Genomic DNA, 111,271 nt, shown 5'->3' with positions numbered 1-111,271 from the left:
TAGACTTAAACTTTATCTGAACATTAGATTAGTAGCCTAATGGGCTTTTCAAGTGTCCCTAATTACATAACTCTTTCTGGGCTTTGTTTCCCAAGTTTGAGGATCCAAGTTTGAAGTCTCCATTGAAGAGGCAAGAGACTGTAGTGTGTCATAAACTATCAGCATTTCTTTGAAGAAAATGTAGCCCAATATGTTCTCTCTCACTGAATCTCCAGTTCTTACTTTCAGTTTTTAATTTTTTAATTTCCTATTGTTACCAATCATTGTAGCTGTCTTTGTTCACAATGTGTTTTGCTGGAGGTGTGTCAGAAAGAGGCCTGTATTTATATTTATAGGTCTATATAAGGCACTCTAGCTTAGGGAAAGCTGAACTAACTACAGTGACTGATCCATTTCAACGTGTCCACTGCATTAACAGTAAATGGTGCTTAAACAGATGCCTGTCTCAAGGCCTAAACTTCTTAAGGTAATGGACCTGTGTAACCGTACTGGTTTGGAATGAGACGTCAGTATTTTTCCCCCCCCCAAAAAAAAAAAGTGTTGTTTTAAAGCTGCAGAGAGTACTTTGCTTATTTTTACTGGGCTGAGATGATGCAAACTTTATTCAACATGCTAGATCCCAGAAGACACAGGATAAGCTGATAGTTTTACTAGCAAGGCTGAAGCCAGAACAGCAGATTGACAGACAAACAGACACACGGCTGTGTTTATGTGACTCTAAATACATAAATACAGTTAATATCGGAATAAAAACACATGCTTAGATATTCAGAAATATTAATAACCCAGATATATAAATATGAACAGTGATGATGTCTGATTCATAGTTCTTGATAGAAGATATGTTGACAAACACACATTGTAGGGACAATTGAGTTAAAAATTACCTTTGAAAAAGGAAGAGGAACAGTTGAACTTGGGTTTTTGGATTACAGCAGAGAGTTCCTCATTTTTCATCTCCTAAATACAATGTGAGCGTTGTCTCCTTCTGATGGTCTTAACATGTGCACAGTAAGATGTTTGGGAACACTTACCCAACTCAGTCCTTCACTTGGTATAGACAGAAAATCAGTATGGATTTTTAAAATCACCCTGGATATGTATGTCAGTCAGTGGAAAATTTACTGGCCCAAGAATACAGCAGGCTTGCAAAAATTATTTTTTAAAAAAGTAATGGTGAATAGTCATGACAATAAGAACATTCATTGCTAACGATGACATTTATTAGTAGAAATATGAAGTTCTTTTGCTTCAGTGCTTAAACAACTTATAACTGTTGGAGATTAAGGTAGAACCCAAGGTGGGAGGTTAATTATCCCAGCTCAGTGTATCTTGTTCTGAAATGACCAGTGATGATTTCTGCTGTAGAGAGAATCCATACAAGTTATGTGGAAAGAACCCATTCAAATTATATAGAGGTGTGGATCCATTTTGTTTCTGTGCCTGTGCATAAATTTTGATGCTGTTACTGGAATGCTGATAATCATAGTAACATACACTAACATACACTTATAATATTCCCCTCCTACTAATCTGTCTCTAATAGAAATCTTTTCTGTCTCTCCAGGAAGCTTTTTGCTGGCTTCCTCTAAACTCTGAAGACACTTACTGTCCCTTGGTATTAGTGTTCCAGACAAGGCTATTAGTGCTGAGCCTCCAGACACAGAAATTGAATTTACAGTCTCAATGTTTTAAGGCTTCAAAGAGCTGAAGGAGTCAAGAGAGGCTGGCGTGAAATAGTATACTTTTCTCAATTTCACTTTTGGGAAATTAAATAAACATTTACCAATAAGATCATGAATGCTTTTTTTTTTTTTTTTTTTTTTAAATTAGGTGTATAGGCATTAGCTGTTCATTATATTCTCCCACTTGCAAACTGCAGTGAAGAACCATTTGTCTTCCAAGAGTGTGGGGGTAAGGCTTAATTTAATGTTTATTAGGAAGTCTTGGATCCTTGGAGGGAAGCTGAGAGGAATATGCAGTATCATTATAATAATTTTATATATAATAATATTATCTTCTTTTATTTTGCTGAGGAACAATGATTCAGTCTCAACATCCTCCATCCTCCACAGGTCAGAGCTAGTTATCTCTCTGTTTAGTGGCTACGGAAGCAGAGATTTCTTTTGCTGCATTCAACATTGCCCAAGAAGTAAATGACTGAGCAAGAAATAAAGCTGGCAAGAAATAAAGCATTTACAGAGCACTTGAAATCTTACTGATGTCATTGTTTACTGGAGTACCTCCTACTACTGTTTTCTTAGCGATGTGTTTGTTGCTAATGTGTTGAGCTCAGAAAGAGGTTAAAAACGCTAATGTTAGTTTTGTGCTCTCCTTGATTACTTGCAGAAGGACCAATAGGGGGGTGCTTTGTTTTGTTTGAAATTTTTTCCTTCAGCTTTACAAATAGCAAGACATGAATATTCTGTCTTCTGAGGGTTTAGGAGCAGTCTGCCCTGGCGTTTTACAATTAGAAAAGGTGATTGTGCTGAGTCTTTAGCAAGACTGTTTAACAATGTTATCAGGCATAATTGAATAAAATAAAACAAAATTAAACGAAACAAAATAAATCAAAAAAGTGTTGAACATTTTTATTAACATTTGCTTCTCCCAGACACTTTCTAAATGTTTGCTGCCTTGACTGTTTTGATGATACTTTTTCACAGCCTGTCTGGTGTTTTCATAGGGTTTCCTAGTTTACAGAAATCTAGATTTGCTCAACTGCATTTCTGTTGTACACCTTTGGTCTGTCTTTTCAATAGTGGGAAGGGAGATAATATGACCGTTTTTTCCCATTGACAGATTAATTTTAAGAGTATTCCCTTTCACTTTGTTCCATATGAGGTCTTTTAGCTGTCTACAGATCGGGTAGACCTAGGCTTATCAAGGGTGCATTCTGAGCACTGAATCTGTACCGTCAAAAAGAGGAGAAAATAGGACATCACTTCAGTGAGAAGCCTCAGGAGGGTTTGAGAACTAGGTTTCAGGTGCAGTGTTTGAGCTTCGCCTTTTAAGTGTACTTAGCTCTTATAAAAGTGAGCTATCAATGTAATGATCTCTTGCTCATCTATATTTATTCTCCTTTTGGGGCTTTGTCTTTGCTCCATTCTGTTTTTAAGTCAAAACAAAGTATCATACCATTGCTAACGCTGCAGGTTTATCCTGCTATCTGAACATCAAGCCAGGCTCATTATGCTTCACTGCAGTAGCACCCACAGGAAAAGGACTCTGGATATGGAAATTATCAGGGTTTTTTGTTTATGCTTGAGTCAAGTATACATGTGACCTAGACTTCAACTTCTACTGTGCTGACACTATAGGAAACACTTCCCTTGTCAGTAAGTTGATATGTCAACACCATAAGTAGTTACAACAGTTATAACTAGTGGCTACTTTTTTAGCTGGTTTTCTAGTCCTTTTTTTTTTTTTTTTTTTGATACTCTAAGACAACTGCCTAAGCAGCTGAAACATGACAGCTCTGCAGAGTTAATTCCTCAACAATCAAAGTTTATATAATCTGCAGCAGAATTCAGTGTCGCATCGTTCTCATTTTATGAAAGTGACGCATCTGTATCACACTCTATATATGTTGACTTTTGTTATGCCTCGAGTAGCTTGCAGAAAAACTCTCATGAGATGTAATGTCACATATAACCTTCCTTTACCCAAGTACTATGCATGTCTTTTGCCCCACATTTACTCAGAATACCTCTTAGCATCATGCAGTGATTGCATCTCCTGAAGAAATATGTTTTACGTATTTAAGATCTTGTAAATCTACCAAATCTCCGGGTTTAAGTTTGCTATTTGCATCTCTCTGTGCAAGTCTAGGGAGATAAGAAGAGAAAGCAGTGAGTTAGCTGCACTTGGGATTCTCGCCAGTCTTTGTGGGATGGAAAATTCCTTCCTAATTCCATATCTGACTTTAAATTTGACCCTCAGCATGTGAGCAAGTTAGACCAACACACGCACTTGAGAAAAAAAAGAGCCTTTGTGTCCTAGCAGGACACTGGTGCAACTTTTCCAGGGTCCCAGTCTGGCTGCTGCCAATCACTGAAGCCTCATCTTCCCTCAAACATCCTAGAGCGTGCGGGTGAATTGGGCATCAGAAAAAAGAACTGTCCTCTGCCTCCTGCAGGTTGTCAACAGGAGCCTTGAAACACGATATTTGGATCATCCCAACCCAGAGCTACCAGAAAGATGAGTATGTTGAGCACAATGCAGAAAGCCAATGGTCCCCAGGGGAGAGTTGTAGTTCTGTATATTCCAACATTAGTCATCATTTATACATTAAAACTGTCTTCTTCATTGCTAGCTTTTGTGTTCTAACTCAGCTTTTAACAAGCACAGTTTCATTTTACTATCTAGACGACCTATTGAACAGGTTCAGAATGAGATTGATCTCTGAGTGTTGTCTTGAGAGATTACTCCACTTGTTGATATCATCCCTCTAACAAAACTTTTGAGATCTACCCATAAACTAGTTTTGAATCTCTCTATTAATTACAGTTTTTAAATTTGTACAGTCATATGCCTTGGAGAAGTCAATGTTGTACTCTATGCAGTTGTTTTTATCAAGTCAGCTTCTCATAAAAAGAACAGTGGGTTTTTTTGACAGGATAGTTCACATTAATTGTATTTTATCCTCATTGACTTTTAGAAAGAATGCTGACTTAATTAATTTCATTATTGTATCCAAACTGATATTGGGGTGTGGTGCCTATAATTTCCTGGGCCTTCCTTCCTTAGCAGTTATTTAATACCTAGATACACTTGCAGTTTTCTGACCCTTTGGAATTTTCCCATTTTTCCATGAGTTGTTCAGTATCAACACTAGTGGTTCGGAGAACTCCTCATTGAGTTTATGTAAGACTCCAGGCCTGTTGATTTGAAAACATTTAATTTTAGCAGATCTCATCTCACATCTCCTTTTATTACCTACAGTGAATTTTGTTGTGCTGACGTAATATGGGATGATATATTCTCCAGCTTCATTCCAAGGACAAAACAATGTACGAAGGACAAAATGTTTATTGGATATTTCCGCCTTTTTTGCATTGTCATTTACAGTTTTATCACCACATCTAGCAATGGGCACCTGGCCAGTCTCAGGCGCACTAATATTTATAAAAATATCTTTTTTGCCTCTCTATCTCTGTTAACTATTTATTAGTGCTTCCTTGATGTTATTAATTTCTCTCATAAGTTCCCTGCATATTCTATCTTATGAATTGTTATTAACATTTACTTTTACTTTTTCCTTTCTTCCATGCTACAAATAAGCGATTATTAGTATGTTTTATTGCCATCTTTTACCTCAGACAGCTTCTGGTTTATTATAAATGTTTTTGTGCTTAGAAGTGCATTTTTGGCCTGTGGTTGGATAGGCTTAACACTTTATTTTACGTTTCCCATTTGACTTTACCAGTCAATTAGATTGATGATTGTTCTAAACTTCTGAAATTTGTCCTTTTTAAAGCTACAAGCCTACACTGTGAAGACAGTCCACTCCTACTGCTTGATGCTGCATTCTCCTTGCATATTGTAATTGTAAACACATCACCAATATTGGTACCTAGGCAATTGCCAGTTCTAGGCAAGCACTTAAAACTTCTTGTCCATCAGAAGCAAGTCTGTGGCTGAGCTGTTCGAGCTTCTACAGGGAAACTTTTGTGTTACCACTAGAGCCCTGGGAAACTTAACCATGATTTTGTTACTGGCCACTTGACAGGTACAGCACATTCTCTTAGCAAGAGCACATCCCCCATGACACAGTTTATTTCAAGTTAGAAAGGAAATTGTAATAAGGAGTGGGCAGGAAATGTGAGCAAAAATTCATTAGTAACAATTCCAGTCAGATTCCCAAAGTAAGCATGAGGGGTTTCCTGAAAATCCTTAATTTTTTTTTCCTCCCACTGGCTGCTTGTGATTGCTCCATGCTGATTACCCCTTCTGTTGTACTAGTGGAAATGTTTATAGGGCTGTGCTGTAAATAAGAGCACGAAAACCCAATCAGGCTTTCAAAATGTTGCCAGTGGAGATGTGTTCTGATTTATAGCAGGGTACCTGGAAGTTTTGTCAGCCAACTATCTATTCTTTGAAGTATTATACTACCTTGTGCTTTCTCAGTTTAGTATTATTTTGTACCAGTCCCCAAGGCAGAGAGCTAAAATGGATATAGGTTGTCCTTTACATAGTGGCAAGTATGACTTTGATGCTTGCTTCTGTAACTTTAATGCTGTAAGAACAGTCTTGGACCCAGTTTAAGGAGGCTCCACTCTGAGGTATTATAGGGATCCCACTCAGAGAGAAAAAAAAAAGCCTCAGTTTAGTATCTGAAGTCTTGTTGGGAATGATGAAAGCATGTGAAAAAAGGACCATCAGAAGGGAAGGCTGACCTTTCCATTGTGATGCACACTTTGTGTTTATCTTTTGGTGAAGGGTAATCTGGTTCATTCTCTGGTCTTGCACTCGTGTCATTGCTGGAGAATGGATCCCAAAATGAAGAGGCTCCTGACCTTTTGAAACTTAAAAATGATCTGTCTTGCCTCTCTCCAGTTCTTTCTCTGAGATTTCCCAAAGGCAGAGGTAGTAGCATTTCCTTCTTTGGGGGGATTTATAGTCTGCCGTCAAGAATTACAGGAGTAGGTCAAGAGAGGGCAGGATGGTTTTCCTTTGTCAGGGAGCACAATTTCTCCCAGGTGAGGGTAAAAGTATGCCTAACAAATGGTGAATTAACATTTGGATAATGGAGTGAGCTCCTTCCATTCCTGTGCCTGGAATACTGACTCTCATCGCTCACCTTTCCTCCCACGTAGCTAACAAAAGCATCCTTTAACTCTGCCCCTATCCACATCTATGCAGGGATGGACTGAAGCCCTATGGGTGGGGGGCTGACTCCCGTGGAAAATATTACTGAAAGTGCAACATGCATCCAAGTCTGGCCTTCTCCTGGCATTCATTCATTTGCCATGTTAATCCTGACAACAGCACAACCAGTCAGCATACTGCCTCTTTATAAACAAAGATACATAAATATCTAGTCAAAGTACAAAATGTGGGTTTGTTGTGGTTTTTTTTTTTTCCTTTTCTATTATTTTCTTTTTCCACTTGCTTAAATAAGCACAGCAGAGCTGGGTTTTTATCACGCTCCTGCTCCTGCATTTTTCCAACCCAATTAGGCCATTACCAAGGCTAAATGAGGCATGGAGCCTCCAAAAGTCACACCGTCGTCCCGGAGATGAAGCGCGTAGAGCTGCAGAGTTGGCAGGCGGGCGAGGTGGCTGGGGCTCACCGGAGTGTGACCCCTGGTGTTTTTCTGTTGCAGAAAGATCACCTTCAGAAAGTGTGTGTGCGGGGCGGGAAGTAAATGTAAAAATATTATTTGAGAAAGTGCTGTGTTAATGAGGGGTTGCCATGCTGTGGCCAGTTAACATGGCTGTGTTTCTTAGGGATGAGTGGAGGAAGTGAGTGGCCACAGTGTCTTCTGATTTCTGGACAGAATGGCAAAAAGGGTCATGAAGACTGTGAAAGCCTTCATGTATCTTCCAGTGGTTCTGATACCATTTTTTTTCATTCCTGGTCAAGAGCTCCTATCCTGCCGCAACCTGCCCCAGGTCTGTAGGGCTCCCGGGCGATCCTGCTCTGCTGGGGGACAACTGGCATCCAGCAGCCAGGCTCCCTTGCCAGCTGAGGGCATTCAAATCATTTGTACCATGCCAACTTATGCAATAAAGCAGAGTGCTCTTCAACTCTTTCCATGACACAAATGCCATATTTGCTTCTGTTCCCAAGCTGCTGGAAGCTCTTTGTGCTGGATATAGAAATGATACAGAGAAGGGGGTCATCTGTGCTGCCATGAAGCTCTGGTAGCCCTCACCAATCATTCTTAAACTGTGAATTTAAAAAGATTACGTCAGAAGTGTCTAACACAAGGGGAAAATAAGGCTTCATTTAGAAAGGCAGTATACAAAACCAAGCAACTAGACTCATCAAAGACAAGCCTGGGATCTCCTGCTTTATTTCAGACAGTAGCTCTGCCAAAAAGGATGATAGCTTTCTGTTTTAAGCACATAAGCTTTTGTGTGCTGAAAGAAAATTAGCACTTGCACTTTTATGAATTTTGGGTTTTTATGGTGAAAATAATGGATTAATTCCTTTGCTTGAATACAGATTATTTTATAAGTTGAATAGCTTTCGTTGTCCTTACCTTCACCTCAATTCTGCTGTCTTTGCTCACACTGAGCAATAACTTAGTTACCAGCTAAATCATATGATATTTCTTGCAGAATATGGTAATAGAATCAGATTCAGAAGTGAATTCACCAGCTAAACAAATCTGGAGGCACTGAAGTTACGATACCCAGCTTTTTTCTGGTTTAAAAGCGTGATAATAGATCTTTTGAGATAAATGCAGTCAAAATAAGCCTATACTTGAGCATTATTGGACATGCTCTTCTGGATCTAAGTGCAGTGGTTTGAGGCGTTATTCTTACATCAGGGTGCTCTTCACCTGAGCATTCTCCCCAGCAGGAGCCATGCTTCTGATCTGCTTCAGTGCCGAATCCCACCAGTTTGGTTAATTGCATCTTCACAGCAGTTTGAGCTAAACTGCCAGAATTTGCAGGAAAAAGCTAAGGTGAAGGCTCAAGATCTATTTTGATGATGCTTTGGGGCTCCTGGTGACCTCTAGTTGAGGTGCAATAAAAAAATCACAGGTGAGACTTAGGTGATTATATCAGCTGGGGAGAGTGACAGAGAATTTCCAATAGGAGAATATCACTCAAGGATATATATTTTGTTTGCAGGAATGTCTGTGTCTCAGCTGTGGAGAGAAATGAGCTTGAAAAAAAGTTAAGGTGTTGATTATTTTATTCTAGGGCTGACTTTTACAAAATTGGGGCTGTTTTTCACAAAACTATTTGCTTAGGACACTAACCAAACTGCTAATTAGTGGAGCTAGGCATATTCCTTGTAAGACACTAAAGCTATAATTTTCTAGCACAATATTTTGAAGTGGATATCACTGGGTACTGCTAGAGGCAGGCTCTTACACCAAATGGACTGCTGATCTGAATCTGGATGGCAAATTCCATCATCCTCATATATTATAGGGCAGAAAACATGCATCTTCAGGGTTCAAGATGAAACCTTTTTAGAATCTAAGTGGGATTATTGAAAAAATGTTTACCTTTGTCCTCCACATCCTTGACAAATTATCATTGAAAGTTTGCTTCATACAAACTCGTGAATAATATGGTGCATCCCTTAAGAGGGCAGGTGGAGCAACAGGGGAGAACTATGCTGGGTGCTCGCACGTTGCTGCTTTGGTATTGTGACTCGCCATTCTGTCATTGCTCTGTGGTATCACCTTTCTTACTGACATCTTTAGCAGGGAAGTGCAGCCCCACAGGCCCAGCCAGCATTTCTTAGGTGAATAATATAAATAATCATAACAAATAAACAAGTCCTTGCATATCACGTTGATCTTCCAGTGCATTGCATAGGCAGATAAGGGTCACTGTTCCTATTCAGGGGTCAGTGTACAGCATTGTTTTCCACCCTGTGCCACATCACCCATGAGACATGCCAGCACAAGCCAGCTCTGCAGGGAAGAGTCAGCAAAACCTGCCTTCTCCCCTCATAGGACTCATGTGGGACATGTGCCTATCTGTGCCAGACACTCACCTCCCCGTATGCCTGTGTTTCTACTCTTGGTTTTCTTCTCTGCCTTCCACTGGTGTATGTTTGGTGATTTTATGGGTTCTGCAGAACTTCTGTCCTTACTAAAGTCCAACATTTCTGATAAGCTTACTGAGATTCCCTTTACATTGAACCTGTTTTCTTTTCCTGCCTTCTTTAACAGGAAGAGGCTATGCATAGTACACAGGCAAAATAAATTAAAAAAAAATAGGAAAGAGTGTTTTGGTATTAGAATGAAAGGAGGAGAGAGAAGAAAGCTGGAGAAGGAACAATAATTGTTCAATTTAGAAAATCATAGAGAAGAGAAAATAAGTAATGGAAAAACAGAAAGAAAAAGACATCCAGGGACAGCAGAGAAATAGAAATGAAAGAGAAAGGGTAGAAAAAAGACCACAGAAATCCACAAGAATTTATTAATAAATTATGATGGACTTAATGTAAAAATAAACCATCCAACAGAAATAAAGTGTTTATTTGTTTTTAATGATGGTATAAATGAGAATGGAACAGCCAGCCAGGGGCTACTTTAGTCTCTGATTCAGCAAACCACTGAAGTACTTGCTAAGCTTTTAGAATCTACTAAATTTCATTAAAGTCAAATCTCTCTAAAGTTGAGCACATACTTAAGTGTTTTTTTCTGAATTGGGTTTATGTTGAAATTGGCTCAGAATTAAAGTTGTCCTTATTGTTTAGTTCACTGAGGATTCTGCAGGGGAAAATGGGACCAAATAAAGTGTTTCGCTTCAGACACAGAGGTTTAAAAAAAAATCAAGACAAATTGGAGGAAATTACTAGGCAAAATATGGTTTTCCTTTGTAAGTTGAATTACAAAAAATGTTCAGTTCTCAAATCTGTATTTTATTTTATTTTATTTTATTTTATTGCTAGAGAAAAGCATGAATCAGCCTTGATTCAGCTGGTACTCAGTTTGACATCCGTTGACGTGGATGAAGCATAGTTGCAATACATTTCTGGAATTATTTCTGGCCACTATTACAAGTTGGGAAGACAAGCTCCAGATAGAGACAGTGATTGACATAAGGCTGCCCAGCCAGCAGGAGAATGAAGCAGATATTACAGCAAGGATCCTTCCCCATGCCAGCTCTGGAAGAACATCACTTTCAACAACACAGTACCAAGTTGTTATCAGAAATGTGTTACCCTAGTTTATGTAAAAGCTGAACTTCACAGACAGATTGACTTTTCTAGTGGCTTGCACCTAATACTAATGCATCACAGAAGGTTTTGGAAGGAAGAACTTTGCTGATACAACTCAGGTTCTTCTTCTCATGTTTATTTATATGATCTGAACTTATATGCTCCAGCTATTTTGTACAAGAATCATCAAAAGCTGGTTGATTAAATGAACAAAATACAGAAATATACTTAAGCTTTTCCTTGTTCTAGTGTTCTTATTCCATTATTTTGTGGTCCCAAACCTTTCAGCTTGCTAACCAGCAGATCTTATGCAGGCCAATCAGAAAGTGTGATATATCTCAGCCTGAAGAAGAGAAGGCTCCGGGGAGACCTTATCGTGGCCTTTCAGTACTTAAAAGGGGCCTATAAAAAAGATGGGAATAGACTTTTTAGGAGGGCCTGTTGTGATAGGACAAGGAGTAATGGTTTTAAACTAAAAGAGGGGAGATTCTGGCTAGACAGGAAGAAGAAATTTTTTACAATGAGGGTGGTGAAACACTGGCACAGTTTGCCCAGAGAGGTGGTAGATGCCCCATCCCTGGAGACATTCCAGGCCAGGCTGGATGGGGCTCTGAGCAACATGATCTAGGTGAAGATGTCCCTGCTCATTGCAGGGGGTTGGAGTAGATGACCTTTGAAGCTCCCTTCCGACCAAAACTATTCTATGATTCTACGATTCTTTTCAATAACACTGCACTAAATTTTGTAATTTTAATTACTTACATACTACCAACTACTTTGGCATCTCCTGCTCTTCTTTCCTGCCTTACAATGTAGCACAGAAAGTAAACAGTGTAAAATGGCCTGATCCTGGTGACTAGTCCTTCTAACCTGGTATTTTCTAAACAGAAGAGAGACAAAAGTTAAAGCCATAGGACATCCAGGAGTTGATAACAAGGATAGTTCCTTCTTATTTTTTCCAAGACAGACTAGAGGCGCTCAGTTTCAGAAATTAATGTTCTTGGATTGGCACTTATTGATATTCAAGAATTGAGCTGAAGCCTCTTGTCATTTGCTGGTAGAGAAGCGCATCTTAAAAAAATGCCCTGATTGCAAAGAGCATAACACAACCATATTGTTTTATGGGCATGCCTAGCAAGGAAGAAGGACTGTGGTAGGGGGATTGAGCCTTCTTGTCAACCCCGGAGATGCTTCTTGTGAGAGAGGAAGAAAATAGACTAGGAGCTGGGAAAGATGGAGAAGCTTCTCGGTTACCTATGCGGAGTTGTTCTGTAGAGTAATGGTGGACTTTACTTCTGTGGGCTGTGAACACAGTACCCATTAACACTTCTGTATCTTCTAAAGCGAGACCCAGAAAAGCTATTAATCCCACAAATTGGAAGTTAAGAGTCATTCAGTTGAGTGACACTTCCTGGCAAAGCTTCTGTGTTGGATGTAGGAGGAAAGGCTTGCTTGAGATGCAGGAATGTATATATAATATGCAGGAATGTAAGGTACTCTGAAAGGTACACAGGTTGAATGTCTGACAGTTTCACCTGCAGGCAAAAGTCTGAACTAATCCACATTTGCAAACAACATCCCGGTGCCATATGCACCATCCCACAAGGATGTAGAGTGTCTTCATTCTGCAGAGCATCATCCAGACTTTTTTACCTGTCCAGCAGGGTCTAGTCACTTCCCAAAAATATAGAGGTGGGGTAAAGTAGCTGTCACCAGAATGCACACTCTTTAGCATGGTGGGACTTTCTTTAGAAACAAGGAAAGACAAGGAAACCAATTTCATAACAAGTGACACCTTAGAAAAATATTTCACCTCCTATTTTATTGAAACTCTTAAAGGTCCTAATCTCCCCTGTACATGAAGACAAAAATACGTGAAATTACTGCAGAGCCTTAGACTGGTATTATATCTATGCCATCTTTTCACCCATTTAAGCAATTTATAAAATTGTAGGCTTTTAACAGGAAGAGTAGGAAACAGCCAAGTTAGTGAACCATGACACAGCAAGAGAAGGTCAGAGTCTAGAATGCAGAAAGACAAAAGAGGACAGCTTTAAGATGTAGACAAGATGGATTCCCTGTTGCCTATATTCTCTAAATCTGAGATTGCTTGAGGGTCCAGTGCAGCTCCCAACATAAATTAGGGCAGTCAATAACTGGTTGGTTTATGGCAACTTCCTAAAAGGCTGCAGACAGGCTGCTGTACTTCTGGAACTCCCTAGGACTTGGAAATCCCTCCGTGCTCTGCTGTTCTGCCACAGCTCCTGTGCAGTGCTGTATCTCCTCAGCATTTCTTAGCAGTTCATTAAGCAATCTAATTGATTTGCCACATGTTGTTTCTTGTCTAGTCATTTTCCAGAGAGTGCTGGGGGTGCAGCAGAATGATTTGCTTGACAGGATGCCTTGATAGCTTCATGCATTTCAGTAGTCCATTTATGTGTACACACATGCACTTTTGCTGCACTTATACTGAAGAAGGTACAGGAGAGGAAAGATGAGAAGTTGCAGAATTGTCTTATTCACTTCTGGTGTTTGTTTTGGAGCTTTGTGATATGTCTTGCAGAAATGAGCTTTAGCACTTATTGTAGAAAACTCTTACCCTTCAGAGAAATAAAAAGTAATGCCCATGAGGCCCATAGAGCTGCTTCTCAGGCTAGTTTACAGCCACACCTGTGTAGAAATGGCTCCAAAGTCATAGGTAACCCTCCACATAGATTTCCACCAAGCACTCACTACTCAGAAGCCACTTACAGCCCTGTGCCTGCTGACACATCCCTGTGTCTGCCAATGGTGTGAGCTGAGTGCATTCAATGAGTCTCTAAGGTATTTTCTATTACCACTTCTGTTTCTGTTTTTCTGTTCCCACCATCAGCATACGAAGAATTATTTCCACAAAAGGATATCAGTTCCTAGGACCCAAAGCACACTGATCGGGGATTTTGAACAAGCTATTGATGCAAGTTTCTTACAGAGTTTTATGTAAATCCCAAATTCGGATAGTCCTGATTGAAAGGTGGATGAAATAAAGCCATTCCCAGCTACATTGCTTGTGAGCTTGTGCACTTTATGTGCTAGTGATAAAGTAGGGGAGAAGTCAGAGGACTTGTAATTCCGCACTAAATCTTCACATGGTAAATGCTGCCTGAAGAGCTGGGTGGGTTTGGATTTTTACCTGGTTTTGCAAAAGCCAGGGTCTGATGTTCTTTTAACTGCCATTGTTGCCACCAAATTTGTTTGAGACTCCTTGAAACAAAGTATTCTGGTTAGTCCTGGCTCCTTTTTCCGTATTCGCCTTTCCCCAGAGGCTCAGACATCAGTCTCTAACAGCTGAGGCCTCCTTGTTCACAAGTTACCGTGTTAAGCAGAACATCAGCAGTGGTACCCTAGGCATGTTTCATAGTGCTAAACACAGATCATGGTGTGAATCCACACCCCTTCCTAGTAGGCTCTTTATTATTTGGACACCAACACATAAGCTTAGGAGTAAAGGAAAACTAATAATATGGCTATTACCTTAAAATAATGTTATAGGTACAAAAACTGTAGAAGCTTAAATAGTAACCCACTGACAAGCTTAACAATGTTGGTCATATCAGATGTAGCAGAATTAAATGTCATACAGTTGCCTCATTTACTATATATTTTTTATGTTTAGTTTATCTTGGAGAGTTGAGAATGTTACTTTAGGACAAGTGCTTAGGTTTTTCATGGCCAACCTAAACATATTCTTAGGCCTGCTTTTGCCTCTGTGGATTATTACTCCCAGTACTAAGAAAGTGGCTTTTTTCATTTATGAGCCAGGTCTTCTTATTTATAAGATTCAACAGATTCTTCAGTACCGTGACTGATTTGTATGAAATATTTTTTACTTCCTCTTAGCTTTTCTAATGCTAAGTGTGACTGTGATGTACCTTTTTTAACATACAATTTCTGTAGTGTAATAGAATATTAGCATCCTGCCAGCAAAATTCTATCAGTACCAGAAAACATCCCTTTAAGCAAATAGCAGGGCATGGGAATATTGTCCTGGAGATGCTGTGCTGATGGTCTTGATGATTTTGTAAAGTCTCATTATCTGTAAAAGCTCTAGCATCCATGTTTTGTACTTGGTTCAGAACCAAGTGTGTGGGTAGTGTTTTCAAATGGAGTTGTTATTTTGCTCAGCACTTCTCTTGTCTCTGAACTGTCCAGGCTTTTCCAAGGCTTAGATTCCATTTCCCAGTCATGCTATTTGTCCAGACGAAAACATCCCTGGTCTGGGGGGTGCAGTGTGTAAGAATTATCTCTTTCAGCATTGGCAATAAGTGTGTCATAGTAATTTTCAGTTAACGCTTTCCTTCTTTAAAGGCAGAACAGTTTAATTCCACAAACTTCAAACGCAGCTCCTCCATTTGAGCACACTAGCAGTCCAGTTTTTGTTCCATCTTTGATGTGTCCACCTCTCTTTTTGACCAAACAGATGGAAGAAGGCTGTGCTAATGCCTGCACTGGTGACATGCAAGAACAGTTTACCTTTTCTTGTGTTGCCATGGTACTTCAGAATTAGAAGTCTTGTCTGCTCTCAGAACTATGAAGTCTTGTGTGTCTTGACAATTCAAAGTGTCCATTGTCCATTTTTCCATAGAACTGCGCTCCTTTAGCTGTCTTGAGCAATGAGATTGGGCACAAAGTTGACCACATGTAACTTCTCTGATTTCTGTTCTACCTTAACCTGTTCCTTGTCTATTGAGGGCAGGTGTGTTGCCTGAACCTCTTCCTTGTCTGTTGAGAGTCCAGGGTCTTTTGGGATCTGGGATAGCCCTGTTGCCATGGCCAGGATCAGGAATCTTCCCCAGCTCTCTGCTATAAAAAGGTCCTGAAAGCCTGGAAGACTGCTGAGCTATAGCACAGCAGTTCCTTGTTGCTACCCAGATTGATCACATGAAATTTGGCAGGTTCTACCTTTGGGCTGAATGGCAGGGACAAGCTTTTGGAAGATGAGAATTTCTTGTGAGGTTTCATGGCCTTGTGGACATAAACATCCTCAGCTTTGCCTTGTGTTCAGCTGATGATCTACCAGAAGTTAACAATGTCATGCTGTTCCAAAAAAGACGAGTGCCATGCTGAGCTGTATAAACAGAGCTGTAGCCTGCAAGACACACAAAGTAATCCTGCTACTCTGCTCAGAACTGGTAATGGCCCAGCAAGGATACTGCACCCATTTCTGGGCACTGGTCTGCACTAAATGTGGACACACACTGGACAGAAGCCAGAGGAAAGGAACAAGAATAATCTGAGCTCAGGGAAGCATCCTTTGGAGAGATGCACTGGTCTGCCTGTAATAGACAAAAGAAGAAGGCTTAAATTGCAATAAAAACCATTCAACTTAGATGTGAGTATCCATTTGGTTTGGTAAGAGATGAGAATCATTGGAGTAGGCTACCCTACTGGTAGTCTGGTAGTACTGGTAGTACTGGGTATCTGACATGTCTATTTCCTCAAAAGGTTTTACAGAAAATAAGTCAGGAATGGTATGAGTATTGCTGAGCCTTTCCTGGGCTAAGGGACAGGCTGCATGACCCCTTGAGATCCTTTGCAACCCAACTGTTATATGAACATGAGCAACTGTCACTTAAAGTTTTGGTCAGTTACCGTTTGATTAAGAATTACTTCATAAAGTCATGTATGTCATGAGTGCACCACTCAGCTGCTTCTCACCCAAAGAACAAAGATTTATTGAACATTGCTGGCTTTTCTGCGTGATTTAATCTGACAACTAAAACATTCATTCAGCTATCAAGACAGTACCAATTGCTACAAGCCTTTCACATACCCATGGCTGTACCTTAGGTACCATCTCTCCTCCCTCAGGTATTTTTTCTGCTGTTATAATAGTGTCCTGATGTTTCCCCTTGTTCCTGGAACCACTTTAAGTTCCCCCGCTGAAGCTTAGGTGAGATAGCTGCTACTTTACTTACACTTCCAAGGGAGTTCAAAATCAAAATGTCTGATAGTTACAAAACAGAGTGGGGGGAAAAAAAAAAGTATATTTAAAGAGGAGGTGGGGACTAAATATAGTACTGTGTCCAAAAAAAAAAAAAAAAAAAAAAAAAAAGAAATCACAATACTTTTAAAAAATATGTTTTCTTACAAAATAAATATTATGGAATTATATTAATATTTTCAGAATATTGAAGAGCTTATAATCAAAGAATTTGTGTGCTAATACTAAATAATGCTTTAATTGTAAAAATATCTGCAAAGGAAAAAATCAGCAATGGATTCCAAGCTTCCTTGTTTGTTAGTTTAATGTTTTCAATTTATTAGCTGAAAACTGCAGGACCACAGTAATTTGTTCTATTAGCAGTACAGTTTCCACCTGCATTTTGCTAAGCTTTGATGTCTTCAAGTATGCATTAGCAGGTAATTCAATCTTTGGCTGCATAACACTTTCCTTTAATAAGGAAGAGGCTCATAATCTTAATCCAGTTAAAGAAAAGAGAACTGAAGGAAGATTTGCCACAACAAAAGATGATTCTAAAGGACATTAACTTCTGATACTGGCAGCAAGCTAATGGCTGGTCATCTGGAAATCAGTATCTTCAAATATTTTCAGCCTCAAGCACTTGAAAGCAGCTGGGAGACCTGTACCTCATATTAAATGAGTTTGAGATACTTGGCGTCCCAGCTATAGGAGGTGTTTAAGTATGGAGAATTATAAATTTTGACACTGAGATTTACAAGGAGCTGGGCATACACTTAGTTTTGCCTGTCCTGGTTATCTTTTTTTTGTGTCAGTGCATCTTTGCAAATTTATCCCTGAGCTTGCAGCATCGGGGATGTAGTTTATATATATATATATGGCTCACCTTGTTCACAGACAGCACCTCTGATATTATTTCAGTTCTGTATCCTATCCTTGAGAATAGCTAGTTCCAAATTATTCAGGGGGATACCAAGTATTACCCTCTACCATGAACAAATAACTTTTTTTTCATTGTCTAATCCCTTCTTGTGCTCTGGAAGTACGGACTGCTGTAAATGCTGTTGGAAAATGAACCCTTTTTGACCATTTTAGATCTTTCAACTGCCTACTGTGAGAAAAGAGAAATAAGAAAGTGAATTACATTTTTCTGTGTTTAATACTTTAGCCACATACTGTGTGGTGGCAAAGAGTGGTTCCTAAACAGGCAGTAGCATCAACTCAAGCAGCACCACAGTATCTTGGCAAACTAACTACGTTGTCTTTCTGTTCATGATGAAAATGGTTTCCTTTTTCATAAGCAAAGAATCCTGAAGGTAAAAAGAAAGGCTTATTAAAGGGAAAGCAGAAAAACAGAGTAATAAATCAACAGGCTGTGGTCTCAAGCTCACCCTCATCCCACAACAGATGGGGAAGACACTGATCTTGTCCCACCTTGGCTAGGTCCTGAGCATGGTTCTTTCCCAGGCTCAGGACATCCCATTGCTGGGCACCTCCAGCTCTGCCCCTGAAGAAACAGGGAGGGATGCAGGGGCAGGATGCCCTAGGCTAAATAGCATTAGTGAGACCATCCCATCTCTTTGCAGCCTCTCTTCAGAAATTATTCTCCCTCCTTCAGATGTCTCCCCTCTAAGTACTGATCCCACGTGTGCTGGCCCTCACCTCAGTACGCTATATCAGCTTTTTTTCGTACTTCTTTTTTTTTCACACTACTGAAGAAATGAAAATCCAGGCCCCTCTTCCCCTTGTTTCTCTTTCCTACAACTCCTCCGTGTTCTTCTGGAAGGCTACATTGCTGGGTGGGGTGGCTCCTCCGCCCTCAGGTGACCTCCCAGCCTGCCCTTGGCCTGTCCCTGCTCCTTGCAGAGGAGTTCGACTAGATGACCTTTAAAGGTTCCTTGCAACTCAAAACTATTCTATGATCAGGTTGGATGGGACTCTGAGCAATCTGATCTAGTTGAAGATGTCCCTGCTCATTGCAGGGGGATCAGACTAAATGGTCTTCGGAGGTCACTTCCAACCCAAACTATTCAATGACTGTGATTCTATGAGCACAGCAAGGTGTGTCCATTCCTTACCAGATGTGATTAGCAGCATTTGATTCACACTATCCTCAAACCTGTCGGTATTTAAACAGGTGCGCTCTACCTTAGCATGACTGCTGTGCCCATGATTCGGGCTCCCTAGCAGATGTGGGCACAGGGCTCTTCACAGAAAGTGCCCTCTGGCCAAAGCTCCAGGTCGCTCTTCTTTCGTTTTGCCCACAAGTGTCAGCCATGAGCTCTCGCCTGTCGCATCAGGCTCCGGGTATTGTTTATAATTTCAAAACTTTATTTTGCTCTTCTTTTTCCTTCATATAATCTCTTAATTTAAACAGTGCCAACCTTTCTAACCATGGAATCACTCCTGAACACACAACTTTTTTTGCTGGCTTTCTGAACTGCTTTCTGATGTGCTATATGCTACACTGGGACAGGTGGATCTGAGCCAACACTATCTGCAAGCATATTTAAAGTTACTTTAATAATATTGCTGCATTGATTCCCAGGTTTTAATCTCACTTTGCTACCCAGGAGAGCACTTTACTTACTTTCTGGCTGCTATTTCTTACAGAACAAGGATCCCTATTGAATTGTCCAGAAGAAGACCCAATTTTGGCCTGCTGTTATTGATTTTCTTGTGACTGCTTATTCTGGAACATGCACAGAAGCTAATCAAAATGAGTGTAAAAGTATTTTTTTCAGCTTATAATTGCTTCTAAGAACAGCAGCTCCCAGCATAACTTTTCATGCCTATGCCAGACAGAAATGGTGGTTTAGCAGGAGATGTATACATCAATCAGTCAGGCAAGGAGGCAAGTGCAGTCACCTGCACCAAAGGCAGAGCACCCTGCTCCACTGGGCTGCATCATTCACACCGGGACTGGCTGGACCAGAGGTCATATGTGACAGACCTCACTTGTCAGCCCCAGTGTCTCTCACAGACGATTTGCAGGCCTCAGGGCAATTCATGAGGGCCCTACCCACCTTTGCAGACTGCAAAACAGGTGAAGCGGTTCAGCGGGGGAGCAGAAGACTCTTTTTGTCAGGGACCCCATGCAATCAGCTCGTCCAGCATTGGGAGGGTGCCCTTGGAAAGACAGTAGCAAGGAACAGACAGACACTGGTGGAATGGTTTGACTACCTGTCTCCCTGCTGCCTTATCTGAGCAGTGTTTGGGAAAAAGGATGGGCAGAGTAGCGGCCACAGTTCTCCACATGGGTGGAAACTTTCCTAAGTTGTCCTCTCATGTGGGCAGGGAGTGGGCTGAGCACAGGTGTACACAGCATGTGTGGTGTACTTGGCGTCCCTGTCTGCAACAAATTTAGTGCACTCCCGAAGCACTGAGCTTGCTGCACATTCACCGGCTACCTGGCTGTATGCTGAGGAAGGCTAGCTATGTGTCACAGTGGTGGGTCATGGCATAAAGCCCTCTTCTGCAGCAAGCAAACTACATATCTTTCGTCCTGCCACAAAACCAGATGCCCATCCTGTAGATGATTGTAGATATTTCTTTGAGGCATCAGATGGTAATTGGGCTTTGTGAACAAGGACAGAATGGGCAGGGTCTGCAGCTGACGGCAATGTTTGTTTGCCTTTCAGTAGTTCATCCCATAGGACTTGGTAGACATGGCCTAAGCCAGGTAGAGGGAGAGGATGTCAGCCTAGAAAATGTCTGTTATGCTCTTTCTTACCTATTTTGAATCTATAAGTGGTGGTAGGAAGATGAGCTTTCCCTAGCTGAAAAGTGGCAAAGTACTTCCTTTGTTTTTTTGTTGGGCACTGAAGAATCAAGAGCTACCATCCATCTGCCAAGGGAAAGGAAAACCTATAAGTTCAGAGACAGTTTTCCACACACTCATCTGTTGCTCTGTTCTGTCACCTCCTAGTCCTGTCTCTGGTTAAAATTCTGTCATCCTGGTGTCAAAGGACCACATTCCAATACCAGCGGGCTTGTCAGTCAAAAATGCCCATCAGATGTTAAGACAACAGGCTCACAAGTGATAGAGTATATTGTACCCTGGCTAGAGCAGTGTGACAATACTCCAGTTGCTTGTCAGAGGAACATCCCGAGTGTTTTCTGACTGCCAGTGTTAGCAGCAGCTGGACATTTCATGTTTCAGAGTTTGAGGATAGTGTTTAAATCCTCACTCAGCAGTTGCAACTCAGCCTTGCAGTTGAGTTTGTCAAAAATGGGAGTTTCTGACTTTGGATTGAGTCAATTGGATGCTGCAAATATGAAATACCTATTATTTTGTATGAAACACAGTATGTTCCTACAAAATCTTTCAGTGTGACTCCACATCTCCTGGTACAAAAAATGTTTACCTGGACGTATTTTGATCTCTAGCCAAAGTTTTGATTGCCCTTGCCAATAAAAATGTGCATGTTGAAGCCAGAAAGAAAGAACAGTTTAGAGTGGACCCATCACAGAGGAGTGCAGCCTATGCCCAGCTGTCTAAGTGTGTTGACTGCAGAGGCATGAGAACGATCTGAGAATTTTCAGTCTTCTTCCATTGACTGCTGCATCTGGACCTTCATTTTAACAAAAATGGGTGAAAGATTTCCAAAGGCTTGGTGGTCATGGAGCATGCATATCACTAGGGATGGCTACTAGCAGAACCCCCATAATCACAATGTTTCCCTGCAGGAGCTCCTTCTTTGAACTAGGTAGAGGTCAAATCTGTCCAGGTACATTTAGTGGATAATAAGTCATCCTCATAAAAAGGTTCTCAGAACTTGAAAACTCTTGATGACTTATTTCAAAAATTAGCTGTCCTCAGAATTAACAACATATGCCTATCCTCCATTCTGAATGGGGCTAACTTCAGATTTTCACTGCTGGCTCTTAGACCTATTCCAAATAGGCTGAAGAGCTGTTTATTATGATTTTTTTGTACTACGTCCTCCCCCATAGCTATTTTCATATGCCATAATTAAGTTAGTTCTTCATTTGGCAGGCCTATAGATGTGCTGCAGGGAAAATGGATTGAGCACAGAGAAGCTGCAATATTTCTCATCCCTAGGATGCAGGCTTCAAAGTGATGACATGACCACTGAACCTTTCAAGCCTTCATGATTTTAAATGCTTCCCTGGAAGTCATGCTCACTTTGAATGTGAAAAAGCCTTTCCTGCGACCTTGTTTCTTTTTTAGCAAGGATGAATTCAAACCAGAGAGTTAAGAACTATCAAGATTATCATAGTTCTTTGCTTAAGAAAAGGGTTTGATTCTTACTGCATTTGATGCTTCCTTATCCCCACTTGCCCATCCAAGTCTCTCACAGTGTGCTGTGTTCATGGAGGTCTGATCACAAGTATTACAGGGCCTCCTGTGACCAGAGTCATGCATAGGAAGGCGGTGTGAAGACGCGCCTCACACGTGTGATAGAGAATTAGGCATCCAAGAGAATCACAGAATCACTTGTGTGAGGAAGTGTGGCTGGCATCACTGGAGTGTCTGACTTTGTCAAATTTGGTCTGCCTGCTGTGCAGGTTGTTGAGGGGGAGCGGCCACAGGGGCATACTAAAAGTTGATGGAGCAGCACAGAACCACTGTGGCAGCGTGAGTTTCTGGTGTGTAGCTGAGTCACTTTTAATGTCTTTGTTTTGCAGTTCTCAGAGATGGGCTGCCCGTGATGCTGTGGTTAGGAAGAAAGAAGAACTGCTGAATTGTTGTTTTGCAATGGAGAAGACAGAGGGAGAAGCACCATCACTGTGGCTCCCACCCTGTTGCCTATCTCCCTGCAGACATGTGTCCCAAGTCCTCTCTGTGCTGTATTAAAGAAAGAAAAAGCTTAGATGTTACAAAGTCTGCTTTCTTACATCACCTTATCCAGTTTTGCATCCTATAACCCCCTGGTGAAAAGAGGAACAATGACTTTATATAGCTGCTGCTTGGTTCTTTTGCTATTTACCTGGAACACAGCTGCCTATGGGCCAAACCAACGGGCACAGAAGAAGGGAGACATTATTCTCGGAGGACTGTTTCCCATTCATTTTGGAGTGGCTGCTAAAGACCAGGATCTAAAATCAAGACCAGAATCAGGGGAGTGTATAAGGTAAGCCACAAAAAAAAGAGAAAATAAAGAGTTTTGGTGGGGACGTCTTGACCTTTCTTGACTCCAGGTGACATGCTATACACTGTGTAAATACGGTCTGTGATGTGATGTGTGTAGAGGCAATGGGAAGGTATGGTGTAAATAACAGAAAATACAAGTGTGTAAGACAGGAAGTACATATGTTAAGCAGTAACATAAACAATATTTGGACAGTAAAAGAGGGCAATCTTTGTATAGCCCAAAGCTACCAAACCACAAATATACCGATCTATCTGGCCATTCACAGTAGACATTTGAATAGTAACTGAAAATATGCTTTCCTAGAAGAAGGATGGAAAATAAACCATATTGTCCTTAAGTTAATGGCAAAATAGCTTAAAAATAAAATCTGTGGAGTTTTGTGTTGATTGGTTTTTTGTTTGTTTGTTTATTTTTTCCCAGTTCTGCCTCTCATCTTCTAAGACTTTACAAGCTGTTTTGTTGCCTAAACAAGTGGATAGGTGAAAGTGAGATACGTCACTGTTTTTTAAAAATCCCACTGAACCCTTACAAAGTCCCACACTTGAACTCCTTACTCGGGCTTTCCTCACCCGAAGTCGTTTTCTGTATAAATAGTGCATATAGGCTTTGTCTTAAGTCTTTGGCAGTTAACCGTGGAGGGAGAAATGCACATGAAAACAATTTTTCTTCTTATTAAAGCATAACGAGTTTTATGATGAAACATGAGGAATTTTTAACCTTGTAACCCTGCATGTAATAGACATAACAATTGGAAAGCATAATAGAAACTGATTGCAACTGAAAAGTCATATAAACAAAATATAAGAAATTGATGTGGAATTTTGTTATGACCATGCATGGGAAAACACTTCAGTGTTATGGGACCTCTTCAGTAAACATATGCGAAAAATTGTATATCTGGAGTTACTTGGACCACTCATCCTATACTGGGAATCTGGTACAGTTTTGTTGCAGATGGTAATGAAGAATGGCTGAAAGCATTCCTGCTATGCTTACAGATTCCAGGTGCGGTTTCCCAGTGAGGCACTGAGCAGGACACATCCATCTAGGTTGTGAGGTCAGCCCCAGATGCTCTCACAGGAAGCACACAGAAAGAAGCGCAATTAAGCAGGATTTCTTTTGGCTTCTTCTGTGCATGTACACAAAAGTAATGAACTCAATGTATGTGGAATGTCTACTTTATGAAGCAAGAAGCATGTTCATTTTGTTTCAGCATTTATTTTCTCTCCCAGATGCCACTTTTTAAAGGCAGAATGCTGAAAAGCAATGGGTGTTTTCAGCTCCATTTTCTTCTTCGCCTGCTCCATGTGGCAGGCAGGACAGCACAGATATTTGCGAACTGAACACAGCATTCATTTCTGTCAGCGTTGGGTCAGCCTCAGTGACTACCTTGACATAGTCACATTATTAGAGTGGATCACAGGAGAATGTTCCCCCACAAATACTACAAGTGCATGGCTGACAGACAACAGGCAAATCCTGAAAAGCCAGACCAGCTGTTTTAAGGACACAATGGGAGATCCTTCTGGTGGCATTTGATCTGTTAAAGGGCATCCCCCACCTGAAATTTGCCTGGGTAAAATCTGTGTTCCTTTTACCCCTGTGCCAAGACGCTGCAGGTGCAAAAGAGAGGAGTTGACTAAAGAGTCATTTGTGCCATGTTGCTGCACTCCTTCAAGGAAATGGATAAATTGTGAGTTCATAGCATAATGCTAATGGAGAGAGAATACTTAAGGAAAGGCAGAAATTTAGCTGGAGAAGTAGTAGCAGCAACTACAATAGGAACAAGGGGATGACTGGACCAGAGATGACTGGAAGTTCCTTCATTGCATGTCTTTACCAAAAAATGTCCATTTCCAGGAAAGTTTTAATTCAAAACAGGTTGTGTTGGGAAGGCTTTTTGAGACTGGTCATCAGATTTTAATGATGAAGATAATTAATCCATGGGGCAGTTTATGTGCTACGAAGTACTCCCTGTTATTGGTACATGTTAAATGGAGAGCAGATATTTTTTCTGAAAGGATTTTCTATTTTAAACAGAATTTAAGTCAGAAAATTCCCCTGGCTGGACTTACACAGAGATCTCTCAACAAACCATAGTGGTCTTTTTGGTTTTGGACAGCACAATTAGGTAGTAGCTTGGGGTGGGGTTGTGCATGCTGACCAAAGAGCCCAGTACATTGTCTTCAAGTTGTGAGTTAGAGTCTTTCTTATAATATTTGAGTTTCCTCATTTCTGGGCAGGTGGCTAGTCTGGAATGAGCAAACTCATATTTTCTGGGGGAAAAAAAAAGTCTCTAGTTTCTTTCCAAAGTAAATCTCCCAGTCTTGTAGTGTCAAAAACTTTTATGGGGTGGGCAATCCACCAGAGGACCATAAGCATGGCTGTACATGGTCAAACCAAAATCTGTTCCATACCTTTGACTGCCCTTGTTGACTTTCTCTAAGCCTTCTCCAGCACTGCTGTATCTTTTCAAGGCTGAGGCTAATCAGTTTTATACCTTTTTTAGATGGTTGTGTACAGCTTTTAATCTCTTTTTTACATAGCAAAATATGTCTCATATCACATAGAAAATTAGACCTAGGTCACCCTCAGAGTATGTGGGTATCCTCTCTCTTTCCTCATATTCCTACATTAGGTGGCAACAGCAAAAAGTCATCAGACCACACAACGAGCTCCTTGCTTTGAAACCAAGAACAGACCTAAGGGTCCCAGTGAAACTCTGTGGGTGGTTTGCCCTTGTCTCTTCCAGAGTTCAGTATGAAACAATTCAAGATAATGGGGCTTTCCTTTCTTCTGAGGACTGTTCAACATGATCTGTGCTGTTTGGGTATCTTCCCACACATTTAACTGTGTCAGTGCCTTACCTTTTCTCCCAAACAGGGCTTCTCAAAATGTGTAGGACAGTTTTTTCTCCACTTTTTCAGTTTTCACAGTCGTCATGCTCTTGTGGCATGGCACCTTTCTCCTCAGCTTGGCATGCATACTGACTTAGACCTACCATGCATACCTTTCACATGATTATTTGGAAAGCTATATACATAGCTCTGTTCTTTTTGTGCTGATTCTACTGAAAATGCATCTTTACGCTTTAAGCACCGAGTTGTAGAGTGAAAACTTACTCATTATTTTGCCTCACCAAATGTCAGATAGGAGAGTAATTTCATTACCTCTGTTTCAGAAATACTTACATGGCTTATTGTTTAAGCAATGAAGTATCCCTCATTTGATATAAATACGCTTTCTGTCATTGTATGCCTCAGGTGCTGTGGCAGCAACTTTCCTTGTAACATTTGCAGATGCATATCTGATGTGCGCAGTGGAGGCAGAGGCTGAGCACAGCACAAGCAGCCCCTGACCCCCATTCCCTGTCAGCACCCACAGAGGTCTATTCTTAACCTGATTTCTCCGTACGTTCTTGATTTCAGGTAGATTAGCAGTAGTGGTGGTAGTGGTATCATTAGTATTATTGTTAGCATTATTGCACAGATGGGTGATACCCACAGATTCCTCTTACTGTAAAGGACTGTTGGCGGTGAGGACGTCGCTTTACTGAGCTGGGATACAGTGTTGCCAACATGTTGTCACTAGTTCATAATTTTTAATGCATATTCTGATCAGCAATCTAGCCAAGGTCCCACATAGTGACATGTAGCTTTCAGGCTGTCAAACTGTGGTGAGACACCATTGCGATGTTATAGTGCAGGACTTAACAGAGCGTGGGTACAGGATGCTTTAGCTCACTGAGTCTGTCTGTCCTTCTGAGAGAACAGATAATTTTGGTTCTACCCCTTGTGGATGTATTTGCTAATCTCACTGCAGAACTGAATGCGTAACATGATATTTAGAACTTCTTCCCTAAAGCCAGATTATTTCCTTTTTCTCTTCCACCCACCTTCTGTTTGGTTTTTGCTTATCATTTTTGCTTGGTTTGGGGTTTTTTGTCACTGTTTGGTTTTTGTGGGTTTGTTTGTTCATTTGTTTTGTTTTTTAATATTCTTTGGTTTGCACTGTACCCTTTACCAATAGCCCCTGTTTTTAAGAATGGTAAACAACTCATTATACCTACTGACTGCAGGAATCCCACAGATGACTGAAGGTCTCCCTTTTGCATAGCTTAGTAATAGCAGTGTTTGTAGAAGCAATGACATGTAATGAATATACTGGAAATCTAGAGAGGACAGAGAAGTTAGTATGTGCATACAACCATGACAGAAAGGGAAGTCCTGGTGTGAGCCAAGAGGTATATGCAGGCTTTGCAACCATTCTTGAATAAATGTATGTGTCCAAGATGGGATTCTTCTTTTCCTTTGTATTCTATTGCTCTTAGTGTAGTTTTGATATATGAAGGTAATGAATTCACATGAGGCTGTGAATTGCTCTTCTGTGGAGACGAACAGGGATCAGGACTGGCTTCCCTGCTGGATCCAGACTGTACGAGCTGTTCAAACCAAGGCAGACAAATGAGCCACAGAGAGCTCAAACTGTGCAGTGATCTTGCATCTCTTAAATTATATGCCCTTACTTTGTAACGTTGACTAGAGACATTTAGGCCATCCTGAGACCCCCTGCATAGACATATTTATACCAAACAGAAAGAAACCTTCAGGAATCAGTGAGATCTCTTTAGTTTGCTATGTAGCAAACTAGGTCACTGCAAAGATAATTGGGCCCTGTGACCCCTGGAGACGTGAAGATTAAGGCGAGGATTTGTGAAGAAATTGTGTCTGATTTCTCTTTCCCTGTTTGTGCTCCTGCCTGGGAATAGAAAGATCAGTGGGTTGCATACTCTTACAGGTGGGAGAACAGGCTAAAGAACTGAGTATACTTTGGACACTAATTATTTACATTAAGCTCTTATTAAGAGCTTAATGGCCACTTTTAATAGCACCACATCTCAGAATTGTTAAAATACAAGGCTATGCCAACATGCCTGTAAAGTAATAAGTCAGAAAATAAGTTTTGGACGATGCTTGTTTTCCACCAAGAAAGTATCAGTAGCTGTGGAAAGCGTCTGGAAATCTAATGAAAAGCCTGGTTCTGTTAGCAAATCCTTTGCAGTTTCTTCATGGAAATGACTGGTCGAATTTCTACAGAGCATTCCAGTGATCAGTAATATTAGTCACAGCAGCAGCATCACACAGGAGACAGATGGATCAGTGTAACCTGCTGCCAGGTTCAAAGGCTGCTCTTACCTGTCAGACATGCACAAGGCAAGCCAAGAGGAGCCTATCTGCAGCCCTTTGCTGGGGTCTTACAGTACAATGGGAGAGAATTTATCCACACAGGATAATTCACAGGGATTGAAGGAATCATGAAATCTTGCTTCATTTAGACTATTGTAGTGGCACTGCCTTCATCTGACCATATCCGTCTTAGCTCTGGTACAGTACTGATACAACACTCTATCAGTTAACAAGATGAGACTTTGTCTGAAGCTCTATCAGGTGTTAGAGAAGACAGAGCAAGGTGTGTTTGTCTCCATCCCATCTGATCCTCTTCTCCTCACCTGATGATGCTGCTATCAGCAGAAGTGCAACTGAAGAGAACTGCAGGTCTCCTGCCCAGCCTAGTTTGAGGTAAATTATCAAAAGTATTTCAAAGACATTTTGGAAACTAGCTCCCAGAAAACACCCTCTGCCCTCCTTTCCTCTCCAAAATAAAACCAATCCAAACTCAAGTACCTGAAGTATAAGCCTTACCCTGTAAATAAACATTCATCAGGGACATATGTCAGAAAAGAAAATAAAAGCAATTGTGCATCATGGGCCTTAGTCTGCATCTACGAAATGAAATGGCAGCACATTCTCTGACAGTCCAGTTCTCACTGCTTTTGAAGATACCACCTTGCTGCATTTAAAAAAGACTCAGTCAAATTGCTCTCAAGAAGGCAAAATAGTTCTTTGTCATAATCCACCTGCGTAATTTAATGTGAGCAAGCTTAAATTTACTTTTACACATACTTGAATGTGTGAAGTTTTTCACAGTGGTACAGTGGTGCCATTGAACTTCCTGGCTTCTCAGCAGTCTTCTCTTTAAATATAGAAAATGCTTTCAGATTTTTCTCTTTTACATGAGGAGCCTTAATATAGTTCCTTGTTTCAAATCCTATTTTGATTTTAATTAAAAATACCTGTAAACACATTTAGCTTTTTAAGGGGTGTCACAAAACCCCTCCTTGCTGCCATTTATCCCAGTGACCATTACTGACTGCACGAGGCAGCATGGTGTGCCCGGCACATCTTTTTTTTTGTGCACAAACGCTCACCACCTTGTTCACTCTGAAACGTTATTTCAGAGCTCTCCCATTGCATCTCACTCCTTAATGGTTTGGAAATAGAGAAAAAAAAATTAAATGATTAAAGTATTTTTAACTGTAACCCATACTCACATGTTCTAAAGAGTGTCTGTTTTCTTCAAGGTGATCTTAAAATAGCTAGCTGTCTCTTCAGTCAGAAATGATAACTAAGGATTTTTATTGGCCTCCAATTTTTTGACTTGAAGATATTTGTAATGAAATCATACTAACTTTGAGGTACAACCTCAGAGCAGAACCTCATTTGGAAATTGACCAAAGATGTCTGGAGCAGGTGAAATAAAGTTGAATAAATTAAGTATTTAAGACTCAAAGACAAACTTTATATGTGATATCTTTAGAACTTCTGATCCCAGATAAATCAGATAAAACTCCTAGAATGGAAGTAATGTGGCTATGTTCATTCAGCTTTAAAGAAGTCAGACATAGCTAACATCAACTTTGTAAGCAAATCATTTAATCCAGCAATTAAAAATGTTCAGGTCGTATATCTCAGAGACTGAAAGCTCATGATTTCATGAAGCTTATATTTAGAAATCTTCACCTTGGTAATGGAAACCACTCAAATCATTTTAAAACGTGAAACATAAAATTTACCATTTCCTACAGAACCTGTTCTTGGGCAGGCTATTTCCTCAGGCTCTTCCAGTTCTGAGACCTGTCAGTTTTCCCAATAGATCTCAAGCATAAGAGCTTTGACACTGCACGGTTTCCAGCTGCAACTCCACACAAAACTGCAAACTAACTGCTCTCCTGACCTGTAGTGCATTACAAGGAAGGACAGTGTGGTAGTTTGAGAATGAGTTAATTTTCTTCGTGCAGTTAGAAACCTTTCTTTTCCACAGCTAGCACAGTCATTATTTGGACTTAGTTTGAGAACAAGCAGATAACACCCCAGCACAGAGTTGATGTTTTTCATTGCTCTGGTCTGAGAGCCAAGGACATTCTGAGTGCTCTGCGCACATGTGTGAGGCATCGAGGAAGGGAGACAGAGCTTGACTGACATCCAGACTGATCAATAAGATTATTCCATCCTGTTAGCATCATGCTTCAGATTTAAGGAGAGTGGGGGGATCTTCCGGTCTCTCTCTCTCGGGAGTGTTCTTGCTCTCGCTCTTGAGTACTTTCTCTTGTGTGCGTTGTTTTTTTGGTCTTCGCTCTTTTTTTCTGGAGCTGGTGGAGTTTTGGTTTGGGACGTTTAGTTTGGCTTTTTGCAATTTTGCAGGGACCTCTGGGCTTTTGTGTCTTTTTTCATTTTTTTTCTCTGTTCGGACCAGGGTGCCGCTTCCTGGGACCGGCTGGTCAGTTGTGGACAGAGTTCGTGAGGAATTGCCTTGAGTATCTTTTATGTCTATCTTATATATGTATTTACTAGTAGTGTATTAGTATTTTGTTATTTTATTAAACTGTGTTTATCTCCATCCAAGTTTCTTCCTTCCCTTTTGATTCTCTCCCCTGTTGCCGGGGAGGAGGACTGGGTAAGTGAGCAGCTATCATGGTTGTATTCCTAGCTTGGGTTAAACCATGACAGACAGCTTTCAGTTCATGAAAGATTCTGTCGTTCTGTGTGAATTATCCTAAAACATGGCAGCTTCACAGGCATACAACCAGTTTTTAACAAGAAAAAACACAGTGAGTAAAGCTTGAGAATAACACATATCAAAACTACTTTCTTCTTGTTGCTTTCCACAAAGAAGCTTTTCTGTTTTTTGGATTAGTCACTAACCCCACATTAGCTTATTTCACTGCCAGCCCATGCGATGCTCTAAACAGGGACTCCCAGTTCCTGCAGCACATTCCTGCCAGCACTCCCCAGCTCTGGGTTAGCTCCATGCACAGCTAAGAGTGAAACAGAAAAATCAGCTGCTCCATTTTAGAAAACAGAGTAGGCTTCAAAAAACATCTTCAGTTTCACAGGCCAGCTCTAATGGCATCTTCTGAGACCCCATCTAAAGCAAATATTTGAGAGCATTGTACCAAAGAGAAAAGCTATTCCTTTAATGAGAACACTGAATTATCTAATTAACAAGTTAGGAAGCTAGGATGTACATTTATAGCATGTCTCTGTTCTCTGGCATAAAAAGGCTGACTGCCCTCTCCCACAGTGTGAAGTGTGTGATGTGAGGCCAGATTTCCTGGAGCAGAGCTCCCAGGTACCTGTGCACCCAGGGACACACCAGTGCTGTGTCTCAGCTCACTTTGCCTAAAGACACCAGGAGCTGACACACCGAGTATCCCTGAGCCCAAGTCCTGGCAGCGTCATGCTCAGCACAGGCTTTGCAGACACTGCCATCTGCATTCAGAAATGTGTCAGAGGACCCTGGAAGGAGAAACCTGGTAGGTGTAGCCTTCTGTCAGGGCATTTGGTCAGGAATTGTGAGATCCGGTTTTAGTGTCCCAAGCAGAAGGGACAGGGACACTCCAGGCATGCTTTCTGTTGACATTCCCAGACTTCAGGGGACTTAGAAAAGTTGACCTCATTCACACAACCTCTGAAGTGAGCTCCCAAACTGAAGAGTTGAAAACCAGAACAAAACCTTGTAGCATTATACACACATCTTCTGTAACCACTGAAGACAAAAGTAAAACTTTCTAAATTTAGTAGCGTGCAAGAATTAACTAAAGTTGCTTTTGCTTTTTATATCTGGAATCCTTAATTCTCTTTTTATCTCAGTCCTTGTTTCCTCTCAGCTGTTTCCCTCCTTCTCACTCTATTTTTATTTTTGCTCCCCCAGGTATAATTTCCGAGGCTTCCGCTGGCTCCAGGCTATGATCTTTGCCATAGAAGAAATAAACAGTAGCCCAACTCTCCTTCCCAACATGACCTTAGGATACAGGATATTTGACACTTGCAATACAGTCTCTAAAGCTCTTGAGGCCACACTGAGTTTTGTGGCCCAGAACAAGATAGACTCCTTGAACCTGGATGAATTCTGCAACTGCTCAGAACATATCCCTTCCACCATTGCAGTTGTGGGGGCAACCGGCTCTGGTATCTCAACTGCCGTGGCCAATCTACTGGGACTCTTTTACATACCTCAGGTATGGTTTCATTCCTCTTGTTTAGATACAGCTGGGGGCTGTTTGGAGAGCTTTAAGTACATTATAGAACCAGGGCATGGTACTTCATTGCTGCCTTATGTGCTCCATCTGTTTCAAACAAAGGAAGGTTTAGAAATGCAATAGCCCTAGCTGTGTGAATATATTCTTGGAGGGCTGAGAGGCAACACAACAATGAGAAGCACTGGCTTTTAAAGTGGGATGACAGTTTACATGTTTATAGTTCCCTCCCAATTTATGTCAAATCAAATTTTTTGTTTGTTTGTTTGTTTGTTTATTTTAGTCAGAGATACAAGTTTTCAGGCTCACATTTGCCAGAGATTTATTTGGGACAGTACAGGTATGTGCAGTGGCATTGCCAGCTTCTCCCTCCCACTCTGCCAATGTGTCCTAACTGCGCACCAGGACATCTCAAGGGGCATTCAGCCTCCATAGCTTGTTTAATCTTTGACATTTCCAATAGAATGTCAAGAATATGGGGGTTTTCTTACAGTAGACATATGTCTTGCTAGCAATTTACAATCCCCAAACACAGAGGTTACTAAGCAGCCAATAACAACATTGAGCTAACAAGAAGACTGAGTCAACAGCAATTTACTACAGGAGGACTAGATCCCTCTAGAGTGGTTTAGTCTGAGAACACAGTTGATTTAGACCAATCATAGGCAGTTGTCAGCCTTGAAAGGTTAGTTGTGATGTTACTTCACCGTGGTCACTGTCTAGTTATGCCCAGCTCTCATAGAGCCCACTTAAGACAGAGTTCAGTCATTGCCAGATACTCTTGGGTCTCACAGTATCTCTGATCATTCAAATAAGTGATCTGTAAAGTTGTTGCTTCTGCTGATCAGGCACTGTGAAGGTTTATTCTGGGCTGACCTGCTTTGCTGTTGCCCTGGGGCCTCCAAAACAGGGTTTGTGAGAGCGTGTGGATACGCCCCACCTTGTCCTGGCATCATCTATGTGGTGGTGTAGTTGTACCAGCTCCTGTGTTACAGCGTCCTTCTTGCTGTCTGCTGATTCTGCTGGGGTCAGTGCCAGCATCCATGGTCCTCTGCCAAGACCCTAAGCAAACCATAAGGCTGGTATATTATAGTTTAATGTTGTTGCTCTTGATTTTAGATTTCCACACTGAAGACAACTTTTGAAAAAATACTTGGCCTTATCCCTTTATGTATTGCCTTCTATAGACATTCTAACATTTCAAAATAGTCTTCTAAAATAAAAAGTGTACCCTTCTAACAAGATTGTATCACACCGCACTCTCAGTCTGTCCTGAGAGGATATATTTTTATTTCAGCCAGAGCTCGAATTCCCATCTGCACTGCAAATGAGGAAGGAAGGATTCTTGTCTGCCTGGTGCACAGTAATATATCTTGTCTATTTAATGTTATTAGTCCAACTGCCTCACAGGAGTCTGAAAAAATGGACATTTGGTCTCTGAGCATAGCAAAAATGGTTTAAAATAAAACCAATATATGCTATCTAGATATTGCCCAGAGTAGCACTGGAAGGTGGTGTGCAATAAGCACGATGATGGCATTTTAAGGCATACTGTTAATTTACACATCACATCACCAGGTGAACAAGGGCAGTCAGGAAGGGTGGGTGAGTTGAACTGAACATAAGAGGTGTTTGCAGTTCTCAGGCTGTCCCTCTGAACAGGGTATGGAGTTTGTGCTACAAGGAAGTAGCCTTATCTAGAGGTTGCAGAAATGGGTATATATCAGGAGGTTCAGTTCTGGAACAAAATCTCAGCCAGGTGGTTGAAGTAGGACAACTAAAAGCAGGCTTTTAAACTGGGAGTTGTTGGCCAGCATTAGAATACCCGTTATCGCTGCCATTTATAGCAAGGCCACTAGCAAATCCATGCTTAATAGACCCTGCATTTCAGTACAAGTTGGAGGTAAATTTTACAATTAATGTAAGGCTCATTACTCATTCAGTTGACATAGAAACTGAAAGTGTTATGACTTAGTTCCATTTCTCAATATCTCACCTCAGTGTACCCTTCTAGCACATACAGCATTGGGTACCTTGCAGAACTGGGGTACTTTCCTGTACCCCCTGGGACTAGGTTTTAGGAGATGAGAGTGGCACTGGTCAAGAGCTTGTCCAGGGGAGGGCATAGCTTTGTGAAAGAAGGATTTGTTCCTGCGACCCTTGAAACTGCACTAGGAGACCTCCTTCTCTTTCTTTTTGCAGAAATATTAAATGCCAGAGTTTGAGGAGGAGATAAGGTTCTCTGTAAATTTCCACTTTGTACAAAATGAACTGTTTATAGAAGACATTTTCAAAGTGAGAGTCAGTCCTAAAGAGTTCAGATACTAATCTCACAATGCAATGATAAGTGAGTTTTAAAAGTTCTCCAGGTCTTTAAACTATTCTTTTCTGGATTTTATGGTTTTCTTCCTACTTGCAGAAAATCAAAATTAAGAGTATATGGCACTTGTTCTGATAGCTTTAGAATAGGAAATAAAATCTCATTTTAACTATAAAACATGGTGGCTCACAGAGCGTGGAATGCTTTCTGGCTTCTTTGCTAATTTTGGCCAGCAATCAGAAAATACTGCTGTGGTAGTATTGACCAGCGTTACCATAACAGTCCACGGGGTCAAGGTGATTGATATACATCTTACTTCAACTGTCAGGGATTGTATATAACACACGTATTGTGCCTGATAGAGCCTATTTATGGATAGAGACAGGGGTGAGACACAAGGATAGACAGACTGTGCTCGCTCTTCAAAATAGGTCTGGTATGGCAATACCAGCCTGCTGCCTTATTATCTGGTTCAGGACAGAAGAAGCCTGCATTTTGTCTAAATTATGTACATTGCACTCATTTATCTAAAAGATACACTCTTCTTGTTTCTGGATTTGGCAGGAACTGCAGCAAGGTGCATATAGGCCACCTGTGGCTTACTGCTTTGCCATTTCTCCAAGCTAGTGTCAGTGTCTTGCTCCCTCAGAACCTTCACCTTACAGATGGACAGGAGCTTACCAGTCTCTTGGGTCTGAGCATCTGCTCCTCTATGTGTGCCTCTGTAAGACAGTCACAGCTACAAGAACATACAGACTCTCAGAATGGATCATGTGCAACCGCAGCCTAACTGAATGTGGCTGCCAGTGTGGTGCTCAGCTTCTCTCTTCATCCCATCTGAGGTTACACAGGTTGACAGTGGTGCTAGATAAACATAGGCAATTTATTCCCAGAAAGTTCACTTCATGGTGTGGTTTGCTTGTTCACTGTGCCGTCACAGGTCAGCTATGCCTCATCCAGTCGTCTCTTGAGCAATAAGAACCAGTTCAAGTCCTTCCTCCGCACAATCCCCAATGACGAGCATCAGGCCACGGCGATGGCAGACATCATCGAGTACTTTCGCTGGAACTGGGTGGGAACAATTGCAGCCGATGATGACTATGGCCGGCCAGGCATTGAAAAGTTTCGGGAGGAGGCAGAGGAGAGAGACATCTGCATTGATTTTAGTGAGCTCATCTCCCAATACTCGGATGAAGAGGAGATCCAGCAGGTGGTGGAGGTCATCCAGAACTCCACAGCAAGGGTGATTGTTGTTTTCTCCAGTGGCCCGGACCTGGAGCCCCTCATCAAAGAGATCGTCAGACGAAACATCACTGGAAAGATCTGGTTGGCAAGTGAGGCCTGGGCCAGCTCTTCCCTGATAGCCATGCCAGAGTTCTTCCGTGTCATTGGCAGCACCATTGGGTTTGCGCTGAAGGCAGGACAGATCCCAGGCTTTCGTGAGTTTCTGCAGAAGGTGCATCCCAAAAAGTCCAACAACAACGGCTTTGCCAAGGAGTTTTGGGAGGAGACGTTTAACTGCTATCTCCCGGATGGGTCCAAAAATTCCCCAGCTTCAACTTCGTTCCACAAGGGCCATGAAGATGGACTGGGAGCTGGAAATGGTACAGCTGCCTTCCGACCTCCATGCACAGGGGATGAAAACATCACCAGTGTGGAGACACCGTACATGGACTACACACACTTGCGGATATCCTATAACGTGTATTTGGCAGTATATTCTATTGCCCATGCCTTGCAGGATATATATACATGTACCCCTGGGAAAGGACTCTTCACTAATGGATCCTGTGCAGACATTAAGAAGGTTGAGGCATGGCAGGTAAGTCCTTTGTTTGCCTGCCTGTGCAATATACTTGCAGAAAAAAAGAAAAGCTGTCCCAGAGCTCTTAGGGTGCCTTTCATAATCCCACATCTGAGGCACCATGTCAGGTGCCTGGAACATAACATATCACTGTGTGCAAGTTAGGTGCACATTTCCACACGACAGGAAATGTAAGGTGTGTTCAGTTTGCCTGTGGTGAAAGGGTCTTAAACTAAGTTAAATTTTCTTGCTTTTGCTAAGGGCCAAAAGTGCGCACACAGACAATTACCAAACTCTGGCTGACGCAAGGTAACTTGATCATATATTGAGCCCTTATATAAACAAGAGGGCCTAGAGAGAGAACATAAATAAGGAAAACAGTTTTTGGAGTTCGTTTTCTTTGGCAAGCTCTATGTCTTTTGCAATCCCATAGCAATTTTCCATACAGGCTGTATTTTTTTTCCGCAGTTTGAAGCTTATATAGGATCAAACTAAAGCAGGTTGAATAATGAAGGAAAACGTGTGAATGTTGGGCAAATAATAGATAGCTGCTTGGGTTTGACAGTGATATTTGTGAACTTATAAAATGATACTAACAACTTAGTCACATTTGTGAATTAATTCAGTGTGTTTTGCCCACCAGCGTATGGATGGTATTCTGGCATTTTGTCTTCTGGTTCTTTATGAATACTCTATATCTTACCATATGTTTGCTTGTGCTATCTGATGTGATATTCAGTATGTGTTTTTAGTCTCTACTGCATTCTTAAATAATAGAGTTAGCTTGTAAGGCTATCAAATGAACATATGCCAAATATGTAGCAAATTCTGTTTGCCCAGTTCTGGTCACCACAGAAAAATTTGGCCCAAACATGCCTGGAATCAGAACAACACAGATGAATATCAGGAGGATCACATCCCTGTTTGCATGTGTAATTTCATCTGTTCAAAATAGTCTGAACAAAATAAAGGCTGTTCATGCCACGAACTTTGCAGATGTTGGATAAGAATTTGCACGTGGGAACTGTAATTTGGTTCCTGTCTAGTCTCAGTCAACTCAGAAACATCAGTCAGGTCAAAGTAAAAGGCTTTGTCTTTGCATTTATGAGAAAACTGCATTTCTCTAGGTACCTGACTTGGGTTTACGGAAAACACTTTACTCAGAGTTGATGAGTGCAGGGTTTCACCCTGGTTTATGAGAATCCTGCGATTGATGGCTCTCTCTGAGGGTTCCCTGTTTCAAAGCTGTTCTGCTTTTCAGGAGCATACTGGTAGAAGTGGGTGAGTCACAGGCAGATTTAGCTTTCACTGTGTCAGTAAAAATGATCCAGAATGAATATATTTTAATTTATTCCCATATGCTTTGTCAACTTGGAATTAAATCAGGATATTAATACCATAGCTAAGTAAAATAATGTGGTGTTTATTGAGGTTTCCACAATCAGGAAGAATGTCCTCTCATTTCTGTGTTGTTTGTGTGGTGCTGAAGGATGGCTGTATCAAAATGTAAAGCATCCTACTGGTCTAGGCTTTTGGGTATGTATACTTGCCTTAAAAGAGGGAATCAGCATCAAGAAAGAGTATGTGGAGTAGGAATAGTGGGTGCTACAAGGGAACAAGCTGTATTTGAAAAGAACACCATTATATGGTGTTTGCTGTCAAGCATATTTGGTATTTGTGCATTTTTGCACTTCATTTCAAAATCAAACACATGAATAGCAGCTAAATGCCAAATACGTGTCATATTTAGTATTGTGGCTCATTACCCTCGGGAAACTTTCCTCAGCCCCAGGGACAATGAGTTCACCTCACAAATGGACTTTCTACAGCACTCCAGAGAGCAGTTTTCTGACAACCAGGTAGAAGAAAACCCTTATACTGAAGTCAGTCTCATTTGCAGCGGTATTTCTGTAACAGAGTCTGCTATCACTGACCAGCTGGTCTGTGGGACAGATAAGGCGAACCCCATGAACTCATAGCTCCATTAGCCTGAGCTTTTGCTCAGAGCAGCCCTTGCCAGCGGGGTCGGTGGCTGGGGAGGGTAAATTATGTGTTCCACAATTTAATTATGTACCATTTAATTTTGCTGCCTTTCAATAGTGTTATTCTATTAACACACATGAGTTATTATTTATACCTTGTCTGCTAATGGTTAAATTTATGTACTCAGAATATAAACCTTTTTGGAGGAGCTGGTTTATATAATTTGTGGAGAGTGCTTGTTTGGGTCTGTATGTAAAAATAACATTTTTACCTCAGCGATCAGTTCATTTGAGCTGGACAGCAGGAAGGCTAGCACAGAATTCCTGAGAGTCAGTTAAATTGAGTGTAATTCTCCTATTACAAATTTACCATCTACTTTTTAACAAAGCTCTAAGTATGTTTCACCATGGGGTGCATGGGATTTTTCTGTGTCTCCCAAGCTGAAATATCAAATACTAACGACTGCCTTCTCCACTTCTTTATAGCTACTTATTTAAGAAGCTGCTGTCATGTTTTCTCCACCTGAAATGGTGCTTGTGACAGACCCTGTTCATAAACCCCATCACAGAATCACAGAATGTTCAGGATTGGAAGGGACCTACAAAGATCATATAGTCCAATCCCCCTTCCGGAGCAGGAACACCCAGATGAGGTTACACAGGAATGTGTCCAGGCGGGTTTTGAATGTCTGCAGAGAAGGAGACTCCACAACCTCCCTGGGCAGCCTGTTCCAGTGCTCTGTCACCCTCGCTGAGAAGAAGTTTATTCTCATATTTAAGTGGAACCTCCTGTGTTCCAGTTTATACCCATTGCCCCTTGTCCTACCATTGGTTGTCACCGAGAAGAGCCTGGCTCCATCCTCCTGACACTCACCCTTTACATATTTATAAACATTAATGAGGTCACCCCTCAGTCTCCTCCAAGCTAAAGAGACCCAGCTCCCTCAGCCTTTCCTCATACGGGAGATTCTCCACTCCCTTAACCATCTTTGTGGCTCTGTGCTTGACTCTCTCCAGCAGTTCCCTGTCCTTGTTGAACTGAGGGGCCCAGAAATGAGCACAGTATTCCAGATACAGTCTCATCTTGGTTCCTTTTGTTTTATCAGCATTTCTGAAGCTGGCTGTGGGCTTCCTCACTAGAGATGGAAATGGTGAGCCGGAGCCCACAGGCTGCCACAGCATTTGCCCAGAGCTGCGGAGATGCAGGCGCAGGCAGAGCTGGGGAGCAGGCAGGGCAGCTTGCAGGCAGGAGCTGTGCCACTCACTCCACATGTGCAGTTCCCATGTCTCTTCCATGTGTGAGAGCTCTTCTGGGTGGCTGCATATACAGACCAGAATAGCCTGTGCGCACTTTGCAAGACGCTCGGCTCAGTCTTTTCTACAGGGGCTGTAACCAAAAAGCACAGTCGTGCTAACAAGGTTCAGAGTCTTCTATCTGAAAATGGGAAAACCGGCACTTCTGTACTCTACAGAAGATTACAGACGTTAATAGCACATCTGTGCTGACCTTATTCTGAGCAATGTGTGTGCCTGCAGCTGTCATGTTTTAATAACCTACGCTACCGCAAGGCAGAAGATCATTCAGGTGCACACCTTTGCAAGATGCCTGCAGACAGCAGATAGTATTCTCTGCACGTGCCATTGTTGTGCCCTGCACAATATTGATCAAGATCAGATTAATTACTTCTTTTTGCAGCGTTTTGTTCAGGTAACAAAAAGGTGCAAGGCAATCCAGAACAAAATGTTTAAGCAATTTCTGTCACATTTGGAAAAGGCAAAATTTTACACAAAGCAGTAAAGATTAAAGTGAATGACTGCAAATAGTACAACAGAAAGAATCCTCTTAAAGAAGTCTGTCACCTCTGATCCTCAGATACTCATTCTCTTTCACTGGTGGGCTGTGATTTTTTTAGGAGACTGTTTGAGTAGAGCTATTTTTGTGTGTTGAACTGGTTCACTGGTTCATGGACCGGCCTCCCCCAAATACAGGCTCTCCCATAAGCTATAGAATAGCAGTGGGAAGGTATGGCAAGGTGGGACATAGGCTCAGGGCTCCTGTACTGATGCTGCTGCTTTGTCAAAATTCCCTGCATCTCTGGCTTTTTTCTCTGTAACAGCTCAGTCTCCTTTTGAAGCCCTTTTTTCTTAGTATCTTCCTTGATAAGATTTCCCAGGTCCCTCAAGTTCTTTCTTGGTCTCTGCTCATGTGGCTATTCCCATGGTCACTTCTAACAGCAAGTCCATCTGTTCTTTTTTCAATTCCCCTATGAAGAAAGGTTTATAATCTTTTGGGGCATTTAAAGGAGCCTCTGGTGTCTCTCTCATTTCAAACACTGGATGGTCCTGCAAAAAAAAGAGGAGGAAAACCAGTAAGAGATCCTAATCTGTCCTTCAGAGCAAATATTTATTATTTGATTTTCTTTCTAAGTGAGAAGAGGAAAACCCTGTGTTCTCCTCAGACATTCACTCCATGTTTCTGCCCATTCATTTGGGTTCTTGGTGATTGCCAACAAGCAGCTGATGGGCCTCTCCCTCTTTCTGTCTCACAGTAAAAGCATTGTGATTAAATAGTGAAGATAGGCTCCTGTGGATTTGAGAAAGTAAAGGTGTGCAGTCACAAGTTCATGCAGGAGAGCATCCTTAGGTGGACTTCCAGACAGTTTTCAGGTTGTGGTTACCCTGGAGACTGTGAACTTTGGCAGGTTCATGAGTGAAAAATGAGATAGCTCTTCTGGGCATCAAGGCAGAGCATGTTACACAGGCTGAAAAAGCTGCTGTCCTAGAGATCAGAAGGTTAAAGACATGCTTATGTAAATTATTTTATGCCTGGAAATCTGATTGACTTCAGACTTAGTGAAAAGCTGCCAGATGTTATTCCACAAAATAAAAGCAAATACAAGTTGGCTTCACGTAGCAACTTGTGAAGTCTTTTATTACACCTGTGTACCTCCCAGCCAACAGTTCCTTCCTCTGTGCTGGTGACAGAAACTATGAAGAGCTGACATAGATTGGTGCCTTCTCCAGCTTTACATTTTGGTATGTCTGGCTGGCTGAAAATTGATTCTGCAAGGCTTTAAATAAGTGAATGATGCCTTAGATGACATACGTCTCTCCAGACCTTTGAGCCTAAGGGCTTATCTAATCAATTTTGTGTCTATTGAACTACATAGGCCTGTCTGAACAATTAAAATGATGTATTTAAAACAGCTGCTTTGTGGTATAGAGAATGAAACAATATCAAAACAGGTATTAACTGAGGGTGCTGTGAAGATCAATCATGCAGGAAGAATCGCAGTGAAGACTGAGGAAACTGCTGAGTATCAGGCAACTGCAAAACCTCACCTACATTACACTACAAATACACTGGAGATACATTTGTTATGGATAGAAACCAGTGTGCCTTTGTTGTGAGAGACAGAATCAAGAGGCAGACAATGTGAGCCCACACAGAGAAATGTGTGGGTCAATAGAGCAAACACAGCTATTTCCCCACAAGGGCAATTACAGATGATTGCATCTTCGTCAATTTGGAGGTAACTTACTGTCAGCTGAGAACATGATTTGTGAGCTCTTCAACTAAGCAGACAATAAATGCAGTATTATTTAGATGTCTCTGCAACTAAAAGGAGAAAGACTTTACTAAAGGGGAGGTCAGGCCTGTAATATCACCAGTAGAAAATGCGCAGGGAAATCAACACCCTTACAGGGCTATTAGAAGAGTAAATGAACTGCATGTAGCAAATACACAGTCTCTATGTAATGAAATAAGGAGTTGTGGTTATTAATTACTTGGTAGAGAATGGCTGAAATCCTTCTAAATAAGGGTAGTACACACTGTCTGATGACAAAAAAAAAGAGCAGTATTCCTGCCCACTCCCCAAACGTGTTAGATTTTTCATAAAAGTAATTTCTAGTATAGTCACTTATATACTGCATCACAACAAAAGCTGCATTTGAAAATAAGCATTTTCTAATATTTATGAAGCTCATTTGTACCTTTGTTACTTGGGGAAAATAAGTCTGTTTTTCAGCCTATATTGGACCTGAGAATTTTAGGGAAGGCTCCACGAAATGCTTATATAATGTCTCTGGATATAGCGACTTCAGATAATAATAATCCCTTGAATTACCAAGGCGTCAGTATCTTTTACTAAGACACAGCATGTCTTTGTTACCCTAAAGGATGTAAAGTTTCTTCTAGGACTGACCTTTCCTGATGCTACTCACAAATGGAGCTGGTGACAAAGGGAACCTTGAGAGCCTCCTAAAGGCACTCAGAATCTGAGGAAACTAGTAGATTTATCAAAAATTCAGTTTCATGTTGGAATCATTCCCCTGACTTGGCTGATTAAAGTAGGGTTGAAGCTAACTTCAGAGGCATGATAATCATGTTATAGTTTGTTTTTTTCTTTCTGGGTGGTCACAGATGCTTTATGAGCCAGCCACATCGTTTTAACCTGAAAGTGAACTTTCTGCGCTATGAATGACTGCTGTTACTCTACTAAGTGGGTAATGTTTGCAAGAAGGCCACCAAATTACTTTTTATGGCATATTAAGAACCCTTTTGCCTTACAGAATTAGGAGTGATCTCACTAGAGCAGATGCAGTGGTTTGCTCAGAAAGGATTTTTACTTGCAACTCTAGGAGGAATTCTGTGAGAGTTATTTAGGAACCGTAGAAATCAAAGCCTTGACAAGATTTCTTTGTTGGTTGAGACATTGATAGAGGAAATGGAAAAAAATGGTTTTAAGCTAGTAGGCAAGTGGAACATACGCCAAAACAGAGTTACACTGAAACTACAGGGACTTTAGTTGACCATTAATGGGACCTGTGACTGTGCTTGCAACAGGTGCCCGTTCTTAATATCCAAAATAGTTGTGTGTGTTCAGTCACCTCAGTGTGACCATAGGAAACTTCAGGTCTATCTCCTTTCCTTTCCTTTCCTTTCCTTTCCTTTCCTTTCCTTTCCTTTCCTTTCCTTTCCTTTCCTTTCCTTTCCTTTCCTTTCCTTTCCTTTCCTTTCCTTTCCTTTCCTTTCCTTTCCTTTCCTTTCTTTCCTTTCCTTTCCTTTCCCTTCTCTTCTCTTCTCTTCTCTTCTCTTTCTTTTCTCCTTTCCTTTCTCCTTTCCTTTCCTTTCCTTTCCTTTCCTTTCCTTTCCTTTCTCTTCTCTTCCCTTCTCTTCCCTTCTTCTCTTCTCTTCTCTTCTCTTCTCTTCTCTTCTCTTCTCTTCTCTTCTCTTCTCTTCTCTTCTCTTCTCTTTCTTTTCTCCTTTCCTTTCTCCTTTCCTTTCCTTTCCTTTCCTTTCCTTTCCTTTCCTTTCCTTTCCTTTCCTTTCCTTTCCTTTCCTTTCCTTTCTTTCCTTTCCTTTCCTTTCCTTTCTTTCCTTTCCTTTCCTTTCCTTTCCTTTCACCTTGCCTTGCCTTCTTTCCTTTCTTTTTTTTCTTTCTTTTTTTTTATTTTTTCTTTTTTTTTAATGGATAGTAATTCTTGAGTATGTTATAAATAACCATAGAATAGAACTCAGGTTTGACAATTTACCATTGTTTTGTTGACACCAAGTATGCAGTATCAGTTGGATGTCATTCTAACACAGAGAGGCAACTTCCCCAAGCATTGAAGTAATTCATCCCATAGTTCTAAATAAGAAAGAATTTACAGTCAAAAGCCACAACTTCCTCCTGGCCTAGAGACAGGCACCGTTCTTCAAATCAGTATCAGCAGTGTTCTGTGCAGGATGCAGTTTCAGACCTTGTTGGGACTTTGAACAGACTGATCCATAAAGGGTTGTTAAGAGAAAGTGACAGCAAATGGGTGCAGAGAGACACATACACAGACTCATTCTCTGCACAGCTGGGTAGAGACAGCATTAAACACCTCCTGGAAAAGACATTTCAATCAGATCTGTATTACACAAGACATTATATGTGAATTAAGCTACTTGAAAAAACCGACCTTATAGAATAACCATTTGCTCTATTATTAGCTTTACTAATTGGACAATTAATTATATATTGTTTAGTATTAAATTTAGACATAAATTAATGAAAAGAGCCCTATCTTAAGCCTTTAGATACTTTGCCATAATAGTTATTGTGCAGTATGATGACATCTCAAGAGCATCAAAACATCATTCACTAAGTTGGGACTTCGGCCAATTGATCCATCACCATCAGTATACACAGTACCCAGGGCCATTGTACTCAGTGGATTTCTTCATATTGCACTTATTACAAGTGAAAAACAAATCAATTATGGCACCAAGTATAGAGTGGGTGGCCATAATGGTTCTTTCATATCATGGCTGTAGTTAAATACAGCACAAAATACATCTAACAGCACTGGCAGCTAGCTCTCACCGTACCTGTACCATTGCCTTTGTCTGTCCAGAGACCATCTTGTCTCACAAAACCTTAATAAAAACCTAAATAGTGTTTAAATAGAATCGCTTTCCAAAGGATAATGCAGTTTGAAATCCTTTGTAATCTTGAAAAGTAATCTTGATCCAGCGAAGGGGTGCTTCATATTGGATGTAAAGCCCAGGTATTTAACTTCTGAAGGGCTCTGTTTGCCAGCCAAACTTGTGTTTAGCAAGATTTCTTTTCCCCAAAGACATGCTGACTAGCAGACCTTTTTTTTATTAGTAGGATCCATGGCAGGTCACATCTCTTGTCTCAGGTCATGTCTTATTTCTAGTTGGGATTTAACTGACCTTTAGTTTCATTGGTCCTTACTTGGCCTTGCTCCATTAAATTTAAAAGTCCAGATGAAGGACTTGTCATTTTTCTCAATATGGTATTTATGCACATTGATCAAATTATTCCTCAGTCTTATCTTGATAATTTAAACAAAGTAGGTTTTAGTCATAAGATGTGTATTTCTGTATCTTGCCCATTAACTCATCTTTCTTTTGGCATATATTCAGTATTACTCCAACAGCCAGACAGTGAAACAAAATCCCACATTTACATACACTTATTACTTCCTAATTTATACGTACACAAATTATATTAACCTTCCTCGCCACAGCATGCAATGCAAAGGTCACATGAAGTTGCCAGAAATGCTTTGCGGGATATGGTACCCTTAGTGTGCTGGAATTTGTTATGCCTTGATACATAAGCCTGAATTTCACTATGTTAAACACAGATGCGAGGGTGCTGTCTGAGGGAATGCTTTGTCTTAATTGTTATTTACCATTATGTTAATCCACACATTTTCTGCAAATTTTCCCAGCAGTGCTGTTATTTTCTGCCAGAGTATTGATGAACATATCAAGTAACAGTGAGTTGTTTACTGAGGCTGGAGGAATTTCCCCTGAGCTGTTGATCTGTCTCTGTTGATACCTGTTTTTACAAATCTGTCAGGCAATTCTTGATCTACAAATGGATGCTTTACATTAAATGTGAAGCTCAGAACTTTCACTTCTAAAAGGGTGTGTTTGTCAAACAAACTTGGATTTAACAAGACCTGTATTCCTCAGAGCTTTATTGATTTGCAGCAATTATATTTCTGTCCTGTAATTTTGTATTAATTGATCCTTGACCCAGACATCTTGTTTTCCTATTGTTTTTTTTCTGAGATTTATGTCAGTCTAACCAGCTACTTGATCACAGAGGACATCCCTCTGCCTTCGATGATACTGTCTTTGCTTGGCAGCTGTCACAGCCCATCAGAGGCTGACTCAGGAGCAGCCCACTGAGCAAAAGCACAAGCCCCTGTCAGAGGGGTTAGCTCTGATTCATGCCCTGCAGAGACTGACAAAGGGGAAACTTCAGGCACGCTGTTGGGAGTGCATTACATGGGCATGTGTACCAGAAAGGTGAATTGGGATTGCTGTGGAATGATGTTAGATAACATATTGACTTTGTCATTCAAAGCCTGTGGCATTTTTATGTGTATATCATAAACCTACTCTATTAGCACTCTTTTTATTGCTCCTGGAGTGCTGTGATGAACAGTCTGGTTCTGTCAGCCTTTTAGATCCAATTTAAATTGCTCGGGCTGTTCTCTAATCTCTTTTTAAGGACCTTCTACCTCTGTTAATGTCACATTATGGCTCCAAAACAAATGCCCTTGGGATAAGAACGTCCAGGGGTTTTTTTGATAGCAAGGGCAATAACACAGAATTCAGTTAGCTTTCTTGCTCCTCCCCTTACCTGTCTCTTTAGCTTTCCATCCTCTTTAGCTTTCTCTTACACCCTTATGTCATGAGGATCTGGCATACATGACACCTCTCAATTTTAATATATTCAACAAATTTCTTATGTTGCCTGGTGATTTTTCTCCAGGTTTCTTGTATGTTCTACTTTCCATTGATATAATACTTGTGTTTCACAGCCTTGTTTGAATGGTCCATGTTGGATAAGTGTTTTTAAAAGCACACCATAATAAATACTGCTGTGTGAGCTTTCTTTGTATGAATGATGAGGATAGCAATGTGTCACTACTCATTAATTAATGACTTTTTTTATAGTGAACACAGCCAAAATCCAAACTGTTGATGGGTTGATGGGATAACTGGTTTATCATGCATAGGGTACAGTAATTCAGTCCTTTCCTCTACCTTGTCCATGGATATTCTCCATTCGGTTGGGTACCGAAACCTCTGACATCACTGGCCTACACTTGTACATCACTCAGTCAGAGACTACTCAGAAGCCTTCTTGACTTTGTATAGCATTATATTCCGTGTCTAGGGATTCTCCACAGACATTATTTTTCCATTCTCTACCATGATTTTTGTCTTGATTACTAGGAACTCCATTAATGCTCACAGTATTTGTAAGAAGGGGAGAGATGCTGTCACTCCAGCCATTTTCCTGCAGAAAAAATGTGCTTTTGCAGACCTCAGGCAGTAGATCAGATTAATTCTGTTTGGGATAGCACTGAACTGGGACTGAGGTTACTCCAGATACCTTAACTCCCAAAGTTACTCGTAAGAAGGCTTATTTTTGACTCTTGGGAATTAATAGTACAATATCATGCTTTGGGCTACACAGATATGTTGGGGTACCATCACACAGCTGGATCTTAATTTAAAAGAAAAAAAGAAAAAAATGTTAGAGGAAAAAACTCTTACTTTAAAAGGGAACTAAAGTTATTTTGAAACAGCGTTAATTCACATTGCTGTTGTCATCTCCCTTCTTCCCTGGGGTTAAGTCAAACTCACTAACTGCAGTTAAATCCAAGTTAATTGCAACAACACTGTCCAAACAAGCATTTTTACAGACACAAAATAAAGCATTTCCCCTTTTTCCCATTAAAGAAGTAATTACAATTTAAAATGGAACTGTGACTTGGAGGTCACCTTTTAAAGTTTGACTTTAGAAAAATACATTTGCACTGAATTTCAGTTGACTGGATTTCACATGATGTTTTCCTGTGTAAATCTTTGGTTTCAGAAAATTATATAGCTGAGATGTACGCAGAGGATGTTCCCACTCCTGTTCCTGAGGTATCATGTGTATCCAGTGGAGGCCAAGAACATGAAAACTTTCTTGCTATATTTTCCAGTCATGTCACGCTTAGCAAAATCATCATCCTTTATCACAGCACACTTACGCAATGTACTGTTAGCTATCAGTGTTGTATTAAGCAGTATGAGCTCAAGACTTGCATTCTGTGGACAAGTGTGCTTAAAACAGCAGTTGTTCAAGTGTCCAGGATGAGATTTTGAGGACCTTCAGGAAACAAAATATCCCTACTGTGTCCCCTGACATCCTAACTGATAGTTAAATTGGCCTGTAAAACCAGCCATGTGATGCGGAAATGATGTAAGATCATTTCTTGATTCCTCTGGGAACCTCTGTGATTCCAGACACTGGTCTATCTCAAGCATTTTAGAGCCAGGTATTCAAGCATCTGCAAGCACTAGTAAATATCTAATCGGATTTTCTAAAGTATCTCAGTTAGACCTGACTCGTGATTTAGACCTCTGCTGTAAAATCCATTAGGCTTGTGGTTTTCATTTTTTTCTGGTCGCCCTTGTAATCATAATACCTTAGTAAATCTGACCCTAAATCAGATTAGCCCTGTTTTATATCAAGTCTCTTTTTGAAATGCATGCCTTTGACATTTTTGTTCTAAAAGTGACTTGCTCATACTGTTGTAGCAGCTATTAATTTGTTACTTCTGTCACCCTTCACAGTCAAGAAAGCATCAAAGCTGCTGCAGCAAAGGAACTGCCAAACACATTCCACTAAGCAGCAAGTGAGGTGCTTCCAGCACAGTCCACCTGAGTTGCTCCGTTTCCCAATTTCTGCAAATTTCTTTCAGACGGCCTGCTTCTCTGTCACAAAGCAAAACCAAAATGTATGCATGGGTGCATACATCAGCACCACTGCTGCCCCTCCTCAAGCAGAGGCCACTGCTCAATATATATAGAGAGAGATCCATCTCTCATCTGCCTAGGGATCTCGTATCCATGATGGAAGCAAAACCAAACCAAACCAGTTATCAGTTAAAATATGCCAATCAGCACATCTTGTCATGGCAGCTTGATGTCCTGCTCTTCTCTGAATACCTGAATAAGGTCAGTTGGCCTTGCAGGAGTCTCTGCTTCTGTGAGAATATGTCACCTCTTTCCCACAAATAACTATATGTGTCATAAACAGTTAAACAGTCCCACACTTTGATTTTTCTTCAAATGGAAGTCAGACTGGCTAAGAGCTATCATCACCACCTCTGGACCCCTCTAATGTTCCTTTAATTTTATTTTTATTTCCTGATAAAGTGACTAGAACTAATCGCATTTTCCAAGGGAAACTGTACTGTCTATGTACATATTTGCACCATATTTCAATGTCCTTTATTTCATATCTTAACATTTTACTTGCTCTTTCAACAGCATAATGCAGAGTGTTTGTTACTGAGCTGCTTACAACAATAAACAGGTCTATTTCTTGAGTGATTGGTTAATTTAGCTCCAACAAAAATTATTAATAGCTTAAATTATTATTTCTAACATATGGCACATTGTATTTGTCGTACACACTTAGCCTTCAGTCATGCTGTCCATTGACCTACCTAGCTTTATGAGGATGTCATTCAGTTCTATCAAAGCACAACAACTTTGAATGTTCTTGAGTTATTCTCAGCCTCTGTACAGCTAATCGTGAGTCTTGAACTGAACTCTTTCTTTCATCCTGTTTTTCAAGTCACTGGCAGATCTAGCATTTCACCAGAGCTGGGATGTCCACCCCATCTTGCCTGAATTCCTTTGCAGTGTTGTCAATGAATCTCTGGCTGACTATCAATGTTCCCCCTCTTCAACTCTTTGACACCAGCCCTTCTTCCAGAGTTTATCTCCCTTTGTTCATCTGCACTGCTACCTGCCTGACAGTTTCAATCCTGGAGTACGGCCCATTCCTTGTACAGTAGGTGATGACTGGTCTTCATTACTTGAGCATGATGTGCCCAGTATTCCATCTGCAGACCTGGCCCACCTTGTGCCTGGGGCTGGACATGTGTGACAGAATGCTGTCCCATTTTTTGTGAGGTGTTTACAGTGAGAGTCCCAGGTCTCTTCCAGGGTCCCTTTCAACTTCTCTGTCTGGGTAACCCTTATAGTGATAAACAGTATTAACAGTCACTTTTTCAGAGCAGAAAACCAGTAGAAATTAGGCAGCTTATGTGGAATGTCACGATGGTGCATGAGAATGAATCACATCCTCCATTGGCTAAAGAACTCTGTTATCTTCTGAATGGCCTTGGGAAAAAGGTGAGATTAACAGTGTTGGCATGTCCTGGAATCTTGGTTTTAAAAAACCCATCAGCACTACCTATTGTCCCCACCAGTGCACAATGGGCAACAGGGAAGGAAGAGATACTATAGGGGGGAAAGGAGAGTTCATCCCCTCTCGGAAAGAAGAATGCTTTGTGCAGAAGAGCTGGGTGCAACTAATCTTCCCCCACCTCAGGCTTCTGGAAACAGATATTACTGACTCAAGGGGCCAGGGCCACCGCCTTCCTGCCTGCCAGGTTTTTTGTGTCAGAACTAGTCAATTCTGTGATGACAGCACTGCCTTTGGGAGAACCTAAAAGTTGGCTCTGCATAAAAAACAGGCAGAACAAGATAATCCAAAGTAGACAATGCAGCAGGAATTAAATATTGATATAGACAGTAACAAAGCTTTGCTAGCATGTAAATAAAGATAGATGGATAGATGGAAATGAAAGGAAGGAAGAAAGAAAATAAAAATCTGTGTCTTCAGGAGACATTTCTCTTGAAGTATTTTATAAGTAAGTCTTTCAGAACTGGCATGGGCATATTTCCTCCTGATACTTGACCACTGGCAAAAGCAGAATCCTGTATACCATGACCACTGGGTTAATGTAATAGCTGAGCTCTCAAGTCCTTAATACCTGTTGCAGCATTATGAAAGCATCTTCTTCAGGTGCTTGATTAGGAATCCAAAACAAGAAGGGAGAATGAGCCCTCAACAATATGGAATGGAAAGGAGGACTTGCCGTTGCCAGTACAGTCACCAGCTTTCCATCTTCACACTGAGCCATGAAGTGGAATTGTTTGCTGCTCTCAGGATGGGCACCTTACCAAAGCAAAGAGATTGGTACCCACCAGTCCAGAACTGTTTTACAGGCCTGGATATAGCTAGGTAGACAGAAATTAAAACTCAGGATGGGAAAACTGTCAAGAGAGGATTCCTTGCAACTGCGTGTTAGGAGGGTGTCGCAGTTTAAGCCGAGCTAGCAATGTAACCATGATAGCTGCTTGCTACTTCCTTCACTCCCCCACCCAGCAAATATGGGAGAGAATCAAAAAGGAAGGGAGAAACTTGTGGATTGAGATAAACACAGTTTAACAAAATCACACTAATCTATAAAATGGAAATAGAATATAAAATAAAACATACTCAGTGCAATTCCTCACGAACTCCATCCGCACTGAGCAGCCAGTCCCAGGAAACAACACCTGGTGCCAACAGCTGATCCCAGAGAGAGAAAAAAAAGGCGAAAAGGCCCAGAGGCCTCTCCAAAACAGCAGGATGGCTAAAGGCCAAACTAATGAAAGTCCCAAACGAAACTCCCCCAAACAGGTCTCGTCCTAGGTCTGAGAAGGTTCTGACTGTCCTTAACTATGAAGCATGATTCTAATGAGATGGAATATTCTTATTGATCAGTCTGGATGCCAGTCAAGCTCTGCCCCATCTATGCCCCCCTTACTAGCCACCTCACACCTGTGGGCAGAGCTCCGAACATCCTTGGCTCTCAGACTAGAGCAATTAAAAACATTAACTCTGTCCCAGGGTGTTATCTTCTTGTTCTCAAACTAAGTCCGAACAGTGACCATGCTAGATACAAAAATAAAGGTTTCTAACTGCATGAAGGAAAATTAACTAGTATTCAGTCAAACCAGCACAGAGGGGGAATTGGAATTGTTTGTTGTTCATGTGGACAGACACTTGTAATGTGCCCAGGTTCACTTCCCTTGCAGGACCATTTGATCTAGTGAGGAAACAAACTGCAGAAGGAAGCCAAGGTTATTAAACTCTTGCTGGTATATATGGAGACTAGTGAGGACGTGTCACTGTTGAGACAGAGTAAATGACAATCCATAGTAGATCTGGATACTGCCATTTAGTTAAGAACTACCAAGACTAGAGTTTTTAACCTGCTTAGTACCTTCCTCACTTTCCCCACTTTAGTCCAGCTGCTATCCATATGTACAAATAATGCATTCTGCTTGCAGCTAGCAAGAAGCAGGCTTGTGCTCTAGAGTAGAAAAGTTCGCTTTTGGACATCCATGCATACACACAATTATCTGCGGCCTGACAGCATTCACAATTTAAGTGGGGGGCTTTTTGCCTGTCGTCAGTCCTACTAGTGACACGAAGTGCCTACTGCAGATCAAGAAAAGATGGAGAAAGGCTAAGGAAGCTTGGAAGCCAAACAAAGGTATTAAGGTATTGGTGATTATTAGAAGTGAGACAGCATCCTTCACATAGCTGAGTTATGTCCAGTGAGTCAAATTGGAAGAATCATAAACTCTGGCAGGTTAAATGTAAAAATAAAATAAGGGAGGTCAGAAAACAGAATGAGGAACAGGCTGTAAATGGGGTAAAAGCTCATAAATCCTTTTTTAAACACTTCAGCCGTAGGAGTGTCTGTTGAGCCGTAAATTATCACTGCAGAAGACAAGGTAAGGCCATGGCAGGAGAAAAGCGTGCTCTTTATGGATGAACTTCAGAAGGTTCCTGAGCTTATTTATTTATGAGAAACTTGTAGAGGATCTATCTGATATTGAAGTGGCTGTAGAAGAAGCTATAGGACACAAGAGCAAAATGAACCTTAATACTTTGGTGCAAGTGAATGATGTCCACCCAAGAGCTCTGACAGAACTCACACATGAAGTAGCTGAAATGCTGGTTAGGGTTACCAGCTTCTCACTTAAAACAGTCTTGGGCCCTGAGGCCTAGAAAGTTGTCAGATGTGACATCAGTTTTCTAATAGGGTTCCAGAGGAGATCCAATGAACTAGCAAAGCCTGACTGAGCCCATTATTAGAAACTGTAGTCAGAAAAAAAACAAGGAAGGAAAAATAGAATATAATGAGGAGAAGACACTATGACTTTTGTAAAGAGAAGTTCTACCTCACAAACCTTCTGAAGTTACTTGGAGATATTGGGATGTATATGGATAAGGGAGCTCCTATTCCAGAGTACGCTCAGGCTTCTAAAAGTTTTCTGGTAGTCTGTCATCAAATTCATTCCTTGAATGGATGAACAGTTGGTTGAAAGATAGTCAGCAGCGGATAAAAATAAATGGTCAGTTCTGACTAATAACAAATGATATCTTCAAGATTGAACAGGTCCTTAGGTGGACTCCTCAGCTCTGGCTGAGTAGAAATCAAAGAAGCAAATGCACTGTTAAGAATAGTCACACTGGAAAACGGGACAGAGGGGTAAACAAAGTGTCTTGGAGGCACTTCATTAACCCTTGGTGCATCTCACTTTAATATCATGTGCTGGTCTCAGGATTGATGAAGAAGACTGGAAAAGTTTGGAGAAGTGCCAATGGAATGGTTTATGTACAAGAAGCAGCAGAGTCAGATAGGGCTCATCAGCTGAAGAGAGATCTGACAAAGGTTTGTAAAATCCTGACAGGCATGGAAAAGGTGACTAGGAAATGACGGTCCTTGGCTTCTTCCAACATGAGCACAAAGGGCATCAGAAGAGCTTAGTAGCTTCTCTGTTCTGACGGGCTAGAGGAGGTGCTTTCCTCATAAAATGTAGATTTCCTTGCTGTAGGAGGCTGTGGATGTGAAAAGTCTGCACAGGTGCAGAACACAAATGTACAACGTCATAGAAGAAAAATCCACTGTAGGTTACCAAGCACAAAGACCTTTGGCCCAGGAAGTCACTGAGCTGCAAAATGTATGAGAGTATTCTGGGGAAGTGTCACGTCCCTTTTTACTCCTGTGTAGGCATTTGCTGTCGGCCATGGTCAGAAACTGGTCCTGGTCCTACTACAACTCTATTTATGTTATGTTTTTATGATTCTTCCATAAGAGAGGCAGTCACGCTACCCAGAATATCTAGCCTGGATAAAGCATGAGCTGCTACATGGCTGGGAAGGCCTTACCAGGAATAATGGGAGGGTGAACTAGGGGGCAGCTTGCAAGTCCTTTCTGATAACAGGTGTTTTAATTAAAAGGCATTGCAATTCAACATGGAGCCTGTGACAGAGGGGGTAAAAAAAAAAGAAGGAGAAGTTACAGAAACATCTAAAGAGAGCAGCTTGTACAATGGAGAAGTGCCAATGGAAGCCTCACAGGCTTCCACCAGCTGCTGACGGTGTATTCAAGCCATGAGGCCAACACTTCTTTTGTAAACTCTTGGTTCCAGGTTATCATCCATGCAGCCCTCACACGTGCTCTTGCCCTCAATAAAGCAGGGTCTTTTAAATCTTTGTGGATTGAGACCTGGGTATTTATGTTTCTATCTTTAGTTACAAAACACAGTGACACATTTTTAACTGTAAAGCCTTTAGCTAATCATTGATAGACTGATGCCTGTGAAAGAGTACTGTAGTTATTCAGAGTCTACAACTTCCTCTTTCAAAGTTTAGTGCTTCTATATTCCGTGGCTGTTTAAACCATATTTTTACCCTGTAGAGAGCAGAACTTGTGTGATATACAGATAGTATCCAGGGCTTTCCTTACTGTCTAAAACAGGAACATGTACTAGCAGTTGTTCAGTTACCATTTCACAAGCTGCGCCTCAGAAATTTAGACTTGAAGGTAAACTTTGGTATTTGCTGGAAAGAGAAATCAGGTTTTGTTACTCCTGTTGTTCCTGTTGCCCCTCCATTGGGAATTTTAAATGGGGCATGTGCCTTTCTGCATGAACTGATGCAACTGGGCTCTCCTGCTCCCCAGCTATGGCTGCACAGCTGAAGCTGCTATTTTGTGCCTGGGGGAAGAAAACATAAAATGCAGATCATTGCTTTTATATGAATATTTACCGACTAGATAAAGATATCAGCTCATACCTGAAATAGTTTATAACCTGAGTCCTCAGGTGTAGTGTGTGTGTGTGATGAACATGCTGCTGAACCTACAAGAACCCACCAGTAGCCAGGGGTATGTATTGCTTTCTAAGAAGCCTAATGTCAGGAGGTAAGGCAAAGGATTAAACTAATTGAGATGAATGTTATGAAATTAAACAACAACAACAAAAAGTTGCATCCATGGAATTCAGAAGTTTCTCCACTATTCATCTCTCTGACTCTACGGCCAGCCAGACTGCAGCTGGCCGGGAGAGGCAGGACTAGAACTGTAGAATCTTCAATATGGCCTTTGCAAGACTGTCTCCTAATGTGTGTCATAAAGAAGTGCAAGGACTTCACCTCCTGTCTGTACAGATGTCAGTCAACCCAGCAGTGATATCTGGTCAGGATATCCTATGGTTGTTCAGCAGAGCGCTGCAGTGCTGCACCAGAGCATGACATTGAGTTGGAATGAGGAGAAACATGGCATTAAGCTCAACATTATGACTCAAATCTGACCTGGACATCAAAGCTACAGGTATCATCCTGTGGTAGACGCTAGAGCCTGCAGAGAAATGTGGTTACCTGCTTGGTAACCTACACTGCTGGTGGACAAAGTTCCTGCTAACACGTCCAGGATTGCAGCCCCGTTGCAGACGAGGCCAAAGCGAGTTGATGCAGTACAGACATTACTGTGGATCTGCAGACCTTGTGTCATGTGTTCTGACCTCAGAGCTGCCTCTGCTCTGTTCTCACTCTGTTCTCTGCTGCAACCGGGCAAGCAGCGCCTTCCTGGGAGCCCCTCGGGGATAAGGGGGAGGAGAGGGGAGAGGGAGTCTCCTTCTCTGGAGACATTCAAAACCCGCCTGGACATGTTGCTGTGCGACCTCACCTAGGCATTCCTGCTCCAGCAGGGGGATTGGACTAGATGATCTTTTGAGGTCCCTTCCAATCCCAAACATACTGTGATACTGTGATACTGTGAGGGGGGCAGTCTCCTCTGTCTTTCCCCACAGTAGGCAATGCCTCATCCCTCCACAGAGCCCCTTCTTTTGCCATGTTCATCAGAAGGTGAGGTCTTCTAGGAACAGGTCCTGGTTCTTCAGTGACGTCACTGCAGCTGCACACCTTACGGGGGAGCTGGTCTACTGAGAAGGGCCAGCAGAGATGAGAAAGAAAAAAAATTCTGCTTCCACCATCTCACCTGTTATTCAAAGACTGAATACTGTGGCAATATTTTGATGTAATTCCATCAACATCACAGAAATATTAAAAGGTATTGCCAACCATGCCCTGCACAGTACTACTGTGATTTTTCTGAACTCTCTCAGGCTGGCATTGATATAGGCAAAGAGGGAGGAGGGTATCTCTCTAGCTCTGGGGATTTTAGCTTGAGATAGGAGGATCCCAAAAGGAAACAGAGAAAAATGAGACAATTTAGCAAAACCAACAGGAATTAATGAAGTGATTCTGTTCTCCTGTCCTTCCAGGTGAAAAGGCTTCATCAAAACTATATTGTCTGTTCTATGTCTGTGGGGCAAGGAGGGGTCTGCCTACCCAGACAAATTGATTCCATTTTTCTTTTCCTTACATTTTTCCACCCAGGATCGTATGTTTGGGCACCCGCAGGTGACAGAGAGGGGACTGGCCTTACAAACTGTTGCAGGTGCTAGAAGCACAGCAGCAACTATGCCACAGGGGTCTAGGGACAGCTGACAGCCAGGTGGCCCCCAGAGTCACCTCAGCTTTCCGCAGATGAGATCTACAGAGTAACTAACAACATCCATTTAATTAGGGGGCGGGGGAATCTGGTAAGTGCACAAACCAGCAACTAACTTTTGAAGAAACATATGATGTGGATGTATTGTACAGTTGCCAGTACAAGCTTTCTTTCATGCTGCAGTTTCTTTGGTCTACTTGTCAGGCTATACTAGATTGTGAATTTTGCAACTGCAGTTGTCCCTGGGATTAACTGCACTTGTCCACAGCATATGACAGTTTAAGGCACGAGGTGAAAATTACAGGAGTCAACACATGCAGACAGGTAGAATGTGATTACTTGAAACTATGCAACCAGGTGCCAGGAGACAAAGAAAAAGTATTATGGATTCTTCAGGCCTGCCATGTGGTGAGCAAGCTTGATTTGTTGTTCTTTACTGAAGTGCATTGGGCTTGGGGTTTTTCAATCAAAAGTCAAGTTTGTAAATTGTTTCTCAAGCACTCCCATTTCTGAGTGATTGATGATTCAAGGATGTGTGATGCCAACTGAGAGCATTTCTGCCAAGTGGTAGCAAGAGCAGGGTGAGAGGGATGTGTGTGTGACTGAAGCACTTCCGTGGCTGCTGCCTCTTCTCTACCCCTGAAGGAGAGCTGTGGGCTTGCAGAGGTAGCTGGAAGGGACCAAAGAGGAATGCCAAATAGTTGATGGGGTAGCAGCTGGTAAGCAGAGCTTTACAGGTGGGTGCTGTCCACACTGATGGCCGTGGTACCTTGTGCTGTCTATGTGGTTTGCACAGCCTCCATGTGTGTGTGATGTCTATGAGAGAAAACGTGCTACTGCTGTGATTAAGTGATTTTTAAGAGATTGAAGACTGTAGTAAATTGATTATTTCCAGTTTTGTCCCCATAGCGGATGTGTGCTGTGGTAGGGCTGTGACACACAGGCATTCACACTGTCTCTTTCTCTCTAGGTTCTCAAGCATCTGCGCCACTTAAATTTCACCAATAACATGGGGGAGCAAGTGGATTTTGATGAGTTTGGGGATCTGGTGGGAAATTACTCGATAATCAATTGGCATCTCTCCCCGGAGGATGGCTCAGTCGTTTTTGAGGAGGTTGGGCACTACAACGTGTATGCCAAGAAGGGGGAGAGGCTTTTTATCAATGAAAACAAGATCCTGTGGAGTGGATTCTCTAAGGAGGTAAGTGCTCACAGCAATGTTTCCCAAGTTGCCACAAGCTGAAATTTCAACTAACCCTGCATACTCCTGTATTATGGCTCCATTTCTCATTAAGAGACTCATTCATTTTGCTGTTTACATGGTCTCTGCTGTAGTCTTTCACACTCCTATTACACACTTCTGGAAATAACGGGCAGCTGGTTCTCTTCTCCTACACATTTGATGAGCCTAAGTATTAATGCTTTAAATAATACCTTTTTTCTGGCCCAGGTAGTTAGCTTGGAATTTTGTAATGCTGTTTCCACAAGGACAAGAAATTGAGAAAATGAGTCTGGTTGTTGACTAAGCCAAGTTTTCCTGAGCACCATAGTTTCATTACTGAAACAGCCATTTCTTCCACTCCCAGTATCTCTGTATCAAGAAGTGACTCTTCCTGCTCCTCGTTGAATTTGCAGCTGTTTCTGTTGGCTTTACCCTCCAAGTCCCAGGGCCTTCCACATATCCTTGCCTTGCAAACCAAACAGAACAAGCCCTGTCAGTCTTTCCAGGTTCATTTGGACATGGTCCTCAAAGAGTGGGAGATGCCAGTACCTGTTAACTTTTTTTAATCTACCAGAAGATGCTTATGCAATCTCAAAAGTACATGGTGTAGCCATTTACTTTATTCAGGCCTAAGTCCTTCTCTGCTTTCTTACATGTGTTAGATCTTTTCAGCATACCTGTATTGTCCCTAGCAGCCATGACTGTGTCTTCTCAGCATGATAGGAATGCGGTGCAGACATCTCTGGACAAGAGACAGACGAGCTGCCACCATAGCCAGCAGCAGCCCACTCCAGGCTAGACAGAAATCCCGGCTCCCAGAGGCAACACTGAGCGGACATATGGCTTGTGGTCTGGGAGCTGACACAGCGTTAGCTTAGAAAAGTCATTGGCCCTGCTGCAGTGTGTAGATGTGTTAAATCAGCACCTGATTTAATGAACGAGGCAATTCACTTCCAGGTGATTATTCACGTTGGCCAACAGATCTGACACCTGCTTCTGCAGTAGCGTAACTTGCCTAACACAACTACACCAGCAGTTAAGCCTTACCTTCACTCCAGATACCGCAGTTTCACTTCTGGTTCAAATCCAGGCCCCTCTGACAGAGGAATGAGTCAGATATAGCACACTGTAGCAGAAATACTGAGCTCAGGCTTTTCTAAGCCCAGCGGGAGACTCTGAGCCCAAACTACAAGTGGAATTAAAAAAACCCCTGACATTCCAACCCCTTCTTCTGACCATTGTAAAATGCCACTGACACCTATTCCAACAGGCAGGATTTTTTTTTTTTACCTTAAATTGAGTCTAAATTCCTCCAGCGGTGCAATATTTATCTTTGTTCTCTGTCCTAAACTTAAAAAAATGCAACTGGATGTTGCAGTTTCATACTAGGACATGCAAATTGTGTGCCAGTGGAGGGGTTTGTAATCTCTGTCTCTCTTACAGCTTTCTTTCCAGTTTATAGAGTTTGAATTTCTTCCAGATAAAAGGCTCTGCTCACAGAGTGGCCAGTACTTCACTCATTTAAACTTTCTATGCCTCTGTCATCCTCAAAAAAATATCAAATGTAGTTAATTGTAACTCAAGAACTTCAGCATTGGCCAGACTTGCAAAAGAACAAGTTAAAGAGTAGGTATGATAGATAGATTCATTTTGGCAGGAGCTGATGAAATTCCCCACAGAATACTTAAGAAGGCAGCCAAAGCAATCTCAAAAGTACTGAGCAATTCATCTCTGAGAAACTGGGAGGATGGGTGATGTCTCAAAGGATTACAGGAGGGTAATCATAATACCTGTTTCTAAAAGCAGATATGAGAGAGCCAAAGGAATTACACACAATAGAGCTGAGATTCAGTAATATAAAAGACTTGATAAAAAATATATATTAAACCATTTATAAACACTTAGAGGATAATAAACCGATAAGAAAAAGCCAGCATGAATTTGTCAAGATGAAATCATGCCAAACCAATTTAATTTTCCTCCTTGGAAGCAAAATCAGTTTAGTAGATAATGGGAAACCAGTGCATTACTTCAGTCAGGCCTCTGATTCAGTCCCGTTCGAAATCATCAGTGACAGCCTAGGAAAAGACAGTCTCAACTGATGAAGTCCTCTTGGTGGATGCACAACCTACTAAAAGATGGTCTCAAGGAACAGGTATTAATAGCAAACCGTATTAATAGCAATAGGTTTTAACAGCAAGGAGTGCTTCAAGTGGGGAGCTGCAGGGATTTGCCCCGGATATGTGTCTGTCCGATTAATTATGCAATCCTGATTAACACCTTAGAAACAGGGTTCCCAAACTGTGCTGCAGCTGTACTTCAGAGTGACAGCCAATGGTGACTGCTCTCAGCTGCAGGCAAACACCAGTTACAAAATCAGTGGATCCACATAGGAGTTGGCACTACCAAGGACCTGCTTACCCTGTGGCTGAGGTCAATGCCTGCATACAGGCAATTTCCAAACCATACTCTGGACTCACTGCTGAAGTGCATCCACACAGGAGCTACCTGGAGATCAGCAGGTTAGCAGCACTTGGGCAAAATAGCAGCAAACTTTCAAAAAGGTGAATGGAGGCTTCCAACCAGAGCTGCCCTTAGGTATGTACAGGTGATGGTACCTTGCTGCCAGTGGAAGTTGTGGGTTTAACTACCCTGAGCTGAGAAAGCCATGTTTCATGTCACCTCTCTTTCTGTAATCTAGTTGGGAAAAGGTGAGCTGAACCTCATGCCATGCTTCTGTGTAGAAAAGGCCTAGACCTCCAGTCACTATGCTGAACACCTTGTTGTCAGTGTGCTTTAGGCACACGGTGAGCATGCCCATGCAACCACTTGCTGCCAGGATACAACTGTGGCCAGGTGGGCTCACACACAGTGTAAATGCACAGCCAGCAGGTGACACAGCCCATCATTTGCAGCAACAGAAGTCTGGAAGCCTTCGGATCTGCTGATCTACATCTTTAGATGCTCAAGGTTCTCAAAACAGGGTCCTTCTTTCTTTCATATGAAAACACCTCTTGTTTACTTAGTTTACCTTTTTTTTTTTTTTGTATGGGTTGGAGGGGTTCTTCAGAAGAACAGGAGGAAGTGGGTTTCAAGTAATTGTTTTAAATCCCATAAATCACTAGCAGTCAATATGTGATATATGGGATTGACAATCAGTAGTCAGAGCCCATCATCTCCAAGGCTGACTGAAATTCCTGCCAGTAGAGATTCATTGTATTTAACCATCTAATGACTGTTTTCTGGCATGTGTATCATGGGTCACATACCAGTTCATAGTGCCCACAACACAGTAGAGATTACAAAGATCTGCTGATCTTCCCTACCATCCCTTGATGTGTTCTTTCAAACAAATATCACTGCAGTAGGTTGGGGAACACCTATTGTGCAAAATGTGTCTGTTCTGTGGAGGGAAGATGGGAACCTCTGAGGCTCTCCATCCAGCATGCTAATCAAGCCATAACACCCTTGGAAGGAGCCCAAGGACCTGCTGTAGAAAGGCTGTACGTGGGACACTGCCACCATTAACCCTCCTTGGGCTCTTTTCTTGCAGGTGCCTTTCTCTAACTGCAGCAGGGACTGCCTCCCGGGCACCAGGAAGGGCATTATTGAGGGAGAGCCCACCTGCTGCTTCGAGTGTGTGGACTGCCCCGATGGGGAGTACAGTGATGAAACAGGTAACACCCACAGAGCTGCTTTGGGTTTGGAGAGGACCACGTGAGGTGTCTCGGCGTCGCCTGCACCTGGGCTGAAGTCACTTCCCTGCAGTACTGAGCTGAAGTTTCCCTCACCAGGGGCCTTCACAGAAAGCCTGGCATAACTTCTGAAAAGCTTACAGGAGTTGAGTCCTGTGGTCCTCAGGTCCTGTCTTCTGCTAAGCCTGCTTGTCCCTTCTGCTTTGAGTTAGGAGAATTAAGAACTTGCATTTAAGAAGCCTCTCAGGCAGTCACAAGCAAACTCTTTGCACTGTAGCAGTAGCTTTTGTTCCTCCAAAAACCTGGAGGAAGGAGACACTCCCTACCCTAATCCTAAATTTTGTAGTTATCTGTTTGCCTCCCTCTTTTCCTCATGTTGTCAGTGTTTTATTTCATGCTTTACAAAGAAAGAAAGTCAATTCCATCCCTGACTTCACAAGCAGAGAGGGATATTTCCCTTTACAGGCTCACCGACCACAGTTTCTGTTGAGCACTGGCACTGCAAAAGAGCAGAATCTCTGGGTCTTCTCCATAGACATCTTTTTTGTTGGTTTCAGTGGGAGCTTGGACCAAGCCACTCAGGTTCTGCAGTGGAGGGAAAAGATAACCTCAGTTTTAGAACTGGTTGAAAAAATCTGAATTTCCAACACCATTAGTGCTCCCTCAGTGCTGAGCATCCCCAGGGTTAATGAAGGCCAGTAAATTCTTTCAGAAGAGCAGCCCCCTCCACACTGCAGAGTGCTCGAAATCTCCTCACACCCCCTCCAGCAGCACTGGTACCAGCACATGGTGCAGACCTTGCCTGAGATGAAAACCTCAGTAACCTGCTTGCAAAATGGAACAAGCGGTCTCCTTTGGGAGAATCTAATTTACATACTATCAGACAGGAATTATAATTTTTTCGCATGAACATATAGTACTACAGGATGCTTGGGAGTAGCATTTTCAAATTAAACAGAAGCAATTCTGGTCATGTGTAACAGGGGTTTTTTCATGTTTTTCACATGATTTGGGGAGCTAGAACTGGTGTTCTAGTGAAATTTGTGGGGCTGCAGGGGCAACTGCCTTCTGACTCCACAGTTTCCTGCTGCAATTTCAGCTGACAGTAATGCTCTTTATTTCCTGAGCTTGCCAGTTTTATAGGCATAGAGAGCAATTTTACTATGTCTCATCCAGCTGAGACAGTGATGTACTGAAAGAGATGATCTGTCGTGTCCTCTCCCAGCTGTTTGCTGCCACCCTTTGTCCGGGAGCAGTGCTGGCACTCAGGGGATCATAGAGTGAGTTGGATCAGGTCCCTGGTCTTCCTAGAAACAAACTCTTGGCAAGCTGAGTTTCCAGCTAGAAGGAGAAGCTATCTGACCTCTAGTGCTAACACAAAGAAGGGAGCAGGAATGACCAGCCTTGGGGAAGGAGGGAGATCTGCTTTCCTCCCTTCAGTGGCAGCATGGTCTGTAAGACACCACAAGACAACAGGAAAGGCACATCTTTAGGATGCAGAGCTGAAGAGCTGCCCCTGTCTCTGCTAGAGGTGGTTGAGCTCCCTGCTCTGTGAAGTTGGCTCTGCCTTGCCCACAGTTTGCCATAGGCCTCCAGCTAAAAGGCACAAGAAAAATGGTTGGCTGGATGGATGAAAATTGAAATGACATGGTGACGGAGTTTTTCACATGAACAGTTTAGCTGAGGCAACCAGTCATTATGGAAGCAGTATCATAGCAGGTCACACATGCTCCCCCCAACCACCCCTCTAGAACAAGAGAGCTTGAAATCCTGTGCCCTCGCTAGCTGGGCATTCCTGGATTTCTTATTAGCATCAAGCTCTGCTCTGGGATCTATGCTCTGAGCATCTGTCCGTGCTCAGGTGCAAAGCCGAAAGGGAGGTTGCTGCTAAAGGAGGTTTCTGAATGTGTGTTCCCAGCCCATTGCTATCCACTGGGATCCTGAAGGCTGAGGTAGGTCATGACTTCCAACTCACTGCTGTCAACCCCTTTCCACTGCCATAAAGGGCGTCATGGCCCTCTGCATGAGTGCACAAGACCCTTTTGAGTTGAAGGAGAGCAGAAGCAGCAGGTCTTTGCCTTTTGATCCCAGCAGCCATTGGAGACATATGTTGCCATCCCAGTAGGCACAACTAGTGTCATGTTGAGGAAAGAGATGGAGGCATCAATTTTTCCTTTATAAGTATCAGCAGGACTCTTTGCCGGGTGTGGGGAGAGTGATATCATTAAGACACATCTTCCCCTGATGTTCCAGCGTGAAATGAAAGATGGGAGTCAAGGGCATTGTCTACCTTCAGGGAAGAGCAATTTAAACACTTGTGAGACTCGCCTCCGTGGAATATGAAATAGGCTCTCAAAGCACTTAAGGAGGCAAGCACGTTTTTAATTTTCTCTGTAATAGAGACAGGCAGGATGTTTCAAACGATGATAAAAGTGTGAGAGGGATAAAGACAGAGCAGATTATAAAAATGAAGGAACAAGAAAGAGAGAGGGACAGAGCCTGTATAACAGCTGATAGCAATCAAAGTTTGCAAAGTTTTGCCAGGAAATGGATTCCAAGAACATGAGTGCAAGGGCAGGACTTTTTTAAAACTGTAACTAAGTGTGCTTTGTGTTTTGCTATATAGCCCATGGGAGGCTGGTTCCTTCAGTGTAAAACACTCTGAGACACCAACATATGATTCTGGGAACCTGCAGACACCTGAAGGGAACACCCTGTATATTTAAGGTGAAGGCTGGTGCGTAGCTGCCATATATGTCATTCCACATTTCAGCCTCTCATTCTGAAAAACACTCCCTCTCCCTATCACTTCTTTTTCAGACGCAAGTGCCTGTGACAAGTGCCCTGAGGATTACTGGTCGAACGAGAACCACACATCCTGCATCCCCAAACAGATAGAGTTTCTGTCCTGGACAGAGCCCTTTGGAATTGCTCTGACTCTCTTTGCTGTGCTGGGAATTTTCCTGACCTCTTTTGTCCTGGGAGTCTTCACCAAATTTCGCAACACACCTATTGTCAAGGCCACAAACCGGGAGCTGTCCTACCTCCTCCTCTTCTCCTTGCTCTGCTGCTTTTCCAGCTCGTTGTTCTTCATTGGTGAGCCCCAGAACTGGACTTGCCGTCTGCGGCAACCAGCTTTCGGCATCAGCTTTGTCCTCTGCATCTCCTGCATCCTGGTGAAAACCAACCGTGTCCTGCTTGTCTTTGAGGCAAAGATCCCCACGAGCCTCCACCGAAAGTGGTGGGGCCTCAACCTCCAGTTCCTCCTGGTTTTCTTGTGTACGTTCGTGCAGATTGTCATCTGTGTGATTTGGCTTTACACAGCCCCGCCATCCAGTTACCGAAACCATGAACTGGAGGATGAAATTATCTTCATCACCTGCCATGAAGGCTCCCTGATGGCCCTTGGCTTTCTCATTGGCTACACCTGCCTCCTGGCGGCCATCTGCTTCTTCTTTGCCTTCAAGTCTCGAAAGCTGCCTGAGAACTTTAATGAGGCCAAGTTCATCACCTTCAGCATGCTGATCTTCTTCATTGTCTGGATCTCCTTCATCCCTGCTTATGCCAGCACATACGGCAAGTTCGTCTCTGCCGTGGAGGTGATTGCGATACTGGCTGCCAGCTTCGGGCTCCTGGCCTGCATCTTCTTCAACAAAGTCTACATCATCCTCTTCAAGCCCTCCCGCAACACAATCGAGGAGGTGCGCTGCAGCACAGCCGCCCATGCTTTCAAGGTGGCTGCCAGGGCCACGCTGAGACGGAGCAACGTGTCACGCAAGCGCTCCAACAGCCTGGGGGGCTCCACCGGCTCCACACCTTCCTCCTCCATCAGCAGCAAAAGCAACCATGAAGACCCTTTTCCTCTACCAGCCTCCGCTGAGCGGCAGCGCCAGCAGCAACGTGGGTGCAAGCAGAAAGTCAGCTTCGGGAGCGGCACGGTCACCCTGTCGCTGAGTTTTGAGGAGCCACAGAAGAACGTCATGGCCAACAGGAACGCCAAACGCAGGAACTCCCTGGAGGCCCAGAACAGCGACGACAGCCTGATGCGGCACCGGGCCCTGCTTCCCCTGCAGAACAGTGAGCCCCTAAGCGCTGAGCCCAGCTTCCAGGCAGCTTCCAGCCCAGAGAGCAGCTCGCAGGAGTCAGTGGTGGGAGACGCCAAAGAAGAGGTACCAAGCGCTGAGGCGGAGCCTCCTCTGCTGTCAGCTAACTCCCGAAATTTTATAGGCACTGGAGGTGGCTCTGTCACAGAGAACACGGTACATTCCTAACAAAAGAAGATCATGAGAAGCACATCAGCCCCTCAAGAGGAACTTGCTCACCTCTTGCTTCTGAATGGGAAAGACAACAAAGACACACTCCTGTGACACAGCCCCACCACACTGTACTGTTAGCGCCGGCAGGGTAATACACGTGCCTCCAGAGGAAGGAGTGTGTCTGGGGAGCCTTGGACTGAATTTGCATTTGCTTTATTGAAACCAGGACATCTCAGAAGGATGAGTGAAGATCTCCTCTGGTGGGGCTTAAGCAGAAGTCTGCATGCTGCCTTGCCTCTGTAAGCTTTTCCTGCCAGACTGCAAATCAGCTGACTATGGGAGGCATTAGGCAATCCACTATACTCTGCTTTTACATTTATGTATAATATTCCTCTTTCCCACTATGTATAATATTCCCTCTTTATCCAGTATATGTGATCTGTAACCATGTGCATCAGGACTCTCAGCTCTACAGAAGCAAGGTACACAGTTTCACTTGGGAAAAGTTTGGTTGTGGGGAAAATAAAAAAAGCCCCAACATCCTGCATGCTGTGTACAGCCAAGGGTGTGAACATGTAAAGTATTTATGTGACAGAGTGCCCTGCTATTTATATTTAGTAATGTCCCAATCTCTCCTTTCTGCCCAGCAGGAAATACTGGACAGTACTCTTCATAGACTCCATTGCACTAGACCAAGCTACTAGGTTGCTACTGTTTTCCTCCAGCTGAGGTAGCTTTACCTCCAGCCTACCTGCTTTGGTGGACGGGGAACAGCTTGTAAATCCCCCCCTAGAGAACGCTGCGAGAGCACAATGAGATGTATCCGTGATTATTTCGCTCATAGTTGTATGCTTAACAAAGTGTTGCTGCTGTAATATTCCACATGGCATACATGGCTAACCCCTTCACACCATAGTCAGTGTTGTGCTTTCCCATATTAATCTGCCTCACACCTACACAGAGCATTGTGCTAGTCCTGACGACACTGGTGGGCCTGAAACACAGCAAATGAAACAAGGTGAAATGGAGGAGTTAGGGGTGGAGAAATAACCCCAATATGTGGCAATACGATTGCAGGAACGAGTGAGTATCTGAAGTGTATGTGCTGGTAGGTAGCAGGAGGAGGAAAACATACAGGCCTGGGCTCTGAGACATGCACACACAAATGGGTAAACTGTATATGTTTTGGCTCCTACAGGCCACCTACCAGGTTATTTTCTTCTTGGCCCATCTTGAAGAGAGGGCACCTAGCACAAGGAGGGCAGACTGTACCTAAAGAAAAACAGTAAGAACTTCAGCAAAGAAAACAGCAGAACTTCATTATTCATGACACTTGTTCCACTCCCCCAAAAGCAGACAGAAGTGATACTGATTTTGCAAGGTATTCCTGTTTCTTCTCCATCCATGCTGGAAATGTTGTAAGTAAGAGAGTCATAAGAAGAGATAAGAGAAAAAGTGTCCCTCAACATCCTGGCAGGAGGGGGTAGGGTTACATTGCAGAATTTATTTCTCTCTTCCCAGATCTCATGTGCAAGAGCAAGCATCTGGCACAAAGTCAGTACCCTTCCTCATCAAACATGAAGGTAATCCAGACCACCATGGAAAGGTAGACAGGCCTGCAGCTTAGTGTGAGCAGAAATGGAATGAATGTGTGGATGCGTTGAGGAAAATGCCACAATTCTTTTGTTACTGTTTTTGCTTGGTTGTTCTTTTGCCAGGGCAGGCAAATAAAACTTAGAGGTGACATTGCTGCATAAAAACTTTGTTTTGCCACCTCTACTTGTTACTGATAAGGAAGAAGAGTTTGGGCTTAGTAGAGCACAGTGAAAGTCCATAACCCCAAGGAGTGTGCTGGTCAGACAAGTTATTTTAGCCTTCTTGTTGACCTGTTATATCCACCTCAGCATGGGCTCAGATTTTAGTTACACCATGGAAGAATCAATCCAACTTTAACTGTAAGGCCTTCAAGTTATAATATTTGATTAAAGCTATGGCACAGCTGGTTAAAAGAAAAAAAAAAAAAAAAAGGAGTTTGAAAATATAAATCCTTGTGGCCACAATTTTGGAAACCACATTCTACCACTGGATCCAGTCAGAGTAGCTCATTGCTTCTGAAAAAACAGGTTCCTTCACCAGGCTGCTGAATGTGGCCTCTAGGTTTAGTTTAGGGGAAGGAATTAAGACTCGTGGTCTGTTGAGACTAAATGCATGAACAGAGATGGGCACTAGATGGCAGAAAGGGCTAACAAAAATAAAATAATACTTCGGTTGTGGCCCACACCAAAAATGTCAGTAGCCAAATAGTTTTAGTGCTGTTAAATTATTCCTACAGGCCAAAACCAGAACAGTAACCGCTGAAGTGAAGCTGACAGCACTGCTTAATGAATGAAACAAAATGACACAGGATACAAACTGAAGACTCTGCACTAACACATGCAACATGAGAAACAGAAAGTCACCATCAGCTGCCTTGTTTGGAGAACTGTATTCACTGGCTATGCACACAGTAGAAAATGTTGACATTTGGGTGTTTTTAATTCTTTGGGCAGTTTTCATTCTTTAGGTGTTTTTTTGTTCTTTACATCTACTTAAAAGGAATGTGTGCCCTGGCACTCGATGGGCTCCAACAGCTGCCATAGTTTTACAGCAACAGACCAGCTGTGCTCAATTTGCTGGGGAACCCTCATCCACCCTCACTACATATGTACCCTGAGCTCTGAGCATCAAGCTCCACGCACTGTGTGACAGCTGCTGCTGCAGCCTCTTCTGGTGATGCACACACTAGATACTAGGGAAGCCCAGTAAAAAAGGACCCTTTTTGTTAAAGTGATTTGCAACCAAACCCTTTTTTCCCATGCACAGAGGAGAGTATATGTTCCCATCCTGCCAAGTCCAGGAGAAGAGAAAGTTTGCTCGGACACCTGTCCAAAAGCCAGTCTGTGTTTTGCACAAGAAAATACTGATGAAGACAAGTTGGGTAACAACCTTATTTTGAAAGCTCAAGCCTGCAAACTTCCACTGGCATGTCACAACAGAAGCTGTCCACATGTATGGCTGTCCCACCCTGTAGCTCAAACATCTGCTGGAAAGCACCTGCCAGTGTCGGTGTTTCCCAAACCACCTGGCAGAGAAGCAGCAGCAGTGGGGACAGAGGCAAAGAGTATTATCAACTCCATGGTGGGATATCCATTGACAAACATGGCTGATGGGCAGCAAACCATCCCAGTGAGCAGCCTGATGTTTCAACCTCTGCTCACAAACACAGCTGAGCTGTGCTGGCCCAAAGCCCCAGCAGAACATTTACTTGCTCTCCACAGAGGAGTAAGATAATACCAAGGAAAACAAATTGTTCTTCTCTGGTCTGTTTCATCCTTCTCACCATGTCCCCCTTACCAGTGCAGGAAGTTGATTCAGTATGCAATACCTGCTGTGGTTAAATTTAGGGCTATATTTACCAAATGTTCCGAGAAGTGCTGGGAAGCAGGGGGAGGAAGGTAGGTTTTTGCTGTTGTTTTTCCAAGAAATCTGGATGTGTAAATCGCAGCGAAATTTAGCTAAAGGCCTGAACATTCAGACTGCATTCTCACCAGGGGAATTTCTCAAAGGGTGGGCAATTCATGCAGCTTTTGGTTTGCTGGCTGAGAAACAGCAAAACCAGCCTGGGAGAGGGAATTATGAACACTGCGAACAAGGGAGTCATGTACTGGGAAACTTTACAAGTAGATGATAGCTGCTGGAAAACATGACAGGCTGGAAAAGAAAGCAGCTCATGAGAGCCCTGTCCTGACACAGGCCTCTCCCAGAGGTGTCACCGCCGAGGACAGGCTGCAGACCTCCTGTGGGTCATTCTGCCGGCAGCTTCTATTGCACCTCTTGCTTTTAGCACCTCTTCCTTCAGCTGGCGACTGCAGCCTGTCATGGGGCGGGACGCGTTCTGCCATGCCCAGAGAGACCTGGTCCCGCTGTGCTACACTAAAATTTCCCCGGCCCTGGAGCGACCGCTGCCCCCGCGGGGGTGGCGGGGGTGACGGGGGCCCGGGTGCTCCTGCCCCACAGCTCGGGAGGGCCAAAGGCAGGTTTGAGCCCCCGCGTTGTGCCCGGGCCCGGCCCCGCCCCGCCGGCAGCCCCGGCCCCGCCCGAGCGGGAGGGCCGGGCCGGGCCGGGGCGGCGCGGCGCGGAGCAGAGCGAAGCGGCTGCCATCATGTTGTGCGGGGGCGCCTCGGCGGCCCGGGCCGCCACCCCCGAGACGCAGCAGATCGCGGAGGAGGTGAGGGGGCTGCGCTGCGCTGCGGCCAGCCCGGGAGGGACCCCCGGGCCCGGGAACGGCCTGGCGGCGGGCGCTGGCCTAGCCCGGGGCGGGGCGGCGGGTCTCCCGGGGCTTCTCCCGCCGGGCCTGCTGGCGGTCGGAGCCCGCCGGCTTGGGCTGGCAGCCGCCGGCGGCCGGCGTGACCGGACGGCTGGGGCCTCGTCCCGGTGTAGGGATTGGCGGGGAACCCAGGTGTTCGGCCATTGCCCAGCAGGGCTGAAGGCGGAGACGCCTTTCCTCCCCCCTCGGCTTAAAAGCAGGAAGAATGACTGGGAATGTGATGAGCGGTTCCTGGCGCTCTGGAGCCCTCCGTCTGCCTGCTTGGCCTCGCGTGGTTTTATTGCATCCAGGCAGGGCAGGCTCAGAATCTTAAGGGAACATTTTGGAGGGGTTTAGAGAGCAAGTGGTGACCGTGTTGAGTGCTCGGGGTCAGCCCCGGTGCTACGGGCCCTGTTACTGCTGCCGGTGTCTGTCCCAGATACAAAAGGTCTATTAGCTTGAGGAAGGAGCTTAGGAGGTTCTTGCAAAGTCTAAATCTTGTAGCCACTTTGGTGGTGGTGTTGGAGGACAAATAAAACTTCTCTGCTGCTTCTTCTATTCCCCAAAGCAGAATTCAACTCTGCACGGTACCAGCTCCAAACCCTGATGCCACTTACAGGATAGATGAATGACAGCCCATGTTAATGGAGCAGCACCTGCTTTTGCTCTAAAAATGCCAGTGTACAACTAAGTTCTTCTTTCAAAGCACGCGGTCTTGTTTCAGTCATGAGTGAACTCAAGTTCCTTCTGCTTTTTGGTTTTATCAGCCAGGGTGTGTCAAGCCAGTGGAGAAAGATGAAAGACAAGCTCCCTAGACTGCAGCAGTTACTAAATATATACAGAGCACCTGAAGGCACAGTCATTGAAATTAAAGTTTGGCTTGTAGAATCTGATGATCTTTCATTACAAAAAAAAAAAAAAGAGATGTGCATCTCCTGAGCACTAACCTGAGTCTGCAGGAATGAGTACACTACTGAGAATTGCTGAGAGAGTCATAATAACTGTTTTGACCTGAAGAGGTCTACGTGTCATGTTAAAGATAACATGCGTATGTGATTAGTGTTGCATATAGTCTGAAAACTAGATTTGTTTTTAATCCTGAATTTCCATTCTGTGGCAGGCTGTGGTGGTTTAGTAGTCCAAATATAAGATGAAGAGTAAAAACAAAACCCATCTGGAATCAGACGTGAATGGAATTAACAAAATATCTGGCATTTTCAATTAAATTACCTAGCTATTTCAAAGCTTATCCAGCTTGTTTTGACTGCCAGCTTGTATTACTTTAGTTAAAATACATGGGAAAACTCAAAACTGAAATTTGCCTGTGAAGTTGTGTCTGTTTTCTTAAATCAAGGTAGACTTCTAAAATTACTTTGTTTGCTTAAAATCAAATGTTTGTAGAGATTTTTTAGAGCCTGCCAGTTTGTTTGCTATAAATACATCTCCTGTTCCTGCTTTTCCAGTTCTTGCCTCCATTTTATTGTTTCGTAAGAACGGCAGCGATGGCCAAACATCAGTCAGATTTGTGGACCTGGCAAGTACTGCTGCTTGCCCAGCGCAGGTGCAGTGGGAGACAGAGTAGGACAGCTTCCCTCTGACAGTGTCTCTGGCTCAGGAGTCCCACAGGAACTGCCTCTCCATGTTCAGGGCATGATTGAATCACAGATTTTTTGGGTGGGAAAGGGCTGCACCTCCTGCCCAGCACAGGGTCAGCAGGCCCAGGCTGTTCAGGGCTTTGTCCAGTCGGGTCTTAAAAACCTCTGAGAACAGAAACTGCACAACTTCTCCGGGCAGGCTGCTGTTCTGCCAGTGTCCTCATGGGAAAAGCTCTTCCTTATATCTGGTCTGAACCTCCAATTTCAACTTATGACCACTGAGTCTCATTCTTCTGCCCCTCTGTAAAGATCCTGGCTTCTTGTAAGGACTGGAAAGCTTTTATCCAAGCCTTCTCTTCTCCAGGCTGAGCAACCTCATTTTCTTCCTTTCCTCACAGCACGAGTGCTCCAGCCATCTGACCTCGCGGTGGCCCTCTGCTGAGCTGGCTACAGTTTATTGGCATCTTTCTTGTACTGGGGGCCCAAAAATGGACACAGTATTCCACATGTGCTCTAACAAACACAGTAATCGTTTGCCTTTCTCTTCTGGTGAGGCTCCTGCTGATGCAGCCCAGAATGCTATGACCTTTGTTATCACCAGGGCACAGTGATGGCTCATGTTTGGTGCACTGTCCATCAGGACCTCCACATCTAGACTGACATGATGAACTAGTATGGTGGGCAGTACCAGGTCTTTCAAAGAGTATTTCTGGGCTCTCCCTCTCCATACTGCATCAGAATGCCCATTGTCACATGCTGCGTTGAGTCATGGTCACAATAACATCCTGACAAGCTTGCAGCCACGTGTCACCCCCGCTGCCTGGGGTCATGGAGCTCAGTGTTTGGCTTTCTGGTGGAAACAAAATGCGCTGAGCCAGGTCAATTTGGAGACTTGAGAAACCAACCTTGCACAGCACCTAGGATTGCTAAAGGAGCACAGGACAGCACAGGGTCCATGGGATACTTATGCCCACCCTCTCCCCTGCTGCTTAAAATTCATAATAGTAGCTCTAGTGATGGAAACTGAAACCACTTGCTCCATCCTCTGACTCAGGGAGGACTGAATCACTGCACTTTCTGGGGCTGCGCTCTTCCTTGCATCTTCAAATGCAAAGTTGTTGAATGCGCTTTGATTTCCATATGGAAAAAAAACCATACGTACAAAAGCATCCAGACATCATTATCTTACTTTTGATGTGCTGTCCATGGCTTGGAAGAAGTGGAGAGTGTATGACCTCTGAGGGATGATGTACAGTAAGGTCACAGCTCTCAGCAACAGGACAATCAGTGATCACCTGTCTTGGGAAGGCACCAGACTTCAGTCCTGCTCCTTCTCAGTGGGAGGACGTACCCTGTGGCAGGAATTTTCTGTTCCTGCTTCACCTAGAGCACCTGAGCAGTGGCAAACTGGCACTTGTTTTCCTCCAAGGAGGCAGCTGGAATTCAGGCAGGATAGCAAATATGTTCATTCCCCTTTTATTTAGGAAGAAGGGGGAATACACCATATCGCTGCAAAGAGAAAATTACTCACTGCTGGTACTGTTGCACTGGGAGTGGAGGGAGGGCTATACAATGATGTGGTGCAGGAGGTAAGGCCTGGGTAGACCTGCACTTGCAGCAAGGACTCCCAAGACTAATTCATATTGCCCTTATAAACAAAGCCTGAAATCTTCTGCTTCCTTGACCAAGAATATTACCATGTGGCTACAGTGTTCTAGAGAGCCAAGTGTGGGAAAGAAGAGCAGCAACTCTTGTGAGTTCATGCCTCCCACTGATGTATTGGACAAGTTATTCTGACTTCTTGAGCACAGGTTTTGCACTCTGGAAATGGGGATGATAGCTCAGAAGCTTTATGGTTCATTTATTTTTTGGAAAATATTTGCAGTTTGAAAACATCATAGATTCCAGCAGACGTGCTGGAAGAACTTTCAGATTTGTGTTGTGTTGTAGGCTTGGGTAGTTTGCTTTGAAAGCTTGATATTTGGATATCTGTCTGTTCTGTGATGCTGGGTGTGTAATAACTTGTTCTGAATTTGAAAAGGGAGGTAATGCTGAAGATGGCCCTTTTTCTTGTAAGAATGATAAATGTGAAAAACTTCTCTTTAAAAATATGTGTAGTCTTGTGCATATAGGTACTGAATCACTTCACATTTGTTGTTAGATATACAGAACAGAAGCTGAGACATAATAGAGGAAATAATTTGTCAACATAAACCTTCTAGAATACCCACACAGTTCTGTGTTCAAAGCTCCAGATTTGATGTTAGTCTGTGACGACTGAATCACACCACTCTCTTGGCTTTGCTGCCTGTTTAGATTTCTCATCTTTCTTGAACACAAAACTTAACATGATTCATTTTGATCATTTAATAACTTGGAAAAGCAGGAGCTCTGTGTCTGGGAATTCAGTAGTAGTGACCTGAAGGGTGCAAAGGCACATTTATATTGTGGGCCTTAAGTCCTAAGTACTTGAATCTTGCATCATTCTTAAATAAACTGTTGTTTTGTTAAGGTGAAACCTCCAGCTAGAAGAAAAAGAAGGGAAAACCTTTGATGTCTTCACTGCAGTGGAGTTTAAAACTCAGGTGGTTGCTGGAACAAACTACTTCATCAAGGTAGAGGACACTGGGCAATGTTGTTTGTTGTTTGGTTGTGGTTTTTTTTAATTAACACATATAGTATTTGGAATGTTGGTTTTTTTCTTTACTTACCTAGAGAGGGATGCTTATGATTTGGCCTTAATAAGAAAAAAATCTATACATTAAAAAAGAAATCCAGCCCATCTCCCTGTATTAAATGGAGATGAGAGTACTTCCCTGTTTTCATAATGATTTTTAGTTTTCAGTTATTTTATGAGACTTAGATTTGGGGATAATTACACATCCGTGATGGTGAGCACTAACATCACATTAAGTGAAGTCCAGATGTGTAAAGATACAGTGAAGTGTCAAACCAACTGTGACTCTGCCTGTAGTGATGCCACACACTAAACCAAGTGCCTGTGATGAAAGCATTGAAGTGCTGCTTGTGCAAGATAAGATTAGAGCATTTTACATGTATGTAATGTATTAATCACTTCTATGCAGCTCTGATTCCCTAGATGTACATTCCCTGTCTCAGGCATAGGGAGCATTAACAAGCATAGAAGGATTAGAGGGTCATAAAGTCATAACTCCACAAAGTCATAACTCCCTGTCTGGTTTAAAACAAGACCACACCTTCTGAGGTGATGGTTTTTCTTACCACCTCTCTGCCTCACCACCTTCAAAACACACCAGTCTGCATCACCCCTCTTGCTGAAGGTTGCTGTTATTCTGTGGAACTCGCAGGTTTTTGTGTTTTGCAGGTCCATGTTGGCAATGACGAGTTCATGCACCTGTGGGTTTTCAAGAGCCTTCCTCATGAGAACAAGCCGCTGAGTCTCCACAGTTGCCAGAGCAGCAAGACTAAGCATGATGAACTGGCTTTTTTCTAGCAAGCTTCTATCTTGTGTGTTTTCCTAATGGGTTCTTATGTGCATTTTCTATAGCGCGCAAAATGTTGATTCCTGTGCCAACAAAGGAGAAAAGAAAGTGTCTTTTTTTTTAACTTCCTACTGGAAAAAATCAGTTGCTTTTATGCCTTTCCCTTCCTGTGCAATATCTAAATTTTAGTCACGTGGTTCTCCTTTCACCTGCACTAATGCAAATCCAAGGAGCTGCACTGACTTCAGTGCAACATAACTGCAATACTGCTGCTGAGTCCTGTTTCTGGACTTCCTTGGTTTAGAAACTGAAAGGGGAGTGGCACTGGCATTCTGTATTTGCAGCAAGGAGCGAGAGGAAAACCCACATCTTTTCTGTGCTATTTTGCAACTGTGAATATATCTGTAGGTTTAAATCGTGCTATGTATTTTCTTGGCAAAGACCTGAAGAGAGACCCGAGCCGAAGTGGTTTTGAAAGCAAGAGGAGGGTTGTAGTCTTTTGAAACAAACATTCCCTTGGTAATCATGTTGATCTGCTTGCAGCAGTAGGATATAATGCCCAGTAGAGGGGATATGAGTTTAAAAACAGAACTGAACTCGCTGCTTTTCTCAGTCCTAAGGAAAAGTCCTGGAAAAGAACTTAAGCTGGACAAGCATTTCTGCATTAATAACAATAAACATTTCTCTTTAATTGAAAGGGCATATTTGACTTTGAGTAGTGTTTCACTCTTCTCTGTACTGGTTTTCAATATTGGTTATGTTGCTCAGAGTTTTTTTTTTTCCCATGAGTGTTTTTCATATTCCTTATAACCTTAGGTTTATTCCAATCTTTTAGTTAGAAATTAGAAAGGAACACTAAGGAAAATGCAGTCCCACTGTGCTGAGTGGAGCAAGGCATCTGCTAACAGGGCATGGAAAAGGCTGCAGCACTCGATGCTGCCTTTGTCTCGGCTTTTATTGGTAGGACTTGCCTTCAGGAATTTGAGGTCCCTAAGATGAGTAGGAGTGTCTGGAGAATAGACTTTCCTCAGCAGAGCTGGATCAGGCATGGGGCACGCTTAAACCAGACTTAGGCAATGCCATGGGACGTGAGGGGATGTATCCATGGATGCTGAAGGTCAGTGTCACTGCAAGGCCACACTCAACAACCTTTGAAAGGTCATGGGCACTGGGGGGAGGTTCCCCAGGACTGGAAGCAAGAAAATGTCGGTTCTATGTTGAAGAAGGGCAACAAGGAGAACCTGGAGCACTACAGGCTCATCAGCCTCACCTCAGTCCCTGGAAAGGTGATGGAGCAAATGGTTCTGGAAGTCGTTTCCACACATATTAATGACAAAAAGGCAATTGGAAGTAGTCAGCGTGGATTTACAAAGGGGAAGTCATGCTTCGTCAACCCAATAGCCTGCTATGATTAGATAAACATCTTGGCAAATGAGAGGATGGATGTTGTTTAGTGTGGTAAGGCTTTTGATGCTGTTCTCCATAATATCCTCAATAGATCAGCTGCTTAAGTATGTGCCAGGTAAGTGGACTGCAAACTTGCTGAACTGCTGTGCTCAAAAAGTTCAGCAGCACAAGGTCCAGCCAGTGACCAGTGGTGTAGACTGAAGAAATGAAAAGCAGCTTTGAGAGGAGAGAGCATGGTGACCTTACCTGCGTATTACTGGGCTTTTTGTTGCAGGTGTGCTCTGTGTGAGAGATAACCAGCATTGCTTAGAAGGAGCATGTTCTGTCTCCTGAATATTAAGTGGGGGCTTACATGCTTTTTCTCATAGCAGCCCAGAGAGTCCTCACATAGACACCCCCGCCCCCTCAAACAGGGAAAAATTGAAGACCCTAGGTCTGGCTTATTACAGCACTTCTTATGCCTGTCAGCATTTTGGAAAGAGGAGCTAAAATGGGTGTGCTCTGTCTTACAGCTCTAGTACCTCAGGTGGCAGAAACAGCCTTGAATAGTATTTCAGAGCCCACCTGAGCTTTAGCCAGGCAGCAGACCTACACATGACATGCAGTAGATGAACAAATAGCTTTCAAAACTTATTTTATTTTAATGCATTTACTGACACAGGCGGAATCCACATGCGTCTTGCAGAAGTGAGGCACCATTCCTCATCATCTCTCAGAAGTAGGTCAGAGGATCATCTCTGGTTTTCCCAGTCTGAAAACTGACTAGGGTGGGACAGTCATTCTCATAAGGCAGGCCCAGAAACACCCTTAAGTGGGCATAGTCGTCATCAGAATTTTGGACCTAGACAGCAGAACAGTGGGGAAGTGAGGATCATGAGTGAAGCAGGTTCAAACAACAGGAAGAATACCTTTGCTCAGGAGCTTAGTTTTAGGTTTATCTCCCTTTTTACTTCAACAGCTCTTAACCCATCTGGATAGTAACTAACTGGTGCTAGAAACTCTATACACCTGTAGAGAACTGTAATAAAAACCTTCAGACATTCCAGCTACTGCTAAAATGAATAACTGCTTCCTGTCACTTGCAAGATTGGGGAAAAAGAGACCATCAGTTTTCAGTGCTATAAAATGGATTTCTTCCAAGTTCACTAACATGTCAGTCTTCAGTTCCAAGTAGTTTGCTCATGAGTCTTAGCATGGACAGCAAACAAGAATTTTATATTGGCTGGGTCAGCAATAGGATGGCACTAAGTGAAGAAATGCAATTAGACGTGACTTCTGGTTTCACTGCAGCCTTCCTGTAAATTGTTACTCTTCATCACTCAGTACCTTGTCCACAAAGTGAAAGCGCATCTCAAGAGGAGCCAAGGAAGGTTAAACGTCATTCATGTAAGTAAGATTTGGATTAGATATAGAATACATAGCTGGTCATTACAATCCCCTGTTGCCCAACAGAGCAGAAAAAACTGTTATTTTAGCAGTGTCTGTCCTTCCTGGGATCGACTAAGTATGAGAAACTTGGAGCAAATACTCATAACGTCTCTCTGCAGAACTACTAAACCCCAAACCGACCCTTGTCAAGGGAGCACATCCTACCAGGTGTATGTCTGTGCACATGTGGGGTTCAGATACACAATCACATCCGGTGTTTGCTCTGCCACCAGAAAGCCAGCCTGCCACCAAGCAATGCTGTCCGGCCTTCACTTGCAAAATAGGCTCAGCAATTACACGTTACTTCACAGAAAGCTGCTCAAATCCACAGGTAAGATTTTCTAATAGAGGATGAGCAGCACTATCAAAGGGCTTCAGATTAAGCAGTACCTGTTTTTCCTCCACAACAGAAAGGGAGTTTTGGAAATACAGAAAAACTAGCAGGCAGGCTGCTCCTCTGCAGCACATGACACAGAACCAAAACATCAACATGCATGCTTGCATGCAAAACTAGTCAGCAGAGTATGAGATGCTTGCATTAACTTAAAAAATTCACTTTAACTCTCCATCAGATTCTCGGGCTCCCTCCCAATTAATCCTAATAAACACAATTGGAGGACACAGAGGTAATAGGAAAGCTACTTTGCCTTTAAAGGAAACAGGAGAGTAGAGTTATGACTAATTTAAATAATTTGAGCTGATAAGGCAATCTACAGTCTTTGACTGCGATGATCCTGAGAAAGTTATGCACTGTGCTTCTTCAGATGTGAAAGTTTTTTAAGTTTCTACGTTCCTGTTCTACAGTAGTGCCAAACAGAGGAATTTTATAAGCATCTGAAGATAGTCTGTAACTCTATTAGTCACATCAGAAAGTTTTCTACTACAAAGCACTTCTTCCTATAATATATACAAACCTTAATAAAGTAGTTTGTCCCAGCAACCACCTGAGTCCTATATTCTATGGCTTTAAAGATTTCAAATGTCTCATTTACTCTGCTTTCAAATTGTAGCTTCACCTGTAAAAAGAAAGGGAAAAATGGTTGGCAGGTTTGTATTTAGGCTTTACTTTCACAGCTACCACTGTAATTTTCATCCTTCCAAACACACACTCAATGCAGTAAGCCCTGGAGCCCCAAAAGTAATTCCATTCACACCAAGACCCCCAGCCCTCTTTCCTAGCACCGCCTCCAGCATTCTTTAAAATCCTGTTAGAATTAGACTTCCTAGCTGATTTCCCCTCACCCATCCTGCTAAACTGTCTCCTGTTCGGTACAGGGAAACTGCTACCTGCTGCCCTTTTAATTTTTTGTCAAAGGAGCGCAGTACCAAGCCATGTTCCACAACATGTCAACCACACTGTCACACAGAGGTGCAAGTCAGCCCCCCTCACCTGGAACACTTGCACCCACACCAGGTGGCCTAGGAGGCTGCAGCCCCATTATGTTTTACAGCCTCAGAGCTGCACTCCATCTGTTTTTCTTTAAGGACTTGAAATAAGCAGAGTTATTTGAGAGCATCGAGACAACCACCTGATCGAGTAGTTCCTATAAGTTATTCTAGTGCTGGTGAAAGGCCTACAGCTAAAGCTGTAATTTGAACTAAATACGCCCTTCAGCATCTAGAACCATGTAACATACAAATGGCTGTAATAGTTATAGTGGTCCAGGACGAAACTGTGTACTTCCATCTCCAAAATTAGAAGTATGGCCTTTAAATTGTGAGCCAGAAATCAACCCCAGACCTGCATAAACAAATCAGTCTTTCACTATGTAGCAGCTGCAGGTAATGTAGTTCCAGAACAAGTAACACCCTGTACTGGCAGCATTCACACTCACAGCTCAGGTAGATGTGTTTATGCACAGTACCCAGTTTAAGCCCTGTGGATCTTAAAAATATGCACAGTTCTGACATCTACAGACTATTCGCATAAATGTTTAAAATCATAATTAAAAAAAAAGTGTAACAGTTTTTCCTGAAACACACAAAGTGTAGGGCAAGTTTTAAGTTCAGCAGCAATTGCAGTGGTACCGTGTCCTCTCAGAGATGAAGTACTGGTATAATTACCAGGCAGAAAGGGCAGGGAGGTGGTGGGAGAGACAGCTGTGAGCAGCAGTAGAAGTCTGGCCAGGTGTCTGAGGCATCATAATAATGTAATAATAGTGTGATAGTGGTTTACTCTAGACGTTGGCATCCAATGACAGGAATTTCCTACAGAATGGCAGTGAATGTAACCCAGAAACTTATTTCTGTCATCTAGAAAGCACAAACAATCTTTTGCAGGCTGGGTAACTGCCTCTCCTCTGCATGTGATGCTCATGCCATCGAGGCAACAAAGAAAACTTCATAGTGGTGTCTACTACAGGCCACCCAATTAAGGGGATCCTGCTGACAAAGCCTGCTTACTCCAGCTACAGGAGTCATTGCACTCACAAGCTCTTGTCTTGCTGGGGGATTTCAACCACCCAGCATCTGCTGGGAAAGTCAAACGGTGAGCTGTAGGCAATGCAAGAGACTCCTGGAGTGCATTGAGGATAACTTCCTAAGCCAGGTAACAGACAGCCGTACCAGGGGAGATGCAATACCGGACCTGATGGTCACTAACGCAAGTGAGCTAATTGGTGATGTCAAGATTGGAGGCAGCCTGGGCTGCAGTGATCATGTGCACATGGAGATCACAGTCCTGAGGGATGTGGAATGGATGAAGAGTGAAGTCAGGACGCTGAATTTTAGGAAAGCCAACTTCCAGCTCTTCAAAGAGCTGGTCAGCAAGACCCCATGGGAAACTGCTCTCAGGGACAAGGGAGCAGAACAGAGCTGACACTTTCCATAGAAAACAAGAGATCTCTTGATCCCCAGGTGTAAGAAATTGGGTAAGGAAGGCAAGAGGTGGCTGAATTGAGACCTGCTGGTCAAACTAAAGGGCAAGAAGGAAATGCACAGGCAGTGGAAGCAGGAACAGGGATTGTGGGAAGAGTATAGGGACACTGCCTGGTTGTGCAGAGATGGGGTCAGGAAGGCCAAGGCACAGCTGGAGCTGAACTTGGCAAGAGACAAAGAATAACAAGAAGGGCTTCTGCACATGATCCAGAAAAGGAAGGTCAAAGAAAGTGTGTCCCCCCTGATGAACAGGACTGGCAAACTGATAACAATAAACAAGGAGAAGGCTGAGGTACTCAACAACTTCTTTGCCTCATTCTTCGTTGGCAAGCTCTCTTCTCACACTTCCTGAGCAGATGAACTGCAAGAAGGGGTCTGGGGAACAAAGCCAGCCTGGCTTCACCAAGGGCAAGTCCCACCTGACCAACCTAGTGGTCTGCTATGATGGAGTAAATACATCAGTGAACAAAGGGCGGGCTACAGATGTCATCTATTTGGACTTCTGTTAAGCTTTTGATGTGGTGCCTCACAACATCCTTCCTCTGTGTTAGATAGGTATGGATTTGATGGGTGGACTGTTTAGTGGATGAGGAATTGGCAAGATGATTGCATCCAGAGAGTGGTGCTCAAAGGCCCAGTGTCTGGTAAAAAGTGGTATCTCTCAGCAGTCTGTACTGGGACCAGTAACTCCTTATCGTCATCATCAATGACATAGACAGCGAGACTGAGTGCACCCTCAGCAAGTTCACGGATGACGCCAAGCTGAGTGGTGCAGTTGACATGCATGAGGGACATTATGCCATCCAAACGGACCTGGACAAACTTGAGAAGTGGGCCCATGTGATCCTCATGAGGTTCAACAAGGCCAAGTGCAAGGTCCTGCACCTGGGTTGGGGCAACCCCTGGTATCAATACAGGCTGCAGGATGACAGGATTGAGAGCAGTCCTGCAGAGAAGGACTTGGGGGATACTGGTGGATGAAAGATTGGACATGAGCTGGCCATGTGCACTTGCAGCTCAGAAGGCTAAATGTATCTTGGGCTGCATCAAAGGCAGCATGCCCAGCAGGTTGAGGGAGGTTATTCTGCCCTTCTATGCTGCTCTGGTGAGATCCCACCTGGAGTCCTGTGTCCAGCTTTGGAGCCCTCAGCACAGGAAAGACATGGACCTGCTGGAGAGGGACCACAGGAGGCCACAAAAATGATGAGAGGGCTGGAACACCTCTGCTGTGAGGACAGGCTGAGAGAGTTGGGGTTGTTCAGCCTGGAGAAGAGAAGGCTCTGGGAAGACCTTATCATGGCCTTTCAATTCTTAAAAGGGGCCTATAAGAAAGATGGGGACAGACTTCTTAGCACAGCCCGTTGCCACAGGACAAGGGGTAATGGTTTAAAACTAAAGAACGGGAGATTCAGGCTGGACATGGGGAAGAAATTTTTTATAATGGGCATGGTGAAACAGTGGCACAGGTTGCCCAGAGAGGTGGTAGATGCCCCATCCCTGGAGACATTCAATGCCAGGCTGGATGGGGCTTTGAGCAACCTGATCTAGTTGAAGATGTCCCTGCTCATTGCAGGGGAGTTGGACTAGATGAGCTTTGAAAGTCCCTTCCAACCGAAATTATTCTATGATTCCATGTCGATGGCCCGAGGCAGGGCAGAGGCATTCCAGCAGCCAAGCAGGAGTACAGTGTCACTCATTACCCTGCTCAGGCAGCCCCTGGGAGGGGCCAGCAGCATGTCAGGGCTTCTCACCACTCACCTGTCCCACAGAAACACACAGAATTAATTTGCTTTCTCAGCACATACACCTACAGCTGGCTGCCACTCTCAGGGCATTCCTTCCCAGCAGGCAGGTCCCAGAAAGTACCCTAGTAACATCCAGATCAACTTTGTCCAGATAGTCAGAAATTATCATCTTACTCAGGCTTTTCATAAACTCTTACTCTGCTCTTCTTCCCAGCAGCTTCTATGGGTTTTCTATCCCAGGGAACTAACAGCTATGCTTTTAGCTCAGGAGCTGCTAAATCCAGCAAACCAGGGAAAGTTCAATTTCCAACCCATTCCAGCAGGCTGGGTCTGAGGATAATCCTAACCGACATTTTTCAGTACATATTATTTCTCTCTCAGAACAAAACCAAGCCAGTTCTCTCCCTTTTTACCATCTCTCCTATTCTCTGACAACTACATCCCTCATCTGTTATATATGGACAGAGCCTTCAGTAAAATCAGGCAGGCAGACACATTTTTTCATCTGAGGATTAAGAATCTAACATTCCTAAGCTCTTATCTAGCAGCTCCTTAAACTCAAAACCTTCCTCCATTTTAAGCAACAGCTATGTAAAAAGGAGACTGAATAACATTCCCTAGCTCACTGACTACAGACAAGGCATATGCATAATCTGAAGAGCAGAATAGATGTTGGGCATCCCAAAGTCTGCAGATGCTCTTCACAACTTCACTCAAATCACGTGAGTTGCTTCTCTGCTTTGCAGAGCATAAAATCCCACAGAAGTGCATCACGAAAGGGTGACACTGTTATCTGGCAGGAAACACAGATAAGGTTTGTCTCCCTAAGAATATTTTGCTTAGACAACTATATCAAAGGCTCTGTGGAAGGTAAAGACAAGGGGGAGTTCTCTCTCCTGCTCTCAGCACAAGGCAGAAATTTCACCTTGCAGAAAACAAAGAGCAGTGAATAATTTGTTTTCATTTTCCTGAAGTTACTGAGAATGGATGAACACCAAAATTAAGATCAGTCCTCTTCTGGAATCAAACACAAAGTCTTTACATGCACATTTCAGATTCTGTATTTGCCCTGTGCATAAGCACAGCCTGAAACAAGCATTCACATTTTTAAGTGGATGCTCACTCACTGACAGTTAAGTGCTGAGGTTTCATCTCGGATACACACTGCAATATGGCAGGATCTTTTGATCACCTGCAACACTGCCAAGCATTAAGAACATAGCTTGGTATCTGGCATGCTACAGTGTCCCAGCAGTGTTCAAAGGAGGCCATTAAGTGATTTCACAGGCTCATTAGTCAAACTTCACAACCCCCAGCTAGCAGGAGACTTTGCCCTCCCTGTCCTACACATATGAGGAAACAAGAATTGCAGAGACACAAAGGTGCTATGAGTCCTGGCCTAGGGTCTCCTCTCCATATCTAAGAAGGAATTTCTTATCACTGCAAGTGCTGCTCAGGAGAGGAGGAACAGCAGCACTGCTCCTGAGTAATTCAGTCAGCACCTCACAAACAATTTCAGATAATCCTATTATCTTTCTGTTCTGCTGTAAGTTCTCTCCCCTCTGACAAACCTGTTATCACATACTCTGTGCACGCACGCATGCTCAACTCTGGCAACCCCAGCTGTGATTGACCAGTACAGCCCTATAGTGGAAGAAGGTTCAGAAGAGCTGGGCAAGCATGATGTGCCTACAAAACTCAGAAAATAATGCAGGGTGTGACAGACCACAACTTCTGCAAAGCAGCTGACATTAGCTCAACACAATGCAGATCAGAGATAAACAGCTCTGTCAGTTGAGTGGATGAACTGGTGGTGTAACTCCCTGAGTTCATTTAAAGCATGCGGACACTGCCCTAAGTTTGACAGATCAGCATGGGGAGAATGAATACATTACTTTTTGTTCTCTGTGTTGGGCAGAGCAAAGAACAAACAAACTAATTTGGAAGACAACAGCGGGCTCGAGCTAGCCTCAGCATATGTTCTCCTTCCTGGTGACTGAGAACGCCCAGCGTCATAACAGTGAGCATATTCTAAAGAACAGTAATGGAGATCATATCTCTATTGTGATTGAAGTGTATTCTGCAATTGCTTTATTTTGCTAAGATGAACTTAAATCAGAAACCTCATGTAATACCAAATATCTTCAAATAAATCTGATATTAAACATTATACCCTCCACATGTGGAATATCTAAAAGAACCTGGTCAGAGAATACTGGACTCTGGCATCAGCCTACGCAGCCCATTTACAGATCTCTCCTGGTGGCACAGCCCAGCTCACCTTTGCCTGGTTTTATCCTTGCCTGGTCTCAGCCTGCAAGCTCACAGGAGATGTGGCTTGGTACTTGTCCTGGTTTTGGCTGGGATAGAGTTAATTTTCTTCCTAGTAGCTGGTACATGGTGCTGTGTTTTGGATTTAGTGTGAGAACAGCATTGACAATACACTGATGTTTTAGCTGTTATTAAGTAGCCAAGGACTTTTCAGCTCCCTTGCCAGGTGCACAAGAAGCTGAGAGGGGACACAGCCAGGACAGGTGACCCAAGTTGCCCAAAGGGATATTGGACATTATATCATGTCATGCTCAACATATAGTTTGGGCAAACCTGGCTGGGGGAACTGCTGCCTGAGGACAGGCTAAGCATTGACCACCAGCAATTGCATGGTCCATCGCTCATCTTGTATATTCTTTTATCTTTTTTTTTTTCTCTTCTTCTGCTGTCCTAGCAAACTCAACTCAATTGCAAACCAGGGGTTTTACATTTTATCCCCTCTTCCTCCCTCCCATCCTACTGCAGGGAAGGGGGAAGCAAGCAGCTGCACGGTGTTTAGTTGCCCGCTGGGGTTAAACCATACCAGTACTGGTGCAAACTCCGTCCTTCATGGCACAGCAAAGGCGGGAGCTGGGAGTCCTGAACACATAGGAATGTGCAGCAGTATCAGCCAACATGTTCAGCCCCACAACTTCCTATTTTTGTTTCCTCATGGAGGGTTTAAGTTCAGCTTTCTGCAGTTGCCGAAGGGGGAATAGCCCATCTTTCAGAGCTGGGAGGGTGAAGGGGACTAGTTGGGTGGGTAAGAACACAAGATGGGAGACACAAAAGCAGCTTTCCCATGCCATGGTGTCCCCTCTGGCTCCTCAGGATGCACTTTATACCCTTGGAAGAGCCACTGCACTGCAGGGCTCTAGAGGATCTGCAGAGGTGCTGTTCACACAGCTGCTTCAGGACAGGAGTGCTCTGCCTGCAACCAACCAGCAAGGCAACTGGAACTCACCCTGCCTGCCTTGCTAGAGCTCACCTTGCACTGCTGGCTCACCAGCAGCCTCTGCATCACAGCTATGACTCTAGAAAACACTAGATGCCAGCAGAGAAGATGCCATTTGCCCATAGCCTTGTCCTATATATATATATGTGTATATATATATACACACATACATATTTATATTGGTTTTGTGCCTACTACCACATGGTTTGTCCTATCCATGTCCTTCAGTGAGGAATTAATTCTACCAGGTACAATCTTCTCCATTCAAATACACCACCTTTAATTCCAAACAAGCAGCCTCAGTGCTGGCATAGTAGTTGGCCTTCCAGCTGCACCTAAATGTTAACTGGAGGCAGCCAGAACTATGCCTGGCTTTGGACAGGGATGAGACAGAGAAGTGGCTTGTCTCAGTCTTACTGACACGCTGCCTATGCAGAATGCTGAGAAATACTGGCTGGCAATCAAGGGGATTCCCATTTTCTGCACAAGCTTCTTCAGTTTAAATACTGCTTCAAAATCACCACCTGGTCTCCCAGCCTTTGCACAAGCTTCAAGGCTCAACCCTTTGCATGCACAGACTTCACCTGTAGATAGGCTGCAACTCACCTGGTCAACAATTTTCTGCACTTCTGGAGTAGCGGGCTTGGTCTCAGTTAAGCCCCCTGGAGTCGGCACCATAGTGGCAGGTAACTTCTCTGAAGTGGTGGTGGTTCTGAAGAGGGAAGTTCAGCGCAGTCTGAGCAGAGTCACCAGACATTCCGTATATATACATATACATATATATACATGTGTCATGGAATCATGTGACTTGTGACATATGGAACCTACCATTACTGAACTAGAGAATGAGAAAAAAAAAAGGGAAAACCAATGTAAAGCACTGACAGTAATACTAAATGTAAAAAGCACTTTAAAAAACCTTGTGTATATAGTAAATCTTAAGTGTATATAGTCTTCATGTTAATAAGAAAAATCAGCAACAGCCTCCAGCCACCCACATCTTAAGATAGTTGGTTTGGGCTGAAACTAGAACCTCTTGCTTCTCCACCCATGTGCAGATGACTAGTCTGTGTGTTAAGGAAGTGGATCAAAATCACACCCAGTATTTCCCAACAATATTCAAGATCAGAAGCAAGCATGCAGTGATTTCCTGGTGCAGGTCCCATCCAACTTGAAGTTGTATTGTCTCAACATCTTTCAAAAGTGGGAAACAGAGGCATTTTACTTTCAGTGACTTTATTTCCCCCTATCTGACCAGAAAGGTGCCAAGGTAAACACCAGAACCAGAAGGGGAAAAAAATTAAATCCTAGGTTCAAGTTAAGTACTGCAAATAAGTTACTTCTTCTTCTGTCCTATCAAACCTAGAGTTGCATTCAAGCCATCATAATAACAACTGAATACAAAGTACCATTTACTTTTTAATTGAAACTCTAGTGCCAGTTTCCTGGAAGACAAAGTACTTGCACTACAGTAGTTGTGTGTGGACAACAGCTGTTCTAATTTCAACGTACTTATATTTCACATGCTGCTAAAATACGTAACATGCAGAATATATAGTCAGAAGTATTCATTCTGCAGTTATAGTTGAACACATGACACAGTCACATTCATGACCACATACTAATGTTCACAGTTCAAAACACACACAACCTACTGAGGAAAGACCAGCAACTGTTCGCAGTCCTATCTGGTAAGGGAGAGCTAACATTCAAGACCACCAAAAAACCTACTTCCCTTCAGTATTCCTGCCATCTCCCTCCTCTCCAGCAAAAGGGAGGAATGTTGTTCCAGAGAGGCAGCAACAGACCAGACAATTTTTAGTCCCGAGGGATGACTATATGGGAGGGGGTGAAATGAGAATACGTGCAGCACACAGGCAACAGGCATTTGGTTTCATTAAGGCTCGGTATGATCTTACCACAAAGTGTCCTCTTGGAATTTGGTACTTTACCTTTACAAGTCCCTATCCCAGTTACATGTTGCATAGTTATCCCTCTTTACTGCTTTTCCCAAAGACACTGAATAGGCGCAGACTCCTTGCTTGTGGTATACAGACGATTATCCCCTATAGCTTCATAAAAAGGAGGATTAACGTTATAACACAACCAGCAACCAGTGGTTAGGTTGGGTTGAGTATAGTTTAGGGTTTGATAAGTAGCCCAGATAATTTCCCACAGAGGATTCAAAGATTCTGAGGCTTCAGTATTCAGAGATTTCAAGGCTTCAGTGACAGTTTCCTCTCTTACTATTATATTCTCATTTTCTACTGTCTTTGTTTCCCTGCCTAGAGGGGGAGGGGATTTTGCTACTGGATTGGGACCTATTGCTCGAAAGGTCGGTTTAACTTCTTCCTTCTTTATGATAAACATGCCTCCTCTGTCATTACCCGGCTGATAATACCGCATTCCCCAGGTTTTTCCAACAAGCCATCCATTATGTTCAGGATTTGTTATGTTCATGACTATGTATTTACAGTTGCCATCGGGTTCTAGTTTCCCACAGCGAGTCAATTGCATCCCGCCCCCGAGTCACTTAGAGGAAATGCATCCTGGAGGTCCCATTCAACCTTTAAAAACTTATCCACATTGGCCTGAGGAATCTGCCAATTTGAGGCAATTGTTTCACACCCCCAGTAAGCGCAATAATCGTGTCCTGGGGTATTAAAAAAATGAGGGCCCTGTGCTAGGGCACATATAAAACCCCATTTCGTTAAGGCGTGGCTTAACCTGAACTAATTGGCATAAGGTTGGAGTAAAAGAGGGTGACCCTGATGTGGTTTGTTGTTGTATTATCGTTTGGTCCTCCCATCAATAGAGAGTCCATTTAAAAGGTTGATGGGAACTCCCTTGGTTTATTGCTATTATTACCGGTAAGGTAAGGAGGATTAGGGAGAGTGACCCAACCTAACCCTTAGTTGGCTGAAAATCAGCCAGTGGAGGTTCATTTTGTTGAGGGTTGTTCTGCTTAATGGAGCTGCTTTATTTTAGAAGTTTTCGGAGGCACTTGCCAATCCCCACAAGGATACCCCTCTGCCTTGCCCTGGGCCTACTCTGTTGCTTCAGAGTAGCCGGGTAAGTTATCTTCTCGGCAGCAGTTGTAGTCTTCAGGGAACTGCCTCCTGAATTCTCTTCTTGTTCTGTCACAACCCACTTTCTAATACTCAACCCAATAGGGCTATTTTCAAATACAAGGTTTTGGCCACTGTCCCGAATCCTCACAGGGTTTGGAACACTTCCTGTATCTTTTCTTACCAAAACGCTTCTTACAATTCCTCTTGGTTATTTCCCAAATGTCTGGACTTACAGTCCAAACAGAGGGTACCTGAATAGTTTTATTACACCCTATATCCCTAAGTTCTTCCTCTAATTGTGCAACAGTTTTGTACCAATCTCTTCTACAGTATTCGTAACTAGGATCCGTGCTATGTTCTCGTCCAGTGATTATTAATATCCGAATGGTATCTAAGGTTTTTCCCCATCACTCATTACACCATCATTCAACATAAGGAAACTTTTTCCACTGCTGTATCCCGCACCCGTTACACATGCGACATACCCACGGATTGCATTGCTTACATACAGGACATGCGATGTGCGACTTCTATAATTCCTTACAATTGTCCATAAAAAGCCTGGTATCCAGGGCTATGCGTCACGTGTCTGTTTCCTCTTGAAGGTCAGCTTCAACTCATCCGGTTTCCCGGCGACTTCCCAGTCTGTGTGCAGAATAGGACCCTTTACTCGACTAGGTGTGTCCAACCTCTTTCCGCGGTGCAGACTGCGGTATCTGTGGTGAGTAAAACAAGGAAAGGTCCCTCCCAGCGAGGGGTTAACGATAATTCCTTCCATGTTTTTATGAGTACTTGATCTCCTGGTTTAATACTATGTATTGCTATATCTAAAGGTGGTCTTTGAACCACCAGGCCTCGCTTTAACAGTTCTTGCCTCCTTTTCATGAGCTCTATAAGGTATTCTTGTAACATCTTTTCTTCCACTTTAGGGTGTTCTATTGGTTTCTCCAAATCATAGGGCACTCCATATAACATTTCAAAGGAGGAAAGTCCTGTATCAGCCCTCGGTTGTGTCCTTATGTTCAAGAGGGCTAAGGGGAGGCACTTCACCCAGCTCATTTTGGTCTCTATCCTCCAAAGTTTGCTTTATTAAGGTCTCATGTATTAATCCTTTACCTTGAGAATTCATTAGGCCCCTCTCTTCCCAAATTTTTCCGAACGTGTGAACTACCCCAAATGCATATTTAGAATCCGTAAATATTGTTCCTCTCTTATCTTTTAACAACTGTAATGCCCTCAATACTAAGAATAGTTCGCAGGCTTGTGCCGACCAACTTATGTTAAGGGGACCCGATTCTTTAATTGTCCAACTGTTCCCGTCTATTATAGCGTATCCTGACTTCCTTTTCCCGTACACTACCCGCAATGATCCATCTACAAACAATTTTTCTCCACATAACAACTCCTCTTCCTCTAAATACTCCCTTATCTTGGTTTGGTATTCTATTACCCTGATATAATCATGGGAAGGAGATTCACTCGGTTCCCCATACAAAAATTGGGCTGGATTCTGTAAATTAGTGGTTTCAAGCTCTAACTTAGGAGAGTGCAATAGGATTCCTTCATATTTCAGTAACCTAGCATTCGTAATCCACTTGTCAGCTTTCTGCTGTAATACCCCTCGTATATTATGAGGTGTGTATACCTTTAATTCTCCTCCCATAGTTATTTTCCCGACTTCTTCGACTAAGAGAGCAGTAGCAACTATGGCCTGTAAACAAGTAGGCCAGCCGCGACTAACTGGATCTAATAATTTGGAATAATATCCTACGGGTTTCTTTTTACTTGCCAATCTTCCAATTTTTCTAACTTCTTTCTAATATCCGGCCATGACTTCGCCACAAACTGAGTTTTTAAAAGAGCTTGCCCAGCCGGTGTCGTAGGGTCTATCCCGGAGTAAAGCTGCAAGCTCTTTCTTAATCTTTCTAACCATTCTGTGGGAGTCTCATCTTTCTTTTGTTGTTCATTAAAGGCTTTATTTATGTTCTGCCCTCGAGGGACCGATTCCTTAATCCGTTGTACGATTATAGTGCGGAGATCTCCCATATGGCCCCTGTGTTCCGGGTTTTGATTATCCCAATTAGGGCGCTGCTGGTTTCCCCAGACATACATACAATAATATACCATTTTCTCTTTACTCTTGTTTCTCGTGCAAAATGCACCTTCCCAATTTTTGAGCATAAGGCCCAATGGGGAATCTCGGGGAATATCCGGTGACCTCTCCTTGGGTCCCTTCCCCATGAGATCAGAGGGCTTGCTCTTCCTCTGTCCCATCTTCTGGAGTGCCTTCTTTCACACACACACACACCCCCCTCGTTCGTGGCTCACGCCCTCGCGGGCAATGAGAACCGCACTACTAGAGAGTCCCGCCCTGCCTTACGGCAGGGTCCACACTCGCTTCGCTTCTTCCCCAAAAAGGCGGGGGGAGCGTCTCGTTCAAGCACACTCCAGGAAACCCACCCCAACCGAACGGAATCGCTTTCTATACTTACCCTCCCTGGGGTCTTCATCCGGTTCTTCGTGCACAAAGTTTTACGGGGCTTGATTCTTTTGCCTAATTACCTGAATTTAGGGTTCGGAGGTTAAGGTTTCGGGGCGATCCTTCGTCCACTCCAGGGCCGTCTGAAACTGGGACGGGGCGCCTCCCTGAAGTTTAGAAGTTCCTCCGAGAAATCCTTAATCCGAGTCACGGCACCAAAAATTGTTATAAATGAAGACAAGTCTTTGAGCCAATTAATTAATTTTATTGAGCAAGCAAATTTAAAGCAAGCGGTAATTAGGCAAAACAGCGCTGGGTGACCGGGGGAAGCTCAGTTCCGCCACGGCACAAAACTCAACTTTTCGTATGTGCTTATATACGTTATACACTTGTTCACGCGCTGGGACACCCTGACGAGTTAGCTCCTGGTTGGCTAGTCGACAGTGAAAGATGTTGCTGGGTGTCGCTTGGTGTTTCTGCCTCTGGAGTTCTGTTATCTGTTACACCATCTGGGAGCTCTGTTATCTGTTGCACCATCCGGCCACTCTATTATCTGTTGCACCATCCGGCCATTGGCTTGGTTGGGGTCCGGCATCCGGCCGTTGGCTTGGTTGGGGCCCGGCATCCGGCCATTGGCTTAACTACTATTTTTTTTACAAAATATAATGAAACTTGCACAAACGCAATTACTTCTTACAACGATATGCATAATATGATTGAACCCTACTCGATTTGTTCAACAACCTTGACCATTATTTATTACAATTACCGAACTAGAGAATGAGAAAAAAAAAAGGGAAAACCAATGTAAAGCACTGACAGTAACACTAAATGTAAAAAGCACTTTAAAAAACCTTGTGTATATAGTAAATCTTAAGTGTATATAGTCTTCATGTTAATAAGAAAAATCAGCAACAGCCTCCAGCCACCCACATCTTAAGATAGTTGGTTTGGGCTGAAACTAGAACCTCTTGCTTCTCCACCCATGTGCAGATGACTAGTCTGTGTGTTAAGGAAGTGGATCAAAATCACACCCAGTATTTCCCAACAATATTCAAGATCAGAAGCAAGCATGCAGTGATTTCCTGGTGCAGGTCCCATCCAACTTGAAGTTGTATTGTCTCAACATCTTTCAAAAGTGGGAAACAGAGGCATTTTACTTTCAGTGACTTTATTTCCCCCTATCTGACCAGAAAGGTGCCAAGGTAAACACCAGAACCAGAAGGGGAAAAAAATTAAATCCTAGGTTCAAGTTAAGTACTGCAAATAAGTTACTTCTTCTTCTGTCCTATCAAACCTAGAGTTGCATTCAAGCCATCATAATAACAACTGAATACGAAGTACCATTTACTTTTTAATTGAAACTCTAGTGCCAGTTTCCTGGAAGACAAAGTACTTGCACTACAGTAGTTGTGTGTGGACAACAGCTGTTCTAATTTCAACGTACTTATATTTCACATGCTGCTAAAATACGTAACATGCAGAATATATAGTCAGAAGTATTCATTCTGCAGTTATAGTTGAACACATGACACAGTCACATTCATGACCACATACTAATGTTCACAGTTCAAAACACACACAACCTACTGAGGAAAGACCAGCAACTGTTCGCAGTCCTATCTGGTAAGGGAGAGCTAACATTCAAGACCACCAAAAAACCTACTTCCCTTCAGTATTCCTGCCATCTCCCTCCTCTCCAGCAAAAGGGAGGAATGTTGTTCCAGAGAGGCAGCAACAGACCAGACAATTTTTAGTCCCGAGGGATGACTATATGGGAGGGGGTGAAATGAGAATATGTGCAGCACACAGGCAACAGGCATTTGGTTTCATTAAGGCTCGGTATGATCTTACCACAAAGTGTCCTCTTGGAATTTGGTACTTTACCTTTACAAGTCCCTATCCCAGTTACATGTTGCATAGTTATCCCTCTTTACTGCTTTTCCCAAAGACACTGAATAGGCGCAGACTCCTTGCTTGTGGTATACAGACGATTATCCCCTATAGCTTCATAAAAAGGAGGATTAACGTTATAACACAACCAGCAACCAGTGGTTAGGTTGGGTTGAGTATAGTTTAGGGTTTGATAAGTAGCCCAGATAATTTCCCACAGAGGATTCAAAGATTCTGAGGCTTCAGTATTCAGAGATTTCAAGGCTTCAGTGACAGTTTCCTCTCTTACTATTATATTCTCATTTTCTACTGTCTTTGTTTCCCTGCCTAGAGGGGGAGGGGATTTTGCTACTGGATTGGGACCTATTGCTCGAAAGGTCGGTTTAACTTCTTCCTTCTTTATGATAAACATGCCTCCTCTGTCATTACCCGGCTGATAATACCGCATTCCCCAGGTTTTTCCAACAAGCCATCCATTATGTTCAGGATTTGTTATGTTCATGACTATGTATTTACAGTTGCCATCGGGTTCTAGTTTCCCACAGCGAGTCAATTGCATCCCGCCCCCGAGTCACTTAGAGGAAATGCATCCTGGAGGTCCCATTCAACCTTTAAAAACTTATCCACATTGGCCTGAGGAATCTGCCAATTTGAGGCAATTGTTTCACACCCCCAGTAAGCGCAATAATCGTGTCCTGGGGTATTAAAAAAATGAGGGCCCTGTGCTAGGGCACATATAAAACCCCATTTCGTTAAGGCGTGGCTTAACCTGAACTAATTGGCATAAGGTTGGAGTAAAAGAGGGTGACCCTGATGTGGTTTGTTGTTGTATTATCGTTTGGTCCTCCCATCAATAGAGAGTCCATTTAAAAGGTTGATGGGAACTCCCTTGGTTTATTGCTATTATTACCGGTAAGGTAAGGAGGATTAGGGAGAGTGACCCAACCCAACCCTTAGTTGGCTGAAAATCAGCCAGTGGAGGTTCATTTTGTTGAGGGTTGTTCTGCTTAATGGAGCTGCTTTATTTTAGAAGTTTTCGGAGGCACTTGCCAATCCCCACAAGGATACCCCTCTGCCTTGCCCTGGGCCTACTCTGTTGCTTCAGAGTAGCCGGGTAAGTTATCTTCTCGGCAGCAGTTGTAGTCTTCAGGGAACTGCCTCCTGAATTCTCTTCTTGTTCTGTCACAACCCACTTTCTAATACTCAACCCAATAGGGCTATTTTCAAATACAAGGTTTTGGCCACTGTCCCGAATCCTCACAGGGTTTGGAACACTTCCTGTATCTTTTCTTACCAAAACGCTTCTTACAATTCCTCTTGGTTATTTCCCAAATGTCTGGACTTACAGTCCAAACAGAGGGTACCTGAATAGTTTTATTACACCCTATATCCCTAAGTTCTTCCTCTAATTGTGCAACAGTTTTGTACCAATCTCTTCTACAGTATTCGTAACTAGGATCCGTGCTATGTTCTCGTCCAGTGATTATTAATATCCGAATGGTATCTAAGGTTTTTCCCCATCACTCATTACACCATCATTCAACATAAGGAAACTTTTTCCACTGCTGTATCCCGCACCCGTTACACATGCGACATACCCACGGATTGCATTGCTTACATACAGGACATGCGATGTGCGACTTCTATAATTCCTTACAATTGTCCATAAAAAGCCTGGTATCCAGGGCTATGCGTCACGTGTCTGTTTCCTCTTGAAGGTCAGCTTCAACTCATCCGGTTTCCCGGCGACTTCCCAGTCTGTGTGCAGAATAGGACCCTTTACTCGACTAGGTGTGTCCAACCTCTTTCCGCGGTGCAGACTGCGGTATCTGTGGTGAGTAAAACAAGGAAAGGTCCCTCCCAGCGAGGGGTTAACGATAATTCCTTCCATGTTTTTATGAGTACTTGATCTCCTGGTTTAATACTATGTATTGCTATATCTAAAGGTGGTCTTTGAACCACCAGGCCTCGCTTTAACAGTTCTTGCCTCCTTTTCATGAGCTCTATAAGGTATTCTTGTAACATCTTTTCTTCCACTTTAGGGTGTTCTATTGGTTTCTCCAAATCATAGGGCACTCCATATAACATTTCAAAGGAGGAAAGTCCTGTATCAGCCCTCGGTTGTGTCCTTATGTTCAAGAGGGCTAAGGGGAGGCACTTCACCCAGCTCATTTTGGTCTCTATCCTCCAAAGTTTGCTTTATTAAGGTCTCATGTATTAATCCTTTACCTTGAGAATTCATTAGGCCCCTCTCTTCCCAAATTTTTCCGAACGTGTGAACTACCCCAAATGCATATTTAGAATCCGTAAATATTGTTCCTCTCTTATCTTTTAACAACTGTAATGCCCTCAATACTAAGAATAGTTCGCAGGCTTGTGCCGACCAACTTATGTTAAGGGGACCCGATTCTTTAATTGTCCAACTGTTCCCGTCTATTATAGCGTATCCTGACTTCCTTTTCCCGTACACTACCCGCAATGATCCATCTACAAACAATTTTTCTCCACATAACAACTCCTCTTCCTCTAAATACTCCCTTATCTTGGTTTGGTATTCTATTACCCTGATATAATCATGGGAAGGAGATTCACTCGGTTCCCCATACAAAAATTGGGCTGGATTCTGTAAATTAGTGGTTTCAAGCTCTAACTTAGGAGAGTGCAATAGGATTCCTTCATATTTCAGTAACCTAGCATTCGTAATCCACTTGTCAGCTTTCTGCTGTAATACCCCTCGTATATTATGAGGTGTGTATACCTTTAATTCTCCTCCCATAGTTATTTTCCCGACTTCTTCGACTAAGAGAGCAGTAGCAACTATGGCCTGTAAACAAGTAGGCCAGCCGCGACTAACTGGATCTAATAATTTGGAATAATATCCTACGGGTTTCTTTTTACTTGCCAATCTTCCAATTTTTCTAACTTCTTTCTAATATCCGGCCATGACTTCGCCACAAACTGAGTTTTTAAAAGAGCTTGCCCAGCCGGTGTCGTAGGGTCTATCCCGGAGTAAAGCTGCAAGCTCTTTCTTAATCTTTCTAACCATTCTGTGGGAGTCTCATCTTTCTTTTGTTGTTCATTAAAGGCTTTATTTATGTTCTGCCCTCGAGGGACCGATTCCTTAATCCGTTGTACGATTATAGTGCGGAGATCTCCCATATGGCCCCTGTGTTCCGGGTTTTGATTATCCCAATTAGGGCGCTGCTGGTTTCCCCAGACATACATACAATAATATACCATTTTCTCTTTACTCTTGTTTCTCGTGCAAAATGCACCTTCCCAATTTTTGAGCATAAGGCCCAATGGGGAATCTCGGGGAATATCCGGTGACCTCTCCTTGGGTCCCTTCCCCATGAGATCAGAGGGCTTGCTCTTCCTCTGTCCCATCTTCTGGAGTGCCTTCTTTCACACACACACACACCCCCCTCGTTCGTGGCTCACGCCCTCGCGGGCAATGAGAACCGCACTACTAGAGAGTCCCGCCCTGCCTTACGGCAGGGTCCACACTCGCTTCGCTTCTTCCCCAAAAAGGCGGGGGGAGCGTCTCGTTCAAGCACACTCCAGGAAACCCACCCCAACCGAACGGAATCGCTTTCTATACTTACCCTCCCTGGGGTCTTCATCCGGTTCTTCGTGCACAAAGTTTTACGGGGCTTGATTCTTTTGCCTAATTACCTGAATTTAGGGTTCGGAGGTTAAGGTTTCGGGGCGATCCTTCGTCCACTCCAGGGCCGTCTGAAACTGGGACGGGGCGCCTCCCTGAAGTTTAGAAGTTCCTCCGAGAAATCCTTAATCCGAGTCACGGCACCAAAAATTGTTATAAATGAAGACAAGTCTTTGAGCCAATTAATTAATTTTATTGAGCAAGCAAATTTAAAGCAAGCGGTAATTAGGCAAAACAGCGCTGGGTGACCGGGGGAAGCTCAGTTCCGCCACGGCACAAAACTCAACTTTTCGTATGTGCTTATATACGTTATACACTTGTTCACGCGCTGGGACACCCTGACGAGTTAGCTCCTGGTTGGCTAGTCGACAGTGAAAGATGTTGCTGGGTGTCGCTTGGTGTTTCTGCCTCTGGAGTTCTGTTATCTGTTACACCATCTGGGAGCTCTGTTATCTGTTGCACCATCCGGCCATTGGCTTGGTTGGGGTCCGGCATCCGGCCGTTGGCTTGGTTGGGGCCCGGCATCCGGCCATTGGCTTAACTACTATTTTTTTTACAAAATATAATGAAACTTGCACAAACGCAATTACTTCTTACAACGATATGCATAATATGATTGAACCCTACTCGATTTGTTCAACAACCTTGACCATTATTTATTACAATTACCGAACTAGAGAATGAGAAAAAAAAAAGGGAAAACCAATGTAAAGCACTGACAGTAACACTAAATGTAAAAAGCACTTTAAAAAACCTTGTGTATATAGTAAATCTTAAGTGTATATAGTCTTCATGTTAATAAGAAAAATCAGCAACAGCCTCCAGCCACCCACATCTTAAGATAGTTGGTTTGGGCTGAAACTAGAACCTCTTGCTTCTCCACCCATGTGCAGATGACTAGTCTGTGTGTTAAGGAAGTGGATCAAAATCACACCCAGTATTTCCCAACAATATTCAAGATCAGAAGCAAGCATGCAGTGATTTCCTGGTGCAGGTCCCATCCAACTTGAAGTTGTATTGTCTCAACATCTTTCAAAAGTGGGAAACAGAGGCATTTTACTTTCAGTGACTTTATTTCCCCCTATCTGACCAGAAAGGTGCCAAGGTAAACACCAGAACCAGAAGGGGAAAAAAATTAAATCCTAGGTTCAAGTTAAGTACTGCAAATAAGTTACTTCTTCTTCTGTCCTATCAAACCTAGAGTTGCATTCAAGCCATCATAATAACAACTGAATACGAAGTACCATTTACTTTTTAATTGAAACTCTAGTGCCAGTTTCCTGGAAGACAAAGTACTTGCACTACAGTAGTTGTGTGTGGACAACAGCTGTTCTAATTTCAACGTACTTATATTTCACATGCTGCTAAAATACGTAACATGCAGAATATATAGTCAGAAGTATTCATTCTGCAGTTATAGTTGAACACATGACACAGTCACATTCATGACCACATACTAATGTTCACAGTTCAAAACACACACAACCTACTGAGGAAAGACCAGCAACTGTTCGCAGTCCTATCTGGTAAGGGAGAGCTAACATTCAAGACCACCAAAAAACCTACTTCCCTTCAGTATTCCTGCCATCTCCCTCCTCTCCAGCAAAAGGGAGGAATGTTGTTCCAGAGAGGCAGCAACAGACCAGACAATTTTTAGTCCCGAGGGATGACTATATGGGAGGGGGTGAAATGAGAATATGTGCAGCACACAGGCAACAGGCATTTGGTTTCATTAAGGCTCGGTATGATCTTACCACAAAGTGTCCTCTTGGAATTTGGTACTTTACCTATACAAGTCCCTATCCCAGTTACATGTTGCATAGTTATCCCTCTTTACTGCTTTTCCCAAAGACACTGAATAGGCGCAGACTCCTTGCTTGTGGTATACAGACGATTATCCCCTATAGCTTCATAAAAAGGAGGATTAACGTTATAACACAACCAGCAACCAGTGGTTAGGTTGGGTTGAGTATAGTTTAGGGTTTGATAAGTAGCCCAGATAATTTCCCACAGAGGATTCAAAGATTCTGAGGCTTCAGTATTCAGAGATTTCAAGGCTTCAGTGACAGTTTCCTCTCTTACTATTATATTCTCATTTTCTACTGTCTTTGTTTCCCTGCCTAGAGGGGGAGGGGATTTTGCTACTGGATTGGGACCTATTGCTCGAAAGGTCGGTTTAACTTCTTCCTTCTTTATGATAAACATGCCTCCTCTGTCATTACCCGGCTGATAATACCGCATTCCCCAGGTTTTTCCAACAAGCCATCCATTATGTTCAGGATTTGTTATGTTCATGACTATGTATTTACAGTTGCCATCGGGTTCTAGTTTCCCACAGCGAGTCAATTGCATCCCGCCCCCGAGTCACTTAGAGGAAATGCATCCTGGAGGTCCCATTCAACCTTTAAAAACTTATCCACATTGGCCTGAGGAATCTGCCAATTTGAGGCAATTGTTTCACACCCCCAGTAAGCGCAATAATCGTGTCCTGGGGTATTAAAAAAATGAGGGCCCTGTGCTAGGGCACATATAAAACCCCATTTCGTTAAGGCGTGGCTTAACCTGAACTAATTGGCATAAGGTTGGAGTAAAAGAGGGTGACCCTGATGTGGTTTGTTGTTGTATTATCGTTTGGTCCTCCCATCAATAGAGAGTCCATTTAAAAGGTTGATGGGAACTCCCTTGGTTTATTGCTATTATTACCGGTAAGGTAAGGAGGATTAGGGAGAGTGACCCAACCCAACCCTTAGTTGGCTGAAAATCAGCCAGTGGAGGTTCATTTTGTTGAGGGTTGTTCTGCTTAATGGAGCTGCTTTATTTTAGAAGTTTTCGGAGGCACTTGCCAATCCCCACAAGGATACCCCTCTGCCTTGCCCTGGGCCTACTCTGTTGCTTCAGAGTAGCCGGGTAAGTTATCTTCTCGGCAGCAGTTGTAGTCTTCAGGGAACTGCCTCCTGAATTCTCTTCTTGTTCTGTCACAACCCACTTTCTAATACTCAACCCAATAGGGCTATTTTCAAATACAAGGTTTTGGCCACTGTCCCGAATCCTCACAGGGTTTGGAACACTTCCTGTATCTTTTCTTACCAAAACGCTTCTTACAATTCCTCTTGGTTATTTCCCAAATGTCTGGACTTACAGTCCAAACAGAGGGTACCTGAATAGTTTTATTACACCCTATATCCCTAAGTTCTTCCTCTAATTGTGCAACAGTTTTGTACCAATCTCTTCTACAGTATTCGTAACTAGGATCCGTGCTATGTTCTCGTCCAGTGATTATTAATATCCGAATGGTATCTAAGGTTTTTCCCCATCACTCATTACACCATCATTCAACATAAGGAAACTTTTTCCACTGCTGTATCCCGCACCCGTTACACATGCGACATACCCACGGATTGCATTGCTTACATACAGGACATGCGATGTGCGACTTCTATAATTCCTTACAATTGTCCATAAAAAGCCTGGTATCCAGGGCTATGCGTCACGTGTCTGTTTCCTCTTGAAGGTCAGCTTCAACTCATCCGGTTTCCCGGCGACTTCCCAGTCTGTGTGCAGAATAGGACCCTTTACTCGACTAGGTGTGTCCAACCTCTTTCCGCGGTGCAGACTGCGGTATCTGTGGTGAGTAAAACAAGGAAAGGTCCCTCCCAGCGAGGGGTTAACGATAATTCCTTCCATGTTTTTATGAGTACTTGATCTCCTGGTTTAATACTATGTATTGCTATATCTAAAGGTGGTCTTTGAACCACCAGGCCTCGCTTTAACAGTTCTTGCCTCCTTTTCATGAGCTCTATAAGGTATTCTTGTAACATCTTTTCTTCCACTTTAGGGTGTTCTATTGGTTTCTCCAAATCATAGGGCACTCCATATAACATTTCAAAGGAGGAAAGTCCTGTATCAGCCCTCGGTTGTGTCCTTATGTTCAAGAGGGCTAAGGGGAGGCACTTCACCCAGCTCATTTTGGTCTCTATCCTCCAAAGTTTGCTTTATTAAGGTCTCATGTATTAATCCTTTACCTTGAGAATTCATTAGGCCCCTCTCTTCCCAAATTTTTCCGAACGTGTGAACTACCCCAAATGCATATTTAGAATCCGTAAATATTGTTCCTCTCTTATCTTTTAACAACTGTAATGCCCTCAATACTAAGAATAGTTCGCAGGCTTGTGCCGACCAACTTATGTTAAGGGGACCCGATTCTTTAATTGTCCAACTGTTCCCGTCTATTATAGCGTATCCTGACTTCCTTTTCCCGTACACTACCCGCAATGATCCATCTACAAACAATTTTTCTCCACATAACAACTCCTCTTCCTCTAAATACTCCCTTATCTTGGTTTGGTATTCTATTACCCTGATATAATCATGGGAAGGAGATTCACTCGGTTCCCCATACAAAAATTGGGCTGGATTCTGTAAATTAGTGGTTTCAAGCTCTAACTTAGGAGAGTGCAATAGGATTCCTTCATATTTCAGTAACCTAGCATTCGTAATCCACTTGTCAGCTTTCTGCTGTAATACCCCTCGTATATTATGAGGTGTGTATACCTTTAATTCTCCTCCCATAGTTATTTTCCCGACTTCTTCGACTAAGAGAGCAGTAGCAACTATGGCCTGTAAACAAGTAGGCCAGCCGCGACTAACTGGATCTAATAATTTGGAATAATATCCTACGGGTTTCTTTTTACTTGCCAATCTTCCAATTTTTCTAACTTCTTTCTAATATCCGGCCATGACTTCGCCACAAACTGAGTTTTTAAAAGAGCTTGCCCAGCCGGTGTCGTAGGGTCTATCCCGGAGTAAAGCTGCAAGCTCTTTCTTAATCTTTCTAACCATTCTGTGGGAGTCTCATCTTTCTTTTGTTGTTCATTAAAGGCTTTATTTATGTTCTGCCCTCGAGGGACCGATTCCTTAATCCGTTGTACGATTATAGTGCGGAGATCTCCCATATGGCCCCTGTGTTCCGGGTTTTGATTATCCCAATTAGGGCGCTGCTGGTTTCCCCAGACATACATACAATAATATACCATTTTCTCTTTACTCTTGTTTCTCGTGCAAAATGCACCTTCCCAATTTTTGAGCATAAGGCCCAATGGGGAATCTCGGGGAATATCCGGTGACCTCTCCTTGGGTCCCTTCCCCATGAGATCAGAGGGCTTGCTCTTCCTCTGTCCCATCTTCTGGAGTGCCTTCTTTCACACACACACACACCCCCCTCGTTCGTGGCTCACGCCCTCGCGGGCAATGAGAACCGCACTACTAGAGAGTCCCGCCCTGCCTTACGGCAGGGTCCACACTCGCTTCGCTTCTTCCCCAAAAAGGCGGGGGGAGCGTCTCGTTCAAGCACACTCCAGGAAACCCACCCCAACCGAACGGAATCGCTTTCTATACTTACCCTCCCTGGGGTCTTCATCCGGTTCTTCGTGCACAAAGTTTTACGGGGCTTGATTCTTTTGCCTAATTACCTGAATTTAGGGTTCGGAGGTTAAGGTTTCGGGGCGATCCTTCGTCCACTCCAGGGCCGTCTGAAACTGGGACGGGGCGCCTCCCTGAAGTTTAGAAGTTCCTCCGAGAAATCCTTAATCCGAGTCACGGCACCAAAAATTGTTATAAATGAAGACAAGTCTTTGAGCCAATTAATTAATTTTATTGAGCAAGCAAATTTAAAGCAAGCGGTAATTAGGCAAAACAGCGCTGGGTGACCGGGGGAAGCTCAGTTCCGCCACGGCACAAAACTCAACTTTTCGTATGTGCTTATATACGTTATACACTTGTTCACGCGCTGGGACACCCTGACGAGTTAGCTCCTGGTTGGCTAGTCGACAGTGAAAGATGTTGCTGGGTGTCGCTTGGTGTTTCTGCCTCTGGAGTTCTGTTATCTGTTACACCATCTGGGAGCTCTGTTATCTGTTGCACCATCCGGCCATTGGCTTGGTTGGGGTCCGGCATCCGGCCGTTGGCTTGGTTGGGGCCCGGCATCCGGCCATTGGCTTAACTACTATTTTTTTTACAAAATATAATGAAACTTGCACAAACGCAATTACTTCTTACAACGATATGCATAATATGATTGAACCCTACTCGATTTGTTCAACAACCTTGACCATTATTTATTACAATTACCGAACTAGAGAATGAGAAAAAAAAAAGGGAAAACCAATGTAAAGCACTGACAGTAACACTAAATGTAAAAAGCACTTTAAAAAACCTTGTGTATATAGTAAATCTTAAGTGTATATAGTCTTCATGTTAATAAGAAAAATCAGCAACAGCCTCCAGCCACCCACATCTTAAGATAGTTGGTTTGGGCTGAAACTAGAACCTCTTGCTTCTCCACCCATGTGCAGATGACTAGTCTGTGTGTTAAGGAAGTGGATCAAAATCACACCCAGTATTTCCCAACAATATTCAAGATCAGAAGCAAGCATGCAGTGATTTCCTGGTGCAGGTCCCATCCAACTTGAAGTTGTATTGTCTCAACATCTTTCAAAAGTGGGAAACAGAGGCATTTTACTTTCAGTGACTTTATTTCCCCCTATCTGACCAGAAAGGTGCCAAGGTAAACACCAGAACCAGAAGGGGAAAAAAATTAAATCCTAGGTTCAAGTTAAGTACTGCAAATAAGTTACTTCTTCTTCTGTCCTATCAAACCTAGAGTTGCATTCAAGCCATCATAATAACAACTGAATACAAAGTACCATTTACTTTTTAATTGAAACTCTAGTGCCAGTTTCCTGGAAGACAAAGTACTTGCACTACAGTAGTTGTGTGTGGACAACAGCTGTTCTAATTTCAACGTACTTATATTTCACATGCTGCTAAAATACGTAACATGCAGAATATATAGTCAGAAGTATTCATTCTGCAGTTATAGTTGAACACATGACACAGTCACATTCATGACCACATACTAATGTTCACAGTTCAAAACACACACAACCTACTGAGGAAAGACCAGCAACTGTTCGCAGTCCTATCTGGTAAGGGAGAGCTAACATTCAAGACCACCAAAAAACCTACTTCCCTTCAGTATTCCTGCCATCTCCCTCCTCTCCAGCAAAAGGGAGGAATGTTGTTCCAGAGAGGCAGCAACAGACCAGACAATTTTTAGTCCCGAGGGATGACTATATGGGAGGGGGTGAAATGAGAATATGTGCAGCACACAGGCAACAGGCATTTGGTTTCATTAAGGCTCGGTATGATCTTACCACAAAGTGTCCTCTTGGAATTTGGTACTTTACCTATACAAGTCCCTATCCCAGTTACATGTTGCATAGTTATCCCTCTTTACTGCTTTTCCCAAAGACACTGAATAGGCGCAGACTCCTTGCTTGTGGTATACAGACGATTATCCCCTATAGCTTCATAAAAAGGAGGATTAACGTTATAACACAACCAGCAACCAGTGGTTAGGTTGGGTTGAGTATAGTTTAGGGTTTGATAAGTAGCCCAGATAATTTCCCACAGAGGATTCAAAGATTCTGAGGCTTCAGTATTCAGAGATTTCAAGGCTTCAGTGACAGTTTCCTCTCTTACTATTATATTCTCATTTTCTACTGTCTTTGTTTCCCTGCCTAGAGGGGGAGGGGATTTTGCTACTGGATTGGGACCTATTGCTCGAAAGGTCGGTTTAACTTCTTCCTTCTTTATGATAAACATGCCTCCTCTGTCATTACCCGGCTGATAATACCGCATTCCCCAGGTTTTTCCAACAAGCCATCCATTATGTTCAGGATTTGTTATGTTCATGACTATGTATTTACAGTTGCCATCGGGTTCTAGTTTCCCACAGCGAGTCAATTGCATCCCGCCCCCGAGTCACTTAGAGGAAATGCATCCTGGAGGTCCCATTCAACCTTTAAAAACTTATCCACATTGGCCTGAGGAATCTGCCAATTTGAGGCAATTGTTTCACACCCCCAGTAAGCGCAATAATCGTGTCCTGGGGTATTAAAAAAATGAGGGCCCTGTGCTAGGGCACATATAAAACCCCATTTCGTTAAGGCGTGGCTTAACCTGAACTAATTGGCATAAGGTTGGAGTAAAAGAGGGTGACCCTGATGTGGTTTGTTGTTGTATTATCGTTTGGTCCTCCCATCAATAGAGAGTCCATTTAAAAGGTTGATGGGAACTCCCTTGGTTTATTGCTATTATTACCGGTAAGGTAAGGAGGATTAGGGAGAGTGACCCAACCCAACCCTTAGTTGGCTGAAAATCAGCCAGTGGAGGTTCATTTTGTTGAGGGTTGTTCTGCTTAATGGAGCTGCTTTATTTTAGAAGTTTTCGGAGGCACTTGCCAATCCCCACAAGGATACCCCTCTGCCTTGCCCTGGGCCTACTCTGTTGCTTCAGAGTAGCCGGGTAAGTTATCTTCTCGGCAGCAGTTGTAGTCTTCAGGGAACTGCCTCCTGAATTCTCTTCTTGTTCTGTCACAACCCACTTTCTAATACTCAACCCAATAGGGCTATTTTCAAATACAAGGTTTTGGCCACTGTCCCGAATCCTCACAGGGTTTGGAACACTTCCTGTATCTTTTCTTACCAAAACGCTTCTTACAATTCCTCTTGGTTATTTCCCAAATGTCTGGACTTACAGTCCAAACAGAGGGTACCTGAATAGTTTTATTACACCCTATATCCCTAAGTTCTTCCTCTAATTGTGCAACAGTTTTGTACCAATCTCTTCTACAGTATTCGTAACTAGGATCCGTGCTATGTTCTCGTCCAGTGATTATTAATATCCGAATGGTATCTAAGGTTTTTCCCCATCACTCATTACACCATCATTCAACATAAGGAAACTTTTTCCACTGCTGTATCCCGCACCCGTTACACATGCGACATACCCACGGATTGCATTGCTTACATACAGGACATGCGATGTGCGACTTCTATAATTCCTTACAATTGTCCATAAAAAGCCTGGTATCCAGGGCTATGCGTCACGTGTCTGTTTCCTCTTGAAGGTCAGCTTCAACTCATCCGGTTTCCCGGCGACTTCCCAGTCTGTGTGCAGAATAGGACCCTTTACTCGACTAGGTGTGTCCAACCTCTTTCCGCGGTGCAGACTGCGGTATCTGTGGTGAGTAAAACAAGGAAAGGTCCCTCCCAGCGAGGGGTTAACGATAATTCCTTCCATGTTTTTATGAGTACTTGATCTCCTGGTTTAATACTATGTATTGCTATATCTAAAGGTGGTCTTTGAACCACCAGGCCTCGCTTTAACAGTTCTTGCCTCCTTTTCATGAGCTCTATAAGGTATTCTTGTAACATCTTTTCTTCCACTTTAGGGTGTTCTATTGGTTTCTCCAAATCATAGGGCACTCCATATAACATTTCAAAGGAGGAAAGTCCTGTATCAGCCCTCGGTTGTGTCCTTATGTTCAAGAGGGCTAAGGGGAGGCACTTCACCCAGCTCATTTTGGTCTCTATCCTCCAAAGTTTGCTTTATTAAGGTCTCATGTATTAATCCTTTACCTTGAGAATTCATTAGGCCCCTCTCTTCCCAAATTTTTCCGAACGTGTGAACTACCCCAAATGCATATTTAGAATCCGTAAATATTGTTCCTCTCTTATCTTTTAACAACTGTAATGCCCTCAATACTAAGAATAGTTCGCAGGCTTGTGCCGACCAACTTATGTTAAGGGGACCCGATTCTTTAATTGTCCAACTGTTCCCGTCTATTATAGCGTATCCTGACTTCCTTTTCCCGTACACTACCCGCAATGATCCATCTACAAACAATTTTTCTCCACATAACAACTCCTCTTCCTCTAAATACTCCCTTATCTTGGTTTGGTATTCTATTACCCTGATATAATCATGGGAAGGAGATTCACTCGGTTCCCCATACAAAAATTGGGCTGGATTCTGTAAATTAGTGGTTTCAAGCTCTAACTTAGGAGAGTGCAATAGGATTCCTTCATATTTCAGTAACCTAGCATTCGTAATCCACTTGTCAGCTTTCTGCTGTAATACCCCTCGTATATTATGAGGTGTGTATACCTTTAATTCTCCTCCCATAGTTATTTTCCCGACTTCTTCGACTAAGAGAGCAGTAGCAACTATGGCCTGTAAACAAGTAGGCCAGCCGCGACTAACTGGATCTAATAATTTGGAATAATATCCTACGGGTTTCTTTTTACTTGCCAATCTTCCAATTTTTCTAACTTCTTTCTAATATCCGGCCATGACTTCGCCACAAACTGAGTTTTTAAAAGAGCTTGCCCAGCCGGTGTCGTAGGGTCTATCCCGGAGTAAAGCTGCAAGCTCTTTCTTAATCTTTCTAACCATTCTGTGGGAGTCTCATCTTTCTTTTGTTGTTCATTAAAGGCTTTATTTATGTTCTGCCCTCGAGGGACCGATTCCTTAATCCGTTGTACGATTATAGTGCGGAGATCTCCCATATGGCCCCTGTGTTCCGGGTTTTGATTATCCCAATTAGGGCGCTGCTGGTTTCCCCAGACATACATACAATAATATACCATTTTCTCTTTACTCTTGTTTCTCGTGCAAAATGCACCTTCCCAATTTTTGAGCATAAGGCCCAATGGGGAATCTCGGGGAATATCCGGTGACCTCTCCTTGGGTCCCTTCCCCATGAGATCAGAGGGCTTGCTCTTCCTCTGTCCCATCTTCTGGAGTGCCTTCTTTCACACACACACACACCCCCCTCGTTCGTGGCTCACGCCCTCGCGGGCAATGAGAACCGCACTACTAGAGAGTCCCGCCCTGCCTTACGGCAGGGTCCACACTCGCTTCGCTTCTTCCCCAAAAAGGCGGGGGGAGCGTCTCGTTCAAGCACACTCCAGGAAACCCACCCCAACCGAACGGAATCGCTTTCTATACTTACCCTCCCTGGGGTCTTCATCCGGTTCTTCGTGCACAAAGTTTTACGGGGCTTGATTCTTTTGCCTAATTACCTGAATTTAGGGTTCGGAGGTTAAGGTTTCGGGGCGATCCTTCGTCCACTCCAGGGCCGTCTGAAACTGGGACGGGGCGCCTCCCTGAAGTTTAGAAGTTCCTCCGAGAAATCCTTAATCCGAGTCACGGCACCAAAAATTGTTATAAATGAAGACAAGTCTTTGAGCCAATTAATTAATTTTATTGAGCAAGCAAATTTAAAGCAAGCGGTAATTAGGCAAAACAGCGCTGGGTGACCGGGGGAAGCTCAGTTCCGCCACGGCACAAAACTCAACTTTTCGTATGTGCTTATATATGTTATACACTTGTTCACGCGCTGGGACACCCTGACGAGTTAGCTCCTGGTTGGCTAGTCGACAGTGAAAGATGTTGCTGGGTGTCGCTTGGTGTTTCTGCCTCTGGAGTTCTGTTATCTGTTACACCATCTGGGAGCTCTGTTATCTGTTGCACCATCCGGCCACTATGTTATCTGTTGCACCATCCGGCCATTGGCTTGGTTGGGGTCCGGCATCCGGCCGTTGGCTTGGTTGGGGCCCGGCATCCGGCCATTGGCTTAACTACTATTTTTTTTACAAAATATAATGAAACTTGCACAAACGCAATTACTTCTTACAACGATATGCATAATATGATTGAACCCTACTCGATTTGTTCAACAACCTTGACCATTATTTATTACAATTACCGAACTAGAGAATGAGAAAAAAAAAAGGGAAAACCAATGTAAAGCACTGACAGTAACACTAAATGTAAAAAGCACTTTAAAAAACCTTGTGTATATAGTAAATCTTAAGTGTATATAGTCTTCATGTTAATAAGAAAAATCAGCAACAGCCTCCAGCCACCCACATCTTAAGATAGTTGGTTTGGGCTGAAACTAGAACCTCTTGCTTCTCCACCCATGTGCAGATGACTAGTCTGTGTGTTAAGGAAGTGGATCAAAATCACACCCAGTATTTCCCAACAATATTCAAGATCAGAAGCAAGCATGCAGTGATTTCCTGGTGCAGGTCCTATCCAACTTGAAGTTGTATTGTCTCAACATCTTTCAAAAGTGGGAAACAGAGGCATTTTACTTTCAGTGACTTTATTTCCCCCTATCTGACCAGAAAGGTGCCAAGGTAAACACCAGAACCAGAAGGGGAAAAAAATTAAATCCTAGGTTCAAGTTAAGTACTGCAAATAAGTTACTTCTTCTTCTGTCCTATCAAACCTAGAGTTGCATTCAAGCCATCATAATAACAACTGAATACAAAGTACCATTTACTTTTTAATTGAAACTCTAGTGCCAGTTTCCTGGAAGACAAAGTACTTGCACTACAGTAGTTGTGTGTGGACAACAGCTGTTCTAATTTCAACGTACTTATATTTCACATGCTGCTAAAATACGTAACATGCAGAATATATAGTCAGAAGTATTCATTCTGCAGTTATAGTTGAACACATGACACAGTCACATTCATGACCACATACTAATGTTCACAGTTCAAAACACACACAACCTACTGAGGAAAGACCAGCAACTGTTCGCAGTCCTATCTGGTAAGGGAGAGCTAACATTCAAGACCACCAAAAAACCTACTTCCCTTCAGTATTCCTGCCATCTCCCTCCTCTCCAGCAAAAGGGAGGAATGTTGTTCCAGAGAGGCAGCAACAGACCAGACAATTTTTAGTCCCGAGGGATGACTATATGGGAGGGGGTGAAATGAGAATATGTGCAGCACACAGGCAACAGGCATTTCTGTTGGAATCAGCACAAGGAATTACCTAGAAAGAAGCGTGTTTACAGACACAGAGATGGTGACTGGCGGCTGGCGGCAACCAGCTTTCGGCATCAGCTTTGTCCTCTGCATCTCCTGCATCCTGGTGAAAACCAACCGTGTCCTGCTTGTCTTTGAGGCAAAGATCCCCACGAGCCTCCACCGAAAGTGGTGGGGCCTCAACCTCCAGTTCCTCCTGGTTTTCTTGTGTACGTTCGTGCAGATTGTCATCTGTGTGATTTGGCTTTACACAGCCCCGCCATCCAGTTACCGAAACCATGAACTGGAGGATGAAATTATCTTCATCACCTGCCATGAAGGCTCCCTGATGGCCCTTGGCTTTCTCATTGGCTACACCTGCCTCCTGGCGGCCATCTGCTTCTTCTTTGCCTTCAAGTCTCGAAAGCTGCCTGAGAACTTTAATGAGGCCAAGTTCATCACCTTCAGCATGCTGATCTTCTTCATTGTCTGGATCTCCTTCATCCCTGCTTATGCCAGCACATACGGCAAGTTCGTCTCTGCCGTGGAGGTGATTGCGATACTGGCTGCCAGCTTCGGGCTCCTGGCCTGCATCTTCTTCAACAAAGTCTACATCATCCTCTTCAAGCCCTCCCGCAACACAATCGAGGAGGTGCGCTGCAGCACAGCCGCCCATGCTTTCAAGGTGGCTGCCAGGGCCACGCTGAGACGGAGCAACGTGTCACGCAAGCGCTCCAACAGCCTGGGGGGCTCCACCGGCTCCACACCTTCCTCCTCCATCAGCAGCAAAAGCAACCATGAAGACCCTTTTCCTCTACCAGCCTCCGCTGAGCGGCAGCGCCAGCAGCAACGTGGGTGCAAGCAGAAAGTCAGCTTCGGGAGCGGCACGGTCACCCTGTCGCTGAGTTTTGAGGAGCCACAGAAGAACGTCATGGCCAACAGGAACGCCAAACGCAGGAACTCCCTGGAGGCCCAGAACAGCGACGACAGCCTGATGCGGCACCGGGCCCTGCTTCCCCTGCAGAACAGTGAGCCCCTAAGCGCTGAGCCCAGCTTCCAGGCAGCTTCCAGCCCAGAGAGCAGCTCGCAGGAGTCAGTGGTGGGAGACGCCAAAGAAGAGGTACCAAGCGCTGAGGCGGAGCCTCCTCTGCTGTCAGCTAACTCCCGAAATTTTATAGGCACTGGAGGTGGCTCTGTCACAGAGAACACGGTACATTCCTAACAAAAGAAGATCATGAGAAGCACATCAGCCCCTCAAGAGGAACTTGCTCACCTCTTGCTTCTGAATGGGAAAGACAACAAAGACACACTCCTGTGACACAGCCCCACCACACTGTACTGTTAGCGCCGGCAGGGTAATACACGTGCCTCCAGAGGAAGGAGTGTGTCTGGGGAGCCTTGGACTGAATTTGCATTTGCTTTATTGAAACCAGGACATCTCAGAAGGATGAGTGAAGATCTCCTCTGGTGGGGCTTAAGCAGAAGTCTGCATGCTGCCTTGCCTCTGTAAGCTTTTCCTGCCAGACTGCAAATCAGCTGACTATGGGAGGCA

The 111,271-nt window shown here is 43.2% G+C and overlaps 3 protein-coding genes across 35 annotated transcripts; 2 read left to right on the top strand and 1 right to left on the bottom strand.

Annotated features, from left to right (window-relative positions):
* Window positions 1-22,735: 22,735 nt before the first annotated feature.
* CASR (calcium sensing receptor) lies at window positions 22,736-65,836 on the top strand (the record flags this gene model as incomplete). Its single annotated transcript, XM_080359395.1, has 6 exons — window positions 22,736-22,920; window positions 31,993-32,299; window positions 35,578-36,459; window positions 57,619-57,849; window positions 61,424-61,547; window positions 64,386-65,836. 6 exons carry the CDS (start codon window positions 22,736-22,738, stop codon window positions 65,834-65,836), a joined length of 3,180 nt encoding a protein of 1,059 aa, XP_080215521.1.
* Window positions 65,837-69,650: 3,814 nt separating this feature from the next.
* LOC308037582 (cystatin-B-like) lies at window positions 69,651-75,922 on the top strand. The gene is given in 4 exon segments (XM_080339444.1): window positions 69,651-70,088; window positions 74,274-74,282; window positions 74,284-74,376; window positions 75,108-75,922. Coding segments are annotated over 4 exon segments (297 nt in total). The 5' UTR covers window positions 69,651-70,022; the 3' UTR covers window positions 75,237-75,922.
* A 1,327-nt stretch (window positions 75,923-77,249) lies between these two features.
* On the bottom strand, window positions 77,250-109,715 carry LOC308037478 (cystatin-A-like). 33 transcript variants are annotated; one of them, XR_013921825.1, is made up of 11 exons: window positions 107,910-109,715; window positions 102,799-106,133; window positions 102,453-102,635; window positions 100,470-100,676; window positions 97,342-97,727; window positions 96,996-97,178; window positions 95,013-95,219; window positions 91,857-92,270; window positions 91,511-91,693; window positions 89,563-89,734; window positions 86,641-86,785 (listed from the first exon to the last, which is right to left on the bottom strand). XR_013921825.1 is itself a non-coding variant. In XM_080339293.1 (6 exons), the coding sequence occupies exons 4-6, from the start codon at window positions 86,623-86,625 to the stop codon at window positions 77,345-77,347; spliced, it is 303 nt and encodes a 100-aa protein (XP_080195419.1). In that variant the 5' UTR covers window positions 86,626-86,659; window positions 89,563-89,734; window positions 91,511-91,693; window positions 91,857-92,270; the 3' UTR covers window positions 77,250-77,344. The 33 variants fall into 33 exon arrangements, 1 of the variants encoding a protein (XP_080195419.1); XR_013921826.1 differs by having other exon boundaries at window positions 97,342-97,598; XR_013921828.1 differs by having other exon boundaries at window positions 100,505-100,676.
* Window positions 109,716-111,271: the final 1,556 nt, after the last annotated feature.

Source organism: Nesoenas mayeri (genome assembly GCF_963082525.1).
Source record: "Nesoenas mayeri genome assembly, chromosome: 1".
Taxonomy (NCBI): domain Eukaryota; kingdom Metazoa; phylum Chordata; class Aves; order Columbiformes; family Columbidae; genus Nesoenas; species Nesoenas mayeri.
The sequence above is the reverse complement of the archived record's forward strand: the minus strand, read 5'-3'. Positions and strand labels throughout refer to the sequence as shown.

Bases quoted from the DNA above. Each gene is read 5' to 3' on its own strand.
- LOC308037478 (XM_080339293.1), bottom strand. From the start codon at position 86,625: ATGGTGCCGACTCCAGGGGGCTTAACTGAGACCAAGCCCGCTACTCCA. The intron at 79,077-86,553 runs GTGAGTTGCAGC...TTCTTTTTACAG, and splicing joins TGCAGAAAATTGTTGACCAG to GTGAAGCTACAATTTGAAAG. The intron at 77,474-78,974 runs GTTTGTATATAT...TCTGCTGTCTAG, and splicing joins GGACAAACTACTTTATTAAG to GTCCAAAATTCTGATGACGA.